The sequence below is a fragment of the Scatophagus argus genome, chromosome 4 (assembly GCF_020382885.2).
Source record: "Scatophagus argus isolate fScaArg1 chromosome 4, fScaArg1.pri, whole genome shotgun sequence".
In the NCBI taxonomy this organism is placed as follows: Eukaryota; Metazoa; Chordata; class Actinopteri; family Scatophagidae; genus Scatophagus; species Scatophagus argus.
Window position 1 is genome coordinate 22,069,851 of NC_058496.1, and position 129,067 is coordinate 22,198,917.

Sequence of the window (129,067 nt, forward strand, 5' to 3'; positions counted from 1 at the left end):
CAACAACATATTTTCACCACAGAATAGAGAAAAGTTACACATGTTCATGCTGAGTGTTTCTGCATTCCACTTACAACATATTTCCGTTGTTTTTCCTACAATAACTGCTCCTGGCAACTAAAGCATGGTTATTTATGGTCTAGTTTAGGCGAGTCAGACCACGAGGTTAAGGCCATGTTGAGACAGACAACAACGCTGCCAGATAAGTCACAGCCGTCTCCATCTTTTGAAGGAAATCACTCCAGTGACACAGCTGGTCAGCTCAAAAGGTTTCACAAAAGACACAGGGCCACCAAGCCACAAGGTTAAAAGTGGCAATGTACAAACAAGTGCAGATTCCTGCTAGATTACTTCGAACATGAACACTGTTTACCTCGCTGTTATTGCAGCAAAAGATAAAATGATGGTCTCTCTTCTGAGATTTTCTCATTGTATAACAAATCTCTGTGTGTTTTAGTTTTATGTGCCAACAAACACCCACTAAGGTTCGAGAAAGGTTGTTGTCTTGGTTAAATATTTAGAAAGGCAATAGTGACACAAGACAGGGTGGCTTTACATTTTCAATATTAAATCCAAAGCACAATCTTAGCCTTAGCCAAACTGCTTTGTAGCCTGAAGGCACCTGTGTATTCCAACAGAAATGCTCATTGGATGCATTAGCGTGGGTGGTGGGCACTAGGGTGAAACATGGTGGAAATAACATTTTACCTTACAAAAATCTCAAATAAAAATGTTTTAAACAAGTTTTGTTGAAGTGCTTTTGGATGCATTGATCAGTCATGTTCAAGTATGAAAAATGTGGTAAACTTGAAGGATGAACATTTGAACATTCCACAATCCGCGCTGAACAATCCAAACTCTGCATGTTATCTGCTCATTCTTTTATCCTGCAAATTTCTTATTTTGTTGAAACTCTGTTCTCTTGTGAATCACATTCAATGCATTGCTTTTCTATCATGTTTGGTCACTGTGACATCCTCTCACTACAGCGGCTGATAGCTGCGGTATTGAAATGCAGCATCCAGCAGTGATTAGAGGATGGATTTGGTGACAGAAAATCTACTCCTCCAGTCACTTATGCCACCTTGCCTGAGCACCTCAATCATGTTTTCTTATTAGGCTTCGAGACTTCAGCCGAATATTCATGTATAAGTTGAATATAATCGTGCTTGGGAAATGAATAGGACAATTGGAGGAGGGATTTGCATATCTTGCTGCTCAGATGTTAACCCTTATCAAGTCAAGATGGACCCAGAGGTAATCTGTTTAATACAAGATCCTGCTTTGCATTTTGACTAGTGTGGTCTATCAGCTGTTGTTGCTGCTGTTGGAGTGTCATAATCTCTAACCATGCTGTTATTTTTTTTTATTTTTCTTGCTCCATCTTTTAATGAAGGCTAACAGTGATCGTGATTACAGCTGCTCTCCTCATTGAGTAGCACTGATTATAAATCACTTTGCATAAGAGTCATGCAAAATGACTAGCACGTAAATGTGAATTGGTGTCAGCACTAAGGGTGCAGACAAGGGGGCCAAAGCTGCTGAACAAGCTTTTTTCTGGCACATTCATATTTGAGACCTTTTAGTGCATATCTATTTTGGTGCCTGAAGTTCAATGCTCATGTATTTCTCAAAGAAGCAGGAATAGCCCTGTATAAAGTTTTCAGTCTTTCAAAAGCATGTTAATTTGTTCTAATCTCTAAATCATGGAGTAGGCATCATTCTTTCATGTCCAGAGGTCTCCTTATTTTAGAGCAAAACTCTTCACCTCCTCAGAGCTGTGTACTGAATTAAATATGTCCTAATGGGAGGTGTATGAAGTGGATCGAGTTGACCACCCGCACACTCAGCATCAGCCCACAACAAGTGTCTAAATCCCACACTTCTGGTCAACAATGTCAGCAATGTGAATGTTTCCTTTTGAGAGCTTTATATACCTGAAGAGGCTTTGCTGACAAACTCTTATTCTGTCTCAGTTTAAGAGCAAACACTGCCCAATTATTTATCTATTTACTTCCTTCTATCTGCTGAATCTAAAGATAGCAATGTTGACTAAAAGAGTTTGTAGCTATTAAAACTGCTGTGGACCATATGGTGCCCAGGTGAACATGCAGTCTGATGACTTTTCCTCCCACATCAACAGCAGGTGAGAAATTCCACCAGTACACAAGAAAAATGGATAAATTCAGACCACATTCCCAAAGGACAAACTCTTACTTACAAAAGATTAAAAGTTACATGCAGGCAGGTTCAGATTATTTGTGTAAGTCCACACTGTTACATTGTAGCCTTCTAAGGGCCCGAAATGGACTGCAGAGGTGTAGGCCTCTTGTCTCTCTGACAGAAAGCAGCAATACTGATAAAATCAGCCTTAAAAGACTGAAAAGTTTTAGCTAATTAAAACTAAAGAGCTTCAGGGTTTGCCCTTGAGCCATCTAAGCCTCTGATATCATGAGCTTAATCAGTTAAATAAAATGCTTTTCAGATGAGTAAAGTTTTAGTTCAGCTTTAAAACGCCGAACACCCTGAACAAAACAAATTAAGTTTATGTAAGCATAATCTGCAGTAAAACAATGGGTTTAGTACCACTTTAAAATCTTATTAGAGGGCAGCCATGCTGCCCAGCCAAGAGGGCAGTACAAGAGGGCTCTGCAGACACTGTAAGATCTCCAAGAACACTAAATGTTCCAGGCACAGAGATGATAGAGTGAACCATCAATAAGATAAAATTTCACATATCACTTTAAATCTAAATTTAAAAAGTAAATTCACAAAAGACAAGTTGTGTTTCAGGCATGTTATAAAAGCAAATACACATTGCATACAGCAACTGTTGTGCAACACTAACTGTGTGTGCGTGCATGTGTACATACAAGTTTATTGGTCATCTAACAAAAGACAAAAAAAATCACACCAAACCCAAGCACTTGCTGAGCCACCTGATACCTAACCATTTCCCTAACCTTAAAGGTGCACTTATGTGCTGAAAACTGACCAAACTTTAACCTGTGTGGTAACAGATCTGGAAAGTTTGATTTTTGCAAAACTGATTTGGAACAGTTTTGGAAAGCAAATTACATCATCCTGCAGATAAGGTTATCAGATCAGAAAACCCTCATACTGTATGTTCCAGCCTGGAGGTTCATCTGACCAACATAGACCAATTTTGTCATTTTGTTTGGAGGACTTCTGCCTGTCAAACCACTTCTGGTGCATAATCTACTTGTCCACGCTGAACTGTATGTTAGGTGTTTTCCAACAAGTCACTTTGCCAAACACAGTAAAATTCCAAATGCTCTGCTTCCAGCTGAGCTTCAGAGCTTTGAAGCAGTATAGCACTATACAAAAATTGAGGAGAAAGTAGTGAGAAACTGTGAGTGCAATAGTTGGTTCGTGCAATGGCTGTGTGGAGGCATGAAAAGTGATATCAGTACATGACATCTATTATATTTCTTTGTTATGCAGTAGAAGCTTTCTGTAATGCATCAGGACTATTGTTTATAGATGTATTCACCATCAGTAACCCATAAGCCTTAATAGCCTGCCTTCCATTACAGTATTTGGTTCTTTTCAGGATATAAAGAGAAGGCTCTTACAAAAACATGTCAAAGTAATGCACTTGAAAATCAAGAGCAATGCATTCACTTGGTTTACCATTTCAAGGCCTCTGTAATATAATATTTTTATTTTTCTGAAAGTCTACCTGGAATATTTCATGTATAGCCGGTAACTTCTTCTTTCTTCTTATTTATTATTTATTATATATATATATATATTAGCGACAAGTCGTTTTTAGTGCCAACATGGCCATTTTCATTTTCTAACCTTCACGAGAAGCCATTTGCTGCCTTTCAGTTTTGTCCCCTTCACTCGTTCTCTGTTGAAGGGGCAGCTGCTCTCCCTGCTGATGACTTTCTCATCTGCCTTGAGTTTCTCTGTCTAATTTCACTCTCCAGAACTGTTAGACCTGAAAGGGAGCAACACTCATGCAATGCACAAACCACAAAGCAAACTGTGAGGATTTTGTAAGGACTTTAAAAATCACGCAATAACAAAGTGTGAAAACTGAGGGTGTCGAACAGAGAGGTGTTATTTTTTCATGTAACTGTGTGATTCATCCTCCTTAGCATTTCAGCATTTGGCTCCGTATCAGTGGATGCGGGATCAGTCAGCTGGTAGTGAGAGATCATGGTTTGTAGCACCTTATTTTGAAGTGATAATATGTAAGTTGTTTTCATTTTATTAATAAGCATAGTTTTGCTATTCCCTTTCACCTACTGATATAATGTAACAGTGATTCAATTTATTAGTGAACTAAGAACTGTGTATTTGCAGATTTACAAGGTTAAATTGTTGAATAGTATAACATTAATATCAATTGACTCTGGAAAACTCCCAAATTAAGTTCAATGCTAACATTTTTTTTCTTTTTCTTTTTTTCAAGCCCAACACCAATAGTCAAATTCACACTTTCTGCAATGTCTGCAAATGGCAGTTACAGTGTGGTTAAGGTGCAGGAAAAGACTGTGGTATAGCAAATAAAAGCCCTTGATGCCATTTACAGCCACTTGATGCATGTTGTGAAGATTCCAAAAGTTTTCCTTGCTTGCCATTGACTAAACAACCTATAGACAGGTGTACTACGACTGCTTTGGATTGGAGTAGAGCTTTGATTTTCATGTAAACTGGGAAAACCACGATACAATACAGTGACAGGTTTCTTTATAGTGAAGGCCAATTCTTAGATTATACAGAATACACAATGTCCCTGTCTCGCTAAAAGCAGTTGGACTTGACTTTGTCCATCTCTTTATGATGTAACCCAAACATGTCCAAACATTTGAGCTCTGTTGTGTCATTCCATCAAGAGATGAGGATCACTTAACTGAGCGGCTGCAGGTGTTTTATTGCTGCTCTGTAGTCAAGTGTCTGTGAAGAGCTGAAAGCAAAGAACAACATCATGAATGCACTGATGCACTGTTTTGTCTCATTCTGAATCTTATAGTGAACTTATCTTAGTTTGTCATATCACTGTTTAGTCTGACAGCTGTAGCTAAGGCCAGGGCATAATTATAGAATGACACTTCACTTTTTTGTTGCTTGCTTTGCATTAAATGGAATTTCACCTGCATGTCAGTGAAGCAGTGCAGGAAGTGTAGCCCATCTGTAGGTTTCCTATTACCAGAATGAAGGCTGATTGCTTTGGTTATGGTTTTTTCATCACCGCTCTGCTGCAATGGAGGACTTCTGTATGTACTCTATACAAAGGACTAAGAGTCCTACACTGTTTATCAGGGGCATAACAGACTATAATGACATGACAGAGTGAGTGGCTCACTATGGAGTGGCTTTTGGAGTTATCATCAGGACCTGGAGTCCTTTATTAATTCTTGATTTCACTTAGATAGCCAAATACAATACACTCACAGAAATGTGAAAATATTTGTATGTCACATATGTTGTATATTAGACAAGTGGCAACTTTGAAGGATCTCAGACTAAGCCTGAGGTAGAAGAGGCTAGCAGGTTCTGAGTTTCTTGAATGAAATGAATTGAATTTCTGAGGTTAATCTCTGGTCAGGTCTGTTCAGACAGTTGGTTTCTGCGCATGTTCCGGAGAGGATTATAATGAGGATACCCAACGGCCACCCTCATTTATTTGCTGTAGGCAGACAATGTAGACATTAGAGACGGGTTGCCTCAGACACAGTGCTCAGTGGCACAAAGCATGAGCTCTGTCAGTCGCCTCTGGATGCAGAAAGAAACAAGCAACCCAAACATGAGGTCGGCGCTGTGGACCCCAGACAAACTGACTGTATAAGAAAAAGCGAGAAACAATGCTTTTTATAAAGTATTAGTGAAACTGCATCAGAGATCAGAGATGTACCAGACCATTAACAGACCAAGGACTACAATGACTTTTTGAGTTTGGATTTCGATAATATAACAAACCAAATAAGTAGCTTGTCATGTTTAATCTCGGTTTTTATCAATTTGTTGCAAACAGCCTCTTTGAAAAACTAAAAGTAAATCTAAAAATAATTTAATGCCATTATCCTTTACCATTTTTTCAATAAACTAAAAACATCAGATTGCTGAGACTTGCTGGAGAGTCTTAGTCTAGAGCAGAAAACAATACATATCAATTTATAACTTTACAAATATAATCGCTGTGATGAATTGCCCACAATGATGCATCGAGTGTCATCTAGTACAAATTTCATAGTGTACTGAACTGAATTGAAAACACTGGCTGCTTGCAAAGAAAAATAAGGTCTTTGGTAATGTATGTTACACATCGCTGTAGTGACGGGCATCAAAATAAAAACAACTGGCATGTCCTGAAATATGCTGCACCTCAAAATGTTGCATACAAACTGGCCTGTCAAGTAATTCTGTGATTCAGAAGAATATCCATTTACCAAATGCCTGCTGAAAGTTTTTAAGCAGACAAAGACATGAATTTCCAATACTGTTAAAATATTATGCATGCCAGTGATACATGACTGATGTTGCTCTTCATTCTCCAGGTTTGGTAAAGAACCCTTATTAATCTAATGGAACAAATTCCTTGTTGTTGCCATCTATGTTTGTAGTTAATGCATAATAGCTTGACTGTGTTTCATGCTTTTGATTTCCATTTCATATTTTGTCTTTGCGTCTATATAATTCTACCATGCCGATTCTGTGCTGTTATGTATGTATGTATCAAATATATTTATGCAAGTATTATATTTACATAACGTTTCATTACAAAACCAAATCAGAGAGACAGAACTATTGGGCCAGGTCTATCATCTTCAGCACAAAAGCTAATGTCAATACAACATGTTTTGTGGGACATCAAAGACAAGTGAGAAAAGTGATGGATGGTGGTATCCTCGGTATCTGTATTTAATACCACCCACATAACAACAGGCACACCATTTGATTTTAAACCACTGGTGCCTATCAAATATGCATTATGCACAAGTCAGCTGACCCAATCAGCCAGTGCCACACTGTCCTTTGGTGGGGTGAGTGTCTCAAGCTATCAGCAAAGGAAATCTCAGCTAATAATCGTGCTCTTCCACCATTGCCTCTTGCATGCAGACAGGGTCACAGACAGAGATGGCTCCAACCTAAATAGATCCAGATTGCAGAACATATGGCATACGGCTCTTGCAGGTTTTTGACTCCCCAGTGTGCCCTTAACCATGACCAAAATAAAAATCCCTTCTGACGTGGATGAATGTGGACAATTGCACCTAACACTTACCAGGTTTGGGACAATGGACCGGAAGTGGAACATTACTGAATGAATAGAATTCAAGTCATCAGCACAGATGGAGCACATGATTCATTAGCAAAGAGGGTTTGTTTTGTTTTACGCATTTAAAAGAATGGAATAGGATGGATCATCCAGAACCCTCCTCACATGTGTGCTGCGCACTTAAGGTTTGTGATTAGCAAATGAAAATGCAGTAATGTGCATCAGTGGGTCTGTGCACTTTGCACCTCTGTAATAAGGTAGTTTTGCATTCACAAAGAACAGCTGAAGGAACATATTATATGTGTAGAGTGAATTTGTGTGCATATAGAAAAGGTGCTGTTTTGATTCGGGATAATACATGTTTTAATGTGGTGTGTAATAAAAAATATTTTGTATGTTTGGCTTGTAAAGAATTACACTTAATAAAACTGCAGTAAAAAAGGACAACTCGGTTTGCATTCCCAACAACAGGCTACAGCTTTATTGATTTTGAGAAAGACTAATGTGTAACAACCACTGTCACCTTCAGGTTGTGTGATGCAGCTAAATGCAGAGGCGTTCAGTTATTTTTGGTCATGGCTTGTGAATCTGTGTGCATCTCAGTCATTTTCCAAAAAAAGGAAAAAAAAACCTTGCAGGATGTAGACACAGTGTGCTTTTTATTTCTACCAAAGAAAACAGTCTAAATCTACAACCAAAAATATTTTTCACTACTGTCATTGGCTCTGCTCCTCCATGCTTTCAAATCAGTAATTATAGAACAGATGAGTTGTGTGCAATGTCACAAGACGGCTGGAGCCAGGAGGACCAGCGTCTTGTGTCAGTGAGCATTGAATGGAAGCAGCAACCAACGTTTTCCTGTGAAGCTTTCGTCCTGAAGGTCATTTGGGTTGCATGAGCTGTGTTCAGCCTCTGCAGAGCACTACTGCCAACGCAAAGGTCATGAATGCTATACGAATATCATAAAGCCAGTGTGTCATCATCAGTAAAGCATGGAGAAGGTCCACATAGTATCAATATAGAAGTCAGAAATCAGTCCAGGGAAAAAATATTGCATTAAATGACAAATATGATCGGAGAGAGACAAATTTTAAGCCTTAATCCACATTTTTTAAATTTATTTGTGAGCACTGTATTCAGGAAACCACCCTTTTACACATTATAACATCATTATTATAATTAACAAACCAAGTGAAGAGCAATGTGGATGGTTCTATTTTCAGTACAACATTTTAAATCATATTTAAAAGAACTACTGGATGATCAGCAATTTTGTTCAAACATTCCTGTTCCCCAGAGGATGAAGCCTAACAACTTTGGTCTCTTGACTTTTCCTGTAGCACCTCAAGCAGGCCAAAGTTTTCTGCTACACTATATTCATGTCAAATTTGGTCACCGGCTGTTTATTGCATAATCATTGCATAACAGTAGTGAATAGAAATGTGTACTAATTCACATTTGCTTTTGCCAGTATGCCTTTTAAATTCAGTTAAAATGTGTGTTATCTTGGGAAGGAAACCTAACTACTTTGTCATTAATGTGCCTATTAGTCTTGTTATTGTGACTTCCTGCAAAGCAGAAGGAAAGATTTGGGTGTTTAGAATTGTAAATCTTGCATAGCTTTCATAGACACACACAATACTACAATAGTGATTGCGATTTACTAGATGGCAAGCTTGGCTTCTACATTCCAGAACATCTTCAGAGATTTGATGGAGACAAAGTCCTTTGAGGAAGACCTTCATCTTGTCCCATTTCTGCTCCTCATCACAGACAGCAAACCTGAGTGACCGTAGGGCAGAACACTGAGGAAGTCTACAGGAGCAAACAGAGCTGAGATGTGAGAGCAGTCAGACAAGGTGTCAGTATGACACATCCTTGCTTTGGCCTGTCCCCACAGAGCAGCAACAATGTGCAGTGACAAGAGGTGGGAGCAGACTGACTGCTGCTCTAACTGGTCCAGGCAGCACAGGAGCACCTGAGTGTACTTGAGTCTACACTCACAGACCAACTGCTGTCAGTCCTCACTCAGCACCCTGCTGCACCGCCAGAGCCTTAACAAACTGACATAGGCAAGCTGTGCGATTTATTTGCCACCGCAACCACTTTTCACGTCTTAGCCTGCCTTTATCACAGAGCGAGCGAGAGAGAGAGAGAGGGGGAGAGAGAGAGAGAGAGAGAGAGAGAGTACAACTTTTGTGCAATTGGTGGAAGTTAAAGGTTTTCAGTGGATGGTAACAGTTGAAATTGAAGTTGATACAAAAATATGCTCAGTGTCCTGATCAGATATGATAAAAAAAAAGGTTTTCATATTGTGAATCAGTGCATAGTATACTGTGTCCTTTTTACATAAACAAACTTAGGAAGCATGTAGAGAGAAGTCTGTCAGAATTTTTATTTATTTATTTATTTATTTACAGAAGAAATATGCAAGAGGAGGTGAAAGTTGCTCAATGTTTATCTACCAAATAAATACAGTGTAGGAAAAGTGAAAACTGCAAGCTGCACAGGTCACAGCAAAATCAAACAGGAAATGAGTTATTCAAAGTTCACAGCTAAGTTCAAACTCTTGGTACATAAAGTTGACATTTCCCTTTGTCTTGCATTGTGACGTCCTGTACTGCAGCTTAGACTAACTACATAATACTCTCATTCCACAACAGCAGCCACCAACTTAAGTGAATCTAAAAGCCACTGTGTATAAAAAAAAATTTGAATTTCAAATTAGTTTGAAAGATCCAACAATCACATTATAATTCCACACAGAGTGACTTGAATATAACTAATGCTTCGTTCATTGTTATCTCTTGCATAAAAAGCCTGCTACTTAATGTCCCTCGACATGATAAATGGTATTGCATTTTAAATCTGAGTCTAGCAGACAGTTACTGACAAAAAATGAAATCACGACAAATAAAGTTCTTTACAGGTCAGGGCATTTACTGTCATTTCATAAGCAGCATGCTGAGGCTGCTGAGAGCAAGTGGCAGTCCATTATCCTCAATCTCACCAAACTGCTGTTTTCTTCCACTGTTCTCAAAAGACAATAAGTGTAGTTGAGCAAATGTCAAGTAGTTGAGCTATATCAGCCGGGGTTTTAGCTGAAATGCAGTACAAATTAGAGGTGTGGAGTTTCAATATCAAGGATGAAAGTTCAGATTTCTCAACCTCTATCGCCGCCATTTTGACTAGTGTTTTTATAATCTGTCTCTTGAGAGTCTTTTAACTTTATAGAAGTTTTTAAGTACTGTTTTAAGTCAATTAATTAGACTTGCAGGATTACTCCAAAACATCAGGAAATGTGAAATAAGAATATTCTTGCTGTAAATATCCTTCTCATCTTGGCTTGTGGTATCTGTACATTTTGTTCAGCTTGCTTGACTAGATTAAAGAGTGTTGTTAGTTCAGCCTCATGGTTTAGATATATGTATGGAGGTAGTGTGGAGTATCTAATGACAATGTTACACACATGCAGTGCGTTGCACAATTAATTATACGGTATTTTTAAAAAGAGTAATATGTGGCAGATATTATTTAAAGCAGCTCCCCATATTTAGCCAGGTGGTTCCATCAAGTAGGGCTTTAGTTTCTAGGAAAGTGTGAGAAATCTGATTTACAAGATGCTTCACATTCCACATTTCCAATCTGCAATTTATTTTTTTTAAAAGGCAAGATGCTTCTTTAAAGTGGAAACAGACAATTTTGCAACCCCCTCAAACAAACATGTTTGTTTCTTCTGTTTCCTTGTAGCTCCAGGTTTGTTTTCTGGCTGCCTGGTTACTGTCCAAAGCAAGAATCAACCGTAAGAATCCCAGCTTGAGCTAAAAGTTTTGATCTCAGTACTATGACAAAGACAGAAGTAGATAGGTTTTGTTTCCTACTGATCTAGCAGAAAGAATACCAACTCAGTGTTGGTTCTGAACCTCCTCAAGTCCCTGTGGTAAGGGGAAAGACATGTCGGCAGGGGAAAAGCCTGGAGCTCTGTCCATCGAGAGAGTGCCTGTCCTTTTATTCTTGTTTTACGTTGGTATCGCTCTCCCTATTCGCCTTCTTTGCCACCTCCTTGAGGCGCAAGACTGTGAGAATACGTTAGTGACATTGTCACATTTAACACTCACTGACACTCATGACTGAAAACTTGAAGATCCGGTCCCCCATATGGCTTACAGATCAAGCTATCAACTCTCCTCCTTTTGCAGCTGTCAACACGGCCAGACTTATGTGATTTTTGTCTTTTTTAATAGATTTCTTTTTCAAGGTGATGGCTATGTTGAAGTTGATGATATATATTGTGTGAGAGAGATGTAGTTCACTGAGCAGTTTTACACAAAACAAAAGCAATACTTTAGTATTTTACAAAAAAAATAAAAAGAAAGAAAGAAATGCAGGTTCATCCTTTCCCAGAGACAGACTGTCTTGTTCACTGTATACGTGTTTATAAAGTCCTGATTTTGTGCTGTTATTGGCTGGGAGCTACGAAGTGCTAAACAAAGAACCCACAAATGTCTCGAAACACACCAAAGTGCTGAGAAAATAAGAGAATATAGGCCGAGGGCAGCAAGGTCTCTGTAGATACAGACACATTAGTGATGACTGAGAGAAATTAGTATTCTGTAAATCTGAATATTGTTTGTTTTTTTCAAGAAATTGCTGAATATTATATCTTATTAATGGTCAATAAGCACCCATTAAACAGGATAACAGGAAGTGTAACTACTTTGATACCCTACACTTTAAGTGAATATGGAGACAGCAGTATTAGAACATATGGGTGGCTTTCTCTCTCTCTCTCACACACACACACACACGCACACACACACCTACTTGAACTGTGTAACAGATGCAGTGCAAAACAATGGAGAGACTCATCCAATGCACGTCGTGTAGGAGGACTGATTTTTGGCAGTCTGCATTTTGAAAATGTGTAAAAATACAAGGCAATGAGTCAACACTCAGATACTCCGCAGCTCGAGTAAAACACAACATGCGTGACAGTTGAATCAATAAAACGTGAGTAGGCAGATATCTACTGTGTTCACTTTGAAGTGTACAGGGGCGGGTGCCCTCACGTACAGTTCCTTTGATGCTGGCAACCTTAAAAAGCATGCATTTACCTTCCAGCAGTATGACAGAAGCTACTTACGGAAAGCTGCCTCCAGAAAAGAAAATGAGGGCAAAGAAACTATTTTGGCTGTCACTTTGACACTTTGCAGATAACTTCTCTGCATGTTAATTTGCTACAGGCCCCACCTCGCAGGAAGTGGCATGGACTAATAGCAGACTCTTGTGCTGTGATTGGCCGCTGGTGGTGGCCGTGGGAGGAAGTTGATATTTCAGGACACAGCACATAAATCGGATTAACACATAATTGACATGTTTACTGGGGTATTTATAGCCTCCATTTGATTGGAAAGTAGGTAAAAAGACTAAATTCATGGTCCAATTACATTTGAGGATATAATTGGTGGGTACACATGTGCCCACGCTACTTTACAAATCTGATTTACATTGCAGTGTGCTTGAAATTAATTGAGGGTGACCTTTAAATAGCGTATGTAACTGAAATATTTCTTGCAGCTGCGGTGACCACTTTCATGTTGAATGTAAAAATGGTGAAACATTACAAATGAATATGATAAAATTAAATATACAACCCTCCTTATAGCTGAATGTCACATAGTAGAGCTACAAGAGGAGAGCATTGGTGTGTGAAATTTGCCTAAATTACATTTTCTGTAGAAAGAAGTAACAAATTAAGACAAACTAAAAAGGGTCTCTAAGCCCTCTAATAGTCTTCAGCCTTTTCATGCTTTGTGTGCTTTATTGGCTTCGCCTTATATGATATCAATGTTTAAAAGTTACAAACAACTACATCTCACTGCCATCTAAAGCTAGCAGCAAGCAATGGTTTTATGGGTGGGTTCTCATTTTGTTTGTGTCATACACACAGCATGCACGCATGCTATACTATATGTACGAGTATTGGGACACCTGACAATTACATCAACAGGGACTTTAATGACATCACATTCTAAACACATGGACATTAATATGCAGTTGGTGTCCCCTTTACAGATGTAATAGCTCCACTCTTCTGGGCAGACTTTACACAAGATTTTGAAATGTTCCTGTGGGAATTTTTGTCCATTCATGCAGTAGAGCAATAGTGAGGTCAGGCGCTGATGTTGGACCAAAAGGCCTGGCTAGCAATCTCTGTTTCAGTTCATCCCAGAGGTGCTGGATGGGGTTGAGGTCAGGTCTCTGTGTGGGCCAGTCAAGCTCTTCCACACCAAACTCATCCAGCCATGTCTTTATGGACTTTGCTTTGTGCACTGGGACACAGTCATGCTGGAACAGAAAAGGACCTTCCACAAACTGTTGTCACAAACATTCTGTATATGCCAAAGTCTGTACACTCTGTGCTTAACATAAAATGTTAATGCTCGTTTTGTGTCGTCTTCCTTCGCTTCTCCATAAAATAAAATGTTAATGCATACTCTTCATTTCATACATCAGACTTGCACAACGATATATTTTGCGCATGGTAGCTGAATATCTCATGTCTATCTGCTGTAGGAACAACCAAAAAAAAGACTCTTTCTTAATCATTCAGTGTTTACATACGGGGGTGTAAGGGACACATTGCGAGATAGTAAAATTGTAGCGCTTCAGATCTCTTTCCCCATGCTTAATCAAAGCTTACTTAATTACTGGGGCAGATTAAAAATAGCAAAGCCAGTGTGTGTCCATGTTCCCCCATCAGCCCCCACAGCCTGTCAGAGCTGGCAACTGAGCCTGTGGGCAGCATATGTGAAAGACTCATCTGCTACTATCCTTTCTCCCTTTAATGAATTTACTACATCACACGTAAACATTTCATCCTCTTCTCCCGTTAACTGATAGTGATGACACATATCAGGAGTCAGCGCAGGAGGCAAACCACTGAGGCGGGCACTCCTCCAAGGCACAATGGTGCTCATTCCCCGAGAGTAACGCCTGTTGACATGGCTGCTGAGAGACTGGACATCTAAGGGGGGCGACACACAAAGTCCACAAGGGCTGCCTGCTATTTCATGTGCTAAAACAAAATGTCAACATGTTGGACCAGGCCTGTTCCTGCTCTTTACTTCGGGGAATTTTATTCAACATTTTTATGTCACTGTGACCCAAATAGACACAAATAAGACCACAAAGCCCAATTTAAATAGATTTTATACCTTGGACTTGTTTTTGTTGAACTAGTGCTGAATTATGTAACAGTGTTCAGTGCACTTGGAGAGATGCTCATGGTGAAAATGAAAAGTGTAATTATAAAAGTCCTAATACTCAAATTGGGAACAGTCATACCAAATAATTTGACAGACGGCATGAACTGGCCAAATGTACCACCAACCCAACCAAGAAGATAATTTCTGAAATACTGTGTGATGACATAGTAAAGAATAAAACAGCTTTGGAAGTCAGAACAAACATCAGAAATATATTTTAGCAAGTCCTGATTTAACAAGCTATTGCAAGAAGCAGCCACAAACAAGTAAAGAAATGTTGTGTTGGCAGTATGCTGTATGCGCACATGTGTTTAATGAAATAAACAATCCGGTTTCTATTTTATTTATTATAACAAAATTAACCTAATTTTGCTTAGGAAAACAACACATGCAGTTTGATTTTTTCATGCTACCTGTGTGATTCTGATGATGTCAGTGTCAGTTGGTCTCTTTGGTCTCCTAAAACTTGATTTCCATGAAAGTTTATACAGACATTAATGAACCCCAGGTGAGGAATCCTGCAGCCTTTGGTAATGCCTGAATTTTTCATTTAGTGATATCGGCAGGTCAAATGTGACATTCCCATGAGTCTCAGCATTACTTTGTGCTAACAACTACATTTTAGCATGCTAAAACAATGAGCTAAGACAGAACATTACTTTTAAGAATAGCATGTTTACAAATTACAGCCATTAAAAAGCAACTTGATAGGTTACAGCGATACTAACTCAGAAAAGTAACTCATTCCTACATTTCAACTGCATGACAAAAAATGAAAACCCCTTTAGTTTCAGTGCAAAAATAAGTTCAGACAGCAATCACTACCCACATACTTAGTTCAATAAATGAAAAAATTAAACTCACAAAATGTCAAGACAGAAAATATGATCACCCATTTTCTATATCCGCTTTATCCATGCAGGGTCGCGGGGGGACTGGAGCCTATCCCAGCTTGCTACAGGTTACTTGGTTATCTTTCCACTGTTCCAACAATCACCAACTTGGCAACTTGGTCAAAATAATTCCTCGATTTGTCGCATTAGATGTGAAATGCTGGCTTCTTCCCTGCTGTCTCTCTTTGCCTCTCAGCTGCTCACTGAACAGCAGCTCACTTGTTTTTCGGGGACTGACCATTCAGTTAGCAAATAACAAAAATCTTCCACAGAAAAACCAATAATGTACTCAGCCAATTACTGACACATAATCGTCTAATCTCCCAGTACTGGTGGTTTCATAACAGATGTAACCAACCAGTCCCTAAAATCAATATACAATCAATGGCTACAATAGAAATACAGACAACAGATAACAGATTGCTTCTTTTTTAATGTGGAAAAATTCCATGTTAAATCTAATGATGTGTTCCAACTGTTTTGCTAGTTCACAACATCAACTTAATGGTTCAGTGTTTAGGATTTAGGGGAATTTAGGAACAGGAACATGTTCAGAATTATGTTTTCATCAGTATATAATCAAAATAAGAATCATTGTGTTTTTGCTGCCTTAGAATTTGACTCTAATTTGACTAACAGACATTGACATACAGCAGTGCTCCACCTCAAGCCCAGTGGTTTTAGTGATATGGAACTTCAGGTGATGCCTCTAAATCAGCTCTCTGTACTTCTCTGTAAAATGTCTAAATGAAGACAGCATGTTTCTCACCAGAAATGATTTACGAGAATGATACATGTCAATTTAACTTTCATTTGCCAAGAACCATACTTATTTAGTTTTCATCACATATAAGCTCCTATATGAGCCTGGACAGACAAGGGTGTAAATGCAATTTGACAATTTGGAGTGTGGGTGCACATGATCGCAAGGTGGTAATTCCAGTCTCTACTCACACACCTGACTGCTTACCCCATTCTGTTATTGAAACTGAGTGTAATTTATTTCATACTGGTTTCAGCATTTGAACTACACACATTCTGGCCACAAACACAACACATCACACATGTTTTTCCTGTGTCTCTACAGGACAGTTTCAGTCCTGAAAGCAAGCAGACAGCTGTCTCCCACAATGTGAATAAAAGATTTTGCTCCAAGCAAACAGAAAATAAAAGCATCTTTTTTGGGTCAGCATCCTCAAACATGTCTCCAGAGTACTTGCACTGGCACAACAGCCTTGGTTCTAATTCTTAAGAAATGGCATGGATGTTTCAAAGACTTCTACCAGACCATAATGTGTGTTTTTATTCCTCATGTCAGACCCATCAGTCCAGTCAGCAAGGAAAATCAATTTTGTACAACAAAATGTGCACATCAGACTTTTGATGAAGAAATGCTCTGTGGAGAAAGCAAGAAAACCTATGAGAACGGTCTCCTGTTTGCAAATGAGAGAAAAAGATGTGTGTGTGTGTGTTAGTCTTAGTCTTAAAGAACTAGAACTCCATCACTGAACCAGTTAAAAGTGCATGAATGTCATCTGAGATTACCAAAGCTAGCCACAGTGACATTTTCAACAAGTGTTTCTTTATTTACAAAGTGAAGAAATGCCTTTCCACTTCCACAGCTGCTTTCTGAGGGTAATGCCAAAGTAGCCAGACAGAGCAGTCACAGTTGTAGACAGATCAATCTTTCACAATATAAAACAGCAGTTAATTACAAAATGAAGCAAGACAGCAGTACATCTGTTTGGAGGAAATGTACGGTATTCTCAGAAATCGAGGTAGAAAAAGCACACACTGCTCAAATAATGACTGATTTGACATGGGCTCATACTGGTTACTGAAGAGTTCAAATTGGAGTGAAATCAGGAGGGAAGTGACTACAACCTGGTTCAAAAGGGAGATAGAAACACTGTAGACAACCAGTGGAGCACAAGTCTCGAGAACATGTAAATCCTTAAAGTGAAATGGCAGAGATCAAGAGGTTTAGGTAACTGTATAAAACTTGATAACATGTTGACCTTAGCCAACTGTGGAATGAAACTGATGAAAGCAAAATAACAAGAGTGAGAAAAATCCACAGTATCATGGTTTCTGACATATACGGTACTGAGTTCACTTTGAATTCAAGTGTGTGATAAAGAGTTTGGATAAAACATGGATAAAACTGCAGCCACACTGTAATTCTCTATTCAAAATCTTTTATGATTTATACATACAGTGGCATGTAAGACAAATGTGTTTCATGCAGACAGTAAGCAAACTACTTTCAGTTTCAGACTACCTTTTAATAGCAACAAACACTGAGATTTCATGAATGAAAAATGCATTCTTACAACATTTTCCACCCACCTCTAGTCCCTTGGCATCACCACATTTGTAAACATTTGTGAAACATTTAAGGTGCTACTGTTAAATTTAGTGAGAGGACCGAATTGAAAGCTATGACTGCAGTGATACAAATAATACTTAATCCTGACACAAAGCAAGATACACCTCCAAATGTTCAAATTTCTGTTTGCGGGGATGTGCTTAATGCTGGTTAAGATCGCGCTGTTCAGAAGACATTTGCAATAAAATAAATGTTTTTCCTTATCAAACATCTATTTGGTTAATATACAGGGATCTGTTTGTTTTGTGTTCCCTTTAAAAACCCTCGGATGATTGATTGTGTTTACATGTCATTTCCTTGTCACCATATTATCCTACCATAAATCCATAGCCAGGAAGGAATTGTGTCATATGCACAAAAGCATCAACTTGAAGTGTCGACTTGAATAGCCCATCAAGTGTGCTCTATGATTTTGTTTCCCAAAATAGAATGAGTGAGTCACACACACACACACACACACACACACACTGAAGTGATCATGTTGTCTCTCTGCCTTTGCAGATGGGCTATAGAGCCACCAACAGTGACTCCCTTTCTGTCAGTCTTTGTCTTATCTACAGGCCTGCTATGCACACATTGCCCTTTAAGCACCAAGTGTACGAGCATAGGGTCACCATACCCCACTTTCTGGGAGTCAATATAATTACGTTGCTTTAAACCTTAAGAGCCTCATGCACACCCACAGCAGAGAGTCGCCGGTTGATGTTGCGATAACGACAGCGGAGAAGGTCACGGTAAGTGGATCGCAGGTCTCGGTTGAAGAAGGCATAAATGAAGGGGTTCATTAGGGAGTTGGCGTAACCTAACCAGAGGAGCGTGCGCTCCAGCCAGATGGGCACACAGCTACACTCCACTCCACAGATAAAGGGCCTGGCAGTGGACAGGATGAAGAACGGCAGCCAGCACACAGCAAAGACCCCCACAATCACCCCCAGTGTTGTGGCTGCTTTCTGCTCCCGCTTGAAGATGGAGATGTTTCTGCGTTCACGGTTAAGCAGACGGGACAAGGCAGCACACTCCTCCGCCACACCGGGCGGCTTCAGGCCCTGCATTCGCAGCGCTTCATTAGCCACAGTTTCAAGACGCTCGCGACGGGAAAGGTCGGTGAAGCGGTGCTTGGCCCCACTTTTGCGAGCTGCCCTGAAGATCTTGTAGTACATGACCAGCATGACCAGCATAGGGATGTAGAAGGCTACAGCTGTGGAATAGATGGTGTAGCCAAAGTCTTGGCTAATGAGGCACACACCGGCTGTGTGGACGTTTTTGGCCCAGCCGCAGAAAGGTGGCAGTGTGATGGAAGCTGACACCAGCCACACTCCCAGGATCATTTTTGCCATCAGCTGACCATTCTGCCGTGCTGGGTAGGTGAGGGGACGTGTGATCCCCAGATATCTGCGATAAGAGACAAAATACAAAAGAAGTTTCAGTACAACTTCCAGGCAGCTTTTCAACATAGGACCAAAGGCAGCTGAAGTTATCTTGATATTTTGTCTAAAACATTTTCCCATACAGCAGCACAAATTACAGCAAAGATAAAGACAGTTATTCACTTATCAAATCTAATACCTGTCTTCATTGAGATGAAACAGCACATTAGCACCAAATACATGTCCACCGATTTCAAAGTCATTTCAATGAAAGGTCATAAGCTCTGTCATTGCCTGGAGGGCCTTTAGCTGTTTTCTCTGGCTTTGGAGGAGCTTAGCAAGTAGAGACGGAGCTGTCAATCAAAGAGCAGCTCAGCAGTTTCAAATCACATGTGGAGGTCTCAGAGAAATAAAGATAAAATGTGATGTGAAGACCCTGCATTTATACAAAACTGGCTAAATCGCCACCATTCTCACAAAATGATAAATCTGTAGGTACATCTCAGTGTGTTTTGGTTGTTTGCCCACAGCCTTCATCAGCATTAAATGTGTCACTGATGAAAGCTCTACATTTGACACTCCAGGCTGTTTTTTTTCTGGTTTCCACTCTATTGTTAGTCGAGATAAAAAGCTTAAGGGAGCACTGGCCAATTTGCCTTATTGTCCATCATTGATGCTATCAGACTCACAGACATCAAATTCAGCTCACTCAGTCTGGGCAGGATTCTTCACTTCATCAACAGCTTTAAGATGTTGAGCTTATACAGGTCTTGTTCTGTTCAAATTGAAGGACAGGCATTTATTTGGTTGCTAGACATGCTGAATGCCAAAATAACTATATTCCAATGCTTTTAAAAACTTTTCTGGCACACTATGCAACAGCAAAAAATCTTTTGGAAATGTAAAGGAGTACTAATCCAAGTTTTTAGTTTGCTACAAGCTAGCTGGCTTTAGAAAATACAGCACTGTAGTCCAGCATCTCTACTGCACACTGTAGCTTGTTAACAACAGACAACACAGTGTAAGTGGTAATGATCAAAATCAGAATCACTTGAAAAGGACAATAACCTTACAACTGCATTGCAGCTAAAACCGCTCAATTAAATAATACCATTACTATAATGGCAATCACATATCAAAAGAAAAGATAGTGACTTTCTGGTTCCCTTTTAAACTCATTTGACATACTACTATTGTGTCCTTCTTAAAGATCCCTCGGCTCGGGTTGCTTGTCCTCACTGACTATTATTTAACAACCACCAGTCTGTTCAACCACTGCTCTGCCCAACTTACAACACTCACTGAAAATGTACTTAAGCTTTACATGAGGGACTGCACACATCAAGGCAAGTAGTGTCAAATAGATACAAGACAAATCTTGAGATGGGTACACTCCATGCTATGGGAATTCTTAGTGGAAAAACATCGTGGAAACCCAGTAATGTAACACTCCTCTCTGAATACATTATTCAGTAATGAGGAAGGTGGCTGTGCTGCTTATTTGTGGAGATGTTTGTGTGTCTGTGGGGGGAGGAGGACAATTTTCCACAAAACTATGACTCATCTTTGGCCCTTTAGAAGGTAGAGCTCTTTTCAGATGCTACAAAATCAAATTATTTTCCTTGTGTAGACAAACAACTGCCAGGTTAGGTAAGATAGCAGTCATTTTTACACTTCAATACACAGCTTCCTGCATGTGTTTCAGCAGGATGAGCTGATGCAAACATCTATGAGACCTCTTGTTGGTTTTATTTCGTGCATTTTGACATAAAAGGATTAAACTTTACTGATCCCTGTGAGCAAGTTACAGGGTACAGCATACACAGAGCACACAAAATGTAACATATACAAGCAGTAATGACAACGCCACAATCTGTAAATAATGCCTTATAAAAGTGTTTTAGTTTGGTTTCTTTTTTTTTGGGGGGGGGGGGGGTGGCCATTTAGAGGCAGTGGAAAGTTATCAACACCAACATAAAGATTTAAAGAACAATTCATTCAACTTTTAGATCTGTTTTTCACTGACTCTTGAGAGAAATATTTAACTGTCTGCCAGGAAGTGCACACTATGCTAATGAGAGCTATGAGAGTGAATCAAACTGTGAATCAACTCTTGCTCAGTATTCAAACTTTAAAAACCTGAATTTTAATACAAAAAAATAAAAAATATGCCAATAAATATGGCAACTTTACTAATCAGCTTTTTAATACTGTATCTGCAATATACAGTTAGTCAAAACCAAATGCAAAAATATATAAAAGCATGGCATATTTATACAAAATGCATAACATAATTAAGACCACTCACACCTCAGGAGAAGTGCATAATCATGCTAAAGACTAGTGGTTATGGATTATAATCACCTTCCAGAAAAAGGCATGTGCTAAACAGTAGCAGTGAGTGAGTTTAGAGAGTATTTTTTCATATCTCTGGAGAATTTGGGACACATCCAGATCCACCACAGCCCTCGGGGATTACCCAGTCACAGACAAGTATTGTACCTGAGCTAATGGAGAATTCTATTACTTCCGCTAGGCTACCAGCTAGGGCACAGTAAAGTGAACTATTTTCTGCACTGAAACACAGTAACCTGGTGAGCAACAGTCATCAGCCATCTCCAGGAGCACCCCTCAAACCTTTTATATGTGAGAGAGGATACACAGTGAAATATTTACAAAGCTGCAGCTGGTTTGGGCGGAGGACTGGTAAATTTAGAACAGGTTCTCCTAAAAAGAAAGTTACAGGAGGGCTGGGAAGTCTGTCAAGTCACTTTTTTACCTGAAACTTTCTGCTGGAGATTCTTCACTCATTCATTTCATTGAAGCATTTAAGCTTCTTATGTCATTGCACTTGAGGGCAATCCTACATGAGCCTGCGAGGAGCAGGAGTTGCCCATTTTAGGGATTTTTTTTTTTTTTTTTTTTTTTTTTTTGTTACAGTGTGAGTGAAATGGGCACGGAGATGCAGACATCGCCTGAAATCAAAGCATTTGTGTTGAAGAGCCGTCTGTTCAAGAAATAAGCAGCTTGCCTGCTTTTTTATCCAGCAGTCAGTACTGTGTATTCACTGGCTTCATGCTTGGTTTGTTTTACATAAAGTGAATGAGAGTGCTGAGAAAGGGGAAAATCTGAAAATGCCCAAACCATTGTTCATTCTGTGCTCAGTGATTGTGTGTGTGTGTGTGCACGCGTGCGTGCGTGCATGAGTGCTTGTGTGTGTGCGTTCTAAAACTAGGTTTTACCAGATGCATTTACCTTAAATCAGTAAGGTTTAAAAAATAAATGAAGACCAAAATGAGTAGAGTACCATAGAATATTTACTCTGAGATGCCCTAGACTGAAGAGCACCAAATCTGTGAGAGTTTTGGGATTTCTATGACATCAGACTACAACCTTCATCTCTCCTATTCTATTTGAGAAACCTCCATAAGACAGAAATTGAGCTCCTTTTCTCACAGAGCACACTGCACAACACTAACAGAGCTGTGATTTCTTCCTCAAGGAAGCACAGGATCCCTTCTGTTTCATACTTTACACAGATTTCATCCTTACTCTTTTTAGTTCAGATGAACCTGCATCTGTTTAAGTTAGACTCTGTTTTGTTCCTCTGCTCAGAATAAGATTAGGATGAATGAGCAGCAGTATATTTTCTTTTCTTCTATTTTTTTTTTAAAAAAAATCTCATTTAGACTCTTACATAAGCCAAACTGAGTCATCCCTGGACAGACGTACTTCTTCCCTCAGATTTGTCTGCTACCTCCAGCCACAGGACTGCCAGCTTAGATCAGACTGGTTTCAGATAGTCTGTGAATAACTTTTGGCACTTATTTTAGCCTACATGCTGGAGAAAGTGCTTGGGAACTGCAACCCAAGACAAAAGAAATGTTTACCAGAGAAATAGGGAGACAACACACACCTTGAAATCAATCACATGGTCTTTTTTCTGTTGGTAGGACTAACAGTCACAATGAAAGCTTAAGACAGTGTTCCCTAAATAATTCTAGTTTTCAATCCCCAACATATGATATCTCTGACTACTCTATAAAAACTTGAAAAATGATTAAGCCTAAAACTACCACGCTTTGATTTATAGCCTATTGTTAATGATGTAAAAATGTAAGCTTTTCTGAATGTTGAGCCATTTACCAGATCATTGTGTGTACTTCAAAGATATATCTAGAAACAGAGCTTCCACTCCTCTGACAACTACTAAATCCTACATATTGACTAAGCAAGACAACATACACCAATCAGCCACAACATTAAAACCAGGTGGTGAAATGGTGAAATGAATAACATTAATCACCTGTTTACAGTGCAATGTTCTGTTCCAAACACATTATTTGGTCTTTTTTTTTTTTTTTTACAGTATTTGGTGTATTTGATGGGTGTATTTAATCAGAATAAGCCGAATCCACCCTCCCACCTTGCGGGGACTCCCACATGAAGACCCCCCTGACCTGTCAGAGGAAGGTACACAGGACCTCTGGGGGTACTTTGTGGTCAGTGTCATCAAGATGTTGGACCCTTGGGGTTGTGTACATGGGGGGTACTTAAAGTGTACTGTAACTACTTATGCTGCTTGTAATCTATGTGTTTGTGCCCAGCACGGACTTTTCTGTTTCAGCTGCTCACCGATCAGTGACTACACTGAGGAAACACTATCACCAGCTAAAGTCAACTGTTGCTGACTGCCAAATTTCTGTCTTGCTGTCGGTTTTTGGCAGGCGGAGCGAAGACAAAATAAGTCATGATGTTTCATTGTGTTCAGTTTTATTCAAATACCACAAATAGTCTAAACAAATGGTGTGACTTCAATCTGAGTATGTGGAAGTGTGTGTTTGATTTATTGTTCCCATCCTTGCTCAATTTGTTTACTGGCTTACTATTCACTACTCACTATTCTACTACTACTACTACCACTACTGCTACGACTATAAAGAAATAGATGTGGAAGAAGAAGGGTAAGAAGCAGCAGCAGTTGTTCTTCTGTTTGGTTGTAAATATTTTCTTAATGTCCCTATAAATTACTAAATTATGGGGGTAATAGAAGTTATTCTTGTTTTTTGGCTAAAAGCCAGTGAAAATACACTAGGGGCTGGTGAGACACAGGGATGAGACAATAATCAATCAAATGGAAATGACAGCAAACACTTCTGTCTTGACTCTTGAGAGAAGCATTCATAGTGTGGCACTCATTTGACCCTGATTTTCTCTTCTACATGCCTGACCAATCACTGCCTGAATTGGGCCCGCTTGTCAGTTTCAGAAAGTTACAAAAATTGCCAGACCTGACAGTGTAGAGCTGGGGCTCCAGACACTGACAATTTTAATGTATCATCACTCTGCAAGTTGAAACAACAAAAAACAGAGGAATTGCGTCTACTTCCCAACTGACCCAAGAACCAACAGGCACACCCTCCAAATGGCAGATATACATATTGTTGACATTTGTTTGCCTACAAATCCACCCATAAAAAGACCCAGGCAGATATGCCAACTTCTACAGCTATAGTTAGTAACCAAGACAAGAATGAAGGGGGCAGCAGGTAGCCTGCATCTGTCCAGGTGATGTTATTCCTTTTAAATCGCTGAGTAGCTCTGGAGTTGTGTCGTCCTACTAACGGAGATTTTTAAAAGTTAGCCTACTGCAGTTTGATCAGACAGGCAGAGCCAAGACAGCGGCAGGCTGGTTTCCAGTCAGCTGGCTGCAGCTGTATATACAGAGAGCAAGAGTGTTGTTACACATTAGAGCTATTTATTCCAACTGCCTTCGTCACCACCTGGGGATCATATGAGTTCGTCAACAATAATATGTCTTTACTGCTGGTGCTAGCTGTTCTTCACTGACCAGCAGCAGCCATGCTCTCCAGGGTGAAAACACACCACAAATCACCTGACCTTCACCATTTTACCACTGCTGTTGTTATTTTCTAGTGTTGTCACTGCTGACTGCTGTTCATGGTCAGCGCCGCTGCATTACAAGCTGAAACACACCACTGAAAGGCTGCCTTTATCCATACATTACTCCACTGCATTCCAAAGCTGTGTACAATGTGTCCAGTAAAGTATCTTTAGCGTTAAGGGGGAAAAAAAACACTTCAAAGTGTTTTTTTTTTTTTTTTTCGGCTCACTCTTCCAACTCTTCGTCCCAGCAGACCCTGACAGCATCATCTGGTCCTGATCTTTCACTGGTGTTTCAACCTCTTCTTTCTGATAATGGCAGCCTCAGAGAGCTTCTCTCTGCACTTTCAGTCAGTCAGTCCATCATATATCCGTCATATGTGGTTCCATTTATTCCATTACTAGTTTTATACGTGGTTCTTTTTTTCTATTTTTAACAGAATCAGTGTTGTCATGGTGCAATACACAGTGCATCATGACAACAATGTTTCGTACTTAAGGTTAGGTTTATGCTGTAAAATGTTTGGTAAGGATTATTCAGTCAGGCCTTGACTAAATGAGAACATAATGAGCTAAAACTCATCTTTTTTTTCACCTGTAGGTCTTTTATTTTATGTTGTACGTTTGGTGTTAACATTTTGTTGTTGCCAGGTATGTTTCCTTAAAAAGCTATCGGTTGTTTCAAATGGGACAGCTTAAAGTGAAAATAAGGGAAAGAAGTGAGGACTTCGGAGCAAGTCAACATCTGTGACCATGATAAGGATCACTAAATTATTAACTTCAAAAAAATTAAATTTCAGCCATCATCTGGTGCTATAAATGGTTACTGTCACTTATTTTCCATTCACTCCTGGCTGCACCACTTGTTTCCTTCAGTAGGCACAGAATGCCATTGGATGATATTTAGTCTCTAGTCACAAATTTGCAAAAGATCAGGTCACATGTCTTGCTGTTTTCCTGATACTCAGGAACAGAAGGAAATTCATCTCAACCTTAATTTTCATGACCTCATTTCTAAATAACTTTTATGTAAGCAAAATAATGAGGTAAACACAAAATTTACATATGCATAACAACAAAGAGGCTTTATTTTTTGACCAGCTCCGTCAGGAAGCTTACCAGTCAACAAAAACCTTTGGCCATGCCTTGTGTCTCTGGTCCTTTGGGTTGTGCAGCAGGTGGTTCCTGAATCTGGGCCAGAATGTTTTTCAGAAGTGATGAGACAAACTAAAATAAACAAGACAGTGTTGCCAGAGTCTTATCAGTGTACCTCTTCACACCATTTACTTGTATTTTCAAAATGGATTTTTGCCTGTTTGTTATGCATTCAGTTGTTTGTTTGTTTTTTTTTTCAATTCCTTAATGCATTTCCATTATGATGGCAGCCATGGTGACCAGACTTGCGATGCAGCTCGACAGACCTGTCTTTCTATCCAGACAATTAAAAAGTGTCCGTGTACATGCAGTGCAATATGCTTAGAAAGAATCTTTGGTATGAAGACCACATCTATGTTGCATTATGGGGGCATTCATTATGTATTATTATAAGAAATTCATCACAAATTCATTCAGTCATCCTCTAATTTATAAGTAATTAAGTGTATCCATAAGACACTTGAACTGATAATTCATTGTAAGTCACATCTACAATGTTTGATGATTGTTACTGTAGTGCATCAGGAGGGCTGTCATAAAGTATTATGACTGCATTATAATTCACTATGAATGCCCCTTAACATGTTGATGTGATTTTCATAGGAAGTGTTGCTGAATATTTAACTTGCAAGTAATATGGCACATGAGGTTCTATTACTGCCCGCCAAAATGTACATCCCACTAACTGCCCTAAGTCTGAAAACTCATCTAGTGAGATCCCAAAACACCCTCTCAAATATTAATGAGAGCGCTAACTCTGGCTTCATTATTATACAATGACTGCAGTCAGTTAGTGAAAGGCGAATAAGTGCCAGCAAGTCCATCTTCCTCTCTTTTTCCTGTCATGATGATGTGAGTGAGCGAGTGTGAAGAGCCCCTCCATCTTTGTCACCTTCCCTTTGGTTCTGTCACTGAGTGCACTCGCTCTCTCAAAGGACACCTCCAAAACTAAATAAGCTTCAAGGAAGACTGAAATGTGGGAGAGCAATCTAATACTCTGCTTCTTCCCATTTTACTTCTGACCTTTTAGAAACAAAATGTTGAATAGTTTTAGTTACCAAGGATACAGGCAGCTCCTCTTTTCAACCCGCTCACTTTCTACCAATTTGGCATCTAGCCAGCAGTTAGTATAGCTGAAGTAGCTGTGTGGCCCATTATATGCCATCAACTCATGGCTTGGCAAATGAAAAAGGACAGTGAGGAGGAGTTGTATCCGACTTGTTCCTGAGTCACTAGACACCACCATGTAACATAAAGGGTTGAGGACTGTTCTTTTTTTCCACTTCATATTCGTTTTCTGACCTTTTTTGGGGACATAGAAATATCAAAAAATATTCAAAAAAGGAAAACTAAAAAAAAAAAACTCAGCAGTGAGCAAGAGAATGTTACTGCTACCTGTATTAGTCTTAAATACTGGCCGTTTGTTCACACAGAAAACTAAACATCAATCCCCAAATCAAACCTGTGTTATTCATGTATACAACGCCAAGTTCCTTAATAATTAAATACATAATTCAACTAACCTGCAGCAATAATAAACCTCTTAACCTGCGTGAAATTAGATTAAGAATGATTGGCATTCAAAGAATTCACTCCAGGACCCCAGATAATAAAGCTTGTCCTAGAATAACAGAAGTATCATTGCAAAACACATCTTTTAAACCTCTCCCCAAAAGGCAGATACAACATGATATTACAACAAATGATGATACGACTGACTCAGATTCCACAGTCATGAAGACATTCATCCGTCTCAATATTACCCCAAATCTTGCAACATTTTTGTGCTCTCTGATCTGCTCCTAATCTTTTCTTCTTTTCATGTCTTACATAAAGGACTCCGAAGTGCCTTGTTAAAGGCTTCTGCAGATAAACCTGTCTTACTTTCCCTCCAGCCTTTCCCTATAGATTCACCCATGGGACGGGGGGGCAACAGTTGCTTCATTACTGTGTTTAAATAGCAGCTCACAGACAAAGACATTTGACAGCATCAGAGAAGCAGATACAGGTGTTCTCCTTCACAAGGATTATGTGCAAATGTAAATTGTTTTGAAAGAAAATCTTTCTTAACCTGAATTCTACAACACAGGAGACCTGAGGTGTTTGTGATCTTGTAAAAATGATTAATTGAAGCTACATGCCTTCTGCATTCAACCAGATGTTGGTTGCACCAATTTAATGGAAAATGTGCAACTAATAAACCACTCATTTAAATAGTATTCTATAAAGAAACGTTTGGATAAAAAAAAAAGATAAAACTGCACTAAGAGAATATTATATGTTCAGCTATGTTAAATTCAAGCAAAAAGGGTTCATCGCAGCTACTGCATACGTCAGGAAGACTGCTGTGAATGCTTTTCAGATAAAGAAGGAAAGTAAATTGAATTTAATTTGATTTTGCAGCAGATGACAAGATCAGAATATAAGATATGGAAATGTAATCTATGCTCCTTTCTGAGCCAAGTGCACACTAACAGGACGAATCTATGACTGATAGGAGGAATATTCATTACAACAGCAATTTTACCGTTGTTTATCTCGCCTATGAGCAGTGAGAAGGTGACAGTAATTCTAACGTGTTCAGCCTTTTTCTCCTAACCAAGTATGTTCAAATATAGAGAATCACATTTGTACATTTCCAGGTTGCAGGTTGATTTGAAAGACAGATAAACAAAATACCATTATAGGTGAACACAGCTGTGACAACGAGGTAATAATACTGATCATACTGATCCAGTGAAATAAAGGCCACTGTTGTGCTGCCACAGCAGTGGTGGGAAAGAAACAGGTCTTCTAGTAATAATATTAAACAGGACAATGTGCCTAACACAAGCATAACAAATAGGGGTTTATAATCTTACAGCTACAGACTATTCAATCTACTGTGGAATAAATATTACTAATCTATTATCTTAAAATCACAAAATAATTAATTTAAGTCCATTCACCAGCTTTTGGGGAGATTAATTACACAGTATCACCCATCTGTGCCTGCCAGATCATTGCTTCCACATGCACATACACTGCAGCTCAGTGTGGTGAGCATTTAGCTTTATCATTTCAGCCCTAGAAAAGTGCTGTGCTTCTTTTTAAGAGGTGTCTTAAAATTGCACAAAACCACAGACAGTTTTGAAGTTCGCAGTGGCACAGAGTAAGTGTAGCACACACTCTCTGAACTCACTGGGCCTACTCTCTTACACACACATTCTCACAGACACACCCATGCAATCCACCTACACGGGCAAATGTTCTGTGCTTCTAAACTATTTTTTTTTTTTTAGCTGTGTAGCTCGAAGCATGTCAACAACCAATGGATGAATTGCCATGATATTTTGCACGGACACCCATGGTCGTCAGAGGATGAAATCTACTGACTGACTTACATACACATCACGCAGATCACATGCCAGCACTGACAAGGTAAAAGTAAAATGCTGTGTTATGTGCAACTTCTTTATTTTTATTTTATTTTATTAGTCATTTAGTCATTCGTTCTTTCCTAATGTTTTGTTAGCCAGTTAGCTTTGTTCAAAGAAAGATGTAAATGTACATATTACAATATTTTTTAAATATTTCTTGAGCAATACCAAATAAATTTATACATGTTGAATTTATCAAAAAAAGGAAACAAAGACACACGCCCCTGTTTAATCAGCGGAGCTGAAGCGGAGCAGGAGCATAGTTTTAGGTTCCTGGGAATCAGCATCACAAAGAACCTGTCACAGACATCACACATCTCCACCCTCATGAAAAAAGCTCAGAGACAACTGTACTTCTTATGGAAAATTAAGAAGGCTAAATTCCAGTGCCAAGTTTTTGTTAATTTTTACAGAGAAGCAACAGAAGGCATCTTGACTGGAAACTGAAATCTGAAATCTGAAATGTGCACAAAATCACACACAACTTTGGACTTTGGAAACAATAAATGTACTCCACACCCTGCTGCCTCACTGGCGCTAATCCTCTGTGTACATCCTTACAGACACAGACACACCCATACACTCCAGCACAATCCAACACTGACAAACTCCTCCAGGCACCTACAAGTTAATGCTATTTTCAAAGTCTTTCCACTTTGAATAAACAAACTTTTCACTCAGCAATATTATAATTCAATAAGTTGTCATGGAACTTTAAAGACAAAAGAGATACAACTGATTCATGTTAGCACTGGAAGCTCCAAAATAGTTACTAACAGACCTTATGGTGGAGCTGTTTTGGTTAACTATTGTTTTCCTTCAAGAGTTAAGAGTGAACTCTTAAATGTTTATGCACCGGATTATATTTGACGTTGCTTGTGACTTAAATATTCCTATTCCCAGTATAACACATGCACACTCAGAGGCATTTCAAAGTGTGCAGGGCTGTCTACAGCGCAGTGACCCAGTTATTGGTCAGTTCTGAGGTTCAGTGCCTTGCCCAGGGGCAGTGATGGGTTACTATAACTCAGTTTTCCATTTCACAGCAGGAACACAAACTCTGTTCAGTCCTGGGGATGAAGTCACTAACTTCTCTGCATCTACCTAACCTGAGTAAGAGGAAGAATTTCAGCCATAAAGTCACACTGTACTATGTCCAATTAACATTTCAATGATACAGGACTTTTTGATGATGATTTTAGAATTAACTGTCAACTGCAAAACACTGATGCACAGCAGTGACCATACATGAAGAGTGATGAAAGAAATATGAGGAAATTGATTTAATGTCTGCATATTAAAAGAGATTGGATTGGGCAACATTGCGGTATTATGCTCAAATAGAGACGATTTTAGTTTATGCTCCCTCTAAACACAACGACATGTTTGATGAATCATTCATACTTCCCAATTTAATGGACCATATAAACATTCCGTTCATGTGCACAGATAAACTGAATACCAGAACTTGAGTTGCACAGTAATTCTGCAGTAGTAGCAATATGTTAAATATTCAAAACATATTATCTGCAATCCACAGCACGATGTATGCGTTTCTGTGTTTCTCTCAGCCCCTTCCACAGAAAACCCATTATCTCACTGCTTGGTAAATGCTCCATTGGCCCTTTGTTTCATCTTGGTGAATAATGGACCCCACCTTCTTTATGCCAAACACAAAGCAAGATTTATGCCACACTAAAGTCACTCAGCACTTTGCCCTTTTCTTCCTCTTGCCCCCAGAGATTGCTGAGTAAATATGGTGACAAGCTGGGAATAGCAAAATAAAACTCAGATCTTTATCTGTGCACTGGTTACTCATCCATCATCCTCCATATCAAATTGCACAACAAAGTGAGACATACCAATGTTGCTGACGTACGAAAGGCTCGTATTCCCAGCTTTTCAGGAATATAACCATTTTCATAAACCTGTGTGTGGTTTAAGGAAGTAAAACAGAAACATCACATTGGGTTCTGATGGTTTTTACCCTAAAGAAGGGACATGGAAATGATTCAAAATACCAGCAGCCCAAAACAACCACCTTCATAACCAAATTTCCATTTATGAAAGCGCTTTGGCTGGATATTTTTATTTTTGTGTTTGATCTAACACTACCACAGCTACTATTAAATATGATGCAGAGCTGGATCTGGTTCAAGAGCTCACTGATTAGTTACGTAGGCATCTGACTGAAGTGGCTCCCTAGAGAGACAACCAATAAATTGACAAGATAAATCAAATCACAGACCACGTGTCAGTGAATATGAATCTCAGTGCTTTTTAAATGCACATAGTAATGACAAATGTGATTTTTCTCTGCCATAAACACCCTTGTAAGATCAAGGACCAAGCTAATTAAACTAAGATGGTGAACATCACTAACATTACACCTACTAAAACATCAGCATGTTACTTTGTCACTGTAAGTATTTAAGAAAGACTGATGGTAGCATTAAGCTCAAACAACAGCCTTTCACTGAAAACCTTTTCTTTGAGTTACTTCCAAATTAGGAGGATCTTTTCACAGAGACCTGAGAATGCGTTTGGAAGGGGAAGGACTAGGGTGAAGTAAAGGCAAACAGACAAAGGGATGCATGATAACCACACCATCCACTGTGGTTTAGTTCAAGTGACCTCTAGTAAGACACTTCACTATCTGTTATCAGTTATCTGTTGATATTGATAGCTAAGCAGACTTGGGAGATTGGTATGGGAAACATTGGTGTAATGTACTATTTAAACGTTATCTTACACGCTACAATACCTTAGTATGAAACCTCATTTTGATCCTGTCCCATTTGTTTTGTTAAAGTTACTGCAGTCCGTTGTTGGTACACTGCTTTCTGTTTCAAATTCAAGGCCCTCTAGTGTTTCTGTGGACAGAAACCCTTTTACTGTGAAACATTTACGAGAACATGTTAAGTAACTTACAAGGTTCGCAGACATTTTTGAAATGGAGCTACCGCCATCTTTTCTCAAGTTGCAGTTGGCTGAAGTATTATTTTACTTTATTTATTACCTTGATGTTAAACTTTAGAAGAAGACCAAAGAAGACAAAAAGTAAAACCTGTAGTGTGGGACATACAAATGAACCACTGTTACATTCAGCTGATTAACCCACCAGATAAATCTCTCTACATTTCGCAGTCTCTACTTCCGAATAATGAGAAGAAATATTACACAGGCAACACATAGTGCTAAAATTGAAAGAAGACTTAATATCAAACCAGTCTGAATTTTTTTTCTTTGACCCAACACTAAACGCAAGTTGCTTTTATTTTGTGTGTCACTATGAGGTAGACCAAGCACAGTTCCCTCATCCTTTGCAGAGCACTGCTTCCTATTGCATATTGAGAAATGTGGAACTTGAACGAAGCCTGCTGAACATGGTAACTTCCATATGGTGTGAATCCAGCAGACCATGACGCTGGACCTTCTGTAGCTGACATAGACTTGACAGTGAGCCAGAGCTGAATATATTCATTTTTCTAGCAAACCAATGAAAAGTCCTCAGATAATGGTTGCTTACACCACACAAGATAAATTGTGAGCAGTTACCTAAAAACCTTCTGAATGACTTCATAAATCTTAGCGAAGATCCGCTGGTAAAAGAACAATCGCAAAGTCAAGAGACAAATAACAATCCACTGACATGATTTTGCCCTCCTCCCTTTGGCTTTCTGTTCTTAGACATCTGTTAAGGTCCCACACACCACCCAATTTAATCACATCATCAGTGGACAATTTCTCTCTCACTTTATGTGCTTCTGTAGTAAAAGTCAAACAGGCAGTCAAACAGAATGGAAACTGAGTTGTGGTTGATAGTACAAGCAGCCCTTATCAATGTTTAACTTGCCAAGCGCCTTCTCCCAGCATTTTTATTTCATGGTGCTCTGAAATATTTTCATTGACAGCAGTTTTGCTCTAGAAGAAGTGCTCGTTTACAAGACATGGGCAGTGATGGATTTTAAATTTAAATACTGTTTCAACTTTAAAGATGACTGCAGTTTGTCTTCTCTGTCTAAAATATTAGTGGCTTGTAACAGTAAAGGAGTGTCTTGTGGCTTCTAAAACCTCTAAAATGTAGCACTCTCTGTAAACTGGTTGTGATCACAGGATTTAAGAATTCAGCGTAAAATCCTATTTAGTACCGAAACACACTTTTCTTCCCAATTTAGTATTCCTTTAAAAGCACGAACTGCCTTTGATCCAATCGTGTTGGCCTGGCAGAGATGTCCAATCCTCCACATTTCAGCGAGGTGGCCGACAAGTGGGAAGTGAATAGTGCCTGAGAGAGTGGAGCTTAGGCGTCACATCACATTACCTGAGGATGCGTCAGCTAGGTCAAGTCATCTGTGTCTGCTGCTGCGGGTTGATGTTACCCAGCTGCACCAAGCAAGTGCTGTCTCTCCTGGGACAACCTTCCGCACCAGCCTCGCAAAAATATTATCAGATGTGGAGGGTGGGTCGATGTGGGGGCTGCGCGTGTGAACTCGGCTCATCATTGACACACCAGTTGGCAGAAAGGATGTGAAGACTGTGGCGAATCCTGCTGCCATCTAAGGGCCCTGGCTAGCATGATTTCCTGCCTTAAATCCCCTGCAGAAGCCTACAGTGTGATCACACCTGCACTGTATTTTCTTTAGTCTGAACTCTGGTGGAAACGTTTACTTTACTGCAGATATTTTTCTTGACCTACATCCTATCCATCATCCAAGTTCACTGATAGTTAAGCCAGGCTTTGCTTGATTTGCTGCACATGTAACTAGCGTGTGTCTCTTGCTTTCCCGTTTCTCCTTTATTCTTTCAGCACTGTCTTTTCTTAGATGTCTGAGGAACTACAGAAAAGGACTACCCTCTCTTCCCACTGTTGTGAATAAATCATTCATATTTGACGTTTGAATTATTGAACATACAACATAATACTCTCAGTGAAGGTAAAAACTGACTAGCCAAAAGAGATACTAGGTTTTTAGGGAAGTGGGCATGAAAGCTGCTAAACCTCTGCTGAAAGTGCAGACTAGAATATCGCATGCAAGCGCAGACCTGCATTAATTTAAACAGGAGGCCTTGTGTACATGACTCCTCGATTGTACACTTCACAACACTTAGACTGGACTCTTCTCTTGTGAATGGGTCAATGTTCTGGTGTGTTAGGTTCAATTTGCAGTGTTTCAGTCTCCATTTAAAGAGACTGGAGGTGAGGAATGGGTAGTCATCCATAAGCATGACTTTCACAGCCATAAATCAGTAGTTGCACTTACAGTACAAAATCAATACCACAAGAGTATTCTGCAGTTACTTTCATGCAACCCAGGCTACATGGCAGGTAACCTTTTCTGCCAATAGTCTGCTGTTACTGGGTTTTCCCTTACAAAACTCCGTTTTATAAGGGAAGCTATTGCGATAGGAGAGGATTTTTCAAGCATATTGTGGAAGGGAAAAGACTCAATAGGTTGGACATTCAGATTTGGAATTAATGTAAGATTTATTGAGTTTTTATATTATTTTTATCATATGATTTCTGCTTAATTTAATTTGCTAAATTAGATTAAAAATGCAGGATGTTCTTTTCTGTTATTTTTATCCACTCAATTTATCCATTTTTTCAACTGATTTTCCAAAAAGTTAACTGTATTATATGAGGATATGCATTGATGTAATTAAAATTACATATACCATGATATATAGAATTGTATTCATGCTGCTCGCCTTTAATATTAAGTTGCAGTTAGTTTTCAGTCTACTGATCTTCATAATACCGTATGTGAATGTGAAAAAACTGAAACTACTCTTACCCACAGTAACAATAATTTCCCCTGCTGTTGGCACAGGGAAATGTGTCTTTTCTTGTCTGATTGATGTCATCTGTTTAGATGGGATGATCAGAAGGCACAAACAGTCTTTTAAAAAGTATTTAAACATTTGGTTAATTTTGTTAAATATCAAATGTCTTTTTAAGGTACCATTTAACCATAAAAATAATTCAAATAATTCCTTACTGGCCATGGAACTGAGCTGCTTCTTTACCAGATTTGAGAGGGAATCAGACAGCGTTGCTTCACCCCAGCAGGACACTGCTTACCGCACACTTACCCTCCAGAAACAAGAGGTTAAGAGGGTCCTGAAGACAGTTAATGCCAAGAAGGCGGCAGGCCCAGATGAGATCCCGGACAGGGTGTTCAGCTCATCAGCTCATGGACGTTTTCACTGACATCTTCAACCTCTCTCTGGCACAGACTGCTGTACCAGCATGTCTGAAAAAAACTGCCACTATCATCCTGGTGCCCAAACAGAAACATCAGCTCTCTGAATGAATACACACCAGTCATACTCACATCCATCATAGCCAAGTACTTTGAAAGACTAGTCTATTAGTGAGCTACTCTCACCTCAACTTCAGGCCAACACCTGTATGCATACAGGACAAATAGATCCACAGAGGATGCCATAAACACTGCTCTTCAGAGAGCATCGACCCACATGGGGCATAGGTGAGGAGGCTTTTTATTGACTACAGCTGTGCTTTTAACATCACTGTCCCCAGCAGGCTGGTCAAGAAAATGCTGGACCAGGATCTCAGCCGCTTCCTCAGCAACCATACAAAAACAGTGAGACTGGGTCCCCACACATCCCAAAGCCTGAACCTCAGCACCGGAGCACCACAAGGATGTGTGCTCCTCTCAGCACCTCAAGAGGACCTTTATGGACTTCAAAAGGACTGTTAATTCTGTTGCCATGGTTAAAAAGACACAACAGAGGCTCCACTTCCTCAGAACCCCGAGCAAGGCCGAACTCTCTGCCAAGTTGCTGGAGTCATTCTATAACTGCTCAGCAGAGAGTACACTGACGTACTGCATCACGACCTGGTATGAGAACTTCACAGCAGCAGACAGAGCAGCTCTTCAGAGGGTTATCACCACAGCTCAAAAAATCAATGGACATTCCCTGCACTCCCTAGAGGACATCTATAGGTCTCACTCCCTCAGCAGACTCTGGAAAATTATTAAAAAGAGTACACATCCTGACTACCACCTCTTTGTGATACTGCCATCTGGAAGACGCTACAGAGCCCTAAAGACCTGCACTTCCAGACTCAGGAGCAGCTTTTACCCCACAGCCATCAGTGAACTGAACTTCCACACTCTAGTCCCCAGTCTGTCCGTTCAGCCACAACACAGACAGCAGGATTAGACTAAGGCTGGATTGCTAACTGGCTAAGTGGACAGCTGCAACTGGTAATTAAATTAATAACATATTTCTTTATGAATATGCACCAATAAATTATAATAGCATCTAGAACCACCTTTAAGGACGTCCTGCATTATTAAATGGGAGCACCACAGATTTTACATACAGTGTTGAGTTTTCCACAGACTGAGTGAGAACTCTGTCACAAAGTACATCTTTAGCTCTAGAGGGAACATTCTAAAGGCACTGAGTTTGAAGGACATTGGCCTTTACCAGGCAGGGTGGACCTGAAAGAAAAAAAAACACTAATGACTTACAATATAGTAAATATAGGATTCAGTGTTTTGTCTTGACCTTTGCTTGAGACTAACAGTCAAGATAGCTCACACTCTACTGCATCATTTTTAAAATATATTTACTGTCCTCTAACTTTGAGAAGATGTAAAAACATTGTGGAAGGCTACAACTCTTTTTTTAAATTTATTTATTTATTGTTTTGCCACTGAACCGCATGTGGAATAACCTGGAGCTGATTAGACACATGTTAAAGTGGATGGTTAATGTCAGAGAAGCTGTATTCCACCAGGATGTCAGCAGTCTTTCATCCATCAAAGCCTGTCAAGTCCCCACAGAATCATCAGTCCCATACTCTTGGGACCACTTTTCTAGCACCACATTGTCCATATTGGCATATACAGTGCAGAATCTCCCCTGTAACCTAAACAAGCTCTGAGAGACAATCAATATCCCTCTGTGCAGTAGAAGACCTAGTCTTTAGGGACTGTATAACCTCCACAAGTAAACTTGTTCAATCCTGAGCCTCGCTTTCAGCTTTCTTAGCTATTTATTTTGGCTTCATTTTGCAATTCATGTCCTTGCATGGGAATCCTAAATGACAGATAGCCCTAATTACGGCTAATCATGTGTCTAATTGGCAATTCTCTTCCTAATGAATTAACTTCATGATTCCCATTGTGAATCATATGCCAAACACATTGTGGGTTGTGTAATTATAACAAGCCTGTTTTCATGGAGATTAACCTGAACATTTTACAAACATTTAACTGTCTGTGCCGCTTGTGTGGAGAAAAATATGAAAAATATATGAAAATAACCCTGAACTGGTACCCGTTTAGATTAAAAATCTTATTTTTCTGGTTGACAAGTGGCATAAAGACATGATAGACAATCACATACTCTGTCTTTTAAGACATGCCCATGTATGGGCAGATCCATTTATCTTCTCTGGGTATATAGTATGAGCAGTTCATATCAATAGCCGTGAGACTCAACAGTGCTGGCTTGCAATGCACAACTATCCTCCATTGGATATATTTTTAGGGGAGGATGTACCACAACATTGTGTTACTGGTTCCACACTGACTGAAGAGAACAATTCATGACCTTTCCCAGGACTGAGTGACCACAGATGGCATACAAATCACATGTTGTCCATGTATCTTCAGTAACCACTGGGACCTCTGTGACCTCTAACGTAACCCCCTGAAGAGCTTGTTGGCCAAACAAAACGAATTTAGTGAGCCTCAATCTAATCAGCCAAAAACACATTCATTACCTCTCTCAGCTTTATCACAGCTGGCTGGAGAAATCACTGTAACACTGTCTCTCCCGTAATACCATTAGCTCTTCAGGTTAAAGTTCCTCGCACTCAGTGCATCAGCAATAAGCAAACATGCATAATTCTGTGAATAAAACACTGGGGTAATAATGCCTGATAGGTGAACAGGAGGAAATACTCAGATCATCAGTACCACAGTGAGCTTTTGTCATTATGCTTCCTGAGGCAGAACAGTGACACTGATCACTTGACTTTCTTTTCATTGGGAATTATCAACATGCCTGGATTATAGTGGGTGCAGTGGACAAGTTTAATTTGCCACAAGCTACCAGGCTCAGCTCTGGCATTATGAGCAGTGACTCTAAAGAGATGTAGTATACCTGAGATGCAGAGTGGATCTTGGTGGCAAGGTGGTAAACCTCATATTTACATATGTAAGATATTAAAGCAGTATTAGATTTTCTCAGAAGTGAACTTTACCTCGTGAACGCAGCAGGAACACCAATACACTCTGGTTTGATCGTTCAGGAGGCGTATTCAAAGAGTGCAAGAGATGAAGGACGATTATAAATCAAAGTCACACCATCTCTGCGCTATTGCTGTAATGATCCTAAATGCGTAATTACAGGAAACATTGCCCGTGGTCCGATCAAGCAAATTAATTAAGCGACCTATAAATTATTCACAGTCTGCGTATTAGTTTTCTGCTTCAGTGGTTTCAACCGCACAGATATTCAGAGGAAAAGTTGATCTGACATTAGACAATTAAACGCCATTCTCTGGCGCACCCCCCCCCCCCTCCCCCCAAAAAAAAAAAACTCAAGAAATCAACAATCAAACGCCCAGTTATTTCATGCGATCATTACTTCATGTGGCACTTGGTGTGTTCCTGGCGTCAGTGTACTTAAGTGATTTAGAGCAGCTTAAACGAGTGTCCTCCTCACGTCATTTTAAACCCAGGACGCACCTCACGCGTAATTCTGGTTCCATTGCAAAGCGGCAGGCTTGATCATCAAAGTAGCGCTAGTTGCTCACTTTGGAAACTTACCTATCGACGCTGATCACACACAGGGTCATGATAGAGGCAGTGCAGCACATTACATCCATGCCGATAAAGATGTTGCAGAACACCTCTCCGAAAAGCCACTTGCCCCCGGTGAGGTCTGTCACTATTACAAAGGGCATCACAACTATGGCCACTGACAGGTCCGCCACTGCTAGGGATACCAGAAGGTAGTTGGACGGTTGCCTCAGTTTCTTTACCACGCACACCGCGATCACCACCAGCGTGTTTCCCATAACCGTGACCGCCGTGATGATCGCTAACATCACCCCGATAATAATCTTCTCCGGGCGCCCAAAATCCAGCAGCTGCTCCCCGCACGATTCGTTCCACATGGTTGTGGGACTGATGGTGACGAGGACGTTGTAGAGAAGCTGCAGAGTGCCATTGATAACTTCGGAAATATCCTCTTTCTTGTTAAAGGTGAGCTCAATTCCTGAAGTATTGAACATCTCGACAACGTTATCTCGGTAGGGGTGCAAGGGACGCCTCGGCAGTGCCAATTACGCGCATATTTGGATATGGGTAACCTGCTCTCGGCTCCCGTCCGGCGGTTTTAGATCGAGGCTGTTGCAGCTGCACCACATCAGAGCTGCCAATAACTCAGTGGGGTTCTTTAGTTGTTCCTGTTTAAGAATGATCAGTCTGAGGAAGTGCCGTGGGTGTATGTTCCATGCCCATGGAGAAAAAATAACTTCTACTCCAAAACAACGAAATGAAAAGAAAGTTACAGAATCTAGACATAGGTGCGTCTGAAGTGCCTGTATCTCATTTCGTTAACAAGGCAAATATGGACTATTTGGGAGAGATGCGCTGCGCAAACCGCACCTATTCTAGTGACGCATTGCTTAAGACGCGCAGACAGACATAGCTGAATATGGTAGTTAAGGGAAACTGCAGCGGTTTCAGAGTGGAAGCTCCAAGCGTTCAAAACCATGTGGGCACAGGGTTCCCTTTTCAAACTGCAAATTAACTATAGAATATGCGGTGTACCGATGAAGAAATAAAGATTTTGGTTTATTAATGGAATTTGTAATTTGTATTCTTTTGCATCTGGCTGTGATTTAATATCACACACAGGTGGATATCTGAACTCCTCAGTACACATCTGTATGTATTGTCAGGATGAGCTTATGCCTGTGACCGATATCTGTTTTGAAGCCCCGAGTACAAGCCTTATTTGGAGAAAAACGATGCAGCGAAGTTTGCTTTAAAACAATCTCTGCTTCCCACATGCCTCTCGCATGTGAAGAAGAGACAGGAGACAAACCTTACGGCATACTGCCAGTGCCTCCAACAAGCAGAAATCATCTGTTTATAAATAGAACATCTCAAACACTCAAAGCAAAACCACTTAACAAAAGGTATGTTTTTTCTTTGTACAATATGCTTTCCTGTCATGCCGATACATCAGCTGCTCAAATCTAAGCACTGATGACAAATCAAAAGAGAAAGTCCAACACGGCTGGTGATGCTGGAGAACAGTGAGGACATATGGGAAAGCTTCCCGGGACTTTGGCTGCCTGCATCATCATCCGGGAAGCAACAGCTGTGTGTTTGTCCCCTCTGGCTCTGAGGGGGGCAGTGCTTTTTCCCACAATTCCCTTCGCCTGTCATCACAGCCCCATCACATGCTAACCACCACAGCCATGGCCTTTTACTCACCATTACCTACTACTCAGTCCGACAGACAGGTCAGTGGCGGTTGTCACATCAAATTAATGCCATTGACCATTGCCAGTTTCTGCTAGACCTCCTGCTGTCAGGGAAATTTGGCCCATTTATGCAAACGTTACTACAGATGTGTGGATGTCAGAGAAGATAGGTCACGTTTCCAGAGTGGAAATCCTCTGAGGCAAGTGCTTAGAGCTTATGCAAAGCAACCACTCAGCATGTCAGTGTGCCCTTCAGCCCATCTGAGGACCTCGTAATGAGAAGGGTTAAACAGGTATGGATTACATGTGCTTTGGGAGCAATGAGGAGAGGTTGGGAGAAATCATGACAATAGAGATTCAAATCAAAGTGCTGCAAATTGTTAACAGTTAGTGGAGTTGTTTCTCATTTGTGGAAAGAAGCACATTTTGTGCCTCTTTGTAGTCGTTCTGTGTCTCTTCGTGGTTGTTTCATGTCTTTTTGAAGTTCTTTTTGATGTCTATATCATCATTTTGTAACTCTTTATCATGCTTTTGTCTCTCTTAATAGCTCTTTGGTTGACTAAAGTACACGAAATGCTGATAGTTACTTTGGGCCCTGGACCCAGATGTGCTCAGTGGGCAACTTCAGTAATCCAACTAAGTCTGTGGCGTTTCCAGGCATCAAGTCTGTACTCTTTTCCAATTCTTGAGCAATTAATTCTTTGACAGTTGAATTTTGTTGAATTCAGGTTCAGGTTCCACTGAAACTGTGGTTTGTTGTAAGTTAACGTGTAATTTCAACCAGTTACAGGAAATGACCTCAAAATGCAAAGGTTGTTTTGATCCCCCTCCCAGGCAAAATCCCATATGGCCTGTTTGGATGTCAGGTTACTAAGACCCTGTCTAATAAACAAGCCCTGTGTGAAGCCATGTGACTTTTGCTCAAAAGGCCTGGATCCCCTCTAATTGGGCAGCAAGAACCTTAATGAAAACCAGAAAATGAAGTAAACTTGTCCTTTCACAGGAATAATGCAGGCTGCCATCAGTTTTTACATTTTGACCTGTAATTATACCAACATGTCAGTCATTTTCTGATGTTTAAATGTCAAAGCACACTGCCAAATTCAGAGCTCGGGTCTTATCCAAATGTTCTGCATTAGACATGACAGGTAATGCTATTGACTGCATCCGCTTGGAGCCCATCTGTGTCCCTGACATGAACTGGCATAATGTTATCAGTCAGTCAGTTGAAGTCAAATGTCTGTTCTTCAGATGCAGATTGCAGCTGAAAGAGGACAGGTGGAGACTGTCCCTCTTCATGGGCCAGGGGGGAGATAAACATTGTTTATCTTGTTTTCTTGGCAGCAAATTGAGGAGTTGTGAACATGACCTTAATAAAGTGACACAATCAGGATCTGGGCAACAAACAGGACATTTCATCATGACTACAAAATGTAAGAGAGGAGCAGAACAGAAACACACTTTTGTTTTAGAGGTACCTGGTCACACAAATTACAACTAAACAACAAACATTGTCTGTGATTTAGTGCTGAGCTCAAAGGGTTGCTCATTTCCAAACGATAAATAAACAACATAACCAAACCACCAAAAGTGTTTATGTGCGAGTATCAATCAAAGCTTTGCTCATCTAAGTCATGAACTTCAATGAGTTTTATTCAGCTTGTATAGACTCATACAAAAATAATCCCTCTCAATCATCACTGATGACCCACAAGATGTGTGAGGTGATGTATGCAGGGATGCTGCCCCCTGATAGCTGTTTGCTGAGTCTCATTCCAAAACCACAGGCAATTGTGTGTGTGTGGGGGGGGGGGGCGGGTTCACATACAAAGACAGACAACCACACACACTCTCACACTCACACCTAGGGGCAATTCGAACCTGGAACCCTCTTGCTGTGAGCCAACAGTGCTACCCACTGCACCACTGCCCTGATCACATCTCACTTAGGTATGATTCAGTTTGGTTTGGTCATTGTGAGGCAAAGGTACACTACAAAATCAATCTCATGTGCATCAATGCAGCCAAAATCTCAAATTCAAATGGCATTTTCAGTGACTTCAAGTGCAATCTTGTGTGATCTGAGAGTAATGACCAAAACAGAAAGAAGAAAGACACAGGAAAACAAGCCCAGTTGGCATAGTGGAGCAGTGGTTAGCACTGTCACCTCACAGCAAGAAGGTTCTTGTGTTCTGTCTGTGTGTTTGCATGTTCTCCTAATGTCTGCTTCCTCCCAAAATCCAAAGACATGCAGTTTAGGTTAGTTGGTGACTCTAAATTGATTGTACGTGTGAACGTGAGCGTGAATGGTTTGTTTGTCTCTTCAAGTCAGCCCTGTGATGTACCCCACCTCTCACACAGAGTCCCTGGAATAGGATTCAGTCCACCTGCGACCCTCCACAGGATAAGCAGTGATAGGTAATGGAGGGATAGGGAGAAAAAAAGGTCCACTCACAGCATCTGTGTGACCGCTTCTCTTTTTCTTGTGCAGAAAAACAATGTGAAAGAGGTTGTCCTCGAAAGTAAGTATTAGTATTCAAAACACATACTCCAGTGCAACAAAGAAGAGGTCATGTCAAACATTCTCTTAAGTCCATTAGCAAAAATGTTATGCTTATGTTATGCTTATACATATGCATGTGTACATTAAAACACCATTTTCAGTCAAGGCCATAGCAACACAAGGCTTTTAGGATCCCTATAAATAAATATCTGTATTAATCTCTTTCTTAACACAGACTTTATGCACTGCTTCCACTGTGATTAACTTTTACATAAAAATATTTGAAGGAGAATTATGCTGAGTCACAAGCTGGTCTTCACTTTAAACTTTTGAAAACTGAGCAAAGCCAACCACATGTCACTCCTCACTACCGTTCAGACTTTAACAGTGTAAGTATAGTCTCTTTTTGATAAACTATTGTGTAGGTACAGGCTCTGTTTTAATTGACCTCATGGACTGTTTCACTGCTAGCATAGAGCTCTTAACATAAATACAATTTATCTTCTTTTAAAGTTGTTTCTAACAGATTTTGATATAGATAGTAGTATCTGTTGCGGGCTTTATTACAATTGGAAGAGTAAATTTGCCATTTATCATGAGCTTTTCTTGTCCACCTTATCAGAAGGCCTTTAAGTTGGACACTGAACCTGACACTGCTGCTCTCAGTGCTTTTGCACACGAGGTAAATTTAAGCGTGTACCAACAGAATGTAACGCCCACAGTGCATTTGATCTGAATCTGTTCAGAATAAATCATACTGCCTTGAAGATATTTTTTATGTTTCATGCTTTTTTATGTGTCAAAAAAAAGGGAATTACTAAAATGCACATCAAGGGGCAAATATGGCAGTTCGTTTCAGTGATGTGGACAAGGCTGACTTATCACTGAAGGCAACAGGGCTTTGAATTTTTCTTAAGCTTAACTTTTCTTTAGCGTTGGGTTTGCTGAACAAGCACACTGAACCTGATTCATATCACACTAACAAGCTGCCCCATATCTGTCAGCTGTCAGCCGCCAACCTACTGCTCTGAACCAGCACGGGTGAAAGTACCTCAACATCATTAAGAAAAACTACCTGTGGGGGGTCTAAATGCAAGGTGATAAAACTTCAAACTCCCTCAAGGTATTTATTCACAACAGGTGAACAATTACTGGTTGATGGTCACTTCCCATGAATCTGAAACAAGACTTGTTGTAACATAATAAAATTGTACTACTACTATATTTAATCAGGGCAACACACAGTGAGCCAAAATACAACACAAATGAATGTTCCCACACTGACACAATTATTATAACATCATATTTAATGATAGCCTTGCTGCCAAGCTTGTTGGTTTGGTCTTTGGTTTTGAGTGTGAGTTATTACATTCATGATGGAAGGTCAATTTGATTCTCATTTCTGTTGCAGTTACCTGTGTATATCAATAGATGGCATTACGCCCCCTTACCTCAAGCCTCATCAAGTTTTCTTTTAGCTTTTGTTATTCATGTGATGTTGTCCTTCAAGGGCCAAGGATGAAATGCAATCTGTTGAAGGCTGCCGTTATATTAAAAAAAAAAAAAAAAGTAGAGAAAAAACTAACTGTGAATAACTCTTTTCCTTTGAGCTCTTAAAAGTTGACTCAAGGAAAGTTTATCTGACAACAGTGAAACCCACTATTCAGTAGTTAATATAAAAGGACAAAAAGGAATACTTACTTTCAGGAACAGTGATTAATTTATTCTTGCAGAGACCAGGTGTGAGTACAAAGTCATCACTTCAATACCTCTGGGAGCATTTTTGCGATTATTTTAAAAGAGTCTTAGACTAATTGCCAATATGTCTAACCAGTGACCTGAAAACCAAGGCTTTGTGGACTTGCAAGACTGGGAGTCCTCCTCCTATGGCATATATATTAGAAAAAAAATGCTTTCAAATAACATAGAGACACAAATCCACATGCACTTCAGCAAATAACCTTGAAGTAAAGCATCATCTTTTATCTTACCTTTTAAATGACTGAGAAATGAGACAGTTAGTGAAAATAGTTGGAAAACTTGTTATTACTAATTGCTTTTGAATGCCATAAATGGTTGTGATACGCACAGCAAATACAGAATTTGAATAATTTCCCTTGGCATTTTTTTTAACTTTGTCTAAATTATTTTAAATTTAGACATTGTTCATAGTTATCAGAGTCACAACCTGTTTAGAAAAGAAAAGAAAAAAGAACAGTTTCCATCAATCCGTTTTCCTGTACAAGAATTGCACACGAACATCTGAGTGTTCAGAGTGGTCAGAGTTGGGAGTTGCATTCCACATTGATCATGCATATAATTAGCTTAATATGTGACAAGGCAAATGATTTGTAAATAATCAATCAAAAGGCCAAATACAATTTTAATTTTATGAAATCCATTTAGCAAATGGATACAATTTCAACAGATAGCAGCCTGCTTGCCCAGAGTTTTATAAACTGACATCTGGTTTTGTGCACTAGAGTACACCAGCTTGATTGCATTAATTGGATAATATCAAGAGTGAATCATTTTATCATTATTAAATTATACCAAAGGAGCCAACTGGGACTGCAAGCAATGAGTCTTCAATAAAAGTTACATAACAGGCAGGTCATTGACATTAATAGAGTGATGCTGCTGTCATGTCAACACTGATATTCCATTACTGCCCACATTTTACAATTGCACATTTGTAACACTTCTGCAAGAAGCGGCAAAACTTTTTTTTTTTTTTTTCGAGCGGCAAAACTAAAATCTTATCATCACGTGACTTGACGATAAAAGATTGACAGGTTTAGTAAACCAATGCCTTGCTGCAGAACCTGCCGATCATCCAATAAGGGCATGGGAGGGAAGATACCGTCTATCCATCCACCCTATCTGTTGGATTAATCGAGTTGGAGTCTGATGTTGTTCAAGGTTGGGGATTTATCCCTTCATTTTATGTAAGTTATCCTACGGTAATATTAATAACTTTCTTGTATGCGTGTTTGCTAAAAATACGAAACATGTTTCTGAGTTTTCTGGACGTATTTTGGCTGTAATTATTTTTTAGTCGGTGTCACGGTCTGCCGTGTAATTTTCAACACGTGTTTTAGTAAGATTTAGTAAGGTTTGCTCACTAATTCAACGTTATTGTTCTTTTTAGTTTTAGGTAACTTGCGATGCCAAGCTGACAGTCTGTGTCTTGTGTTGGATAAGTTTACTAATTAATGAATGGAGAAATAATATCACTTTAACGACGATGGAGGCAAGCTGGTGACTTAAGGCGCCATAATGTCTAGCTAGTTGACGTTAGTTTTTAAATTGGATAACCAGTGAAAAGCTGACGTCAATATTGGCTTTACTTCACTGTAACGTTGTCTAGCTTATTTGCCATGCGGTTTCACAAATACTAATTTCTTTTTACCCCTTTTCCCTCAACGTTTCTTTTTGTACAGCAGCTATTAGAAGCTGGAGTCCGTGCATGTCAGGTAAGACTGAGATATAACATTAGCTAAGTTGCTATATTTGTCGTTGCCAAACTGCATGTCGTTGCCTTAGTGCTTGTTATCTAGGCAATGACAATAAAGTTGAATCTGATCTAAACTTATGTGACACTCCAGTGTAATTTTACTATTTGTGAATTTCACAACTACAATATATCTGCTGTAAATGTTTTGTATACCTACAACCCGCGCTACGCGACACAGACAGACTTGCTATGCATTGTTTCCTTCGGTAGTGCTTGATTAATAGATAGATATACTTTATTGATCCCAGGCTGGGAATGAGCCTGTGGTGTCAACTTGTAATTTAAACAGTTGTCTGAATGGATCCAAACACGCCACATGACCTTGGTGGTACGACGGACGTTCCGTGTGTGGGACACGGAAGAGCACTGCTAGGACGTTGTAGAGCGCTGCTGCCATCTACACGAGGGCCTAGTGTGGGACGAGCCAGAGGTTTTTTTGCCACTGGCGATACACACCAAGGAGTAACTCAGCCTTCTGATGAACCAGTGTTTGGTCGAGCAAGAGGGCTGCTGGTGCAGCCTGATGATGGAGGAGGTGGCCAAGCCAGAGGGCTTCTCCTTCCAACAAAGGAACCAAAGCTAGGGTTGGCAAGAGGTGCAGTCCTGCCTAAACTGGAGCCACAGCAAGGACAGACAACTGTGTGTGAAACCACGACCCAACAGCTTACAGAAGAGACCATCGCAACAAAAGAGGTTGGGTGCAGAATGGCGTCTGTATGCATGTGCAATTTGTTTTAATTTTTCCACCCACAATTAAGAGGTACTTACGGCTTTTGTCTGCTTGTAGGTTGACATCCCTACCCATGGTAAACCATCAGTACTAGTCTCAATGTTCGCAGAAATGGGTATTGAGCCCTCAGTAACCCCATGGGGAAGAGGAACACTGACCGTAGGTCTGTATTTAGAACTTGGAATTAATGGGACAGGACTGAACAGACTTGGAACCTATTACTGTTTTCTTTAGTTAGTGTTAGCTACTGTATATTAACAATTAAGAATGAAAATACTTTGCATGCTACTCTGACAATGTAATCAAAATGCTGGTATAACTACCACTGTAAGATGCGGCACAGTTATAGGTAATATGTCATCTGTGGACAAATTCATCTGTATGTTATAATGGTTAATGAATAAGAATAATTAATCCTTACTATATCACTCGTGCAGTATTTTTCTTACATGTGGAACACAATTAGAACGGTGCAAAGAAAGTGCATGCATTGTATACAATTTTAAAAATGGCAAATTCAGTGGATCAGTTCCGATAATTATGCATTTTCAACATACTTGAGTAACTAACTGCGACAGCAGAGGAACCATAAGAGCTGAGTTTTTATGGTGATATTGTTGTAGGAAGAGGAGCATCTGGGCATTCTGGAGATGTGAAGATGCAAGGTACCCCAGTAGGTTTCATGAGCAGCCCATGGAGCTTCAGCAAGACTGAAGAAGTGATAGGCAGAGGCAGCAGGTAAGTGGCAGAAGACCAACAAGATCCAATGTATTGTCTGCTAAATATAAGAAACACAGTACCACAACAGCACCACAAACCACACTATGTCCTCAAGATGGAATTAGCACCTCTCTAACGCAAGTTTCAACAAGGATCGTACATTTAAGCAGTTATGAGATTGCAGTGAGTTTTAGTTAAGTGTGCCTAATGAACTGAAATGTTGGTGCAGGGCATCTTTCAGCTACGTTTTCAGCTTGTCTCTCATGTCTGTTTGACAGAACAGAACCTTTACGAATGCTAATACATATGTTGTGTGTTGTGTTGGACCGCGAGCTGCTGCTTTTACTTAGTCTTTAGTCTTTGGGAGCAAGATGTTGGTATGACAGAAGTAGTTTGTGAGGCATTTTTGTTCCTGTAAATGTAAGGGAAGCTTGTGTGTGAACAGATCTTAAGATACACATGTTTTCTCATAAAGGCTAGCCTTGGGTTTCCCACAGTAAATATTGTTTGTAACTTCTGTTTGAGGGCATCTTAGGTTTTTGTTTTTTTTTTGTTGGTCAAAACAATATATTTGCAAAAAAATTTATTCAATCAGATTAGTCTTATAGGTATATGGGCCATAAAATATTTATGTAATAAAGATTTCCTAATTTTCATAATAAAGAGTACCCTGATTGATTTAGATGTGTCATTGATACAGACTTATTCCAATTTGTATTGGAAAAACTGATCAGCTTTTCTCGCCGGTTGCTGTTTCCATGGCAGAAGTTTGTTTCCTCATACGATGGCAGGACTTGGAAGAGCAGCGAAGCCTCCGCTTGGAGCAGCAAGAGGATGTGCTCTGCCACCGTCTTTTTCTCCAGGGTCTGTCAAGTCCTTTTGCCCAGCTTCTGAGCAACAAGCAGCCATACACTCTCAGACTTCCCACCCAGGTAAGGAAACTGATGAATGAACAATAATCTGACAATTTACAAAACATTGCAACATATCAAATGTTTTGTTCAGCTCGGTTAAAAAGGATATTTAGCTTTCATGAATGTCATAAAAACTTTAATCCTTGAAATATAATGACAAAAAATGTTTAAATGTGTTGTGCTTTCTATTCACTTTTACTAATGCACTACTTGATTATTTACATATGAAGTGTTATTAAGAGTGAGAATGACTCCTGAAAAATTATATTGATTTTAAAATGTAAATTGTGTGAAGGAACCATGTCCATGTCCGCCACTGGAGAGGTGCTGGAGTTGTCCACGGCTGCACCTGCAAAGATGGAGCTGCAAATGGAAGCAGGCCAGTAAGTATACCTCTCTGCTTTTCATTTACATCTCAGGGTCTTGACACACCAAAATGACCTCCGGCTGCCATTATGTGTCTACCAGCCATTACTGAGTTTAGTTTTGTGATTTGTGCATTGCTGTTACATTTCTCATCCACCTCCCCTTCTTCCATCCTGTTGACTGATGATGCTGATGCAAAACAAAGCAAATGTTACCTTCTCAGATTGTATAGTGAGTATATGATACTTTTATTGTTTATACAAAAAGATGCACAGAGGGGACAGTATGTGCACGTTAGCTGTCAGCAGCCCCAAATTTGTGATGTGTTCAATTGCAGTTGCATTTTACAGATGCAGTGCAGCACAAAACATCAGCCAGCCCTTATCAATGCTGATTCTTTTTGTTGTTTGTCAGGACGATTATTCTCTTAAGCTTTTAATATTAAACTACCATTACCATAAAGTGACTGTTTGTATTGTGCTGGAATGATCTTTTTGTGTATATTTCCCATCTGGTCAGTGAGGCACCTAATAAGGCTGGAATAAAAGGAAATCCAATAACTATTGGCTCAAACCACATCCCGATTTGTTGCACGAATGAAGCTGTTTATCAGTATCATGTAACATACACGTAAGTATCATGTCTCATCAACCATTCAACAAAAATAAATGGCTGAGATTTTGATTTTGAGGTTTATTTTCTAACCCAGACACGATCCAAAAATGGACATGGACAGTTGAAGCTAAAATTACACTGAGGTGTTAGTGTCAGTAAAGTCCCACGTTTAGTGCCACAAGCCACTAACGCTTTTTTATTATCATTCACATTGTCGGTCGACTGTGGTAACTGGGATTAAAGTACTGTATGTATTTTTTCAATATTATCTTTCAGCCCAAATGTTGAATCGATGGCGATGCGTTTCAGCATGATGAAAGATCACCGCTCGACCACAGGGGACGTAGTAGCATTTGATGGCTCCATACTGTACCTGCCTGTTAAGATGGATGACGTAGGTATCAATTATAAGCTGCATGGCTAATTGACTAAGGTGTGTTAACTGCACTTGGACAGGTTCTGGTGGAAGCAGACAGGCAACCGTGTATACTTTTGTCATTGTAATTTTTAGTTGAGCTAAGTTCCGTGCATGAAGATGGCTAAGTCCCCACAAAGGTGTTAAACTGTTTAAAAAATGCTTGTCAGTTGAAATGTATTGGTGCACAGTTATACAGTTCAAAATCTGTAAGTCAAAGTGCTGAACTTAACACTAGATTATTTTTTTGCATAATATTTGGGTGATCTGCAGGTGGTTGCTCTCAAGAGTCTGAGACGGACCGATAATGAGGAAATACAAATCAAAATTCAGATGACAAAGATTTTGCCACCCAGCTCAGATCTATGCGTCCCGTTCTACAACGTGGTGCTCAGGAGGTAATTTTTATTTTAAAGTAATTAGTCTATGTTGTCTCGTCGAAGATTGACAATGTTGACAATTAAAGTGAAATCTAAGACTAAACTGAAACACATCTGTGTCAAAATACTAATCAGTTGTGTTTACCAAAACTGCATATGGTGAACATCAGCAATCTGTTATCGCTGATGTTCACCATGTGCACCACAATACTCTTCAACCTGTCGGGTTGGAAATTTAAAATAAAACATGCTCAAATTGGTTTTCGTCCACTTGCAAACAATGACATGATGGTATAGTTGTGGATATTTTCCCCCAATTTTAATGACCTTAGTCTTTATTTTGTATTCACTTAGTTCATTTTAATTATCACTAATAAGTTGATGAGATTCTTCCTGACTAACTTCCTGTCTGACTCAAGCCATGGCTGCTCTAGAAATTGGAGCATTTTTCCTTGTATACATAAATGCTCATTAATGAAATAAACTAAGAAACCATAATTATTTACCATATTATACACCTATCATTTCACTCTTGAGAAATGACAGGACATTACCAGTGTTTTTGTTGTTGTTTTTACAAGGGCAATGAAAATCATTGGACTGAAGCTGATGGGTCAAAGTCACTACGATCCAGCAGGCGCAGTTGTTCTTGGAAAACATCGGTTTGTACTAACTTGTAACACCAAAGGGCCAACGCCAGCTTGTATCCTAGCAACTGTCATCAGTTTATTTTTCTGTTGTGTGTTTTTATAGGCTGCAAGTGTGGCCAGGCTATTCAACCTGCATCAAGCACACAGATGGAGGCCTGTACATGTGTGTGGATGTCTGTCACAAAGTGTTGAGGACTGACTCTGTGATGGATGTCATGTAAGTTCACACAGCAATTCAACAGTAGTGTGCAAACAAGAGCAAACAGATTAATATTCATAAGTCATGTTTTCTATGATATGTGTGTTTTCTAGCAAAACTGGCCTTTCATTTATAAAATATTTATGAATACTTCTGTATTCAGAAAGCATTATGTACAGAAGTGCTGATTCTTTATATAATGTCTTTGTATTTGTTCATACTTCCAGTTTTGTAACGGAGCTCAGTTTGCTCCTAAAAAGTCTTGCCTGCTCGCTGTTTATATTTTGCAACAGTTCGAAGTCACAAACATCAGTAATGAGCTGGGAAATCTGCTATATTATAAATAGCCTGTTGGACTATATAGTAAAATCCAGAGCACATCATTTATTCTATTTCTTCTGCGTGGGTACTCAGTCATGCTTATAAAAGTTTAAACATTAAACATGCCATGACTAAACCCCACTGAGCTATAGATGTCAGATTCAGGGATATACTCATATATATTAAAATGGCAGTTTGTAAGATGTGATGTTTTTAGAGCATCTGTCCTCATGAGACAGCACCGTGAATACCCTCAACCACTATAACCCTTCCCTCTAGGAATGTGGTGGTATTTAGAGGTGAGCTGGAGGGCAGTGAATTGCCAAATGCAACAGTCTAGTGCAGTGTTTCTGTTGCATCTATGGTTTATTTATAAACTGAAGTGCTTTGGCTCTAGTTTTTCCACCTCTGTTTAAATAGAAAAGGGAAAACTGAGCTTGACCCCTGCTGTCTTCCAGGAACATTTTGCACCAACAAAGCAAAGGCAAGTTTCAAGATGAATGCACCAAAGAACTCGCTGGCAGCATCGTCATCACCCGCTACAACAACCGCACCTACCGTATTGATGCCATTGAGTGGAACAAGTCACCCAAAGACACCTTCACTTTGATGGATGGCACAGAAACCACCTTCGCGGAGTACTACAGGTGAGACTTGGCCATGAATTCTGTCTTGTGAACTCAAGTTCTCAGGATAACCTTTAGGAAATTTCTTTAAATGTGGCTCATCTGTCTGCTTGGACTCAAAGATTAAATAATTTGATTTTGGTGGTCAAAGGTCACTGTGACCTCATAGAAGTCATACAGACAAAATTTTACACTGGATAAAATGATGAGATTTTAAATCCAGATGTTCTGAAAAAACACTCCTCTGTCCATGATTCAATAGCATAAGTCAGGAACAGAAGAGCATATTGTGACCGTATTTCACAGTTGGTCTGATACTGAACTCGTGACTCTCATTTTGAGTGTCCACCTTGACACCATGTTGATTGCATAGATATTCTATAATCTGTAGCTTCTCTGCAGGAACATTCATTTTGAAGACTTGTAGTCCACCTCAAGCATGTTGACGTTGATGATATTGAGCTTCAGGTGATTGCTGTTGTACCATGTGACAAAGCTCTCTATCAGCCACAACATATATTATGGGTCTGGACAGACATGGATGTGAACTGCAACTTGACTGGTGCATGGAGGCTTACAACCTCGAGTTTAATCCACTTTATTTTGTATCCGACTGGCATTGTTTGCTTGTTTCATTTAAACACAATTATTGTCTTCGCATGCTTGGGCTTTAATATTTTAACAGCAAGAATTATGGGATTACGATCAAAGACATGGACCAGCCTCTGCTCGTACATCGGCCGAAGGAAAGGTCTAAACCAGGCGGCAAGGTAAAACCTCTCTTCAGCATCAGCTATTATAATGTAATAATTAAAGGTCACACATAATCAGCTGTATTTCTTTAAGGCTCCTCACAGTGGATCAGTTAGTTGACATGGCTTGAATTCTTGGATCAGATTGCCACCATGTGGCTACAATAAGTCTTACAATGAGGACATGTCAGGACTTAAAATGCACTTCAGTGCAATATAATTGCTTTACAACAACACAAATGTTTGTCATGTCAAGCTGCCCTGCATTTCCCATGTTAAGGGCACTTTATTTTTGCCTAAGCAGTCTACTCAGGCTTCAGTAATACTTGTTCAGTGTGTGTAAATGAATGGGGTTGCAATGGTATGAGAATCGGACTGTACAGGGACAGCTAAAAGCTGTCTCTGCCAACATACAGTTATTATTTTATTATATTTTTTTGCTTGAACAAATGCCTTATTATAATTTCACAAAATCCTATGCCTGGATGCACCTGAAAATTGCAATATGTTTTTTTACTGTCGACAAGAAAAGTACCTGATACAGGAAGTATAATGATACAAAGAGAATTACAGTATATCAGCAAGATCAAATGATCGTTTATTGATCCCCAAAGGGGAAATTGAAAGACTTAACTGCGTAGATAATTGTATAATATTGTTTTATTGCAGCAGATCATCACTGGAGAGATCCTTTTAGTACCAGAGCTCTCCTTTATGACAGGAATTCCTGAGAAAATGAGGAAGGACCAAAGAGCCATGAAGGTACATTTGACTTATCAGCATAGTGTTTTTCCTCTCAGCGGCTGGTCTCATACAAACATTTAGCAGCTGAAAGGATGAGATGTCGTTCCTATCCTATCCTATGCCGTTCATATTTAGTTTAGTTAGAGCCAATTTTGATACACTGTGGCTCTTGTCCAGTCCGTTTTCCCTCCAACTACATAGAAGCCAAAATGATTCTGTTCTTCGGGTCTTAAGCCAGTAGGTACCAGGTTAATAAAATTTTAATGAATGTGAAGCATTTCATTCTCTGCCTGTATGTGAATAACATCAAGCTTCTCTGCTGCATCGCTACCACCGGAATAAGCTACTGCCATCCATGCTCAGACGTACCCTAGTAAAAACAACAACAATGTGCAGTGTTTATTTTCTGTGATGTTAAAGGTTAGGCTAAATAGGCTAAAACTCTAAAAAATAGTCATTTTCGGCTCAATTTACAAAAATTCCCAGACATGGTAATCAAACAAACGGTAAGTTTGTAATGACAGGTCAGTTACAGTCACAAGGTTTAGCAGCTTGAGCATTTCTTTATTATGTTGTACTTACTACATACCAAAGAGAGACTGTTCCCTGTATTTTAGGACCTGACTATGCACATCAATGTAAGCGGGGAGCAGCACCTCCACTCAATTAAACAGCTTCTGAAGAACCTCCGCACCAACCCTGAGAGTCTGAAGGAGCTCAGCCGATGGGGACTGGAGATCGGCTCCGAAGTCCTTGTGGTGAGGCTCAGCTTCACTTAAACTCGGTGTCACTTCAGAGACAAACGTCCATATATTGCAAACAGCGCAACTCTGTGTTCTCACTGGACAAGACAATTGTGCAGAGACAAAGGCGTTTTTTAAATATGATGTGATATGTCTAATTTCACACTTCTTCTGTTCAGTCCAAGAATACAATTCAAGCTACTTGTTACTTTTCTAAAGTCGCTGTAAATCATGTTTCTTTAAAAGCCATAACCATAAATCCTGGTTGGAGCCTATTTTAATCATTAAATATGATAAAATGATGAAGTGAGAAAATCTTATATTGAAAAGGTTAGCTTCATCATAATGTTCTGCAAAAACTTCTGTACTGCCAGGTTGTGTGTGATTCATCCATGTTTTAGAATTTGTAGCTTCTTTGCTGCAACATCCATATCTGAAGCCTTGAAGTCCACCACAAGCCCACTGGTTTTGATGATACTGAGCTTCAGGTGATTGCTCACCTGATGCAATGAAGTTCTCTATCAGTCGCTACATACGTTATATAAATCTCGAGAGACATGGACATAAACTGCAACTTGACTGGTGCACAAGAGCATACAACCGTGAGGGGGTAAATGTAGTTTGTTGTTATCACGCTTCCTTGGATTTTGACAGTTTATTGTGTATTGGATTCCTCTCTTGCAGATTAAAGGCAGAACTCTGCCTGTTGAAACCATCTGTCTGCAGTCTTCATCCTTTGCCACAGGTGCTGATGTATGCTGGTCCAGAGAGATTACCAGGGATGCTTCTATCAGCTCTGTGAGTATTGGAGATAAATTTCATTAGTATAAATTAATGTGTCAGACAACTAGGGTTGCAGGGGTATACAGATGTCATGGTAGACTGGGCTATGAAAATATTCTATTATCATACCATGTACATTTGCTTATGTACTGTTGTGAGAAGGTGAGCACCCCCCTTCTCACTGTCTCCCACGAGGGACGCGGTTTTGATGACGTGGCCTGCGAAGCAGCGTCAGAAAATAAAAAGACTTTTTGGACTTTGTGGCGCATGTATACGCGGATGCATGTGCGCACACACACACACGCACACAGAGAAATGGACTCTGTCATCCGTTTATATATATTTTAAATGCTTGGTGACATGTTTGGCGTGGTGTACGCCATGGACGCTTCGGCGCTGTAAATTCATCCCGCTGCGTCGCTCACTCACCACAACCACAACTCACCCGTGTCAGTTTTCTCCCCGGTCTAGCATCCAGGCGTGTGGTGAGGTACCCACTATTCGTCCACCTCTTCATTTCAGTTTGTAAAGACTCTGGTTTGCCATACACTCACAGTCACCTGCACTCCCGGTCCAGCTCCACTGCTCCTCTGCGGAAGCGCGCGCCGCTGCAGGGGTGGACTTTATTGAGCACGGGGCAAGGGGGCACGGCCCATTGCACTCAGGGGGTTTTTATTTCTTTATGGTGTTGGCTATGTGGTGTTTGTATAAAGTTATTGTGTGGTGTGTAAATATTTGGTGTGTGGGTAAATTAACTTATGTATTATTTATTTGTTTGTATCACCATTATGTTTATTGGTAATCCCCTCCATAATGGTTTGGACCGTTTGGGCTCAGCCAGCAGCCCTATTTAAAGGAGCCTCTTTTTGCTCTTGTTGTTCCTAGGGAGAACTGCCATGTACTGCTGTGAGTGTTTGCCATTGTTGTTTAGTTCCTGCGTTGTTCCTGCATTGTTCCTGTCTGTGAAAACCTTGTGTTCCGGGAGAATAAAAGGGTTTTTCCTGGCACCTGACGCTTTGCTGCCTCCTATTTTCAACCTCTTCTGCCTGAATCCGATCTCGCCTAGATCCCGTTATTCGGGGAGACCACTTTGGTCCCTCACAACTGTATTTAATAATACTGTATGAGTCAAAGTTGATATAAAATCAGGTTTATATCAGCTTTGTCTTCCAGGCCATAATACTTAAATTTTTTGTTTAACCAAAATGAAACTCTTTATTTTTAAGGGTCATTTTGCTGACAGTAAAAATTGGTTTCACAGTTCAGGTACTAGTGATATGTGTAGGCTTTATGTATTATTACCAAATCGCTCTTTTGCTGTCTGCCCTTGTCAGGCATCACTGCGTAACCACGTTGTTATTGTGCCTCAGTCTCAGGAATGGCTGCTGTATTCATTTGCTTCTTACTCTTAGATCCCTCTGAATATCTGGACCATCTTCTACCCTCGCCGCTGTGCAGAGCAGGTCAAAGAGCTGATCGACACCTTTACCAAGGTGGCTAGGCCTATGGGAATGCAAGTGCAGCGGCCCATTCTCGTGGAGCTGAGAGATGATCGCACAGAGACTTACGTCAAGAGCATCCACTCTATGCTCACCAGTGAGGTATGGCATAAAATAGAAATTCCTATTAGGTGCAACAATAGTTTAATGCTACATGCATCACACACAATGTGTCCACATGAAATTGTCTTGCTCTGCAATCATGATTTTAACAAGCTGATGTTTTGTAGTCTTGCCTGCAGACTTGTAGCTCAGGTAGTCTCTCAGTGAGTAGTCACTTTCTCAACTAAACGGCTGCCCAAGTGTCACGTCTGTGTGGAAAACAGATGTTAGGTTTAAAATGCGGCTTCAAGAAGTGATGATGGAGCTGAACCCAAATACTACTAGACATTTTACAGTACAAGAGCAGCACACATATGATAAATGTACTGTTTGTTCTATTTGATATTTAGTCTTAAAGCATGAGGATAATTATTGCACAGAAGTAAATATACTCTGAGCCATGTAGAATCATATTGGCTATATAGTGTTTTGTGCATTACAATATAAGAGCACCTAATACACCACTAGAAATATTACTGCGGTAATTATATATATTAACCCCTTTCTGCAAATAGGAATTCAGCAAAATTTGGAGACGTTTTGTAGACATAGCCTTCAGCATTCATTATCTCATGCTATACATGTAGCACATGGCTAAATGGGGGCTTAAATTAAAGAAGACACATGGGCCAAGACATGTATTGATGTCTAGCTGTTTATTTTACTCATTAAGTGTCCATTTCAGAAGATCATACATAGCATAAAATGTCAAAAAAGTAAAAATCGCCTAACTTTTTTTTAGTTTTCAGTGAGTTCAAGGCTGATAAGAAAAGATCAAACTGTCAAACTGTACATGCCCTGATTCTACATGGTCTTGGAAAGTAAAATCCAAAATTTGAAGTAGATACATAAAAGTACATAGGTGCTACACAACCATTTCCATAGGGTACAAATAGGCGTCTCCAACCTCTCCAAAAACCTCTCCAAAACCTCTCCAAGCTCTCCAAAAAAAAAATTGCACCATACAAAAGGGGGTGATTGTAATTTGTATTTTTTTTCCTTCATTTTGAAATAGTACAAATACATTTTACTGCATTCCAGACTAAAATTCACAAGAACTTCAGTACCTATAAATACTATAAATACCTATAAATACCTATATAGTACCTACTAAATAATATGTTTTGGAGTGATTGTGAGTATATAAGTGAAAACAGTCCATACCAGAGCCCCGTTTGCCAGCACAGTTACTTACATACCTGCAATATGCTGTTACCACCTCCTACGACGTGGACGAGGGGTTGGATTTTAGGAGGCAAAAATTGTGTAAAATAAAAATAAATAAATAAAAAATAAAAACTGGAACACTGGAACACTGAAATAACACACTGGAAACTATTTACAACTATTTACAAAAGAGTGCTTCATTGTGTGCACTGTAGATCATGCCACTCTGTGAAGCAAAGTCTGTCCACAATAATGCAGAGTGGCACTTCACAGGACCTGCACATGAAGATAGTCTTCTTCTTGCAGTGGACACACTTCCTCCTGCCCTCGGTTGCCTTCAGTCTGGGATCTGAAGAGGGGGCTCCAATGGGGACAGGAAAGCACCCTTTTGGCCTCTGCTTTTCCTGGCCAGAGGTAGATGGCCCACCAGTGGCTTCAACGGAAGTCTCTGCTGGTGGACATGGCTGTTGTTGCCCCACATCAGCAAGCTGACAGCACAGCACCTCTCTGTAGGCCTTTTGAGTGAGGGCCCTCTCACCCTTAGCCACTGCCATCTCCTTGTAGAGGAGGAAGCTGTTCACGACAGCGATATCCACAAAGTGCAGGAAGAGCTTCATGTACCACCTCCTGGTCTTCTGGGTGACAGAAAAATATTTGATCAGTGCATCGGACAAATCCACGCCCCCCATGAACTTGTTGTATGCACTGACTGGCTCGGGGATGGGAATGTTTTCTGTTGACCAGATGCCAGTCCGCTTGTTTTTCACCCGCCGTGCGCTGGTCTTCCCTGTGTAGGCTTTGTGGATGGTGGAGCACATTGCTACTTCTCTTGTGTCCTTCCATTTCACAAAAAGCAATGGCCCACTCCTGATCCACCTCATGTCACCCCGGGCAGCGGCTTTTGGCAAGGCGTTGATGGTGGTTCGTGGGAAGCCAAGCCTGCTCTCCCTGACTGTGCCACAGGCGCCGAAGCCAATTCCGTGGAGGTGAACAAACAACTTGGCGCTGGTGTAAAAGTTGTCCACAAAAACACCATACCCAGTGCCGAGATATGGGACTCTGAGCAGGTTCACCACAGAATCAAAACTCAGGCCCTGGCCAGACGGCGTCCTTGCCTTTCCCTCGTAGATGGTGAAGTCACAAGTATAGCCATTTGAGCTGTCCGCCAGCACAAACAGCTTATACCCCCACTTGGTGGGCTTCTCCTTCATGAACTGCTTCATCCCAATTCTTGCCTTAGTGGCAACCATACGCTCGTCCACCGAGAGGTTCTGACGTGGATGGTAGTATGCTCTGCAGGCAGTCAGGATTTGATCCTGAAGTGGATTGAGGCGGCAGAGACCATCAAAGCCAGGCTGGCCTCGAAGCAGGTCATTGGCGACGTCATCAGCTGGATCGCTCATATGAAACAACGCCAGTATTGCTTCATAGCGGTATCCAGGCATAACGGACGCAGGGAAAGCCAAACTGTACAAACGGCCCCTTCTCCACATATCACGCCCAGCTGTTGTCTTCACCAGGCCGTGATAGATGACAAGGCTCAAGAAGTGGTAAACCTCATCAATGGTCACATCACTCCACTTCCTCTTCTGGCCACCAGCTATTTTTTTTGCAGCGTAGATGTTTGTGTTCCTGCACAAAACACGTACAACTTCTTTGCTAAAAAAAAGCTGGAAAAGATCACATGGACTGTACTCCACATGAGGATCCAGCTGCACCCCAGGGGTCCTCCTGGGACGAAATGGTAGTGGATGAGGCTCCACATCATCCTCTTTCATCGAGTGCCAGTGTTCCTCCTCCTCCACCTCACTGTCCTCTTCAGCAGAGTCGGGGTGTACTACTGCAGGGGGGCTTGATGAGGCTGTGGTTTTGCGCTGCGCCACAGCTCTGGCACGGCGCTGAGATGTCCTGGTGCCTGCTAAAGCTGTGTGCTTGTGCTTGCGCTTGCACTTACGCTTCACTGCTGTTGGAGATGATGTAGAGGGCCCTTCCACAGGGTCACTGGGATGAAGGGAGAGAGGGACAGGACTGGCTGGTGGTTCAGCACTGTAGGAACACAAATATTCAAATTCAAAAATGGTTTGATTTATAAAGCATTCCCATTGTAAAGCATTTTTTTTTATTTTGTACCAAATACGTATAAATATAAATATAAATAAACAATAACCCATCAATAACAATAACATAATAACATATCAATGCCTATTGTATTGTACTGCATTGTATTCTATCCTACTGCTAAGTAGTGTTATATACTATATTATCCCTATAATATTCCTATGCTATACTGGATATAACAAGTTGTAAAGGCCACTAGTCTGAAGCTTGGACATTGCTATTTGGACTGATTCATTGCTTAGGTATGAGTATGCTGATGCACAACTTTGACAACATTATAATCTGAAACAATATATCTGAATTTATAAACATAGTCACTTACATGTCGAGGACGACGTCGACACCGTCCTCAAACGCGTCCTCCTCGACGGAGTCTGCACTCGCAGCTACAGACTCAGCATCACTCTCTCCGCTGTCAAAATCGTCGTCTGCCTGAAAAAGTGCTGCGTGCACTTCTTCAAGAGTCAGACGTTTAGGCCTGGCCATGATGTGTAGAGGTAAAAACTTGCAGGAACTGCAAACTGCAAACTTCAAACTGCAAACTTCACCAAACAAACAAAAGTTTGCCAACAACACGGTGACACTTGCTAATTCGCCAGGTTACACATGCGTAATGACGTCGGTCAATGACTCCCGATGAGTTCAGCTGCGGCGCAGGGCTTTACGCACGCCTCCTGTCCACAGACATCATTGGGGAAATCATGACACCCTAACCCCTAAATGTTCATTTGTCGGTTTACTATTCGTTGAAAGAGGTGTCAATCACTTCAGATGAGCCTGACACCGGCAACAAGGAAGAAAGTTGGACGATGCTTTTGTGTTTACAACTCGGGTGCACGGCGCACACATGAAACACAGCGTCTGCTTCGGAAATTACTCAGCGGATTACAAATAAATACCTTTTGGTTTTGTAGAGGACATCTTCAAGTTTCTATTCATGTATAACATTACGAGTAAATTTGCGATTGCTGGTCAGAACGAGTTAGAGAAGACTGCGGTGGATTTTTATGGGGAAATACGACTATTTTACACGATGGAATGACTAAGGATATAAAGCATTGTTTTGACCTTTCCCATGCAATGAAGACCAGTTTCCACACGACTAAAAGGTAAATAATGACATTATGCCTTCATTTGCGCTCACTCGAAATGTTAAAACTTTATAAATATGAATGTTTTAGAAGGATGTTACTTCCTGTGTTCGTCAATGGGAATTGCTATGCTAAGCTAATGTGGCTATTTCTGAATAACGTATTTATAACATAAGCCAATTTTCCTTTAGCACAAAGCTCTGACATGACAGAAGATAGATATATGGGTATTTTGTTTGTATTTCGAAAATGGGAGACGTATATGAGCAGTAAATCCCCGAATTTGATCTGGACCCGCCGGCGGGTCCGTTTTAACCCTATCTGCACAAACAGGTTAAGGAATTGGTCTCTCTTTTAAACTGTGTAGCAGTGCAAAATGACTGGTTGCTTTGGGCAGTCATAGCAATGTTTACTGTTGATCCCTGAATGATTTTGTACCGTGAAATGCAAACTGCATTTATGTTGTTGCCAAGGTGTTAATGCAAAATGTGACCAAATTCACTAGATCTTTTTTGCATTGTAAATCTTGTCATTACTATTGAATACTGTGATGCTGAAACTGTATCTGGTACCACTGAGCCAAGCTTACTATGCATTTCTTGTCTGTTTACAGCCTAACATGCAGCTCGTAGTGTGCATCATTGTTGGCAACAGAGAGGATCTCTACAGTGCCATCAAGAAGCTCTGCTGTGTGGAAAGTCCTGTCCCATCACAGGTTAAACCATGGCTGGTTTAGAACTGAATGATAGTGTTTTGAACTGACAACCAAATGACTTAATATTTTCTCTAAGGTAAAAGTAAATATTTTTGTGTGTGTGGCTTTTTGTTTTGTTTTGTTTTCTTTCTTTCTTTTCTTTTCATCAGGTCATCAATGTGCAGACAATTTGTCAGCAACAGAAGCTGAAGAACATTGCCCAAAAGATACTCCTACAGATAAACAGCAAGTTAGGAGGGGAGCTGTGGACTGTCAGTATCCCTCTGGTGGGTATCATGTCTTACAAGAGCAGGAAGATACTTCTTATGCACTGGAGCTTTAAATCACTACACTCGATGGGGAAATAATAACCTCTATCTCCTAATCAATGTGTGTCTCAATAGAAACACTTGATGGTGGTTGGTGTTGATGTCCATCATGACCCCAGCAAGAAGCATCGGTCAGTCATGGGCTTTGTTGCAAGTGTGAACAGGTAACAAAGAATGCATGAGAACATCCTGGTAAAACAAAAACACATTCAGTCTGCAGGTGAATGTCAGAAATGTTGCTGTTTTAGACTGTAACTGTGGATATCCCCACCCCCCCAGCTCACTCACCCGCTGGTACTCCAGTGTAACTTTCCAGATACCCACAGAGGAGCTGATCAGTGGCTACAGAGCTTGCTTTCTGGCCGCACTGCAAAAGTACTACGAGGTAAATACCACCAGGATACAAACATGAAATGGCTTGTGATTTGTACAACCATATTTCTAGACCATGCTTTTTTGTCCAAGGCAGATCACATCCATCACAGATGATGGAGACAGACCTTCCCTCTTTTGTTTTCTGTGTTCCTGTCAGCTGGTTCATCATCTTAATGAAATATAGAGTGGGAAGCTGGAGTGGCATGCCGTAACTAGATAAGCCAATGGCTTTTGTGTTTGTTCGTTTGTGCAGGTGAACCACAACTTACCCGAGAAGATTGTGGTGTATCGGGACGGTGTGTCAGATGGTCAGCTGAGGATGGTGGAGCAGTACGAGATCCCACAGCTGATCAACTGCTTTGCGACTTTCCCCGGCTATGAGCCCAAGCTGGTCTTCATTGTGGTGCAGAAGCGCACCAACATGACCTTTTATTCCTGCACTGCAAGCAGCTTTGTCACACCTCCACCTGGAACTGTTCTTGATCACACTCTCACTCAGAAAGACCGGTCAGTCTCAGTCTATAAAATAAATTGTCAGTACATTCTGTCGAAATTTAAGGCTTGTCAGATGTCAAGATGTTACACAGCTGTTGTTTTAACGTTTTCAAACCCTGTGCCACACCACACAACTTCACTCTTATTTCCAGAATAGTGTAATTGTTTGCTTGCGCTTCACTTCACAATTTTCTCACAAGCACACTATTGGTACTACCAGCTCTCAACAGAGTTAAAAAGGAAGAGAAACGCTTCACTCCTTAGAGGCTCCAGTCATCAGCCCTGCAGAAAAACAATGTTTGTAATTCTTTTTTCCTTGCCCCATCAGACAAGCGACATTTAGACACCCTTTTGTTTCGCGGTAACCATGCAAAGCGTGGCAGCATGCAACGTAATGAGTCAAGTTGAAGTTGGAGGAATATCCTGCAGTGGAAAAAGACTTGCCAATAATTCTTTCACAGTTTTTTGATGGTCCCTAACTGTTGACTGTTGCTACAGTTGCCCAGCTTGCTCATAACGCTGATAACGCTGCATGAACTGGGACTTCCTGTTCATTTTCTTTGACAACAAATTCAATACACAGCCTTTTAGTAAACGTTTATCTAACAAAGTTGCAACTGACCAAAGCAACTTAACGAGCCCGTACGACATGAAGCACTTCTCTAATGAATTGATGTCAGATTTATGAAGTGTCTGTTCGCCTTGATAGACATAGATGGGAAGTACTCTGATCCTTCAGTAAAAATATTTATACCCCACTGTACAATTTGTCATCAATATCATCAAGAAGATGTGCTGTAAATGTGTCATTAGATCATGGCTCATGCATTTATGTAAAACCAGGATTTTACTGTAGTTTACTGTAGTTGATTGTTATTGCTATTTTGTATAGGACTGCAACTAAGGATTATTTATATTATTGTTTTAAAAAACACTGAAAATAGTTAGAAATGTCATTCTAACACTGAAGTTTTTTCTTTCTTTTTTTTTTTTCGATTCAGGGTGGACTTTTTTCTGAAGGCGCACCACATTCGCCAGGGCTGCGCACTTCCTACCCACTACATCTCTTTATACAACACGGCAAACCTCACACCAGACCATTTGCAAAGGTACAATAAGCATCATTCTCATTACTGCTGCACATCGTCACATTTTTTTTTTTTCAAATTCTGTACACCAACTGGTAAAGGTTCCTACAATAGAACAACATTTTTAACACGAGTCTCAAATGAACTTAAATGACAAATATCATTGGCAGTGAAAGCAACACACAAACGACCATTAATTTAGGATTTTGTGGAATTATGTGGACCCTGTTCTAACCACCTGTATTTTGGCCAGTGTGAATGATTCCTAAATTGTTGATGGAGTTTGTTTTGTCAGTGCCAAAACACATTTGACATTTATGGCTTCGTCCCTCTCCAGGCTGACTTTTAAGCTGTGTCATTTGTACTGGAACTTCCCGGGTGCCATTCGTGTTCCAGCGCCATGCAAGTATGCCCACAAGCTGGCTTACCTGTCGGGCCAGTACCTGCACTCAAAGCCGGCCATCCAGCTGTCGGACAAGCTTTTCTTCCTTTGAGCTGCACTCGTTACTGCCACAAGCATACAGCTCAGGTCATAGCAAAACCAACTCTCACACCTTGAAAAATTGTTTTTGTGGATGTTACATATGTTATATGTTATATGTTACACATATTGTATAACTGCAGTAATTACAATATGTCTCGTAATAGTATTAGAACATTTTGTATTCCATAGACCACTTTAAAAACAAAAAAAGTGAAGTGTTGAAATAAGTACTTGCCTAAGTTTTGAGTTGTCAGTATTTTGGAGTTTGTGTTCCTGTTCCTATAAATCTGTTCATACACTTTGAGTCTCTTTCTCTTTTTTTCCTTCCACAAACACTTTGGAGTGATTATTATGGTGCAGCATACTGTCTCCATGATGATTTGGCCAAAGAGAAAGCCATCCATTTATTCCTGAATGTGCCTGGTCTCTCTGTGCCTCACTTTCAGAACTGCTTGTAGCATGATGCACAAGCTCCAAGTTACACTAGTAACTTGGAAGAACTGGACAGACTTGGAAGAGATTTTCACTCTAAAAGTGTAGCATTTTGTCAGGCAAGATGCTTCATTTATGCTGTATGTTATCTTGATTTATTCTAACCTGGTATATTTATTCCTACACTTCTCTCACGTTGTCTTTATTTTGATACCAAACCGATTCAAATGCACGTTGTACTTGCTGAGATTTACTCAGATAGATAATATTTTAATTTGGGCATGTCATTTACAAACAGCTCAAAGAGGCCTAGCTGGGAAAAAGTTGCTTTAGCTTTAAAATAATAACTCATTATTTTAAATATATTTTCTCTCTAAAAACTAATGTTTATGTTCATTCATTCTCCTGTGTGACTTGGATCAATCAACAAACACGTTGAAAGACTGGGAAAACAGAAGAAAACATGAATTATATCCAGACTGCGTCAGGAAAATAAAGAGCTTTACTTTGGTCCCTCATTAATCAGCATCAGTGTCTTCACGTGTGTTAACTTTCAGACAGCCAGGACTGAACGAGGCCAACAGGTGATTTGACTAACCCGTTTCCTCGTTTAATTCAGCTATTCAAATGCACAGTCAGTATCTCAGGGCAGGAAAAAGGTGAGAGGCAGGGCTCGAAAGACAGCTACACAACCGGGGCACTCAAACCCGACCTCTAAGAGGGTTTGTTCGAGTAACCCACCTCATGAAGGTGCAGTGTGGAATGACCGAGGACGTCAGGCAGCGGTGGTGGTAAACGGTAAGAGCAAGCGCCAAACGTCTTTGAAGAATCTTACAGTTTCGGTTCCTGTTTTTGTACAAAGGCTGTCACGCAATAAACCATAAAAATTTACATGTTTTACAAATCAAGACGGTGTTAAGGTAAATTCGGCATAGATGACTGTCAATAAAACAAGGCTTAATGTCGAGAAAAATGCCCACACGGGCAGCTGGTTGCTTCCTAGCTCTTGTCATCATGGTGTATCACACTAGAATAGCGCGCAAGTTTCACTTAGAGATGCACGTATGTATTCGCATTCAATTTGGAATATTGATTTACCATTATAATTTCTTACAGTAGGCTATTTGCAGGCTTTGAACTGTATTTCTGTGAGCGTCCCAACTCTCCTGAAAATCCGTTTTAAAGTAATTCGTGAATATCATGAATGACTTACTTTTATCCTAACAAAGGTTCCTGAAGCAGATTAAAGTAATATCATTACTATAATATAATTTCTACAGCTATCTCTTCTTGTCTGTTCGAACTAGATTATTTCAATCCATGTGATTTCTGACACTTCTTGTCATTTTGACACAAAACAAAAGCCATACATGGAGTATATACACAGCCTATAAATTTGTAAACCCTTATTAAAGAACCCTGAAGATTACATATATATGTATATATGTGTGTGTGTGTTTGTTTGTTTGTTTTATTTTACTTTAGAAGTTTTTTTTTTATTATTATTTTTACTTGAATGCATTGTGAGAGAAATACTCAACTACAAGTGTGTCACTGTCACACAGCATTGATCTTGGAAACATGGCATCTGCTTCCATGAACAAAGCAAAATTACTCTGCATGCCATCCTGTGTGTTAAAAGGACAGACTAAACACACACAGTCGACCAGGGGCAATCTGCCACACAGCTTCTGGTTTCTGTTGAGATGATCCGTGCTGGGTGTTTCTCAACATTAGAACAGAATGGCAGCCTGTTTTGCATGTTAGTTCCCTATTTTTCTATACATACATATATATATAAACAGACAATGCAAATTACTGTTTCCTCTGATCCTGTTATGTGGTACAGTCTTGTCAGTGCTCATTTAAACACAGATTAGCATCCAGTTTGACCTAAACTTATACAATCAGCAGTTTAGCACAGAGAGTGTAGAAGTGACTGCAGTCGTCCTTCAGGGGAGGTGGATATTTTCTGTCCTTTTTTTTTCTGTCTTTTTTCTTTAAAGCTTTGAATTTCTACATGAGGTTGTAAAGTGAAGAAACCTTCTTGTGTCTGGCAATTTTGGACGTTTATGTGGTAGATTGTATTGACTAGAGATACATGACTAGAAAAGTGGAAACAATTTATTTTCATATGTTGACAGTCTGTCAGTTGTTTGTCTGCAGGAGATACTGTGTGTATATCTATCTATATATCTTTAATATATTACAAATAGCACATAAAGTCACTGGAGTTTGACTGGCCCACTGGCCCAGATTGCAAGGCAGGCCTTTTCATCCAACATCAGTGTCTGACCTCACTATTGCTCCACTTCATCAATGGGCAAAAATTCCCACAGAAACACTCCACAGTCTCGAGGAAAGGCTTCCCAGACGAGCAGAAGCTGTTATGGCTGCAAACCTGTCTATGTATTTAGGATGCAATGTCACTAAAGACCAATGATCAGGTGGCCCAATACTTTTGTCTATATAGTGAATAAGAGCTCAACATGTCCTTTCAGCCTCATGTTCATGTGCCCCTGCAACAGCCTCTTGTGTTGTCAGTGTTTTCCACTGGTTGTTTGAACATTCAAACCACCACCATGTTGTGTGATGAGGGCTGCCTTATTGCATTTCCAGCAAAATGTATTGGATGGGGTTGAGAACACAGCTCAGTGTTGCCAAGACAACTTCTTCCACACCAAACCGGGAAGATAATTTCTTTATGAAGCATTTTGTGCATGTGCGCATTGTCCTCTTGAAGAGCACTGTTCTTCTTGTTGTTTTATGCTGTTCCTGGAACTTAAAGCCCTAAAATAAAATCAGGATAAACATGGTCTTCATGGAGTCTGTGAATAGATTTAAATCTGTTGGACTACAGTTTATTGACACTGTCTTTTTTCATCTCCTAGATCTGAGTTTGAGACTGAGGCTGTACAAGGAGGTGGGGGCTTCTTCTTTATTTCTTCACCATCCGTCATCTTCAGTGAGTGTGATGACGCTTGTCCCTGCTGACCACTGAAGCCTCGACATCCTCTGTCTTCTTGGAGGTTCTTTTTTTTCACTCCTCCATCTGGCTGTCCTGTTGTCATGAATCCCTATGAAGATGCAGACCTTAACTCTCACCCATGTGATGTCACTGCTTCTGGGTCTTTACCAAGTCCACCTCCATATTCACCTCCTGACCCTTACAGTAATTCCCCTAATCCATATCTGTCTGCCACCTTGCCATCGCCTCCAGTCATCCAGACAGGACACAGCTACCTGACGGTTTTAAACCATAATTCCCCTCCCTATCAGGCCTCATCAAGCCAAGATGGACATCAAACCCCGGTCCCATCACCAGACAGCTCCACTTCTTCATTCCCAGCCTCTGATCCAGGCTTTAGGTTCAGTCTTCAGTCCAGCCTAGCTCCAGTGACGCCTCGAGCTCAAACTCAGTCTGCTCTTAACCCTTACCATGCCCCCACCGCAATCTCACCCTGCCAGGTGTCCGTCATTGTCCCATCCCCAGACCTCAGCCTGTCTCCTCTCCAGTCTCAGTGCTCAGAGGACACCAGCCCAGACTTGGAGTGCTCCATCTGCTTCAGCCAGTTCAACAACATCTTCCGCTGTCCCAAGATGCTTCAGTGCCAACACACGTTCTGCCTGGAGTGCCTGGCACGCATCAATGTCAAGTCAGCTCAGCCCAGCACCATCCAGTGCCCGCTGTGCCGCAGTTTCACACCCCTGCCCTCCCTCGGGCTGCCCAGACTGGCCACAGACTCGAATGTGCTGTCTTATCTGCCGGCCGCCATGCAGAGAGTCTATAGCATCCGCTTCGTCCGCAGCAAAGGGAAACTGCAGGTCAAAAGGTCGGGCTGTTTTGAGTAACTGCTCATGAAACAGAATTGATTTCATGCTCTGCCTTTAAGTTCAGTATGATATTTCCAAATCTGGTTCTCAGTTTTGGTTTTTTTTTTTTTGCTAGCTTAAGAGAAATTCCTGTTTTGTAATTCTACTTTTATTCAACCCAAGTTCTGTTGGTCAATTTTCCCTCTGTAAATCCCCCTGTAAATTCAGTTATGATACACCCTTGACAGTGTGTAGACAAACACCTTGGCTTGCTAGCAGGAATAGTTTCATTACTACACAAAAAATAAATTCATGAAAATAAATCTGATTTGAGGGTTGATTTTTCTAAGTTAAAAGTTCAGTGGAGCACATTTGTTCAGTTGGAAAAATACCATACCAGTTACTCGCACTGATCCAAACAAAATGGCTCTTGTGTAAAGCATGATTTTAAAAGATTGTACCGGAGCTCATGGCATCATTTGGTCAATAACATTCTTTTTCTCTTTAAGGTCGTCTGAAGGTCGTCAGCGCTGGGGTCAGAGGTCGCTGATGTCTCTGAGGTCAGCGAACCACTCTCTGAACGTGGGGCTTCCCAGCCCACCCGTCGAGGGTCGCGGCGAGGTGGGCGGGGCTTTGTTCAGACTGACGGGTCGGCCAGCGTGCCGAGCCTTCCTCCTGACGTCTGTGGTGATGATGATGTTGCTGCTGACAGGCATCATTATCTTCCTTATCATTTTCAAAAATGGTGGTGAGTGACATCGTGTCCAGTCTTTCTCCTGCTTTTATTTCTGTAATGGAAAAACACAAAACTCATTGAACAGTAACATTCCACCATCTTGTGGGCATTTTATGACTGAATGTAGTTAATGAGCAACATCTGTTTCACTGCTGTGGTTAGAAGATGAAAACCGATCCAGATGTGCAGTAAAAACCCATCCTTCCAGGCTGTTGGGCAATAAGAAGCTTTTAACTCGCAGATGACATCCAAAGCTAAGACAGAGTGGAAAAACTGTTGTCAAATCAGCATTCTGGGAATCAAAGGTGTTGGAAACTCACACCTGAGCTGAAAAAAGTACCTGTAATCTGCTGTAATTTCAACTTGTGCCAAAAGTTTCAAATAATCACACAGATGTCTGAAAATGCAAACTTCCACTCATTATGTTATGTACATTCCTCAGACTGTCAACCATATAACAGCTGCGGTAATATCAGTAGTAGGCAGCAGTGTCTAAGGAATTGTAAATGGTGGTCAGGTAAAAGCAGGGGTGGGAAAGCAGTGGATTTAATCTGCCTCACAACACTTTGCCAAATGTTTGATCTTCACCTCAGGTTTGGGTGAAAAACATGTCTTGAATTTCAGGTTACAAAACAGCAGTCATGTAATACAAAATAGCAGACCCAAAGGTCATTTGGCTGCAGTAAAGATAAAAGGTGATGCACAGTAGCAGACCTTTAAAATAAATTGATAGTATATTAATACTTCCATCACATCATGCAGATAAGAACCCAGATTAAACAACAAACTGTGCATTTCAGGACTGAAGCGTTCATTTACTATCACTCCTTTTAAAACGCCATTTGAACCTAATGTTGCTGAAAGAAGGCCTGTGACCAGCCTGTACTTTTGGTTCCCTTACCTCACTTTGAACTTGAGATTACACAAATTCACACCAGGTGGCACCTTTGTCTCCGTAGCCCCCGTTTTAACTTGTTCTGTGAGATTCCAGCACTTTATAAAGAACCAAAAACTGAATGTTACTTGTTTTGATCCCATGTGTTTTTATCTCCTGCCTTTGAAACAGCCTGTTGTTTACAATGAAGTCTATTTCAGCTTCAACTCAGCCCCTGGATGTAACCAAATTCTGTAAACAGGAGACATGCAAATGACCTGAGGGACAATGAACTGTCGTGAATGCTGAAACATTAATATAATGTAGTTTTGTTACAAGAATGATTTCAACAGCTGATCAAACTGTAATACAGCTGGAGAGTGCAAAGGATTAGTCCCCCCCCACCCAAAAAAAACAATCTTATCTTCCACTTGAGCTCCAGAGGTTTGTTTCCATGCAGTTAGGTTTGGGTTTCATCTGTCCAGTTCTTCCATATATCTGTCTCAGCTATTTCAACCTCCCTGAATGCAATGGCGCCCCATTACTACATCTTCATAGAGACCAGTTCTTCATTAGCAAAGTAGTTAAAAATACTCTGGGCAGTGAGTAAAAAAGAGCATCACAAATTATATTTCATTATTTTCCACTGTGATTTGGAGACAGAAATCCCTAAAAACCTGGACTAATAAAACCAAAACTATCTGTGTGGAGAGACACTTCAGGGGTTTAGTTCTAGTTACCATTTTAGTTACCAATAAAAACTTGTCTGTGGTTGAACAGTCAATCTCCTGAAATAAACTTGGGGTCAGTATGTGGCTTTAAGAGCATTCAGCCTGCCAGCCCGTCTGTCGCGGCCTGCAGGAAGCTGAGCCGTGGGACCATCTCTGAGTGCTGCACTGGTACCAAGTACAGAAGGACTGTGTGTCTGATCCAGCTGAATCCTGTTCACTATGAAACTTCATTTAATCAGGACACGAGTAATGCATTTCACCTTTTGAAAATCATGATATGTTTATTTTTATGCTCAACTGAAACTGGGAGAACTGCCTGTGAGCAAAATGTTTTTCCAAAAAAATACTTTGACTTGCAAATCAAATTCTACCTCAAAGCAGCATCTGCCTTCATTTTACCATCCCAAAGTTAATCCGTTAAAATAGACTTTGTTTACCTGAAGTTACAAATATATATTTGATGGTTTAGGACTGCAGCTGTGAGTGAAAATACATTTTAATCCATGTTTATCTCCTTTTCAAACTATGTATTGTGTTGTTTTTAGGCTCTGACCTGTTTTACTGTGCAATGTAAAATAAATAATTTTATATATTTATCAAACTGTTTTAGCATAGCTTGCACTGTTTGAATACCATGTTAAAATTTAATAAATTCCTTTTTGAATTATAAAATTCTTCTTTTTACTAAGAAGTTTTAGGTGTGAAAGAGGATCCACAGTTACAGTATCTATGACATCTATACTTTGTTTAGTTGTTTAAGTTGTCAAACACACATTTGTAGCAAATGCAGCAGATTTTTACAAATTAAGCACAGTTAGGTGAGACAAATTAAAGAAAATATTTTAAGTAAAATTATACTAATGCTGGTACTGACATGTCCTTCATACTTCAGTTTACACTAATTCCAAATGCGCTAAAGTCTCCCTCCACTGGTAAAGAGCCAAAACTGCAATATGCCATAAACTGCTGTCTGTATACAGTATGTTTCGGTTGTTGAATAGAGCCCCAAATCCCATTTTTTCCGCAAAAGGCCATTGATCTATGTATAAATCCTAAAGACAGTTTTAAAAAAAATGCGGGAAAAGCTACAATGTCGGGTAAATAAAATGCAAACGTACAAAAAATTGGAAAAGATCTCAAGCTACTTAGGAGCTACAAAGCACTGGTAGGTTAAACCTGGATACGTGTATAAGAGGCAGAACTCTGGCAGAGAGGAGACGAAATGTTTTGAGGAGAAGCAGTTCGATGTGAGAACAGTCCTGAGCAAAGACGAAGCAAACAGTCTCTTGCATGGTGAGGACTAACTGCAGAGAACACACACGTTGGCTAAAACACGTATGAGCAAACATAGACAGCCAGCAGGTGGAGCTGTGGCATCAGTAAATGAAGTGAAGCCTATGGAAACATGAGGCTAATCCTTGGGGTGTGTGTGTCAAGTACAGTATGGGAACCTGGATTTTAAGAACCACCTTACACCAGGGCAAATAAAAACAGAGCATTTAATCAGTTAAATATGGAATATGAAAGGTGTAGGAATACATTAACATATATGCAGTATACAGGTACAACACGGATAGAGGTATTCGCAGCCAGCTAGTTTCCATGTGAGTGAAAACTGCCTAGGTCAAACCTGGGGAAACAACCCAGCTGGGCCAGATTATTGTCTCTTGAATATAATAAATATGTGTTTAACATGAGAAATAATTCAGAAAGCAACATTCTTCTGCCATGTAGAGTTTATTTTTTTAAATAACTGCTGAACAACAGAGCAAAACAAGCCTCATTTACAGAATATGGAATGCAGAGTAATCAAAAATGTACATGTAAAGTGCCATTAGCTTAAGAATGATGAAACAGGCTATATTTTTCCAGTGTTAAAGAGAGGCAATGAACATTTTGAGCCATTCCATTTCAGTCAGTCATTGGAATATGTCCACCGTATGTCTGTGCAAAACTTTCTGGCAGCGCATCCAGCAGTTGTTGAACTGCTGGCTGGCTGACACTCTAATCTCTCCACTCTAACATTATACTGAGGAGATAATTTCAGTTTATTTCAACATGGTCTGTTTGCCATAAATATGGCTATCGTGACTTGTATGGGATGTGCTCACTTTGCATTTGTCACCTTCTGTGGCTTTCCAAAAAAAGATTTTTAAATAAATCATTTGAAGCGAGTGTGGAAGCTCGTGTTTGCTCTGGAGCAGTAGTAGCAAACTGGTGATGATGTATTCTTTTTATTAATGTGTTTATTGATGTATTTATTTTTGCCAGGGGGATTACAGGCCTTTCTTTCTTTCTTTCAGGTACCATTGTGATTTCATAGTGGGTTCAGAGACTTGTAAAACCAGATGCTCGTGTGTGTTACTGGTGGGTCTCTTACATTGTAATCCCTCACATAGTGTTTTATGTGTTATGATCATTTGTTCCGAGTTTATAAAGAGCTGAGCAGTGATTTTGTATTGTATCAAGGAACTGTGTGACTGAGGACAGACTTCAAGGTGATTCGCTTAACCTTGAATGCAGCAGTGAAATGAGATCAGGTGAGAAGTGAGAGATTCAGCACTGAAACGTTTGCCTGCTCTCTCAGTATGACTAAGGTGAACAGAAGGGCATTTGTGCTGCCCAAATCATCAAGAAATGTGACACATTTTTATTTTTTTATGGTTTAAACTGGTTTACTTCCAGTGAAAATTCTTCAGGTGGGTTTAAGCAACATTCTTGTGAGGAAGTCTTATGAGAGATGATTTTTTCTGCAGTGATGTAATCCAGACATACTGTGTGAGTGTGAGATCTCCTCTACATCCTTTATGACACAGTGTGGGTGTGAGCCTTTGTGTATGATAGCAGTAGACACACCTTAACAACACAATGAACAGTTAAACAAGCCTATTTCACTGGAGGCCAGGCATGAGAACCACTGCTTAGAACCTACCTGTTTTAAGGCCTAGTCTACATGTATAGAGATATTTTGGAAGTTATATATTAACCTCTATTTTGGTCCTTTCAACCGCACGCAAACTGTGTTGGCAATGACTAAAAATTTTTTTTTAAGTTGTTTTTTTTTGTTGTTGTTGTTGCAGATTCCTCTGAGCATGTGTCTCAAACAACAGCAAGAACAATGGCAGACTACTGGTTAGTTTATGTTTCATTAGCACTGCTAGGTCAGACAGGTACTATACAACTATAAATAAATAATATTGTTTTGGTGGTTCTACCACCAAAGAAAATGAGCTCACTATGAAAGATCAAAATGTTCTTCTCTGCTATTTCACATATCGATGATGGATACTTGCATGTTTGTACGTTTGGAATCATTTTTGTGTTCTTGTGTGGACAAAGGCAGTTTATTTTGTTTGCTTGTTTATTTATTTACTTTTTTTTAACAGAGGAGGGGAAAAGGAGATATTCTCTGTGTATGTATAGACCTGACATCCTACACAGATCTGTAGACTCAGAAAAAAAGCTTTGAGTCTGTTACGTGACTTGAATCTTCAAAGGCAGAAAAAAAAAACAAAACAACAAAAACGCAGTTACTATGCCTGGGCTATAGGTGCTGCTGCCCCGGGCTGTCTATCAGCTGCTACACGCCCTGCCCCCACCCTGAGCGGTACAGCACATCACAGTGCAACACTGCATCGCTGCCAGGTGTGGTCACAAGTGAAAAAGACCTGCCACAGAAAACCAAACATGGGTGTGGTCGGAGCTGTAAAATACTCAAACGCTCTTCTGGACAGGAAGGAGATTTACCAAATTGTGACCTCAGGAGACGAATGTCAGCAACGGCCATTTCAGGGGACACAACCCTCTGGCAGCTGCAGGAATATGACAAAAGGTCAAGTAACTTGACTATGGAGCAGCAGAGTCCACAAAGAGAAGAAGGCTGAAATGGACAGACAGTTTTTCACTTCCTGTTTCCTATTAACCTAAAATATTAATTTTCAAGTGATTTTAATATTTTTAAGAGGTACAGACAAACATTGATGTTCTTCTGTGTCATTCAACAGAGGATGGAAAAATGTCTTATTGACATATTGTCACACAGACTTCACACCATCAGCGCTGATTAAGCATCCAACCTGTGGTCTGCCACATGATTCAGCCAATTCAAAGCAAGAATGAACCCATTATGGCTGAAGATGATGAAGAAACCCTCTCCACGCAAACACATAGTGTAGTTTGATCCTGACACCACTGCTGTGCCCTTAACCTCTCTGTATCCATTCCCTGCTGTCAGTTTATTAATGGTGGTGGTGCAGCAGTCTTCATCAGCTCACCATAAGGTGTGTATAAAGTTGTTCATTAGTCATGGGTAAACATATCCCACTGATGACTGCAGCCGAGTTAAGATCTGGCTCTGTCATACTTTCCAAAAAACATTCTTAGGAGAGTGTTTGTTGGTGGGAAGTTTGTTAGAGATCACGTCCTTGTTGCTGTACAAGTGACTCATATTGATTGGAGGTAGTGGATGGAACGTGAGATCCTCTCATCCAGCTGCTACTTACACTATACACCACTGATTTTTTTTTTTCTTGTTTGTTTGTTTCAGTCCTAAACAGACACACACATTTGGGTCTATACATGTAACACCAGCCTAAACCTCAACCCAAAAATCCAGTCTTAATCCTCACATAGCCCAACATCCTCACTCCCTGAACTGTTTTGTCTCAGCTGCCTGCTTGTCTGTAATCAGGTTGAGAAGACTTTCTTTTTGTTCACCAGACAAAGTTTGTTATCAGTGCTTCAGATTCAGTCACTTTGTACATTCCTGCATCAACACTGTGACCATTCTGAAGATCTTTTTTGATTTAGTTTCAGTCTTTTAACTTTGAGAGGAAGTTCCATAAAGACAGAACTGTGAAGCTGTCCCTAATCTGTAGGGGACAAACTTGTCTTCTTGCTTTGTATAAAGCACCAAAATAAGCAGCTCTTCTCTTCACTTTTATTTCAGGTTTTTCTTGGCAACAATTTGTGTTTTTACACTTTTTCATCGCTGTTTTCTTTAAAGAGATATCATTTTCTTCAAAATCCTGCAGAGCACTTTATTTGCTGGAACAACCTGCAAAGAGATGTTTTTTATTTTGGTCAGTGAGGGAAATACAGGGCAAAGGAGGGTTTCTTTAGTTCATTGATCTCATTCAGAATAATCTCATGTATCCGTCCAGGACACACACACACACACACACACACACACACACACACACATGTTTTGTTTGTTTGATAGAAGGCTCATTGTTGAGACAACAGAGAACACAGTCTCATGATGCTTTGCCAGTTTCCCAGGATTCTGTCCTCGACGTGGGCATGTAGGCTGTTGCTCAGTTAATATGATTCTCCTCAGACAGAAAGCGTTTGATGCAGCCAAATGGGGATCATCATAAGAAATGACTTTATCTTTTGCAGAAATTAGTGAGTTCTTGTAGGAGAGAGGAGGAAATAGTCTGGTTTTGGGACACACTTCATTCAAATCACTGTGTGTCAGTCAGTCCACCACTCTGCTTGACATTAAATTTAGTACAGATATTCATTATTAGAGTCATACTGACTGACTGGTTGTCAGTTGTAGTTTTTTATGAAAATGACAGATGGATTGCCATGAACTTTGGTTCAAACATGCCCCTCAGAATGAACTATATAACTTTGATGATCCCTTAACTTATCATCTAGTGCTATCACCTGGTCAACATGTAAATTTGGTCAATACCTTGATTTATTGTTGTATTATGGATGTTGGGTTATGTGTGTGTGCATGTGTGTGGATGCATATTCTTGTAGTTGTGGGGACAAAAATTGGGGTTATTGGGTTGAAGACTTGCTTTGAGATTAGGCTGAGGTCAGGGTTAGGTTAAGGTGTGTGTGTGTGTGTGTTGCTTACTATATGTCCTCTCTTGACATATAGTAAGCAATTGGTTGCGTCTGAGGCCGCTTTCCAATCAAGTTCTGGAGCTTTAAAAGCTTGAGGCCCACCAGTTGTACCAGTGGGCCAGATGGAAGCATCTGTACTGTATGGATGACCAGGTGTTTGTATGTGTACCAGGTTCCATATATAAACTGCATCTGCCTTGGAAGGGAAGGTGTGAGTTTTAATCCTCAAGATTTGTTTCACTCTTTCTTACATCTTTCTTCTCTCATTCTTCATTGTACAACATCCATTGCACGTCTGCCCGTCCTGGGTGAGGGATCCCTCCTCTGTTGCTCACCCTGAGGTTTCTTCCATTTTTTCCTGTTAAAGGTTTTTCTGGGAGTTTTTCCTTAGTCGATGTGAGGGTCGAAGGGCAGAGGATGTTGCTGATGTTATGTTAAGCCTTTTGAGACAAACTGCTTGTAAAGATGGGCTATACAAATAAAGTTGTCTTGTCTTGTCTTATTTTCTTAGTTTCTTCATACATCACAAGGTGTAAATATCCCCCCATTTTTTACTTTGTGTATTTTTACTCTACCTATGTGCACTTTTATTTTGCTTTTCTTGTGCTGCTGTGACAGTGAGAATTTCCCCTCTGTGGGACTATCTTGTCTTATCCTCTTAATCAAAGCTGATTTACAAATGAAGTTGTTACTCCCTTCATCCTGTGGCCTTTTCCTATGTGCAGTCTCACAGAGCTGTTAGTGTGCCTATAGGCTGTACTGATTCAAGTACTGATTAAACAATATTAGAGGATTCATCTTTAAATTATAACGTCCAATCAGAATGGAGTTTAAAAAGGACATTCAACTATGTATTCGGTAACTTTCTGCATTTTTCCAGAAGCTCAAAATAGGAGATTATTTTAAAGTAGGATGTGAGCTGAAAGTTAAAACTAAAATAACCTGCGTCTGTCTGGCAGTGTGAGATTACCTGCAGTGAGGTCCACAAATTTCAATTCAAAGGGAATCCCGTTCACTTTGGCAAACAGGAAGACGGAGCGGCAGGGCTGTGAGTGCAGGTCGAGATAGAGCTCCATCGTGCCAGAGTCTGAAGGCTGCAGATGCTTCGTTTCCACCTCGTTCCCTCTGTGTTTTTTCAGTCTTCTCCCACTGTGCCTGTTATCCGCCGTGTGCCCAGAACTCCGCCTCTGCTCGCTGTGAGGCTCACTGATTTTTAAACGGTGGCGACAGTTCAAAGTTAACAACCGCTGGGGTTGAGCAGCCTGACCTTCGACCACGACTTGGCCCAACATTTTGTGAACACCACTGACATTATCACAATTTCATTTTCTTGGTAAGCCTCAAATCCCTTACTTAATCTGTGACTCACACTCTGTCCTGTTTTTAGTGAGTTCACAGCAGCAATTAGACATCAGTGAGATGAGCCTTTGACATATGGTCACTCATCACAGATAATTGATGATTGATTTTTGAAATGTATTTAAGAACTATCGGAGACGTGCTACTCTTGGTCAAAAATAAGAGTAAAAGTGAATTTAAAGTTTAAGTAAAAAATCAGGTGATCCTCAAGGGTGAGTTACTTGTAATGGAAGTCCATGATATAAGTAGCAATAAAACCAAAAAACCTGATGGCAATTTAAAATCCTTTGTTGTAACAGTGATAAAGCAATGTGTCTTGACTTGGTAAGTCGAAACATGTTCTGTCATTGTATACAATGTTAATCATTTTGCTGAAGAATATTCCCAATAGTTCAGAAGCAGAAACATCCATTCAAACAAACAAACCTTTTTCAATTTCATTTCATTTCAGTTTTTTAGACATGAGACGAAAAACGTTCATCTTTCTCACTGCTGACTGGATCCATTGGCTCCCTATGAGAGAGAATCAAGCAGAAGAGGGATGTAGTTTTTGGAAGATTCAAATGCAGAGTGATAACACATTTACACTGGAAAAGTTGACCTGCCATTGCAAGTCTTCACCCAGCAAACCTTTTGCCATCGGAGACGACTGGTTTGTGCTTCCATGTGGGTCGAGTTATATAGCAGAAATCGCCTGACTTTCGGCGGCTTGGCAGGAACAATGTGAACAGGTACAGGGATACTGCTCTCGAGGACATCCAGGATGATGGGATCAGGAGCAGTCTGGTGGGACATAACTGAGTCTATTAACTTGAATACAACACTGAGGTTTTTATACTTGGGTATTTCATTTTTGAGAAACTTTTATCAAGCTTCCAATGCAACTGTGTAGTTATTCTTCAACACATCTACCTGACAGCTGTTAGCAGTTAACACGATTTTGTATTCATTTGAGATAAACTCTAAACTCACTTTTCTTGACTTCTATCCCTCTGTTCTCCCTCCCTCATTTTTTTATTCACAGGCAAAAAAGATATTGTTGTAGCCACTCAAAACTGTTATGATCTGTTTGTGATAGGACTCACAGTGATTGCACATTTTTACACTGGAAAACTCATTTGACCCATCACTGTCCCCTACAGTCAAGGTGCATGAGCTTCCAAAACACAACAAACCTTTGGGTTGGTGGTGGGGACGGCTGGTTTGCGTATCCATGGGGGTCGAGGTACAAAGCCAAGGTCACCTGGCCTGAAGCGGGACAGCTGGAACAGTGGGTCTGTGTCAAGATTCAGGGTCTTTGCACTGTGGAGGAGAGACAGGATGATGGGACCAGTTAACAGCTAATCTGCTTCTAAGGGGACTCAAACCTCAGCAGGACTCCACAGGTCCAGCCCACTGTGGCAAAAGCTGCAGCGTGTTCTCATTCCAAACTCACAAACTTGCTCCTGAGGAGAATGTTTACAGTACCTGGCTGTTTTGGGGTCAGTGCTCTGTGGTTTTTGCCATTCACTGCTCTTCTCCTTGGAGATGCTGAGGGTGGAGACTGTTTGCTGGGGAACAGTTCTCTCCAGGAGCTCCAGCAGCATCTGTTTCTTACACTGATTTTCAGATGCCTACAAAGAGCACCAGAGCTTTGATAATGAGAAATGACCTTAAAACAAAGGAACAACAAACTGTTTCCCTAAACCACATTATAGCAGAAAAACATCTCCATCAAATAAATATATTAATAAATAATGAATAAATATGCCTGAGTGTAGCTGAAGCTATTCTTCTCATTCGTTGTTGGATTACTTTTCAACCAATGAGACGCTACAATAGAAACTAAAGCAGCTGTCCTGTGTTTTTACCAATGCGATTTGTCTGAGAATCATGATCGATTTCTGCATGATGGCCAACAACTTCTGGCACCTGCTGCTCTTCTTCCGTAGCTCGGCTGCCAGCTGACTGGTCTCAGCTGTTTGTTGGCGGCACTTCTCAGACACTGAGGCCATGTCCTGTCTGAAAACACAAAACACAGTCAGAGAATAACACTCATGTTTCACTGCTGATGTCCTTAGAGTTTCATCTCTTCACTAATTTAACTTGGATTGTCTGTTTACTTCCCTACTTGAATGGAGGAAGTGCAGGTGAACAAAATGGGGCTCGATCCTTTCAGTCTTGAAGATTACAGCGTTCTTGACATGCAAAGAGAAAGACATGAAACCTTTACCTGAGATCTCTTTCCTTGTCCAGGCGGTTTTTGTTCTTGGTTCTACAGTCATTTAGGTTCATCTCCAGGTGTTGGCACCTCTGTTTCATCTGCTCCAGCTCCTGAAGAGGGGAAGATGTCAAATGACTCTTGTGATTTTTTTTTAACTTGAAAAGGAGGACAAGGTAGAGCATGTTCTTTTGGTAACCTTGTGTGTCTGTTAGCAAACTGACAAACTTAATATATGCTCATGTGGACAACTGATAAACAGTTATTAAGGCTGCAGCTTTTTGTTTTAGAAATGCGTAGGCACTGCAGGTGAGGCACTCATCAAATGAGGATTAATTAAATTCCTGTACAAACTTGAATAACCTTGCATGTGGTCAGAGGAAGAAAAGGTCTCTTTTCCATTTTGTTCTTGTTGTGTTATTGTGTCACCTATCTTTAAATGTTAAAATTAAATTTGTCGGTAGAACTGAAAAGTTTGTGTAGACTGAATCTCACCCAGGAGGCAAATTAAAAATCCCACTACTGTGCTAGAAGTCAAGGGAAAAGTAATTTAGGAAGAATGATGATGAAAGTTGACAGCTTTGCAGGTTGCGTCAAAAGAATCTATAACAAAATTTTACCTCCATTACAGCGAGGTTCTAACTAGACCGATTACACTAATTTTTGTAGAAGAAGTGTGTGACATGTTCCTGCATTATTTTCCAACTTCTTGTAAGCTCTCTTCTCTCACAAACACTGAGGCCAAGTCCCTCTTGCACTGTTTTATGGCACCTTACATCAGACTTCCAGTGTCCATATGATATGATATTGAACACACTGCTGACAACTATGGGCTACAATTTCAACACCCTGATTTTGTTGCCTTAAAAGTTTCTCCTTTTCTTTGTACAGTGTAGGCTCAGTTTAAACTGCTCTGCTGCAGTGGAAAAACGTTTCACTGAAGCTCTGGTGAGTGCAAACTTTATAAAATAGTTCAAGTTCTAAGCTCTGAACTAATTCATCACACTTTAACTGGTAACTGGACTTAAGATCTTTGTATTGGTTCTCCCACTTGATGATCATTAACTCTTAACTTTGCACTGACTTATTGTGCTCTGTGGATCCTAGCCGTTAGTTTAACATAAAGCCTCCACATGGGATTCTGACTTAATACTGCACATATTCTTTACATTTTTCATTTATGCTGTGAACATTTGTATATTGGTATATCTCAGTATTAGAACACTTTACAAAATATGTCTCCTGTTGAAATCTGAATGCCCACTGAGGCACAATTATATCAGTCTCTATCGAAATTGCTAATAGCTGTCCTCTTACCTTTTTGTAGGTGAAGCTCTTCTGGTTATTTTTGTTTAAATGCGTGTTCAGGTGATCTGTCTCTTTGCAAAGTTTCTTCTTCATGTCTTGCAGGGTGACTTTTTTCTTCCGCAGGGCCATGGCTTTATCCAGGAGGAACTGAGTCTGCTGCAAACTCTCCTGAAGTTGAGTCCTCTCCTCCTGAACAATGTTCAAGGTCTTCATCTGAACGCTTTTTTTCACTGCCATCTGTATCTGCTCAGTCAACCTGTTGTGAGAGGATAGGGGAAGGTAAGGATAAATTATTTACTATCTGTTGACCAGCATTTTGATGCACCAGTCAAACCATCAGGAGATCAGTATGAAAACTTCCCCTGGAGATATAATGTTAACATCAAGTTTAAGTTCTGTCCAGGACTACCGTTTCCTCTCCAACTCTTCTTCCATCTTCAGCCGGCACATGGCAGCTTCATGCTCTTCCTTCTGACTGACCAGTTGCTTCTCCAGTGACTCCTTGTCAGACAGCTGCTGCATCATCTGCTTCAGCTGCTCCTTCTGCTCCTCACACTGAGCCACTGAGGGGAGGAGAGGAGCATGAACAAGGAGAGCAGAGGATACTTCCCACATTAAACGAAAATGCTAAACACTTAACTGAATAAACAATTACGAAATGAATCAGGTATAGAAATAACAACAACAATAGTAATAATGATACCTTCACTGCAATCCCAAACCACACAAATTGAATCCATGAATCTCAGAGGCTGTAAGATAGAACAACTAAATACTATGTGAGAAACATTTGTCCAGAGACACATTGGCTCACCCTGCATCATGTTCACTGAGTTAAGCTCATCCACCTGCTCCTGTAGTTTCTGCATCTGCTGGCTGTGCTGCAGCTCCAGGGCCTCTTTGTCCTCCCGGATAGCCCACAGCTGACTCTCCAGCTCCTCCAACTTCTTTTTTGACACCACGGCGAATTTCATACAGTCAGTGATGTCTTCCTTGTCTTTCACAAGTGTGTTGCACTGAAAAGCGAGGTCCTTGCTCTGTTTCTTCAGCTTGTTACATTTAAGCTGGTAGCTAAAGGATGTAGAATAAATCAGGATAAAGAGGGATGAAGAGGGTTGCATGGTCTTGAAGGTTATATGCAACAATCTACTGTGATTTTTGTGTAAACACAGTAGTTGAATTAACTGCATCCCGGATCAGGATGTTTTTATCATGCTGACATTTTAGCTGAAGCTTTTTCTTTCCTTAAATCAAGGTTAAGTTGCTGCAAACATACTTCATTCTCTGTACCAGTATAAGCTGTGCTTGTAACTTCAAGCTGCTAAGAATTTTTATTAGGCGTATTGCTTATTAAAACATTTTTTATTGTTTAACACAGGGCTAAATGGATCAGTCAAGCAGGAGTTGTTAATGTTGAGTTATACTTTCTAAGTTTAGAAGACAAATACTAACACATTACACATTACTGTAGTATAGCAATCTTACCTCTCACACTGCTCATTCAGGTAACCAATTTGTTTCAGATATAAGGACATCTTTCTCTCTTCAGAAGCGATTTTATGTGCCATAGTTACGTATTTGGCTATTTCCTGTATATTTTCTTAGCTTGTTGTTGCTATGTTGTTTATTTCTGCTTTTAAATCTTTACTGTCTGTGAAATTTTCAAATGAAGTTCAAAAGATGCTGAGAATGCATCACTGTGTTGTTGTGTAACGTGATGTAATGCTGCTGTCAGGGAGTGCTCTATTTCAAAAATAAACTTACTATCATTCCATGTTCCCCACCACACCTGGAATGCAGTCTAAACTCTGCCTTAGGTGAGAGTTGAAGACCATCCTGACAGTGTCATCAGCCAGATGTTCCCAGCAAACCCTCTGGCAGGTCTATCTGGCATCCTCCCCCACCACCTGATCCCACTCGCCACCAGATCATGATCACTTTACAGCTCTGCTTCTCTCTTTACCTGAGAGTCCAGATCCATTGGCCTCAGATCGGCTGACAACTACAAAATTGATCATCGACCTGTGACCTTGGGTGTCCCGGTGTCAAGTTCACTCTGCAACCATGCTTGGACTTGCTGATCTGAGGCTGTGCAGCACTTCCCTCCTGCCAAGAGGTAAACAAGTGGGTGGAGGTGGTCAAGTGTTGGGAATGGCAAGAACAGAGGTTCCTTTAGGGCAGGAGGGAGCGGCTGGATCTGAAATAACAGGAGAGATACTATATTGCCAGGAAAACAGATCAGACAACAGACTGAAAATGAGGACCTGGCAGACAGGAGACATGACACAGTTGATTTTCAGAGTTTCATTCCCAAGTTGAGTGGAGTAGAACAACGATATGTGCTTCTATTTCACAAGGAAGAAAGAAAATATTTACACACATTTGAACCTTTCTCAGTTTCCTCACGCTACACTCCTGGTGACTCCTGGGCAACTCACCTGGAGTCACCTATTTCAAGGTTTACTGACCAGGTTCTCAGAGGTAGCAGTAACAGTCCAGAGGAAGTTGTAATGGAATCTTTTTGTCTTTGCTCAAGTTGACTTGTAAATCAGTTCATAGCCACAGAATATCTCTCTGCCTTAAAGAGCTGTGAACATTTTCATTTAGCTTTGACAGAGTATTTTATTGTCTTGTTGCACACCTTTTTTTCTCCTAAGAGATTCACCTTCTGCAGGAGACTGAGGTTGTGGGAAGGTTATGTGAAAATGTCCTGAATCAGTCTGCACATTCTTGTTTTGCCTGAGGGCTCTTTAGTCACAGCATTGCTGACTTTTCCTCCACACACACACATGTACACCACCCAATTCAAACAACCTATGCTCATTAATACTTCTAAATACAGACAGTCTTTGTTTCCTCTAATTACTGTTTTTCTAATTACTGTGTGTAGCTTCGCCATGCCCCCCCGCCACACACACACACACAAATATGCACACACAAACAGGCACACAGCTTTCAGAAAAAGTACTTGGTACTCAGAACTCAGATTCTTTTATCTTCATTCAGATCTCTAGATTTCAAAAAGTGGCCTTTAGTTTTCCTGGAGCCTTAAAATAAATAATAAATAGCTCCTCCTGATAGCATAGTGTTACTAATGTCACCATAGAGACGGTAGTTCCACACAGACTCCCAGCTGCATTCCGCATGTCCAGCTGGTGACAGTGGCCAGTCCAACTGCCTTCACAAGGCTGACTGACAGTAGACATGTACTCAACCAAAACATTTTTCATTTCAGGGAAGAAATCAACAGTGTTTATTATTAATAGTATTTACTCATTCATTAATGTTATTTCCCAGCTCACTATAGCGAGTGAGGCGAACCTGCAGCTAGCAGACAGACTGTGAGCTGATCAGTTCACATATAGTTAATAAGCTAAAATTATTAACTAAAATATTAACTCTAATTCTAACATTAACACGTGTGATTTGAACAGCTCTCTTCAGGGGACTCTAAGTTATCACTGAGACGACCTCTTGCTGAAAACCACCATTGACTATTTCATTTCTATCACACTAATCAAGTGTTGAGTGACCTACCATAAATCATAACCACTAGTGAAATGTTTAGTAAGAAAGAAGAAAGAAAGTGACATATTTTGTCATTGGAGGGAACTCACTCCAACAAAATTCATGCTCTGCATTTAACCCACCCAAGTGACGTGCACACACACAGCAAACCCGGAGCAGTGGGCGACCGCGTGCAGCGCCCGGGGAGCAGTGGGGGTTAGGTACGGTGCTCAAGGGTACCTCAGCCATGGACAGCGGGACGGGGAATCGAACCAGCAATCCACCGGTTACGGGTCCGACACCCTAACCGCTGATCCACGACTGCCCCCGACTGCCCCCGACTGAACCTGACTGTGAGTTGAACCTGAGTTCACTGCGCCCAGCATGCACCTGTGTGAGCATACCTTCAGGTACAGTAAGTCATTTTCATAGTTGAGGTTTCACCTCCGCTCACTCTCATAACCTGTATGGTGTCCTGCACGCTACCTCGACCTCCCACAAATGTTCAGCCTGAGGCCGCTGCGCTGTATCTCAACTGTGTGTGCGTGTGTGTGTGTGTGTGTGTGTGTGTGTGTGTGTTTCTCTCTGGTTTTCCTGACTGTACTTATGTCTTCTGCATCCACCCACCAGAGTTTAGCCTTGGAGGATGACTTTAAAATGAGAATAATATGCTCTTTGCACGAAAAGTGAGAAGAATATGTTTCCTCAGCAGGAAATAATAGACAGGGGGAGACATGAGTAGAACAACAAGGCAGTTTGTGGTGGAAAGTGAGGGTGTGGAGTTTGAGGAGGTAGATGAACAGAGACATTCAGCTCCCATAAATAAGTTCAACCAAAACTGAAACTTTAACCCTGAGAAGAACCAATTATAGCGCACCATTCATGAGCCATGCATTTTTATTCATTTATTTTTTTTAATATTTTTAAGTGACAAGATGAAAATTGTGTTTCCTGCTCCTACTATCGCCACATACTTGATACTTATTGTGCACATTATTTATGATTTTTTTTTTAATCTTCACTGTCATGGAAGCAACATCATGAGATGTTTAGTTTGAAAGTGGGGGACAAACAAACGTACGAATACACAACAACATTAGCAACAGCGTAAACAACATACACTAAGAATAAGAAGGAAACCAACAAAGGAAAAAAAAAAGAAATTATCCAGAGCAGATATATACTTATTTGAAATACTGAATACAGAATTGAATACAGAATTAAGTTTTTCTATTTTTTTTTTTTTTTTACATTTCAAAGCATTAATATATTATCTCATTGTTAAAACTGATAGCCAGGACTGTATAGTCAACAGCAGGGCTGTTTGATTTGAAATAAAAAAATATTAAAGGACTTCGGTTCATGACCCTTAAAATCCTGGTTCAGTCCTATCTATGGCATGTCTTCTGAACACACTCTGACCTGACAGCAAATGAATATCCAATGCATGTCAGACACAAAAAAGCAAAGCAATATAAAAAGTGAGGCAAGATGTGGACGGCTATAAAAGTAAGGCAAGAAACACAAATAAAATCACTCAGGCTCTGGAAGAAAACCGATGATTACAGTATGGTGGCGATGCTGCTGGGAGACTGGCACAGCTAATTGACATTAATTACTTAATAACAACCCACACTTTTACAACACAGGGAGTGTGCTAGAAAGTCTTGGATATTTTCCATAATTAAAAATAAATGTGCTTAAAAACTAAGTAAATGAATGTCTGTGGTGAAAACTGCATTTTAGCTGGTAACTGATTTGGTAGCTGACTGATTTTCGTCTTACAACAACAAATATAAAATGGTTTATAAATGGTTTTGGAGCTTCAGAGAAAAGGACTCCTGCAACTGTTAAATCATCCATCAATAAATCTCTGAGTGCACCCAATGGGGTACTCACAAATCTCAGATTTCATGTTTTAAGTCAAAACAACATCAGCGGGGTTTTGTGTTGTGGGTGCAGCAATAACAGATGAACAGAAGCAGAAGCACACATCAAATTATGCTGTTAATGATCTGTGTGCTATAAGTCAGCTGTTTGTTTCCAAGTTGTCATGGCAGTCTGTAATAGCAAATATTAGCTCTGCCAGCTGCTGGTCTCAGTGTGGTATGATTGCTTGGCTGATAATGTCACAGAGAGATTTAAACACAAACACTAATCTGGTCAACTATTGTTGTAGGAACAAAGCACTGCCTACTGCTGGAAAGAAAATTAAATCTGAACCTACACATTATTAAGCTACTGTTCTGGTATTCTGCATTTTTGCATGAATAACAAGTTAGTCTGTCTCTCAAAAACATGTTAATTTGTCTCAGTGCTTTCTCTCTGTGGCTCTCAGTTCCAAGCATCAGCTCCTACCGACCTACCGTTCTTCAAATACACAACACAAATACACATATAGTTTAATTTTTAAAAAAAGGGTCAGATGGTCATTGTAGTTTTTACCAGAGAAACAGGAGGAAGTAATGCATTTTCTGAGGACTATTTTCATTGGATGGATAAATCCACATTTGGTTATCTTGTGATCATTTGGAGCAGCAGGGCGGTGTCTGTGGGTCAAAATAAACTACAATGTGTTAATGGTAATGAAAGAACATATATTATTATAGACAACAATAGAGCTCTATGAAGACATATCAGGCTTTACTACACAATCACTACTTGTTGTTAAATACATTAATTGTTGTTTGTGTCACGCCCTGGTGTTCTGTCTGTTGATTTTTGATCCATGTGTCATGTTTCGTGTCTTGTGTTTCCATGTGTTATGTTCAAGGTTTTTGTCAAGTCCTGTTTTATTTTGAAATCGTCACTTCCCCTGTGTGTCTCTGTTTCATGTAGCTTTGCTTTTGTTTATCTTGATTGCTTTCTCCTCCCTTAATGTGTTTCACCTGTGTCTTGTTATGTTGTCTATTTAGTCCTCGTCTTCCCCGTCACTTTTGTTGGTGCGTTATTGACTTTCGATTGTTTGTTTTGATTTTTCTTTATGCCAGGTATTACTTGTCTTGCCACAGTTTTAGTTGATCCCTTGCCACAGAAAGTGTCAGCCATTTTTTGAGTTTTGATTAAATTAAAGAATACTTTTTTTGAACCTCCGCCTCGCCTCCCTGCCTTTTTGACTCTGCATCGGGGTTCAACTCTCTGTGTCAGCGACGCCATACTACCCGTTGTGACAGTTAGTACATTAGATCTGAGGACAAAGATACAATATTCCCATATTGTTTGTCTGTTGATGGTGAAATAATTACTTAATAGGTAGCCATGTTTTGGTGACAGAGTAAAAAACTGATCATCATCTATCAGTTGCCATAACAACACAAAGACAAACCAACAGGACACACACACTCGGCCTCTTTATGTCCAAGCCAACGAGTTCCACCTCCAGCTGTAATTGTCATTATTAGGCTTCAAATTAGATGTTGTGACAAATATACATTCACCTGCTTAGCATTTGAGTTGTCATAACAAAGATAAACAAGACCTTTTTTTTTTAAGAAAACAATTACTGAGTCAGATTAGGACCTTTAAACTTGTATTTGAGTCTAATTAGCTCTGAACATGTTTAAATTTCTCAGCAGTTACATCAGACTGCTCTTTGTTTATGTCAAATGAAATTCTCCTTGACAAAAGTAAGACACAATATTTTAGTCAAACTGCTTAAAAAAAGATAAACTATATTAACCCTCTGGAGTCTTCTGTATAATTGTCCGTTTTTGAATACTTTTGATTTTACCTTTATATTTCAACTTAAAAATGGTTTACCTTGCCTTGTTTGGTATCATTTTTTTCAGAACAACCTCTCAAGTGTGACTTTACTGTTAATTTTTCATTTTGATATACTGTATTAACACACAGATACACTATATAGACAAAAGTATTGGGTGTGGTATGGAGCTGTTTTTCAAGGGTTGGGCTCAATCCTTACTTCCAGTGAAGGAAAATCTTAATGCTTCAGCATACCAAGACATTTTGGACGATGCTGTGCTTCCAACTTTGTGACAACAGTTTGGGGAAGGACCTTTTCTATTCCAGCATGACTGTGTCCCAGTGCACAAAGCAAAGTCCATAAAGACATGGCTGGATGAGTTTGGTGTAGAAGAACTTGCACAACTCCACTGAAAACTCCACGATATCACAACAACTTTTCTGTTCTCTTGAGATGGTTTTGCTTTTTTTGGTTTTTGTATTCGAAGCATTAATGCACTGAATATGAGATGGAAACACCTTTTCTGAAGAAATTATGACTGTAAGACATAACTAATCGACTGTTCCCTTCGAAGAGAATCAGAAGGCATTATACACACAGTATGTAATTTCTGCTGCTTCAAAACAACAAATACAAATGACATAGCTTGATGTTTGATGGAGGCGTGAAGTAGCATGGGATCATGGGAGTTGTTCTCGTCATTGTTAAGAAATTCTGATGTGACTCAAGCAGAAATGTTCATGGACAAGATAATGTTTTTAAATTTTATTTATGTTATTTTACCAACTCCCTTCCTCAACCTCTGACTTTCTCCCAGAAGTTAAAGCGACAGGTGGCTAAATTAATAAAGAGCTAATATAACAGAAATAAAACTCTGGTTTTGATTCATTTGGCGTTGGAAACATTTGAGAAGTAAATATAGACATATATAGAATAATATACACAACAAAATTTAATACTAAATATGTACCAAAAAGATGTATCATTTTAGACGTTTTAATGTGAAAATGTTATATACTCTATATAGACCCATACCACACCTGGATTCAAAAATAAAGAGGTGTGTTCCAATACTTTTGTCTATAGTATATCTATGTATAGTATTGACTATATTGCCAAAATTATTAACTCACCCATCCAAATAATTGAATTCAGGCGTTCCAATAACTTCCATGGCCACAGGTGTATAAAATGAAGTACCTAGGCATGCAGACTGCTCCTACAAACATTTGTGAAAGAATGGGACGCGCTCAGGAGCTCAGTGAATTCCAGCGTGGTACTGTGATAGGACCTTTCCCAAAGCAAGGTCCATAAAGACATGGATGAGTGAGTTTGATGTGGAAGAACTTGACTGGCCTGAACTTGAGTCCTGACCTCAACCCAACAGAACACCTTTGGGATGAATTAGAGTGAAGATGCCAGGCCTTCTTGTCCAACATCAGTGTCTGACCTCACAAATGCGCCTCTGAAAGAATGATCAAAATGGCCAATAAACACACTCCTAAACTTTGTGAAAAGCCTTCCCAGAAGAGTTGAAGCTGTTATAGCTTAAAGGGTGGACTGATGTCAAATTAAACCTATGGATTAAGAATGGGATGTCACTTAAGTTCATATGCGTGTAAAGGCAGATGAGCGAATACTTTTGGCAATATAGTGTATCTTATCTGTCTATTTAGAATATCTATACAGTATATCACCATATCTTTATTGGTGAAGAATAATAAATTCAGTGGTGAAAACATGAGATTTTATTTGAAATATGACATTATTAAATCATATCCTTACTCATATTTTTTAATTGCTTTTTAAGTCTTGGTCACTCTAAAGCAATAAAATATAAATGTTCAAATATTACTGGGGTGAGCCCTCAGCTGATCTTCATTATGAAGTTCCATTTTATTGAACAGTTGAATGAGAAAGCAGCTGTTAAAAATCTTGTTGGTGTTTAATATTTTATGGATGATGTTCATCTTAATTTTAATTCCTAAATTAAAGTAATTGGTCTAACCAACACGAATGATGCCAAGACCACAACTAGGGTTGAATAAAACTGGAATTTTCCAGCAGACCCCTCCTTTAAGACATAACCAACATGAAGGGGTTGAATTCTTATAACAGGGTGTTAGCTGCTGTGATCACAGCTCTAAGAAGCACTTATCTGTATTATTAAGCTGCAATAACTGCGATTTTCAAGCTCTAACATGTTTTCAACTCTGGTTTCCTGCAACTAGGAGGCCGAGCCTTTTCCTCACAGCAGGTATGAACCAGCACATCGGTATTCTGTTACCATGCCAGTGCAAACAACAGAATGCAGCTACCGCAGCATCACGTATCATAAAAGACTGTGAGAAAGAAGCTCTTTGCCAACAGGAGAGTGGAAGTGTTTTCCAGGGCAGGATGATAGATGATTAATTGTGAAACACCTAAACCTGAACTGTCCAAAATGGTAGCTGTTATAGTGTCCTCTATTCATGTCTTTGTCTCTCATTGTGACTCTGATATCAGTCATCTCAGGAATTCAGTGGCTTCAATTAAAGTCATTACTTTCTCTCCATGTTGCAATGGAGAGGTCAGTCATATCCGCTCTGACACAAATCTGTGGTTCAGTTCCATGCAGGGGTGGAAAGTAACGAATTACATTTACTCACGTTACTGTAATTGAGTACTTTTTATGAGTAACTTGTAATTTTCAGAGTAGTTTTTGAAATGCGTAATTTTTACTTTTACTCAATTACATTTTGACCCAAGTATTTTACTTCGCTACATTTGAAACCCCCTCACGTTACTGAGTACAACACTGATAGTTTAAAAAAAAATTGGGCGGAAAACCACTTTGTCCCCGGGATTGAACGTCAATTAAGCGACATTCCATTGCGCGCGCTCTAGATTCCAACGCGTAGGGATGGCTGTTGCAGGTGAGGTGGTTACAATGGATGAGGAGGAACAGTCAGAACGGAAAGAAGAGGAAATACAAAACAAAAACCCTTGGCCCAACTTGGAAGAGCTCTTCGTGTTCAAACGCCAACAGGGGAACAACGTAATAATGCAGTGCAAAATGTGTTTGCCCAGCAAAACGGAGCTTTCAGCCTACAAAACTTCGACGTCTAACTTGCGAAAGCATGTGGTGGTAAGTTAGCACAAGTGTTTTGTCCTTTACATTCCAAACCGTTAATTTATTATTTGTTTTAACTACATCCCATATAACAACCTTCCCATGTAAGCACGCTGTGCCGTGCCGTGCCGTCATGATGTTATTTTCACCATGATCAAGCCAAGTAAACGAGGGAAGGGGGTGAATAGTGATCGTTCAAAAGTATGGGTGAGTTGAGAAGGGCAGTTGCACGTATTGAAGTTTGCTAAATGTGACGATAAATGAAATGGGATGTTTTGATAGTTTTGAGTATGAGGATAAGGATTGAGGCGATATAACTACACAACATAACGTTATTTAATATGTAGAGAGATTTCCTCAGTTTTTCGCTGTTCGGGACGCCGAGCAATCACCACAGGACTATTATTTTTGCTCAGAATTCAGAATGAATTCATTTCCAGAATTCATGCTGCCTATTCACAAATGTTACCTTTTTTCACGAATACCAACATCAAATTCCATGTAGTCATTATGACTGCATTTATGTGCAGAAATACCCTTCTGAAACCATGAAGTTTTGAAGAAGGAATTTGTTGACAGAATTGCTGTATTGACATTATTGAATTATTTTAATGAATTTAATGCCTAGCTAACTGCAGCAATCCTACAGTAGGCCTATTCCAATCAGCATTTTTTTTTAATATAACAGAGTGAGTACAGCACTTGCTTTATAAGGATGAGATTGTTATAGCTTTTGAATAGCATTTTTTTAACATGACTCTTCTCTACCTTCTTGTAATGTTTGTATTTACAGAGAAAGCATCCATCAAAGCTTGCTGTTTTTAGTGCATGTTCACGGAAGTCACTACAGGAGCTAGGAAGCAAGAGTAAACAGAGCAAGCTCCCAGGCATCCAGGCCCAACTTGCGGTGGGAGGTGCCATCCGTGCGTCTCAAGGAACAGTTGACCGCTTCCTCATCAGGCTTATTTGTGAAGGTCACCACCCATTCTCTTTGGTAGAACAGCCAGCATTTAAAGAGTTTGCGGCTGCACTCAATCCTCAATACAAAATGCTATCCAGACCCACTGTTAAGAGCAGAATTGCCGAAGCTACTGCTGATATGAAGACCAAGTTAACAGCGCACCTTAGTAACATAGATCATGTTGCAACCACCACAGATTGTTGGTCTGCGCACCAAAAAAGCTACATAGGGGTCACCTGCCATTGGATTGATGAGGACACCTTTGAGAGAAGATCCGTCGTGCTGGCATGCAGGCACCTAAAAGGCTCACACACATTTGATGTCCTAGCCAGTGTCCTGGATGACATCCACTGCCAGTACCGAATTCGTGGTAAAGTGGTTAGAACCACTACAGATAGTGGCTCCAATTTCATCAAGGCATTCTCTGTATTTGGTGAGTGCGAGTCAGAGTCTGAGGATGCCAGGTCAGACACAGACCAAGAAGATTCAGAAGCAGAGGATAATGTTGAGTTTCTGGACACCTTCAGCATCCTTCAAGAGGATAACGGCCTTGAGTATCAGCTCCCCAAACATCAGAGGTGTGCATGCCACCTGCTGAACTTGGTTGCCACGACAGATGCTGACCTTGCTGAAAAGAAGAGCGACACCTACAAGAGGCTTTCACGTGCCACCTTCGGGAAATGCCAAGCTCTCTGGAATAAGTCAGGCCGTTCGCACACTGCAGCAGAAGCTGTGGAAGACAAATGTGGTCTTCAGCTCATTCGACCCAACAAGACACGATGGAATTCAACATACATGGCTGTGGAGAGAATCCTACGCATCATAAAAGAACAAGGGGAGGATGCCATCAGGGGTGTCTGCGAAGAATTGAAAGTGAAAATGTGAGTTTTTGTTTTTACATTTCAAAATATTTATTTAGCATATCTTAGCATTTGTCATTCATAATGACTAAACAATGCTGATGCACAAGTATAAAATACACAAACATAATACAATATAATAGAAGATTTGTGTTTTCCATTAAAAGTCACACTTATTCACCACCATACGTTGTGAAATGAATAGAAAGTAGAGTCAAGACATTGACAAGGTTAGAAATAATGATTTGTATAAAAATAAATTAAGATTTTACATCAAACTTTGCTTTCGTCAAAGAATCCTCCATTTGCAACAATTACAGCATTGCAGACCTTTGGCATTCTAGCTGTTAATTTCTTGAGGTAATTGGAAAAATTGCACCCCACGCTTCCAGAAGCAGCTCCCACAAGTTGGATTGGTTGGATGGGCACTTCTTGAGTACCATACGGTCAAGCTGCTCCCACAACAGCTCAATGGGGTTCAGATCTGGTGACTGCGCTGGCCACTCCATCACCGATAGAATATGAGCTTCCTGCTTCTGCTCTAAATAGTTCTTGCACAATTTGGAGGTGTGTTTAGGGTCATTGTCCTGTTGTAGGATGAAATTGGCTCCAATCAAGCGCTGTCCACTGGGTATGGCATGGCGTTGCAAAATGGAGTGATAGCCTTCCTTATTCAGAATCCCTTTTACCCTGTACAAATCTCCCACCTTACCAGCACCAAAGCAACCCCAGACCATCACATTACCTCCACCATGCTTAACAGATGGCGTCAGTCATTCTTCCAGCATCTTTTCATTTGTTCTGCGTCTCACAAACATTCTTCTTTGTGATCCAAACACCTCAAACTTAGATTCGTCCGTCCACAACACTTTTTTCCAGGCTTCCTCTGTCCAATGTCTGTGTTCTTTTGCCCATCTTAATCTTTTTCTTTTATTGGCCAGTCTCAGATATTGCTTTTTCTTTGCCACTCTGCCCTGAAGCCCAGAATCCCGCAGCCGCCTCTTCACTGTAGATGTTGACACTGGTGTTTTGCGGGTACTATTTAATGAAGATGCCAGTTGGGGACCTGTGAGGCATCTGTTTCTCAAACTAGAGACTCTAATGAACTTATCTTCTTGCACAGTTGTGCAACGCGGCCTCCCACTTCTTTTTCTACTCTGGTTAGAGCCTGTTTGTGCTGTCCTCTGAAGGGAGTAGTACACACCGTTGTAGGAAATCTTCAATTTCTTAGCAATTTCTCGCATGGAATAGCCTTCATTTCGAAGAACAAGAATAGACTGTCGAGTTTCAGATGAAAGTTCTCTTTTTTCTGGCCATTTTGAGCGTTTAATTGACCCAACAAATGTAATGCTCCAGATACTCAATCTGAAGATCAGTTTTGTAGCTTCTGTAACGATCTAAACTGTTTTCAGATGTGTGAACATGATTGCACAAGGGTTTTCTAATCATCAATTAGCCTTCTGAGCCAATGAGCAAACACATTTCACCATTAGAACACTGGAGTGATAGTGGCTGGAACTAGGCCTCTATACACCTATGAAGATATTGCACCAAAAACCAGACATTTGCAGCTAGAATAGTCATTTACCACATTAGCAATGTATAGAGTGTAGTTTAAAGTTATCTTCATTGAAAAGTACAGTGCTTTTCCTTCAAAAATAAGGACATTTCAATGTGACCCCAAACTTTTGAACGGTAGTGTAGCTTTGTCAAAAATCATGATGAATAAACAGTGTTGATTTAAGAGTATAAAATACACAATATATAATACAATACAACAACTAACCCTAACCCTATATAATGATAATGTTATTTTGTTCTTTATGGTTACAAAGTCCAAATCCTTTTATGTTAATAAACAAAACTCAGTTGTTGTTTTTGTATTTATTTATCTTGTGCAGGTTGAGTCCAGTAGAAATTGCTTTTCTGGATGAGTTCTGCTGTGTGATGAAACCAGTGGTAAAGGCCTTGAATATTCTTCAGTCAGAGACCAACACACACCTTGGATGGCTGCTCCCAGTGATCTCTGAATTGCAGTCCAAACTGAGAAGGCTGGAAGCGTCGGCCAATATGTGTCTTCCTCTCATCTCGGCACTACAGCAAGGAGTCCAGAAGCGCTTCAGAGTCATGATGGAGGACCGAGAGCTTATCTCAGCAGCAATCCTCCTACCCAAATTTAAGACGGGCTGGACTGACAAAGTTGAAGTCACTGAAGCAGGTATGACTCCATTGTTTAATATCACAGTGATCAGTAATTTCTTTTAGTCTTGTTCATTTGTTTTCTCTCAATAAATGCATATGAACAACATTTCAATGTAGGATCCAAGGAGTTTTATCAGCCACATGCGTAGAAATGCTAAAAAGCATAACATAATGTGAAATTTACAGTGGGAGGTGGGGTATTGAAATGCACTAGTGGGCTATTGAAATGCAGTATGTTATATGACTTAGCTGATCATAGTACTCTTTAAGAACAAATAGCTCTGTACTTAATATCCCTACGGTGTCTGCCATTAAACAGGACTTCTTTATGTGAGGCATCAACTGGACCAGATGGCAGATGCTGAGGTGGAGCAGGGTGCAGAGAGCAGGCAGCATTTATCAGACGAGGAGGACTACTTTTCAGCAATGAAATCCCGCAAGTCAGAGGGTTCTGGGGAATTGGAGGGGTACCTGGCCTGTGCGTCAGACAGCATGGACCTGCTCAATTCCTTTCCAAACATTAAGAAACTGTCGTTGAAGCTCAACACAGGCCTTCCTGCCTCAGCCGCCTGTGAGAGACTATTTAGTTCTGCCGGGTTGCTCTTCACGGCAAAGAGAGCAAGAATTACAGCCCAAAACTTTGAAAACCAGCTGCTGCTGAAACTAAACAAAAGCTTTACTGGTCTGAAATTGTAGATTGTGGGCTTCCTGGGGACATGTTATTGTGAATAGTACGATCCTGAAACCATTTTAGTTTGAATAGTCTGATCCTGAAGCCATTTTAGTTTGAATAGGCTGATCCTGAAGCCATTTTTAGTTTGAATAGTCGGATCCTACAGTATGTGCATTTTATTTTGATTTGTGAGACTTCGAATACTGTAATTCTTTTCTCATAATGTTGTTGGCTGGACAATAGGATTGAAACTGTTACTGAGCTCAGTCAAGGGTTTCTTTTAAGTGTGGATGTGCACTTATTCAACTTCGAGGCATATTAAACAACTTGTGCTGAACTTTATTCATGACTCATCCTTTTTGCGTTAGATAAATGAAAGTAATGAAGTAACTAGTACTCAAATTACATTTTAAATGAAGTAATTTTGTACTTTTACTCGAGTACATTTTTAGATGCGTACTTTTACTTTTACTCTGAGTAGAATTTAAGCAAAGTAAAGATACTTTTACTCAATTACATTTTTTCAGTACTTTTTCCACCCCTGGTTCCATGGAATTTGCATTTTTGTATAGGAGGTAGTCTTTCCCCAAGAAAACCACGTACAGGATCCTAAAATCTGTACAAACTTGAGTACAGTCACTGATGTAACTCAGCTTTCTGACAGCAGATTTATTTCTTCCTCAGGAGTCGACAGACGCGCCGGCGCGTCCTTATCACAAGACCACTTTAAGACGACGTAGCTGAAAGACGCAGCCTCGCTGAATCCCAGTTTTTTTTTGTGTCGAAAGTCGGCACTTCAAACTATATACCAGTTTTTAAATTTTGTTAATATGTCAAGTAAAACCCGAGTTATGATAAAAAATATACACACTGTTTTTTTCATGACCATTGCCATCACGTTTGGTGCGCGTTTGGGGCGCGCATTTTATTCAAGAAGACGCAGTAAACACCAGCGCATTGAGCGCACTTCATTCAGCGCATTTCAGCGCATTTTCCCCAGTCGGATTTTAGAGTTTTGTGTGATTTTAGGTCCAGTGTGTCAATACAGTATGTCAAAATGAAAAAAACAACAGTAAATCACACTTGTGAGGTTGTGCTGATCAAAAATGATTCCAAAATGGCAAGATAAAAAAAATTCTAAGTTGAAATATAAAATTAGAATCAAAAATAGTCAACAACTGACAATTATACATGACTTCAGAGGGTTAAATGTCTTGTAACTAATATGAGCTGTAATGGTGTGATTTCCCCCATGCATAGGTAGAGGTAGAGCTGTCCTGGTTTCTTGACCATGTGTCCAGGGAACCAGGTTTCTAATCAACTTTTATACATGCGTGCATGTGCATGACAAAGAAAATGGAGAAAATATCAGTACCAGTGTTTACTTTTGCTCATGAAATGTGTAATGAAAAATTTTTTTCCATGACGAATTCATTATCTAATAATAAAAACTATGATCAAATATAAAAAAAAAAAAAAAAAAAATGCTGACTGGTGAGATTCTTTGGGGGTTCACTTTCATGTACAGCTGTTGTGAACTGTTATTGTGTAACTTACTGTATTTTTCTTGAATAAAACTGTCTGAATTCTGTATGTGAACTGATACAGTCCCAGGTGGTGCTGTCCCACAGTGGTTCAATCAGGAAAGACTAATAGTAGAGAAAAGCAGAAAAAAGTATAGAGAATTTATTGTGCACAGAGGAATAAACTTTGGTGCTAATACTCCGGCAGGAAGTAGATTGCCTGATGAATGAGGCGCTTCCAGATGAAGCCTACACACAGGTGATGGTGATGGGGACTGGTGCTGACTCATGGAAGGAAACTTGCATGATGCCAGGCATCCACAGAGATGGCGGTGGAGGGATGAAGGTGGCTTGTGGAACATCATGAAGCTGAAATGACAGCGGAGAGAGAGAGAGAAGACTTTTAAATTCGACAGCTAACTAGTGATTGGCTAAAGGAGTGACGTGATTCGCTAAGCTTCATTTCCTGCCACTCCCAAATGACAGTAGGTCAAATAAATGTAAACACACAGTATCCAGTTTAATTCAATTCCAAAATGAATACATAGGTACATGAGCTCTCTCACTCTCTGTACTTTTGTATTTAAAATGTATTTCATGCTTGAAGTTCACTCTAAAATGCTTTGATCCAGCCAATTGTCATTAAGCTGCACTTCAGCAGGTTGTTGTTGCTCTGACAACCATTTTAGATAAACTTTTGATAAAGTTTTACAGAACTACAGTAAATAATCCAGAATTTAGGGTCAATTTATCAACTTTTTCATCTGCTTAACTTGATTATCCACATATGATGAATGAGGTCTTCGTTATTGTGGAGATGGAGAATGAAATTGTTCTCACTGTATACCTTAGTAAGTTCTAAGTCAATGCCATCTGACATCTGAGAACACATCAAACTCATCCATTGCTCAAACTGAACTACTGGATTGATTTTAATATTTTCACTTGTGCCTGAATCAACAACCCCAGAAACACCTGACCCTTAGTGTTTTTTAAACAAGGAGCTATTTTTGGTTGGAAGGCCTACTTCCTAACTAACATGCTGATTTCAAAATTCTGCGTAATTGACGTGTAAAGTTTCACACAGCTTATTGTGTGGACAAAAGCGTGACCTTACCTCTGTTAAAACATAATACACTGACGTACGAGCTTCGACTTTTGTCAAGAGAGGATTTGAGTGTGTAAACAGCACACTGTGTTAAAAATAGTTGAGACTTAAGCAACAGAAGCTGTCAGTAATGTCAGCAGTTCAGGACAAAAAAATATTCAAATTTCATTCATTTTCTTTTCAGGATGACTTGCAATCACTTTGGTGACCCTCTGCCTTTTCTTCTAGCACCATCATCAAGTCAAACTTTTGATTATTCAGCATTTGGTTTATGACCAAATGCCTGCAAACCTAACAACTGTCGGCCTGAGTTATGCTTAGTAAATATTAGCATGCATCAAACAATATGACATTAATTGAAACAACCCTTAATAACAGCAAAATCCTACCCAGATGAGAAAATTTACTGATTTAATTCAACTTTGTTTCCTTACATTTATCAGTAGTTTGAATGGCTGTTTTGTGTTTGTTTTCACTTTTATTGCTGTTCCCTCACTGACTGCGGGTGTGGACAGACTGAATACATAAATATTATTGGACCTGAGTAAAAACAGGCACAAACACAAAGAAAACACTGGAGTGAAGAATGTGTTCCCAAGGCCTGAACCTTTGACCCTCTCTCAGTGAATCAGAGTCAGATCATCTCTGAGGGCTTGGACTCTGTGAACTCTCGGTGGCTGAGCTGATGGGGTTCAAAGGGTCAAAATGCATGAGAATTAGGATTTAATAGAGCAGACACTCAGACCAGATTTCAGCCAGCTCCATTTGTTGTTTATTTTTGCACAGCACGTACATCATGGAGACGACCCAACATCCAGTTTGCCTCCAAACGTGAGACACTGTTTATTGTCTCCTCTCTCTGTCTTCTTCTTCGTCTCTCCTCTCATTTGACGTGTAGCTGTTGTCGCAATGCTGCACCTCCTAGCAGCAGTGACAAACACATGAACCTTGAACACTGCGGTTAATGTGTCTCTGCACCTCAGTTGCATTTGTTTATACTCACATAAAGGTTTTTATATCCTCGGTTCACTGTGACACAGATTATTTTACAGAATAAATAACTGTGCAAACATTAATTTGAACAAAATACCTGTTGCTGTTACTTGATTTGAGACAAATATTGATTGAAGTTAATTAATTGTTGCAGCCAGTCTCCACATGAGACAGTGTTATGCTACAAGGTGAGTTGTGAACAGTGTATTTGAGCTTACCAAAAGCGGTTTTCTACAGAAAGCCATGTAAATTTAGCTGCTCATTGTTTATATGCTTTTAGTTACTTTTAGCCACTGTGAAGGGCAGTCTGATGGTCAGTCAGTTGGTTGGTCCATCACTTTGGCCCAAGATGAAATATCTTGTTAACTACTGGATGAATTGTCATGAAATTTAATTCAGACTATGATGATCATCTGACTTTTAAGCACCATCATTAGGTCATCATTCATGTCCAGAGCTGTTCATGACATGCAACACTAATGATATTCTCATCAGCCCATCAGTGTCTAGTACTAATTACTAAATGTAAATATGCTAACAGCTCCACAGAGTCACTTAGATGTAGAATCATGTTTTCATGCTTATGTTATGCACATATGCATAATATGTGTGTGTGTGTGTGTGTGTGTTGCGTGCAGAGAATGAGGCAGTGCTGACAATCAAAGCAATTCAGATACATTCCTGACGCTTCAGTGAGAATTTCTGTGGTTGAAGCCTGAGGAGAAAAAAGGAAAAACAGAATTCCACACGCAAAGAGAGGTGAGGTGAGAAGAGGAAACAAATGGAGAGAGGAGAGAAGAGAACAACCAAGGAGATGAAATAAGCAGAGGAAACACGGGGGGAGTGGAGAGGTGAGATAAAGAGAGGAGTGGAAACAAGAAGAGGAGAACAAACTTGTAGTCTGATCCCTGGCTCCAGATTCATGTCAAAGTGTCAAGAATCCCAGTTTGCACCTGATGGCTGTAGCAAAGCACTGGAGTGATATATAAATGCAAGTCCCTTCAGTCTTGGACTATACACAGTTTATGTGTTGTGACATTAATTAACAACACTGTCCATATTAATCATGAATCCTGATTTCCTCTGTGTTCTGCTTCAACCTGCTATATGATGAAATAATACTGGGTGGACCAAAGCGGCATGAAGTGGACAGGAGACATCCAGTGCAACTGGGCTGCTTTGGTTAACTGCAGTCAGTCTCAAAGAGGACCTGCAGGACATTTTCACTTTGTCACACTTGACAGGCTCATTTTTTTTTTTTTTTTACTGTGGATTAGCCTTTGTTACCTATTTAATATTTTTAATATGTAATATTTTTGCATGTTAATGAACTCAATACATTTTTTTTCCACATTTTTCTTCGACTGTTTAATTCCACACTACACCTACATTTTATTTGATCTTCTGTAAATAAAATGATGATGGATAATAATAGACTGAGAGTCAATATTCCTTGACTTCACCCTCAGACTCGCGCCTGTATGCAGCTGCAGCTCAGATTTTCCTGCAGCATTGAAACATGATGCAAGAGAAGGAGGTGGAGAAGTTCTCTTCTGGGGAAGACAAGTTTGCGTGCATCTAAAAATAATCTCAACTCACAAGAACAATAATTCCACAAGTGGGTGGGTTCTACCTGCCCCAAGGCAAGCTGACAACACCTACTCTGCACATATATAAAAAGTCTGTGTGCTGAAATGAGAACTACATTATTGATGGAGATAGACTTTCAGAGTGGGAATGATAGAAACTGACAAAGAGAGCAAGAGATACAAGAGTTGAAAATAAGATCTTGATGCAGCGTGTGTGATTTGGACAGATAAACAGAGGCTGTTTGTACTTGAGAGTCTCTGAAAACAGTCTGAAGGAGACTAAAAGATAAGGAGAACAGAAAAGACTTTCAGGTCAAGAGAGAGCTAATAGAAAGACTGAAAGTTTGGAAAAGTAAAGACGGCGTGAGATAAAGGTGCAGAGAAAAGAACTCCTAGGGCTGATCAGCAGACTGGATCTGATTGTAGGAGGTGTTTGGAGACATTTGTGTTAGGGGTAACAGAGAAAGAGAAAATTGCTGGTAGACAGAGAAAAAAATAAGATAAAAAGACTCCTAACAGTAAAAGAAGACCATCAGACATCAACAATGCCTACCTCCTCCGTCTGCAGACCGCTCCCTGTGGCCCTGGGGCCTTTGGAGGCAACCAGCACCTTCACTTCTTCATCCTGTTCCTCACGTTCCTCCCTGCTTCCCTCTCCTTCTCGAGGTCGTCGCCTCCGCCGTGTCCTGTACCCAGCATCTCAGAGCAGGAGGCCCTCGCTGAGGGAGGCCCCAGATCAGGCCCACCGCCTGCTGCTGCTGCTCTCTGCACTGATCTTCCTGCAGGTCTACAATGAGGAGATGCACACCTGCACAGGTTAGGTCCCACGCATTGACAAAATTTGAAGGCTCACACCTGATCTGTCACAGCACAATTGAAAGAGTCATTTTTGAATGAAATGTGTTTAAATATAATCATGAAGAGAAAGAGGAAAAAAAATGCAATATGATACTCAGCTTTGGGAGGACTATGTAACGTTAGCTTAAAGTTAGCTTAGCTAAATGCACATTGTATGCTAAACATATACACATATACACTAGCCAACCTAATTTTGATTTAGTTTTAGGTGTCGCTTTTGAAAATTTTAGTTTAATTTCAGTCATTTGATTTTGTTATGTTACATTTAGTTTTAGCATTTTAGCAACTGGGAAGTGCATGGACTGTAATTTTAATTTCCTGTCTTCAAGTGAAGTTTAAATGTGTCACCTTGTGCAGATCGGTAGCTAATTGTATATACTGAATTTTGTATCTATTGCTCCTTCTCTGTCAAAAGTTCAGTTTGAAAAAAAAAAATCTCATATTTACAGAGCTCCAGAGCCAGTGCCCAGACCCAACAGTCTCTCATTTCCAGGAATGTGATGGGAGCCTGGGCACAGCGCAGGGATGGATTGGGGAGGAGTCCTGGAAGGTCCAGATGGCGACAGGAGCTTCAGAAACTCAGCTGGAGTGTGTAGTGTCATAATGGTGGAGCAAGTAATTGCCACTAATACAATCCTGTGTCCCCAAAGGACTGACATTTTGAGGGAAACAAACATAGAAGAGACTGCAGACACAGTGACTTGTTCAGCTGATATGTTGATGATGATGTGCTATCTCTTTGTAAAAGGCTGGATGTCAAACCAGAATTTATCAGCCACAAAAGGGACCATCTTAAAAACCACAAAACTGTCAACAGAAATATGTTTTCTTTTTTAAAGTTTTGTAACAGTTTTGCTGGACACAATGGTTGATCAAATATAAGAACTGTTAAATATCTGTTTTACTTGTAAAATGTGAATCTAATAAATCAGTTAGTGCATTTATGTGAAATTGTTATGTGTGTGTGTGTGTGTCTGTGTGTCTTTGTGTGTACAACCAGGGCAAAATGTAGCTGAAAAGTTTACTGCCGTATGTACAATTTTGAGGTATTTCACTTATTGTATTATAAATACTATACTACATTTCAGAAGAAAACATTGTACTTATCACTTACCTAGATTTATTTGACTGCTACAGCATAAAATTTTAACTTCCAAAGGAACACTTTTTCCAACTTTTGAATCCTTTTATAAGTACATTTTATTTCTAATACTTGCTTCCTTACTTATGATCTTGAATGAAGTACTTCTGCTTGTAATGGGGTATTTTTTCACTTTTGCTGCTTTTTATTTAGGTACATGTGAACACCTCTGTCACCACAGGGATGCAGTACAAACTGCAATCAGAAAAAGAACTGATCAGTTTCTGGTTTAACTGGTTCTCTGTCCTGCAATGTGACTCTGTTTCCTCCATCGTGATGTTTCCTGAGGCAGTATGGAAAACAGTGTGTGGCCCCTAGTGGAGTGTGTGTGTGTCTGTGTGTGTGTATGTGTTGTGGTGGTATGGGGTACTTTAAACAGTTGGGTCGGTGAACTGAAGCAGTGACTCAGAGACGAGGTAATCCCTCATTCAGCCCATGTAGACTGATTAAACAAACATGCTATTCTGTGGCCGTCACAATGTCTGGTATCAGCGTATGAGGACATGCCTCGATATGTATGCGACACCACCTGACTGTACTGATATAGTTTTAATGCTTTAACTGATTTAATTTAATAATATAATTTACCAGAATGATTATTTCTGTTCATTAAAGCAGAATAAAAAGGTAGAAAAATAACAGGAATCTAAGATTAACATGCATTAAATAACATAATAAATAAATCTGAATTTGTTCAAATATTTTGACAAATATATGTTCAAAGAGATGTAGCTATAGCCTATGTACTAATCAGTACATTAATACAGGTATGAGTATAAAGAATAAATAAAACAATGTAAATAAAATACTTAAAAAATAAGCATAGTGATAGAATATCACATATGTTTGTAATAATGTAATGATAAAAATAAAATTATGTATTACTATGCAATGTATTGTAAAAACTCACTGGTTAAAACACAACATATATATAATTACACTGAAATAGCAAAATTTGACTAAAATCATACATTAAATTGAAAGGAAGGTACATAAAAAAGATCAATAGAGAGACCAATAATCTAAACGTTTTATATGATAAATTATAGAGAAAACATCTTTGATTATACATCTCAGCAGCAACAGCATAGCAATAACAGCATAGCTTTTCTGCAGCGATAATTAAAATTCTCAGAAGAAGCAGAAATTTATTTCGTTCTAATGATGGAAGTCAGATGAATGGATAGAAGAACGGAAAGAAAAGAGACAGCAGAGATACATACAATCTGCCTTAGGGCAAAATGATGTCAGTGTGTGTTTGTAATATTTATGTCAGTTCATATAAGGTTAAGTATGATCTCATCATGTTGTTCATTAGTATGAACACTAACATCACGTCACTGCGCAGACAACAATGTGATCCAGGAGCATGATGAGTCCCATCCAATGAGCCTCAGCCACTGAAGCAAACACTGTGACTGTATAAGGAAACCTCTGTAGCTAAATATGTGGCCATGCAGTCTGTTATGGAGGTCTGTCCCACTCTGCCTTCATGTACCAACACGCACTGTGTGTGAGATAGAAATCCCTCAGAGCAGACCAGCTGAGCGAAGTTCACGTGCCAAACTGGCTGCTGTTCATCAGCGTATGAATACCCCCTGAAAATATGTTTCTGGTGTTTGTCCACAGTTTAGACAAACTTCCAAACTGCGACTTTTTGTCAAAAAAAATCTTCGAATGCAGTGCTGACTCAAAGATCTGCAGTAGTTGCCATCAGGAGCTTAGCACAAAAATGTACCTCAACAGAGTCTTTTTGCCTTTTGCCTTCATTCTCATCTACCCCCTCCAAAACAAGTGTCTTGTTCAGTTTCTTTTCTGTGACACCTGGTTTTAAGACAAATATTCACCAGCTTAGATCACCCACTCTTTGATTCACTCACTCAGGCATCAGAATTGCTAATTAAGTGCAAAACAACACTATGGACCATGTGTTTACTGGGTGTTTATAAATCAGATAAAACTTCATCCAGAAGACACAAACCAAGAAACTGACCTACCAAATAAAGTAGGGATCTCAGAACACATTAAAATATGCAATGATGTTGTTGTGCACTTGCAAACATAGTGTGGTTCTCCCTAAAGCTGTTAAAAGTGCAGCGATGAGGAAGCTACTGAGATGCTCAGAATATTGTCCTGTTAATGCCACTTGAATGGCAGTAAATTTGTGCAAAATTGAAGACAAATTCAAAGTCTTTTATAGATAGTTGAGATTCCACACTGAGGAACAAATTTACAACAACTTTATGAAGGAATAATATGCCAAGTGGGGCTAAGGGTCTGTCAGTTTGATTTTTTGTCTCTGATCACCTTTAACATTTTTTTTTCTCCAGTTGGGTTCTTATTTTCTCTTCATTCACCAAGTTAATTTCTGAGATGTGTGAGATTTTGATAAAATAATTGTAACCAGCTGTAGGCAGCAATAAATCCTATAATCTGACATCATGGACAGTGCTTTCCTAAATATGGTGAATACACTTCAGAGTGCTCATGATCCTCACAGTGGCGATGACTTCAGAGGCTCGCTCTGTGGAGCAGAGCCATACATTGTGGTACAAACAGACACACACACATGTTTGAGGGTTGTGAGAGATTCTGTCAGAGTGACTCTTGAAGTGACTACAGTTAAAACCGTTTGAGGAAGAAGACGTAACGTCACTGCAGAGCGGGATGACAGTTTGATGAGCACGACAGTTGGTTTCTATCTGGGCACTCATGAGTGTGTGTGTGTCTCTTTGTGTCTTTAAATGTGTGTTGTGATTCACTGCTATGTTGAAAGTTAAAAAAAAAATTGGCAGAACAATTAGGACACATACTTACTTACCTAGGTGTGTACAGGTGTGTGTGCGTGTGTGCACATCAGCGTGTGTGCTTGTGTAAATTTTGTTCCCACACATAAACTCAGCTCTTTTAGCACAGACTTTTCAAATGTCACAAAATATTTGCAAAATATTTGCGACATTTATATTATTTAATATGAACAGATAAAAACATTTTCTAAACAAAATATGTTGTTTGTTTAATGAGTTGTATTTTAATCAAATATGAATTTATGCACGCTGTGTTTGTTTAATTGGCACACTTAATTGACACATTATAGTTACAAAAAGATCAAAGACACTCATAGCTCTATTTGGAAAGTGTGGACCATCTAATAAACAGCCACTCCATTCAACAATATCAATGGCGGGGGAAGAAGTACACAGATCCTTTATTTAAGTAAATGTAACAATGCTAGACTGTAAAATCCTACTAATAATATTCCATTGAAAGTCTTGCATTTGGCATCTTACTCACTCACTCAGTGCCAAAGTATTCTCAGTGTTTTTAAAGTATGAAAAGTGAAAGTATATCATTATGCAGCAGAATGACCTTGCTGCATATATGCTGTATTCTATTACTGGATCAGTCTTATTGATGCACAAACTTGTAAGCAACGTTTTTAAATCCTTATACTGATTGGCATGTTACACATTTTAACTACTTTGCATACTGCTACTAGTTCAGTCCATAACAATGCATCATCAAACATGCACATTTATATGTACAAAAAACTAATCTGCAAAGTAACTAGTAACTACTAGAACGGGATCTACCTTTCAAATGCAGAAGAGTACATAAAACAGCTCAAAACGAAAAGTTTCAAGTTGAAGTGAAGTTCAAGTACCTCGAAGTTATAGTTAAGTTAATTTTGGTATGATTTGTTTAGTTCCACAACTGAATATTGGTGCACACTTGACGTTCACCTTGTCAGATTCAGATGATGAATGAAAGCAATAGCTATGGGGCCAGGGCTCTGTGCAGACCAGTCAAGTTCTTCCTCACCTAACTTAGAAAAATCATGTTTTTACAGAGCTGGCTGTGCACTTGGGAAAACTGGCAACCTGAATCGAGACAAACAAAAGTGTTGACAAAAATAATATTTTCTAAAATATCATACTGTTACATGAACTTCTTTGCATTGGAGCTAACAGGCCCAAACTAGGAAAGAGTGTGAACAGGTGTCCACATACTAACTGGTTTGGCTGGTTTGCAGTGCTTCATATTCATAGTCAAGAGGCTAAAACACACGTATACTACTTTAATGAAGGAACTAAAACATACTGACGTTAACACACAGATGTAATCCAAAACCATCAGGTCAGACTGTAAAATCTTGAGATTAAGTATAATTTTCTTGTGCATCACTTTACCCTTTTTAACCAACAGAAACTTGATTCTTTGCAGGTTATTTATGACCTGACTGAAGCTATTTGGCTGTGTCAACTCATTCCTGCTTTTGTTGCATGCCACCATCAGGAAACTTCTTTCCACAGAAAATCTTATCTTAGGTATAGATATCAATCAGCAGCACAAAGCACTGTCACTGAGAGGTGACATTTATAAAAGGGAAAATGCAACAAACAGCCCTGAGGGAAGGAAACATTCCTGTTCTGCTGTTCACGTTCATTACAGAGCAGAGAGATTAAGCAACTCTTTACAGAGTTCAGGGTAATCAGATCAGCTCAGGTTAGCTCAACATAAGCGTCGTTCCATTCATCCATTGAACAGGCCTCAAAGCCACAGCAAGTCTGTTGTGTTAGGTTGTTCTTTTGTATGATCTGATTGGATGTTTTGATTAGATGCATTAAGACAAGTCAATATAGTGTTCCAAGATGGTGGGCATTAATTTGGACTCTTCCTGATTTGTTTCCTTGTTTGTAAATGAATGATATTTCCTCAGACGCTCTGGCAGGTCCCATATACTGTCACACACATGAAAATGGTTTTTCCAGACACTGAGGAAATTTTACAAACATTATGGGCTAAAATTTCCTCTAATTAGTCTTAGTAGCATGTAACCTGTTAAGAAAAGTCTTGTCAGTCAGAGTGGAGTCACAATTCTTACAGCCAAATGAACAAAACAGATGTATTGTAGAACATCACTTTGACAGGATGGTACAATGCTCAGTTCTGAAACAGTTACACTGTGAAAACAGATGTGCCAAACAAGTCATCACCTCATGACATTCAACAGTCTGAAGATCTGCTCAGATTGGAAAGTAAATTATCAGTGGCATACGAAGTCAATGTGACAACATGAGGAAGCAGGTGCAGAAAACTGAGTTGAAAAGGCATCTGCTCAAGTTAAAACTGCTGTGGAAAATGTATCCTGAAATAGTTTGACAGAGAGATAAGCGGTAAATAACAGGAGCGTAAGTAGTTCCTGTTTAGATTTGACTGTCTGAGTCACTGCAGATGTTAAGAGCTCTCTGACCATACATGAAAAAGTCACAGGTGAAAATGTGCTAAGCTGCACATTAATGTATGAGCAAAGACTGAGTTCAAATTAAAAAAAAAAAAAAGTCACTATGGGAGTTAATCTGTTCTTGCTGTAACTGCACCCAGTCTATGTAAAGTGCATTTTACTGGTTTCATCATGTTATATATGGTAAGTTACCCTGAGGATCAACACTAAGCAGCAGACAGATTTGTGTTTGTGGATGATTTACAATATAAGTCAGTGAGGGGGAAACAGTAAGCTATGCTTTGACACTATAAACACTGTTACAAAGCATTTTAACTATAAAGAGCCTGTTTCCCTTTTTCCTCTATGGTAAAATACATACGTACTGTATGTATTTGTACACTGACAATTTAAGATCCTTACTTAATAAGTTGCATTCTCTTGCTTCAAACCATAAAGTTATATATATAGTTTAACAAATTATATTAATTATGTATTATTTCAAACTGTTTTTGGTTCTGTTTATGCAAAGCAATAGCTATTGGGTGTGTTATCATTCTGTGAGCGCCTCTCTCAACATAAGTTTTCATTGTCATGGTGGAACCAGCCTTTCCTCCACAGGACTGAAAGGGATTCACAAGAATGATGCAGTGCATACTGAACATGATGTGCAAAATATAAGCTGGTGCATACACATGCATTTCATGTAATGTGGAGAACAAAAGTGGACCATGAGTTCTAAGTGTTTCTGTGTCATACCACATGTTTGTCTTCTTCTGTCTTTTGCAAAACAAAGTGAAACAATGAATGTTCTTGGAACAGAGGACAGAGGATCACATATTAGTCTGCTTGAAGCGTTACTCCACAAGTTATAAACCAGGTTACGTTTCTGAGTGGTGTATTATTAAAATCCAAAGAGCATGAAATTAGGTTTTAAAGCTGTCTCAACGCTTGAATTTCCGAGCTTAATTTTTCAAAAAAAAAAAATGCAAGTCACTCTTCCCTCCCTAAAATCCTCATGTCCTGAGTAATGTGTTTATGACGGAAGCACTTACATCAACATTTGAAAGTGTGTTTTATTTTCATGACAGGAATATTTTTGTCAGAGCAGATGATCAATCGGTCAAACTTCCTCAAAGTCAGTGATCTCTGGGATTTTCCAGCTGTCGCTTTGAGTCTAGCAGTTACAGGAAGAGAGAAAAAGCAAAGCGGTGACACAGCAGCATGATTTAAAATCCCCTGTGTGAGAGATGAGCCATGGACATCAGGCTCGGGCTGGTGTTGCTGACGTTGGCCGGCAGTTACTCAGAGCGGGGAAGTCATTTGTTTAGTTTGCAGAGGTCGAGGTTAGCTGTGAGAAGCAACACATTTCTGGATGGTTCAGCGGCTCTCAGTGAACCACTTCAGCTCTCTTCAAACCAGAAACAGCTGGTATTGGTTATGAGCACTGCCTCCTCCTCTCAGACCTGCTGGTCCAATCAGATCGAGATGGAAAATGACGAAAAAGCAACACGGCTTCCAAAGCGGAGGCGAGAGGCCAGAACCATCTGCTGTCCAGGATTAACACTTCAGTGGACAGAATGAGTGCCTTAAACACATCACACAAAACACAACGGTTTTCCAGGAATATTCTGTAGTTGTTCCACTGTTTGGAGCACACAGAGTAGAATCTTCACAGTGTTTAAAACTTTAAAAGCTCGCAAAACAAGGAAATTGTTTGTGAATGAGGGTTATACTGTAGTGGAAAGTTTATTTATTTATTTAAAAAGGTTTGGGTAAAATTAAAGTGGAAAGTAAGAGCTGAAGGATTAAAAAGCTTGGTTCTCACAATTTTCTTGATGATTGTTGGGGTCAGGAGGTCAATAATTGGGTCAAAAATACTAAAAATGTTTTTTTAAAGGAGAAAAATAAACTTTAAAATGTATATAAAGTTCATACAAACACAATCTTACAATTTGTGCGCTGTTACAGAGGTTTTCACAGCCTAATAAAACACATTTGTTTCCTGTTTTACTATGAATACATTCCAAATGAAGGACAGTGAATACAAACAGGATGAATGCAGCAACAATGCAACAGAATTACATAATAAGATTTTTTTTTTCTCCAGAAAAAGGCAGAAGTTGGATAGGTTTGTCAAATTTTTCAAGTCTAGTTTCAAAAGAAGATGCTCCACTTGTATTTATTAATAAGAAAATGATAGGGTACTTAAAACTTTTGTAATCCTTTACGTTTCTGACTTTCACCCAATCATTCTAAATTAAAGATCAAACTTTCTGTACATGGGAAAAGTTAAATTTAATTATACATATTTGCATATTTTCCTCACATTCCTCTATAAAAACCCTTTGTTCTTAGAACAGCAAAAACTTGGATGAATGAAAACAAAACCATGAAGAAACATGTGGCCTGATTTTAGGAGGGGTGGGGGTGGGGGTGGGGTTACTGCTGGATGCTGCCCTGTTCGTCACGTAGGCCCCTTCACATGGCATCAAGTCAGCAACAAGCCAGCATGGCCAATCAGCAGTGTCTTTGATCAGAGTTACCACACAATAGTGACCCACATCACATGGTCATCATAACGACCTGGCAGCCCTGTGTTCAGTGAAAGTGACCGGTCGGAATGTGTGTGTGTGTGTGTGTGTGTGTGTGTGTGTTTGCTGACTGAAATCATCCATGACTCCTGAGTGGTCTAAAGGATCATAAACTGTAAAACAAAACATGGAGGGAAAGCACGCATTAAGCAGACCATGTGGTAAAAACTGTAAACATGACTCAACCAAAACTCACTTATTTAAAAAGAAAAAAAAAAACCTTCACTCTGTTGGAAGTCATTTTGATCTTTTACAGTAAACGTGAAAAAAAATCAGACAGCGTTGCATCAGAAGGTAAACTGTGTGGAAGTTTTGAATACCAGGCAGCAGACGGAGGCGTGAGGTCACTTCACTGTCTGTCGGAAAAAAGCACAGGCAGAGGTAGACTGATGTCTTTAAAATAACACACGAGCACTTTCACAGACATGAAAACTTCCAGTGTTTTAATATAAAAGAAGTCTCACCTCAGTTTACTGTCAGAGTGGAAAAAAATCTTTTCAGACCACACAACCTGAGCTGGGGGCTGGGGTATTTCATCGAATGGTTTCAGGGACCTGTATTATTCACTTTTTCTTTATTTAAAAATATTAAACCTCCAGAATCTTGAATTTCAACAAAAAAGTTTTGAAAAAACAACATATGTCATTGAACAATATCTCACACACATCCTCACACCTAAATGACAAAATATCTTCAACGGTCCTTATGAAAATGATACACAGGACCATTTTCGCATGTGCCTTTTCACTGATTAACATTTGTTTGATTATGTGATGAATGATAAGGCTACAATAAAACAGAACCAGAAGACCAGTTAGTTAACATGCACATACACATATGTACAGCTGAGGTATTTGGTCATAAATAAAAGTACTGGGCACATTTAAATTCACATTGAAATTTTGACATGACTGTTCAGATTGTTAAAATTTGTGTGTAACCTCTATGCTTTATATGACTGTCTCACAGTGAGATCTATTAGCACCGGCGTATCGCCCAAAGATTTTTAAAAGTTTCCCTCACAGTCTTCAGCTGTTGCCACTCTGTTTACTGTATCAGGCCTTAAACAGTGGCGGGCGACACCGAAACACTGAGAGAGTCTGGCCTTCTAGAACATCAAATGACCTTTAAACACGCTGAAATCCCAGCACATGTAAACATGAGGGTATGAGAGCATGTATAACATTCAACATAATGAGGTTTCCATCTGACATATAGTGACATGACTTGTACCACAGTTAACAGTTTATTTGCATCTACAGTCTTTTTTCTCTTTTGGCAGATCATCAATAACACATCAATACACTGATGGAAGCAAAAGTTATGCAAACAGGACACATTCAGTAATTCAGAATGAATGTGAAAGTCTGAGATAGTCAGCAGATGAGTTACAGCAAACACTTAAAAAGATCAATTATATTCATGTTTTGGGAAGAATTTCACATAACTGATTCCTGAGAATCATTTTAATCTCAGACAGGAGCGATTTCACTGACTATGATTACACAAGCATCAGACTTTCACTCTTTAGACATGTTTGTACTCGTTGTGGACTCATAAAACAAAACCACCACAAGGTTCAAGTCAACGTCATCAACAGGAGATTAGAAATCAGATGATGAAACTGTTGTACTGACTGGATTCAGTTGAAGGGTGTCACTTGTTTCTTTGACCGCTGGGACATCAGACTGGACTGGAACATCTGCTCAGCACCAAACGCAGAAGAATTATAACTGAGTGTAAGCCATCGGTCCTAAAGTACAGTTAACCACTTATTGCTCATCTTCACAAGTCCTTCACTGCATGTTTTTAAACTAGAGAGCATATTTCTGCCAAGGTCAGTGTTGCAGAATTTAGTCTGTGGAAGGGCCCTTTGATCAGTCGTTCATACATTATATTAAATAATTACATACATGTTGCTTTAATCTACCATTCTAATTAAAGCCCATTAAGGAACACTGGGTATGAACCTGATCTCTGATCAGCAAATGAGTGATTTATCACCTCACATTTCATTCACTTTTGCTGCTGGTGACGATCGGCTCACCCCTTGCCCGCCATATTTGGAAACACTGATGCACAAGAGTGTGTGTGTGTGTGTGTCTGTGTGAGAGAGAGATAGAGTGTGTAGATGAATATACAGTGTGAGGAATATCACACCCTACTGAGAGAAATGTGTGAGTGTTTATGATACATTTTCCAGACACGTTCTGCTTTGGACAGACTCTCAGTCAAGGTTCTCACTGCAGAGAGTGTGTGTGTGTGTGTGTGTGTCATGCTGATGGTGTCCTCGTCCTGCAGCAGGTTCAGATGCTTCGGATTCTTTCTGTTGATGCTCACAGTGAAACAAGTGGAACAGAAGTATGTCCCAGGTATTTTAAATGTACAGCATGTTAACAAAGCGAGTTTCATTTGCTGTTCCTTTGCTGGGGCTAAAACAGAAAAATGAAAAATGTGACAGACAAACATTACAACACAGAACATGTCTGTAGACATCTGAAACAATCATGATGGTAAACAAAGCACCGAGAGAGAAACAGGACGTGGTTCAATTTCCAGCTACAAGTAGGAAGTCTGAACAACGAGGCAAAGCTGTGTGTAGTGGTTTCTTCCACTGCCAGCCAGTTTCAGCCACACCTGCATGCAGGGTCACTTTGAGATAACAGCTGTAAGAAACATTTTGAACCTTGATAGGAGTGTGAAAGAAAACAATTCACCAGCCAGAGTTTGCTGGACCAGAATGATTAGCACTTAGAATACATATTATCACTTGGTTTTCAACAGCAAGACAAAACAAAATAAAGTGAAGCACTGATTTTAGACACACCACATCAGTCACTACCATCAGACTAGTTAGTTGCTTAATCTTTCCTGCCTTCCACTATGGTAATCAGAGCTGAATAAGACGATCCAAAGAAATCCAGCTAATTTCATTGATAATATCTCTTCCTTGTTTGTCATTCCATTCCTCAGAAAACCCACTCACCATTCAAAGGCTGTTTCTTTGGTTTAAAAAAACAGACAAAATATTGTGCTGCTAAATGGCACTGTGTCACCTCACGTAGCAGCGACTGTACTGAGTGAGTAGGTGTAAGAAATGATTCCCAGCAGTGTGTCTAAACTTAACCAGCTGGCAGTTTTGTGGAAAACACCAGCAGGTATTTCAGAAGAGATTATGATCACATCAAGATCATTCCAAAACTCAGTGTGAGTATTCATAGACCAAAGGTATGTGATACTGAATTATAATTATGAGCTCTTTTCTTTATCCACAGTGCCACTATCAGGCCAAAACTTCCACTTGGACATGAGTCGCATTACTGTTTCACATTACAGTATACTGTATGTGTGGGGTCAATAGTGTGTCAGAAAACTTAATCCCCCAGCATAAAATGATACTTTAAAGCTGAAGTTTTCAAGTGCGCACAGATGCTCTTAAAACAACAGGGAGGTAGTGACTGCAGTTAGTACACACTCAGCAGCAGTGGCCATGATACTGGTGGGTGACCAGTATTATACAACACTTACTACCAAATTGCCACAAGTTTCTGATATATTATGTATCTATATATTCTGATATTTTTTAATGATCTCTAATGTCCATCTTAAATAAACATCCATAAATCCAAATCAAACCTGGTGAAATCATATCAAAAGACACTCCTTATAAGCCCTGAAGCTGCCAGAGATTCATCAAATTTTAAGGTTTTACTTCAGTATCAGAGGAATCTAGTGATATTTGGCTGTACTGTACATCAAATGGCAGACTGCAAACTTGAGGTGCTAAACAAAAAAGAAAGAAAAAGCAAAACTAAAAGACAGCATTGTATTGATTTCACAGGAATTATCTGATGGAAGTAAGTCATTCCAAGAAAAAGTGAGCTAAAAATGTGATCTCTTTTCCTGCAGGTCAGGAGAGGTTCAGATATGTTGTAATATGATTTGGCAGCAGTGTTAAGAAGCTTATACCTCGACAGGTTGGTGCAGAGTTTGATTCCAGAGAACTACTATATGCCAAAATTTAGCCAACATTTAAAGAAATATGTGAGTCGTGTTTATTCACTGTTTTATGCATGACAATACATACAGAGAAAAAAAAAACATTACCTGAGTTGAGGTGATGGTTATGTCTTTGCTAACATAATTTTGCAGTAAATGTGGAAGTTTTGAATTATTTTTTTTAATTTACCATTTGAGCAGAAAGTTCTGCAAATACAGTTTTGAAGTGTTGACACAATGTGCACTGAGGACTTGGCTGGAAAATGATTTTTGTTGTCGTATTTTTGCTAATTACATGAACTCTCTGCTCTGCTTTGTTCCTAATGACTCTGGTTTCCCTTCATGGCAATTTTTTGAGCATCTCTACCTCTTAAGCTCTTCTATCCTTTCTGCTTATTTAAACATCATCTGAATAAGAGAGAGAATTCTCTCTTTTTGTTGAAGTTTTTTTTTAACATTTCATGAGAACTGGAAGTCAAATATTTGTGGGAAATCTTGTGACCCACATTGACATTAACTCCCATTAGCCTTGAAACTGAAAATTAAAATGACATGTGAACGCGATGGCTCTACATTGAATTCCGCAAATTGCTGACATTAAAAGAAGAAGTGGTGAACATTTGCACTTTTCCTCTGAAACACTAACTAAATTTACAATTGAAGAAAGATTTTAAGGAAAAATCTCTGCGCTGCAGAAGGAAAGCTGCAGGCTACTGTAAAATTCATTTACAGACACACACACACACACATTGTAATATCCTGTGATTTCACCATTTAGAATGACCACACATTTCAGGGTGACAAAAATCATATGTTGAAAAACCACTAAAACTCCCCTGTTGATGTACATTTTCCGAGATAATTTAAGAATCAGTTCAAATCATCATCAAATGTGTGCAGCTTTTGAGGACCAGGATTTTAATAAAGGAAGCCCTTTAATCCTCATTCAGATTATTTCATTCGAATTGTCTAATTTCTGACTTCATTTTGAAGCCCCTGAAAAGAAAACAAGATTTACTGTTTGACTTTTCACTCTGATTTCTCCAGCATTGTGTAGTAAATGTGTTTTGTCGGTGGATTATGAATTTTCTCGTAGACAATATGTGAACACACCAGTTTGTATGGCTTTTACATCATCTCTTGTAATAGGTGATTTCTTCTTCCTGTTCTTTTCTAATAATTTTCCACAATAATTATTATGAATTATGAACTTTCTCTCAGTGTATTTGGTTTAAGTCACACTCCATGGTTTTGTTACAAATAACTCTTGAAGCTTATCACGATTTATAGCTCGGTGCTGAGAGAGAGTTTGATGATTTGGAAGGGTTACTGCCCTGTTTTCACTTATCTGTGAATGTCTTCGCTCTGTATGTGTCAGTCCAGCTTTAGGAAGGAAGTTGTAGTACATACGGGTTTTTTTGTTTGTTTTTCTTTTTTTTTGCATCATCTACATGACACATCCATCCTCCATCTGCAGGTCATAATGAAACAGGAGGTCATTCAAAAAGACACTCATTTCACTTCATCATGTGTCTGACATCTGATGTGTGTATTCTGAAAAAAAAAAAACTTTCCAGCAGAGTAACTCTAACATGTGACTGGGCACATAGTGTATTTTGCTGTGTTTACAGTCAACTGTAACCTTACAGGTCCTCTGAATGACTCTGAAATATCATGTGAATATCATGTGAAGGTGATATCGTTTCAACCATGTGCGCAACATAAACCGTATTGTCATAGTGTCATGATTAAACGATACATGTTCACAATATGCATTATACTAAGAATAATCTTTTTCTCACTGGAATAAACGCACTTTTAAATCACATTCCTTCGTGCGATTTGTTCACAGCTTTGTTAAATGTAATTAGTCTTCCATACCCTGATGATTCAGCTTCTCACCACTGCCGGTTTGCTCCGCAATCAAAGCCGAGGCTACAAACGAAGAAATGTGCACATTTTATGTTATTTCCCACTTGTGCAATAAAATGCGTTGGCTGAACCTCAGGGAGTGGCCTGTTATATATGGGCGTTTCTAAAAGCACAACCTGAACAAGATATAAATCGAGTTCTCCGCTGTGGTAGCGATATCTGACTTTCTGACAGCTACTACACACTTAAGTTTAAGAGAAAGTCTCTCAGATCTCAAAGAAAATGTACTCACGCTCAGACAGCATGACTCTGACTGTTCAGCAGGAGAGATTCGCCTTCCCCAGGGTGGCGACCCGCAGCACGGAGCCCGAGGTCTTCACCTTCGAGCGGATGCCGGCTCAAGCCACCGCTATGCGCTCCTACGTGCCCATCCGGCCGAAGAAGCGCTGCACTCGGGTTATGTACCCCGCTAAAGTCCGCATGCACCTTCCACCACCGGAGAAGAGCCAGGCCAAGCGCTGGCTGGTCATCCTGTGCCTGGTGGTGCTGTGGCAGATCTACACCGAGGAGCCCTGCGCAGAGACGCCGCTGGGCAGCGCAGACAGTCCGATCAGCGACTATCAAGGTTTCCCCTTCCAGTCTGCGGAGGAGCAAGCGAGACAGCTCAAAGAGCTCACTCCCAGCACCGAGCCGCTGACGGGCTCACCAACCAGCTGTGAGGACGACAGTTCCACGGAACAGGTCATCCCGAACACCACCTGCACCCAGCCCGTCGAGGAGGCAGAGACCAGCCGGCATTTCGAGCAGAGCGCTGGGAAGAGCTACATGGTGGCTCTGCTGGTCTATCACAGACTGGGCAGCGACAACTAAAAGACTCTCAGAACTGGTTTAACTATCTGTCCGAGTTTCTGGGATTGAAAACCGGCCGAATAGGAATTGATCCTGAGTAGCCTCTGGAGAGCAGCGGTGCGCCCAGCGCGGCGCAGGCGAGAGGAAGCTCCGTGCGTCGGCATCTCCCTGCCAGCAGTCCCCCTGAGAACGGAGGAGGACGCAGTCTGGAATGTGACACTTGAAAGAAAGAAAGAAAGAAAGAAAGAACTGTGAACACTTACAACAAACTGAACATACTTGAACTGAAAACTTGAATTGAACTGTGTGACTCTCAGTATATTCACATAGACTGTAACTGCACTAACAGGCCTGCGGGCAAACTGGCTGTTTTACAAGTTGAATTATGTTACTGTCACTACTGTAGGCCAACCGAAACACTTTCTGTTGTTTAAATGTCTTATTTAGTTATTTATTCTATTATTTGCTATTTATTGATTCATAATTTTAATTAAAAAAATGTCTAAAACTTCAAAGTTTTTTTTCCTGCCTCTTCATTTAAGTGCATAAGTGTGTTTGATTGTTTTCTCACTATTTAATAGATATTGTATTTATCAGATCGTTCTTGCAGACTGTATTAGGTCATAGTCAAGGCATATGCGTTATTTACAGACTTTAACTCCATTCTCAGAATATGGGACTATAGCACTACAACTGCACATTACATTAAAAACATTTTAACTAAAAGATGTCAGTCAGTCTTGTTTTAAGACTGATATGCAACACTTTAAAAGATCATTTTTTAGCCTAAGGGAACAATTTTCCAATTTCTCTAAGGCTAAATGTTTTTTTGGAATATTAATCTTTGCCAAAAGTGTCAGAGAAGCTGGTCTTTACCTTCTCAGTGACACATATATTCTAGAGATGGCTTGTGGCTGACGTTTATGAACACAAAATGTTTTAATTGCAAAGAAACATTGCAGCAACAGCAACTCTGAAAACACGATCTGATAACTTGAGTTGACACAGAACGCAATGAAATATAACTTCATATAAACGTAGGATCCATCAGTGGTTTCCCCAGTTTGGTGTGGAAGAGCATGACTTGTCTGTCACAGGTCTACAGTATGTGTGAATAAGTGGTCTGCTTCCACTCCTGGACAGATACTGTGGGTATTGAAGGATTTTTGGAATTTTGGCTTCAGTCTGGAGTGATTTCCTCGGATCCAAGGAAAACTTTCCGCTGCAGACTCACTTTCCTTTTTTTTCACTTTTAGTCTTTTATTGCATGCACCATAAAATTTGATAGCTGTTGAGTCATGAGCCTGTCAGAGTGGACCTGCTCCAGCCCCGGATTACATCACAGCCTCAAACACGGATGAGTAACGTAGTTAAAGTGAAAATTTCGCAGACTACACTGTTATTCTAATGATTACTATAGAGTACGTCATTTCATTTGCGTATAGCTCATGAAGATTATTCTCATGTCGTTGATTACCTCATAGATAGAGCTGTGTTGTGTTGTGCTGTGACAGAGGTCAGCCATTGCCTCGAGGCTTCTGGGGAAGACCTGTTGATGCTGATGCTGCAGGTTGCCATGTAGACATTATCACCGCACGTACATGTCGACAGGTAATACGACATGGGGTGGGGGTGTACTGAGAAACTGGCTTCTGTGTTTCTGTAAAAATGGTCCACAAATGGTCCTTTTTTCCTTCATATGTGACATAGACCTGCGTTACAAATGACAGAAACAAACACATTAAACCCGATATTTCGAACCGCTTTCATGTATGATTATGTGTGGGTCCATCTAAGAACCAAAGTGGAACCAGAACTTCCTGGTATATGAAAACCTCTTCAAAATCTGCCTGGCATACCTTAAATAACTAAAAAGTCAACAATGGAATGAAGCCTTTCACAACAATCTGTCATGTGGCTTACTTCCCATGTTTAGATAAGGACAGCACTTTTAATTAACTTCCAAATAGTATTGTTTATTTTATATATCTGTTTATAGTGGCCTTTAGTGAACAACATTTCCAAAAGGCCATAGCACAGTGTCAGTGTCATGGCTCAACTAAAGAGGTGAGTTCATTAGAACTCTCTCAGATCTCTATGTAATAACATCATTTTTTTTCCTTAAAAAAACAAACAAACAAACAAACAAAAAGAAAGCATGAATTAATCTGTGTTTCCATCCATGATAATTATTAGCTCATTAGTTGGTGTATTTAAACAGCTGGTGGAGCTAATTCTTATCATGTCTTTAAAAAAGCTCCCGTCAAAGGTCAAATAATGTAAAAAAAAAACCCTTGAGGAAAACATGTTGGGAATATGACATGTTTTCTTTGATGTGGGGAAAGGTTACAGTTTCCTTACTGTAACTGTTACACTAATCTGGTGTTTTCAGCTTTTCTCTGGAAGCTTGAGGGACGTGCTTGAGTCACATGTTTCATGTATGTCATCATTCATTAGCTTTTTTTCCCCCATACTAACTTTTAAGGAAACAGTGAACGGAAGCACACTTTAAAAAAAAACAAAAAACAGAATTACCCAAACTGCACCACTTCAGTCACAAGACTGCAAATTTTCATGGGAGCTGTAGTTCCAGGAACAAGGGTCATTGTTTCACAAAGACTGATAAAAGAAATGCCGAATAACAGATTGCTCTGAGGAGCTAGTTGAGCTGAGACTGGACTCGCCACTGTCGCCAAGTGCTTGCTCAAGGGGAATGTTGGGCTCTCTGTATTACAATTTAATTAAAGAGTTTGGTCCAGACCTGCTCTAATTGGAAAGTGTCATGAGATAACTTTTGTTGTGAATTGGCGCTATATAAATAAATTGAATTGAATTGAATTGAAGATAAGCTGTCTCCAAGGATAAAATAAGATAAGATAATCCTTTATTACTCCCATTACTGGGAAATTACAGTGTTACAGCAGCAAAGCATGCAAGAATAAGGGAAGGATGAGTATTTAAAAAGAATAAATACACAGGAAACAAGTACCTGCAGCTGTACACAGTACAGAAAAGAAAAGTACTATTCACACTAGAGTCCCTCAAGTTAAGATTAGTGGATGGATTGATTATTGTACCGAATTGTTTCAGGAAAAAACTAAGTATGTATGTACTGATCCTAGTAGTAGTGTTACATGAGTAAAGATTATTGCACAGTTATTACTACACATGTATTATTGCAGGTCTGGTGTGACCATTTGTCCCATTATTGCACATGATTTATTGTCCAGTTAACACATTGAACAGCTTAAATGTCCAGTCTATCAGCTGTGCTTGTTGTGGATATCAGAATCAGAATCAGAATCAGAATCAGAATCAGAATCAGAAAAGACTTTATTGCCATGTAAGTGAAGAGGTTTCACATCACTAGGAATTTGTCTTGGTGATTGGTGCATACACAGAACGTAACAAGTAACATATAATTGAAGAATAAAATAAAAATAAAAATAAAATAGAATAAGGTAACGCAAAATAAAATAAGTAAAATAAATATTTATCAAAACCTGAGCTACACTCACTATATTCACTATACTTCTGATCACAATATTACATTTTTTTTTACCTTAAAAGTTGATTTCCAGGAAGCATATGATGTTGTTTCACCATCACCATGTGTTTGTATGTGTGGAAGAAAGTCTTTAGCATGGTTAGACAAAAGCACCTGCTCAGTGAATGTTATGTAATGCAAATCCAAGTGGGTGATGGTTCACACGGGACACACATGCAGTCAGAGAGCTGCTGGAACAGTACCAGGATAAAGTGTCAGTGTGAGCCTCAGACAGTCCAACCTGAATTATCAAAAGCAGTTTATCTCACCCTCTTCTCTGCAGAGATTCTTCATGCTTCCACCTGCAGGATGCTGCAGTGTGTTTGCAGTGAAACTAGACAAGCTAAACAGAAAAGTAAAACACAACAAGCATTTTTTTTTTATTTTTTTGATTACCTGTTTTATGTTTCCTGAAATGACCCTTTTTTTTCAAACATATGTTTTTAGCAGAGTGATCATGTCCTGAGTGATCAGAGCACTTGGTTTGAAATGGGAAGTATCAGAAGGTAGGTCACCCAGCTCACAGAAATAGAAACACCTCGCCTCTATTTCTGTGTCCTCTGGCAGGGAGTCGTGACAGATCAGGTTCAGGCTGGATCTTGCTCCTTCACTCTCAGTCAAGACTGTTTGTTTTTAAAAATAGTTTTTCAAATAAGCAGTTCTGTGTTGATGTACTAAAACGCTGAAATCTGTCAGCTCTTTCCTGGAAGTCGCTCAAAGCACCCAACCCTGAAACTACATCCTGTTGTTTCTCAGCCAGAAGATTTCTCTTGTTTTGAGTTCTTCCCACAGATCTAAAAGTGCAGGTCAGTATTGCATGAAAAGAATGAAGTGTGACTTCAAATGAGGGTGTACCATACAATAATATTCATTTCGGGTGTAAATCGATCAGCAACCATCAGTTCATAAAACATTTGGATTACAAATGAAACACTAAAAATCACCCATTAAACTGAGAAAAATTCTGTTTGATTACAGAGAAATAGAGCTTCCTTGTGTAAACATTAAGTCATTATGTATGACTCCTAATGTCATGTAAGTAAGCAGGTAAGCAGCTCTTCAATCCTCCACATGCAGCTCTGTTCAGAAGTTACATAACCAAAAGCTATTTGGTGATTAAACCAGTCCTGTCTGAACTTGTCCCAGAATCATTATTGTCTCACATGGTTTCAGCCACAACTGCTGTGGAAAAATACCTTAAATCACTGCATTTCCTTAAGCTACAAATTTACAAGAAACCAGAGCTTACAAGACAAAACTACTTTACTGAAAAGATGTTTGTTAACATGTAATTATACACGCTTATAGTGAATATCAGTTTTTGTTTTTCTTAATATCTGAATATTTGATTTAACTGTGACTGACATCTGATGACAGAATTAAAGGGTGATGGCAAAGGGGCATTTTTCAACCTGGACATTTTGTGCCCATGTATCTGTGTCTAAGGGGACAAAGATTTTAGAAACTGGTCCAATAGGGGGAAGGGGGGGGGGGGGGGGGGGGGGCAACTGAACACCCTCAGTGTTCCTCTACTAATTGTTGTTATAAGTGACTGACGACAAAATGGAAAGGACCGACAGGTTTTTCTTTACCTTTCGTTTGATCTGGTGTGTGTGCTGTTGTGTAGAACCAAGGTTCAGGAAGAAGTCTCCAGGCTCCAGGAAGTGTGCTGGACTTTGATCCAATTTGACATTGTGCGATGTTTGATCCGTTTTGAACGATAACATTGGGAAGAGCCGTAAAAGTGGAGAGTGGAGTGTCGGGAAAGTAGCTTAATAACGTCAATACATTGTGCAGCTTTCACAGTACCGTCGTTGGATAAGGACGCACTGAAGTTAAGACTAGTTGTACTACAAATGGATGTTAACCCTCTTGTCCACACTGACCATCGAGTTTGCTGTGACCATTTTGCAGTGCAGCCAAAGAAGAGAAGAAATCAAGTGAAACATTATAAACAGTTTCAAACTGTTTGTTTGTGTTAGACAACACCCAATGGATTGTGGGTATGTCCAGCCAAGGTCAGACTAACACAGTTTACTCACTAAAGAATTATTTATATGACAGAGTCTAAACCACCAAGCACACTGATAAAACACTGACTTATAACACAGTCTGGTATCAGGTTCTGTTATTTGCTGAGATTTGCAAAATCCAAAAAAAGAGGCAAACTCAGAAAGTTGATGATTTTTTGTGAAGACAGTTTGATGAGTAGTTTATTTGTGTGTCTGTCATCCTGCCAGATGCTGATGTCAGTTGCTGATCTGGATCAGCAACTGACATCAGAAAGAAGAGCTTGTGAAATTCCTTTTTCTGTTCATTTACACTGCCAGTGTTTTTGGGTTTCAGTATCATTTTGGTGATAAGTGGAACATACACCACCTGTGTCATCTTAAGCTGAGTTTCAGGCATCATAACGAATCTAAATAAGTAAACTGTACCTGACACCAGCACGTATTATATACAGCAGATGCTAAAACAAAATAAAAAAGAGCTGGACATTGCTATTCTAATTATTATTATCACCATTTTATTACTACAGGTAGATTAATTTAAGGGAATCTAACAGTGTGTTTTACCAGTGATGTTTAAGCTCCTTAAATACATATTTTACATTTTTCTTAACCTTCTGTGGCTGCATGCTGTGAAGTTATTTAAAAAAATATGCAAAAAACTATATTCTGATCAAAATGTTCAAGCAGCATTTGTAAAAAGATCAGATGTGATGTGAACTATAAGCAATATGTAAGAAATGGGTGAGAGCTTGCATAACTACTACAATCAGCTGGATGAGATCATACAGAAAAACTGCATCATGAATCCGTAGTGCCATGTCTGTTTTTTTTTCAGCTGGGAGTTGGAGTTATATCATTATGACCTGTTGTTGTTGTTGTTGTGGTTCTTCGTGTTATTTCATTGACTGTGGACCGTTTGACTAATAGGCTGTATCTGCTGAGGTTCAACCACAGAGTGATAGCACACTCAAGTCAACATCACAGCATTTACACCCCACCACACACACACACACACACACACACACACACACACACACACACACACACACTGCCCAAAACACCTTTGTGCAACACCTACAGCGACAGCCCACTTTTTCTTGAAATGTTTTTGTATTCAAGGAAAACTGTGAATGTTTGTGAGTGAGCGCAGAGGTGACCTCACCAAGCAGCTGCCTGTCGGAAGTTGTGGTTATCTGTCAAATCCACACACTGACACACACACAGATACACATCACAAGTGTGCAGCAGAAACCGCAGTGGAAACTTTATCAATATTATCGCACTGGCAAACTTAACACAATTGCACGTATGCACAGGGCTCAGATTTCAGGACTTTTTTTTTTTTTTTTTTGTCAACACAGTTGACTTGTCTTGGAAATATAAAAAATGGGAAAAATCATAACTTAACCTGAACCCATAACCTGTGATATGGGGTCAAAAGTGGATGTTCATGCTAAAGGTTTATACTGAGCTAATCTGTTGCTGCTGTTACCATGCGACCATGTGTCAGCACCCGAATGGCATCATGTTGGAGCTTAGCATGGAACACATTCAATATAACATCATCATGTTAACATAAATTAGATTTTTTTCTTTTTTTGCTTTGTTTTTGTTTACATGCTGATGTTTAGCAGGTTCCATTTTTATGCTGAAAGAGAGACAGAGAGAGAGAGACTGACTTTATCATGTTGTTACATGCTACCATTGCGCATGTTGCTGTAACATGCCACTGTTAGTATGTTACACTAACACGCTGACATTTTATTGTAACATGCTAACAGTAGCACATTATTGTTAGCAATGTAGAGTTAAGGCTGGCAGGAATGTGTTTCATCTGGGCCACAGCATTAGACTTACAGATAGTCCATATGAGCAATGTATAACTCTAGGTTGTTTTTTATTTTTATATAAGCCAAATGAGAAAGATTTAACGGGGACAATACTTCTTGTGACAATACCAATCTGCCTCTTTCTTCTTTCTTCATTCTTCTTTTCTTTGTAGTATCATTTGTTGCTGCAACAAGTGGATCACTGCATTTTCTTCCTATTTATCTTCCACTCTGCTGACCGTAATATCCATGTGAAAATAAACATGGTTTGTCAATCATCATCTAAATCTAAATCAGTTGGGGGGGAAATAAGGAGCTGTTAAGGAGGGAATTAAAAAAATCTAAGGAATAACAACATATTTTCTTAGAGAGTAAGTCATGAAGGGGAATATTCAGAACTAAAAAGAACAAAGAGTAGAGAGGTTTCTTCTTCTCACACCTCCTCCATCTCTCCTCACCCACATTTTCCTTCTCTACATAGCAACACAGTGAGTCATCTCTGTGAGGAAGTATCTAGTTCAAACCAGAGAGGAAGGGAGGGGCATTGAGCTGAGCTGAAATCTGAGAGAGAAGAAAGAGGAGGAGGGAAGGACAAGGCAGAGGAAAGAGAGGAAGAAAGGAAGGATGGTTTTTGACGGGAGATTCCCTGGCTGCTTCAGACAGGAACCAGTAAAAGACATCAGTGTTTTTCAAGAAAATTGAGCCACCAGTGACATTTATTTGAACCTGTATAAAAAAATCTTAACTGGAGTGGAAAGTCCACTATAATTTAGCACTGATGTTTCATAATAATAGTTTTTTTTTTGTTTGTTTGCTTTTCTTGTAGCAAATTTCAGGAATACATTCCACATAGTGCATCACAAGAATGAAAAAAAGTAAAATAGAAGGTGCTTTCACAGCACCAAGCAGCATTTAACTTAACTCTGATCATTATCGATTTATCAATTCAGTCGTTAAAAATATTTTGCTAATAAAATTCTTCTAATTTTCAAAAAATGAGTGTTTTGGGTTTTGTTTGTTTTTGTTTGTTTTTTTGTTTTTTTGGTGGTGGTTGGGGGGGTGGTACTCTTCTGCATTAAGAACAAAAGGTTTTTGTTTCGTTAGGCTGTATTTAGCACAGTGAAACTACGAGTGCCACTGACTTGGTTGCTCTTCCTTTCCTAGTGAACACTGGTTTATTTCAACCATGACCATGATCTTTTTTTTAAAAAAAAAAGATAATTTTTGTAATGTTCACACAGAGAAAGCGCTCTTTTGTGTCATTTCTGTGAGTGAAGAAGGCCTGTTTTATGTTTAGATATTCTGCTCAACTGATTGGTGCAAGTCCAAATCATTCAGTGATGCTCACAGACGTTTCATTTAACTGTCAAGATCAGACTTCCAGTCAAGGCTTTTCTCCATTGTTGATGTTAACACTATCTGGCTGTGACTTTTTTACAAATGAAAGTGAGTGACAAACCTTGTCGTGAACAAGTGACCGACTGCTATTCAAAGCACATTTTTTAAATAGCAGAGCTGCTCTTGGCTTGAGGCCAGGCAGTGTGACATCAGAGAACAGTAACAACTTGAACTTATTTCTCATGAAACTAGAATTTTGTGGCTTTATTTGTCTGTAGCTGCGTCTAAACCACCTGGTCATTCACCTGCTACACCAGTGACCTACTCTCAATAGTTAAATCTGTGGTGACATTGCTTAACATGTGGCATTATTGTCTGATGGTAGAAGGTTGCATTATTGTTACATAAAACTGTCATTCTTAATACAAAACACTAAATGGTACTATGTACCATGTATTAAGCTACATTCTCAAATTGTGTGCTGATATTCTGGATTTTGTTAAGAACATTTTTCAACTTTTTTCATGTTTGGTCACTCAGTAATACAAAAATGCTTAATGGAGTTATTTTAAGGACTCCTGAACTCATTTTGGATTCAGGATTAGAAAGGTATTTGAAGCATTTGAAGCATTCATGTGTCCGGGAACACCCAAAGGCCTGGCAGGGTGGAGCTGCATTCAGGTGCAAACTCATACATCCTGTG

The 129,067-nt window shown here is 39.7% G+C and overlaps 6 protein-coding genes and 1 long non-coding RNA gene across 14 annotated transcripts; 4 read left to right on the forward strand and 3 right to left on the reverse strand.

The window, feature by feature from the left end:
* Nucleotides 1-16,396: 16,396 nt before the first annotated feature.
* htr7c (5-hydroxytryptamine (serotonin) receptor 7c) lies at nt 16,397-40,300 on the reverse strand. The gene is made up of 2 exons (XM_046385779.1): nt 39,466-40,300; nt 16,397-19,194 (listed from the first exon to the last, which is right to left on the reverse strand). The coding sequence occupies exons 1-2, from the start codon at nt 39,930-39,932 to the stop codon at nt 18,456-18,458; spliced, it is 1,206 nt and encodes a 401-aa protein (XP_046241735.1). The 5' UTR covers nt 39,933-40,300; the 3' UTR covers nt 16,397-18,455.
* A 6,146-nt stretch (nt 40,301-46,446) lies between these two features.
* On the forward strand, nt 46,447-65,859 carry piwil2 (piwi-like RNA-mediated gene silencing 2). 7 transcript variants are annotated; one of them, XM_046385782.1, is made up of 25 exons: nt 46,448-46,586; nt 47,082-47,114; nt 47,404-47,848; nt 47,943-48,048; nt 48,509-48,623; nt 49,371-49,537; nt 49,815-49,902; nt 50,405-50,515; nt 50,777-50,894; nt 51,189-51,313; nt 51,877-51,957; nt 52,049-52,162; nt 52,924-53,112; nt 53,777-53,861; nt 54,513-54,605; nt 55,205-55,345; nt 56,015-56,128; nt 57,526-57,714; nt 62,704-62,805; nt 62,955-63,071; nt 63,189-63,277; nt 63,393-63,498; nt 63,742-63,995; nt 64,985-65,092; nt 65,409-65,859. In XM_046385782.1, exons 3-25 carry the CDS (start codon nt 47,453-47,455, stop codon nt 65,563-65,565), a joined length of 3,165 nt encoding a protein of 1,054 aa, XP_046241738.1. In that variant the 5' UTR covers nt 46,448-46,586; nt 47,082-47,114; nt 47,404-47,452; the 3' UTR covers nt 65,566-65,859. The 7 variants fall into 7 exon arrangements, with proteins under 7 accessions (XP_046241741.1, XP_046241742.1, XP_046241738.1 ...); XM_046385780.1 differs by having other exon boundaries at nt 47,445-47,848; XM_046385784.1 differs by having other exon boundaries at nt 47,445-47,848; nt 54,516-54,605.
* A 665-nt stretch (nt 65,860-66,524) lies between these two features.
* Nucleotides 66,525-74,479, forward strand: LOC124057472 (RING finger protein 208). Its single transcript, XM_046385787.1, has 4 exons — nt 66,525-66,785; nt 68,879-69,820; nt 70,310-70,548; nt 74,445-74,479. Exons 2-4 carry the CDS (start codon nt 69,057-69,059, stop codon nt 74,462-74,464), a joined length of 1,023 nt encoding a protein of 340 aa, XP_046241743.1. The 5' UTR covers nt 66,525-66,785; nt 68,879-69,056; the 3' UTR covers nt 74,465-74,479.
* Nucleotides 74,480-79,788: 5,309 nt separating this feature from the next.
* LOC124057473 (cilia- and flagella-associated protein 157-like) lies at nt 79,789-84,012 on the reverse strand. The gene is made up of 9 exons (XM_046385789.1): nt 83,685-84,012; nt 83,280-83,433; nt 82,880-83,126; nt 81,575-81,675; nt 81,213-81,363; nt 80,830-80,975; nt 80,538-80,664; nt 79,993-80,145; nt 79,789-79,875 (listed from the first exon to the last, which is right to left on the reverse strand). The coding sequence occupies exons 1-9, from the start codon at nt 83,989-83,991 to the stop codon at nt 79,849-79,851; spliced, it is 1,413 nt and encodes a 470-aa protein (XP_046241745.1). The 5' UTR covers nt 83,992-84,012; the 3' UTR covers nt 79,789-79,848.
* An 8,688-nt stretch (nt 84,013-92,700) lies between these two features.
* LOC124057474 (E3 SUMO-protein ligase ZBED1-like) lies at nt 92,701-98,230 on the forward strand. Of its 2 annotated transcripts, none has more exons than XM_046385790.1 (3): nt 92,701-93,207; nt 93,986-94,894; nt 97,842-98,230. In XM_046385790.1, exons 1-3 carry the CDS (start codon nt 92,983-92,985, stop codon nt 97,857-97,859), a joined length of 1,152 nt encoding a protein of 383 aa, XP_046241746.1. In that variant the 5' UTR covers nt 92,701-92,982; the 3' UTR covers nt 97,860-98,230. The 2 variants fall into 2 exon arrangements, with proteins under 2 accessions (XP_046241746.1, XP_046241747.1); XM_046385791.1 differs by lacking the exon at nt 93,986-94,894 and adding an exon at nt 97,114-97,231 and having other exon boundaries at nt 97,535-98,230.
* Nucleotides 93,626-97,989, reverse strand: LOC124057475. The gene is made up of 2 exons (XR_006843109.1): nt 97,864-97,989; nt 93,626-94,358 (listed from the first exon to the last, which is right to left on the reverse strand). It is a non-coding gene; the product is annotated as an uncharacterized LOC124057475 (long non-coding RNA).
* Nucleotides 98,231-118,992: 20,762 nt separating the features above from the next.
* Nucleotides 118,993-120,148, forward strand: ier3 (immediate early response 3). The gene has a single exon (XM_046385792.1). The coding sequence runs from the start codon at nt 119,072-119,074 to the stop codon at nt 119,657-119,659; it is 588 nt and encodes a 195-aa protein (XP_046241748.1). The 5' UTR covers nt 118,993-119,071; the 3' UTR covers nt 119,660-120,148.
* Nucleotides 120,149-129,067: the final 8,919 nt, after the last annotated feature.

Coding starts and splice junctions, on each gene's coding strand:
- htr7c (XM_046385779.1), bottom strand. CDS start 39,932: ATGTTCAATACTTCAGGAATTGAGCTCACCTTTAACAAGAAAGAGGAT. Junction 19,195..39,465: donor TGTGTGATCAGCGTCGATAG/GTAAGTTTCCAA, acceptor CTCTTATCGCAG/ATATCTGGGGATCACACGTC.
- piwil2 (XM_046385782.1), top strand. CDS start 47,453: ATGGATCCAAACACGCCACATGACCTTGGTGGTACGACGGACGTTCCG. Junction 49,903..50,404: donor CTGCAAATGGAAGCAGGCCA/GTAAGTATACCT, acceptor CCATCTGGTCAG/TGAGGCACCTAATAAGGCTG. Junction 63,499..63,741: donor CACTGCAAAAGTACTACGAG/GTAAATACCACC, acceptor TCGTTTGTGCAG/GTGAACCACAACTTACCCGA.
- LOC124057472 (XM_046385787.1), top strand. CDS start 69,057: ATGAATCCCTATGAAGATGCAGACCTTAACTCTCACCCATGTGATGTC. Junction 69,821..70,309: donor GGGAAACTGCAGGTCAAAAG/GTCGGGCTGTTT, acceptor TTTCTCTTTAAG/GTCGTCTGAAGGTCGTCAGC. Junction 70,549..74,444: donor TATCATTTTCAAAAATGGTG/GTGAGTGACATC, acceptor TCTTTCTTTCAG/GTACCATTGTGATTTCATAG.
- LOC124057473 (XM_046385789.1), bottom strand. CDS start 83,991: ATGCAACCCTCTTCATCCCTCTTTATCCTGATTTATTCTACATCCTTT. Junction 83,434..83,684: donor CTCAGTGAACATGATGCAGG/GTGAGCCAATGT, acceptor TCCTCCCCTCAG/TGGCTCAGTGTGAGGAGCAG. Junction 81,676..82,879: donor AGAGCTTCACCTACAAAAAG/GTAAGAGGACAG, acceptor TCCCCTCTTCAG/GAGCTGGAGCAGATGAAACA.
- LOC124057474 (XM_046385790.1), top strand. CDS start 92,983: ATGGCTGTTGCAGGTGAGGTGGTTACAATGGATGAGGAGGAACAGTCA. Junction 93,208..93,985: donor ACTTGCGAAAGCATGTGGTG/GTAAGTTAGCAC, acceptor TTGTATTTACAG/AGAAAGCATCCATCAAAGCT.
- ier3 (XM_046385792.1), top strand. CDS start 119,072: ATGTACTCACGCTCAGACAGCATGACTCTGACTGTTCAGCAGGAGAGA.